This window comes from Gorilla gorilla, chromosome 9 (genome assembly GCF_029281585.2).
Source record: "Gorilla gorilla gorilla isolate KB3781 chromosome 9, NHGRI_mGorGor1-v2.1_pri, whole genome shotgun sequence".
In the NCBI taxonomy this organism is placed as follows: domain Eukaryota; kingdom Metazoa; phylum Chordata; class Mammalia; order Primates; family Hominidae; genus Gorilla; species Gorilla gorilla.
The window spans coordinates 41480177-41602072 of NC_073233.2; the positions used below are offsets into that span (position 1 = coordinate 41480177).

The 121896-nt window shown below is 41.8% G+C and overlaps 1 protein-coding gene and 1 long non-coding RNA gene across 13 annotated transcripts; one reads left to right on the top strand and one right to left on the bottom strand.

The window, feature by feature from the left end:
- Positions 1 to 21656: 21656 nt before the first annotated feature.
- Positions 21657 to 28002, bottom strand: LOC101138645 (uncharacterized). Of its 2 annotated transcripts, XR_175764.3 has the most exons (4): positions 27746 to 28002; positions 26704 to 26783; positions 25353 to 25633; positions 21657 to 22147 (listed from the first exon to the last, which is right to left on the bottom strand). It is a non-coding gene; the product is annotated as an uncharacterized lncRNA (long non-coding RNA). The 2 variants fall into 2 exon arrangements; XR_008669668.2 differs by having other exon boundaries at positions 21657 to 25633; positions 27746 to 27973.
- Positions 27894 to 121557, top strand: CD44 (CD44 molecule (IN blood group)). Of its 11 annotated transcripts, XM_055355522.2 has the most exons (18): positions 28054 to 28382; positions 65184 to 65349; positions 68899 to 69032; positions 75986 to 76054; positions 79003 to 79233; positions 85914 to 86042; positions 87290 to 87415; positions 90249 to 90362; positions 90835 to 90951; positions 93678 to 93806; positions 95278 to 95409; positions 97270 to 97371; positions 99131 to 99220; positions 100412 to 100615; positions 104005 to 104067; positions 108506 to 108577; positions 110829 to 110907; positions 118283 to 121557. In XM_055355522.2, exons 1-18 carry the CDS (start codon positions 28316 to 28318, stop codon positions 118485 to 118487), a joined length of 2229 nt encoding a protein of 742 aa, XP_055211497.2. In that variant the 5' UTR covers positions 28054 to 28315; the 3' UTR covers positions 118488 to 121557. The 11 variants fall into 11 exon arrangements, with proteins under 11 accessions (XP_018891953.1, XP_055211497.2, XP_055211499.2 ...); XM_055355524.2 differs by lacking the exon at positions 85914 to 86042 and having other exon boundaries at positions 90832 to 90951; XM_063711067.1 differs by lacking the exon at positions 85914 to 86042 and having other exon boundaries at positions 90832 to 90951; positions 95281 to 95409.
- Positions 121558 to 121896: the final 339 nt, after the last annotated feature.

Sequence of the window (121896 nt, forward strand, 5' to 3'; positions counted from 1 at the left end):
AGAGAGAGTTGAAACTTGTGGAGTTCACACTACTGGTCAAGACTGGAATAGGATTTGCTTCCCACTTCAGTGCTTTCTCCTCTCCAGAATCCTTTCTGCTCCCCAACCCCTACCCCAAGCCTCACTCTGGTGAGAGAAAGAACTGGAAGAGAAGGTGCTGTGGTCCCAGGCATTACAGCAACTGAACATATTCTGAACCAGGAGGCCTGATTAGTAGCCACTGCTCTGTTCTCATCATATTCTTGCAAGAGGAAGTGGTGGTGGTTTTCCCCGCAATCAGGAAGGAATTCCATCATTCATCTGCTAAGACAGCACCTCCCTGAAATAATCTCTTCTCCCAGTCAGGCCTAGCTGGCTCCTTACCCTCTGCAGCAGGATTGGGAAGGTTGGCCTTATTATGGTCCCTCCTTGCTCTTGATTCCTGTGGGGCCTTCTTGACTGCCAGTAGCACATTGGCTTGGTTCAGGGTGGAGCTGCTCTGAACTACTTTAGGAAGGAGAGGCCCTGGCCTTGTCCCCGGCACTTTCCCTTTCCCTTCATTCCCTCCCAGCTGTGGCATTCACAGAGTTTCCCTCCTCCAGCCCAGTCCTGGGCAGCAATGGCCTTCATGTTAGATGCCAAAAGGAGCATTCATCCTTCCCCCACGGGCTGGCACTGGGGCACTAAGCTTGGGCACCAAGGCGGGGCCTCATGGAGGCTCATGGAGGGGGCTGTGTGAATGGGGTGTGCTGTGTCATGCCTTTCCGCCACTGTTTCTGCTCCTACCTGCCTCCAAGGCCTGCATATGACTCAGGAGTCAGTTCAAGTTTATCTCCCTTGGCAGATCTTCCCTGCTCCCTGCCCACTCCACCACCACATCCTCTCCAGAGCTGGAAGATCCCTTCCCACATCCCACAGGCCTCAGAGCACTTAACCCCTGGTTCCAGTGGACACATCTGTTTCTGTCTTTCACCTCCCTCCTTTTGACTGTGAGATCCTTGCATTCTCACAGTGCCTTGGCACTTAGTAAACCCTCAGTACATATTGGGTGAATCCAGGATGCGCCCTGGTGCAGAACACTACAGGAGCATGTAGAGAAAGCTTTTATCACACTCCTGAGGTACCTTAAGGTGAGGTACTTGTAGAGAGGGACAGAAATCCTAATAGCACATTTTCGTTGAGCATTTGATAGTTGCCAAGCACTAGTATGGCTTTTTGCATACTTTGCGTATTTGCTCACTAAGTCTTCACCACAACCCTACAAGGTAGGCGCTGTCTCCACTTTGCCCATGAGAAAACAGAGGCTAAGAAAGGTTAAGTAACTTGCTCAAGATCCCACAGTAGGACAAGATAGAGGGATTTCGACCTCACAGCTCAAGCTCTTAACCCTCTGCCATGCATGTTGTGTCCTTAGTACCACCTCCCCACCCTCCCAGCCACACAGGAGCTTGTAGCACAGGCGAGACATTCTCAAGTGGATCAATTAGACGAAAAAGCAAGACAGAGCCTGCCCCAACACTTAACACTCAATTATTGCCCAAATGCTAATGTACAGAAGAAATAACGAGGACTGGACTGGAGGGAGAGCCAGAAACGGCTTCCACAGAAAAGTGTGCCTCATCCAGCCTGAGAGACATGGAGGAGCAGGACCAGCAGGTGATGGGGGCGGGGGGCGGGGGGCGGAGGGGGGTGAGCAACCCGTTTCAGGTTTCTTCCAAAAAGACGTGTGCAGGGGGCTGGCTGAACTTAGCCACAGTTTCAGAGATGCATAGAAATGAAACTACTGGAAGCATTTGGCTTCAGTTAAACTTGGGGCCGAGCAGAGCCAAGACCAGCACACCTGGCTGAGGAGCATGGGCTGTCTGATGGCCATCTCACCAAGATGGTATGGGAGCAGTGACTGGGAGGAGACCCAAAGCCAAGGTGGGAAGGTGTCACCAGCTTCCTGACCACGTAAGGAGAAAGGTGGCTCCTGTTTATCCATCAAATATTTGACTAAGAACAGGTCTTAATAAGACATTGCCTTGGTTTTGGGAGGAGGGCAGATTTGTTTGTTTGTTTGTTTTTCTCTTACCCCTGGAGAGTGAAGAAATAGAACCCATGCAAGCAGGAATTGCTGCAAAAATGTCGCCTCTCCATTCAGATGCTGCCACACTGTCAGAAATGCCACCATTAGTAAGAGATTTGAAAACTTGATCCTTCTTCATTCAAGATGAAAAAAGTTTACATAGCTATAGACCTTGACAGGTCACTAAAAAGTGTTCAGACTCCTGAAAAATGTATGAAGAATCCTCAAAACATTAAAAATAGAGTGGCCACAAGATTCAGCATCCCACCACTGCGTATATATCAAAAAATATGAAATCAGTCAGAGCTATCTGCACTCCCATGTTCATTGCAGCAGTATTCACAATAGCCAAGGTTTGGAATCAACCTGAGTATCCATGGAGACTCATGGATGGGTTTTTAAAATATGGTACATATACATAATGAAATACACAGCAGCCTTAAAAAAGAAGAAAATCTTTTCATTTGGAACAGCATGGATTAACCTAGATGACATTATATTAAGTGAAATAAACCAGGCTACAGAAAGACAAATGCCATATGACCTCACTCAACATCTAATCTAAGAAAAGTGTTGAACTCATAGAAATACAAAATGAAATGGGGTTACCAGAGACTGGGGGCTGGGAGGATTGGGGAAATATTGGTCTAAGGACATGAAGTTTCAGTGAGACAACATGAATAAGTTGAGGAGATCTATTTTACAATACGGTGACTATAGTTAATAGCAATATATTGCATATTTGAAAGCTGCTGAGAGAGTACATTTTAAGTGTTCTCACCACAAAAAGTAAGTGTGTGAGACAAAGCCTATGTTAAACAGCTTGACTTAGCCATTCCACAATGTATACAAACACCAAAACATCATGCTGTAATCATAAAGTTTACTTGTCAATTAAAAAAATAAATTTAAAAAGGGTTCCAATTCCTTATATCTGTTGAATCCCGCAGTAGGTCTATGAAGTATGCTGGGCTCTAGAATGTAGTTGTGTAAGCACCCAAGTGATGAAGCCAGACTGAGTTTGAATCCCATCTCTGACTAGCTATGAAACCCGGGGCCACCCACATAACCTCCCTGCGCCTTAGTTTTCTTTGCCCATAAGTGGGGTGATGATAGTACTTACCTCAGAGAGCTGCTGTGATTAAATAAACTACTGATGTAAGTGATTGGAACAATGTCTAGCATGCAGCAAGTGATATGTAAACATTAGCAATTATCATTCTCCTATTTTATAGGTGAGGGAAACTGAGGCTCAGAGAGGTGAAGTGACTTACTCCAGGTCACACCACCAGTTGATGGCAGAATGAAGATCTAACCTCTGCAGTTTGGTCTTCCAACTTGAAGCCTGATGATCACAATGAGGAAGGCTCTCCCTCTTCTTCCACCCTCTCAAAGCAGTGATAATCATTGTGAAGACCCTTTCTTTTAAATATGACAAAAAAAAAGTGCTTGGCAGAGAGGACTTAAAAAGCAGATGATGAGGCCCCAAGGAGAAGGGATAGCAATGCTTATTAACATTCTGCTCTCTGCTGGACTATTAGATGATGGGTTGGAAAACCTTTTTCTGTAAATGGCCAAACAGTAAATATTTTAGACTTTGCGGGCCACCTGGTCTCTGTCAAAACCACTCAATTCTGCCATCGTAGTTCACAAACAACCATGAGCAATACGTAAATCAATGGGCATGGCTATGTCCCAGTAACACTTTATTATGGATTCTGAAATTTAAATTAGGTAGAATTATATTTCATGTATGGTGAAATATTTCTCTTCTCTTGATTCTTTCCAGCCATTTAAAAATGAAAAAGCAATTCTGTGCTTGAGGGGCATACAAAAGCAAACAGCAAGACAGATACCAGGGGGCTGTAGTTGGCTGACCCCTGATGCAGAGGCTGAGATTAACTTAATCCTACCAGCACTGCTGAGACTCATTTTATGCATGAGTAAACTGAGGCTCAGGGGCTTCCATCACCAGCTTACAAGGCAGATTAGTGAGGAGCAGAGCTAGGATTCAGTTCCTCTTTCCATCTCCTCTGTGATGCCCTTGGACCTAGTTGTTCCTTCTGTGTTTGTCACCTCTGTGTGACAAGGTTGCAAGACCCTCTGTTATAGGACGAGGGAAACCGTCCTAATGGACATGCCCCTTCAATGTGTGATGACGGCATTTGCCATACTCAAGCCCTTTAGGGAAGCAATGTCAATCAGCTGATGTTCAGGACATGTTGCTTCAGGAAATAGAAGATCCCAGCCACACCATGGGCAGGTGCTTAGTACTCATTTGGTATGTGGCATAGGGCAATGGTTCTGTCATTGCCCCAGCTCTGTGGTACTGGTGACAAGACTCTTAATTCTCTGGCTTGTAGTCAGAAAGAAGTTTGGGAGGTTCCCACATGGCAGATCACCTTTGTGGGATAACACAGAAAGGTGCATTGGTCTCAAGGGCTTTGGATCATACTGGACAAGCAGCAGCAAAATGAGAGAGGTGCATGCCTGAAAGATAAAACTGGGCTAGAAGGTTTCCTGAAGGGTGCGGCCTGGGGCTGGGAGATTTCCTGAGGGCCAACTAGGCTTTATCTCCCTCTTCTTCACATCCCGCATCTCAGACCTCAGACTTGGCTTCTGCCCCCACCTGCCAGACACACTCTCAGCTGAGCCAGCCGTAAGACTGGGGTCCGGCATCCAGCCTTTCCTCCCTGGTGCACATTGAAGACCCAGGAGTGCCCTGCACTGGAGCTGCTGTTCCCAGACTGCAGCAAAACCACAGCTGCAGCTGCCTGCCTGCAGGTCTGAGCTTGTTTAGGCTTCATCGGAAAGAAAAATGCCCCCGCCTTATGCAATGGGTGCAGTCTGTCCTGGGAGCTGTGGCAAGCCAAGCCTGTCTGAGTGAGGGTGGCTGGGGACCCTGGCACTTGCCTACTTACTTTATATCCTTTTAAAATTGTTGTTTCAGAAATAAACACTCTCAAAGTAGAAAATTTAGAAAATATGCATGACAAAAGAAAAAATGAAAATGACCCGTAATCCTGCTTCCTAAGAGTAACTGTTTTTCTTCTCTTTCCAGTCTTTTTTTCTATGCATGTGTGCTCCCTATCCAAATGGGATCATAGGATAAATGCTGCTTGGGGAATTTGTTTCTTTTTTATTTAACACTGTACGGTGAACATCTTTCCATGCCAAAGCAAACTTTTCTTTGCCGTTATTTTTGCCTATCATCTGCTTTTGGCAAGTCCTCTTCCAAAGGTGTGTGGAACTTGGAGAGGATTTCTGTGTATTGGGGTCCTAGGCTCCAACTGGATCACCGGATCCAGTCCTTTTTAGGATCACCGGATCCAGCCCTTTTTAGGTAGGAGTGCGGGGGCAGCTCTGTGGCTTTGAGTAATAAAAAAAGCCCTAGGCTCATTGTTTGCACAAGTGTTCCTGCCCCAGCCCTGCTCTGACTCATGGTGCATCTTAGACTTGTCACTTCATCCCTCTGGGCCTCAGTTTCTTTATCTATAAAATGGGATGGTTGGATTGAGGGCTTTGCCAGCTCTAATGTCCATGACTAAGCACTTGTATACTGAGGCAGATTCCAGAAGCCTCTGGGAGCATTGGCTGCTGAGAGGAAGTTGTCTCTTCCCAGCCAATAAGCTGGCATCTGGCTCAAGGCTAACCAAGGAGCTAGGAGTCTTGGTCTGGAAGATCTGAAACCTCTCTGGGGTAGCCAGCACCCTATGCTATGGTTCCCAGGGCTTCACAGATCACTGGGTTCTCCCCACCTTCCTGTTCCCTGCCTCTGGGAAAGGGAACCAGCCGTCCTGTGCCAGCACTGAGCTCACAACTCCACTGCTTCTTGGTCATGGTATTAACAGCTGGAACTTGCAGCAGCCAGTAGCTACTGGTCACTCTCTGAAATGCAAACCAGGTGACTGGGCAGAGAGTGACATCTCAGGCAGTGCCAGGGCCAGTGCCTGGGGGGCTGGGCAGGTGGTAGAGCTGGGGCTTCTGGGAGCTGCAAAGGGCCTAGGAAAAGGGCGTTGGGTGGGCAGGCTTTCCTCACCTCTGTTTTCCCTTCCTCCTGTGATCCAGGAATAGCAGCTGGCTTTTCTTAATCTGATGTGAAGAGTCCTGCCAAGAAACTAGAAGGCTGAGGCAGCTGCTGTGTGAAGGTTTTGAGGGATCGGAGCATCATGAAGTATAAACAGCAGAATCTTTTTGTCTGGCACTTGGGCTGTTTGTCTTCTATACTCTTTTATAGAAATTACAACAACAGCAAGAACAATAATAGCAATACAGACAGCTACCATGTAATAAGTTTTGCCATCTTCTAGGCAATGAGCCCAATGCTTTACTTGCTTCATCTTATTTGAGATGAGCTGTTTGTTGGTATTATCTTTATTTTACAGCTGGGGAAATAAAAGTTCCAAGAGGTTAAGCTATTTGCCTAAGGCTCCCTAGCAATGAGTTGCTAGGCTACGATTTGGACTCAGAACATCTGTTCTTAAGCTTGGCCTCTTACCCACCTGGCCTTTCCATCTCCTCAAAGCTTCATGCTCCAGTTGGGCAGGAACCTCCCACTGTAGTTTCAGTTTTTCCTTATATGCAGAGATTCCCAGAGGCTTAGAAATTCTATCAGTTCCAGGCATCTATGTGCTAGGTCCCATACTCATCAACAGTGTACCCAAAATGTGTAAGCTTTGGTCTTCAAGTGCTGGAAGTTTAATATTTCATTGATGAGATGAGTGATACAGATCTTGAGTTTCCAGGGGGCATTTATATTTTTCATGGCATCATGGAGTGTGTGTTTTGAGCCATGCCTTCTGCAATGTGAATCCCACATCTGCCACTTACCTGTGACTCTGGGCAAGTCTCTTATCCTCTCTGTGCCTCAGAATCCTCCTCTCTTAAACAGGGGGAATGCTATATACTTTGTAGAGATGACTCTTAAGGATTAAAGAGAAGGTATATAAAGTACTGTCACTTAGTAGGTGCTTCATGAATGTTAGCTCTTGTTATTAAGACTAAGAGAATGGTACCCTGAGTCAGATGCTTGAGTTTTATTCTAACTTAACTACTTAGCAGTTGTGTGACTTTGGATAACTCACTTCTATCACTCTGTGCTTCAGTTAATAGGATTGTCGTAAGGAGTAAATGTGTATCTTCTATGTATATAAGTATACAAATGCACACACATATCTCAGAGCAACACATGTTTACTAAGTATCTATTATGTCCCTGGCACATACCAACTGTTCTGGGTTTTATTTTTCATTATTATTCCTCTACTATCAGCACAATTTTATATTTATTACCATGACTACTAGTCATGCATCTGATTTATGGATTCGAAACCACCTCACTCTCTCCTCTAGATGACCATATTTGTATTCATGGCATTGCACATTTAAGTCATCAAAACTTGTAACTTTGGAATTATTTATAATTTTCCTTTCCCCCTCCACAATCACCCTGTCAGTACTGTCTGGGACTGTTTCTTCCATCAAAACCGTCCTTTCCATTCCCACTGGCATCATATACCTCATCAGTCATTTAGAGTTGGTGTGAGTGAGTGTTGCAGTTTCTTCCCTGGGAGCCACTTTTGATGAGAAGAAGCCAGGAAGGGAGGGGCACATGGTTCTTCCACATCCACTCTCCTGTGGTTGGTCATTTCCCATCAAGATATCCAAAGAATTATTCTTTGAACTCAATTCTGTTTACTTCTCTCCTGAAAAACAATCAATGCCCCCCTACCCATGCCTTTTATTTTTCACACAGATTCTTGAGTCTGGGTTTCAAGGCTTTCCACAGTCTGGCCTAAGCTTTTTACAGGAATCACCATGGATGATGCCTGACCTTGCATTTTGCTCATGCAGTTTGTTTGTACCATTCAAGGTAGTTCTCTAGTCAGTAATGGGTTCAGGGATGGGCAGTCCTAAGCTACTTCGTGTCAATGGGATCTGAGGAGAAGTTTGCTTGGGGCTTCTGGGAAAGATAAACTACTTTTTTTTCCCCTCTCTGCTTTTCAATGCAAACACCTTTTGCCCCAGGTGCAGCTGACAGCCAGCTTGCAACCACAAGGATGGCCACCATGAAGTCAAAGGAGAACTGAGAGAAGAACCAAGAAACAGACCAGGAACCCTGACCGAACTGCTCTGAAAAGCCCCTGCTTCTGGACTCCAGTGTGTAAAATACATTTCCCCGTTGCCTAAGCCTGGTCAAGACATACTTTTCTTACTTGCAGCTCAAAGAATCCTAGCGGATACACTCATCTTTCCAGCTTTATCTCCAGCCATACAGGATAACTTGCTTCTCTTGAAATTTCCCCTCACAGTCCTACCTTGGTGCCTTCTCTCATTCTTGTCTTCACCTGGAATGCTCTCCCCAAACTATATTGTTAAGGTCTTACACACTCTTCAAAGTCCAGATTCAAAGGCACCAACTTATCCTCATTCAGAAGGACTCTCTGCCCTCCTGAGTCTCCAAGATGCTTTGTGTACACCTGATGGCACCAAAACATCCACTCTACAGCACGCTCATCTGCCTCCTTCACAGGATGGCATATTCCAGGGAGGCTGCTTCTCTTTATAATTTTGAATCCCCTAGTCTGGAACAAAGTGTGCTTAGGAGATATTTGTTGCATTAAGATGTGAAAGTCAATACAAATGATAACCAAATGTCAAATGATGGTAACAAAAACAATCAGTGTTAAGTAAGGCAGAAAGGGATGGGATCTCTCTGGGCTGGATCAGTGAGGGTGGGAACCGTGGCTCATGTCTTGTAATCCCAGCACTTTGAGAGGCTGAGATCGAAGGATTGCTTGAGCCCAGGAGTTTGACAGCAGGCTAGGCAACACAGTAAGACCCTGCCTCTACAAAAAATTAAAAAATTAGCTAGGTACGGTAGCATGCAACTGTAGTCCCAGCTACTCGGGAGGCTGAAGTGGAAGAGTTGCTTGGGGCCAAAAGTGTGAGACTGTACTCCACCCTGGGTAACAGAGTGAGACTCTATCAAAAAGAAAAAAAAAAAAGAAGAAGAAGGAGAAAGAAAAGAAGTAAAGAAGAAATAAGTGCTACTTATCTCTTGGGATGTGCACCCACTAATAGGTAGAATTTGGATATGTTGGCTTGGAGGGAATTCCTCCATGGAGAGGACTAAGCTGATGCAGGGATCTGTTTCTCATTCCTCTACTCATTGTAGTATGTTTGAGGGTTTCTTTGTAATTGTTGGGAAATGTGGTCTCTGTAATAAAATTCTGGTGGGTGGAAGAGGAGAAAAGTTGGTTTTGTCCAAGTGGAAATGAGTTCTTCATTTTTTCTATGATTATAAAATGAATAAAACACAAGTGGCAGTTGGGGATGGGCTGGGTGCATCTCAAGATGGTTTTTATAAGCCCAACAAAGTATGGCTGTGAGACAGAGGGGATGTTGCACTCATCACCATGTTCCTCCAGGTATCCAGACATTCCCTGTGTTTCAGGGGCTTAAGTGTTCAGGCTGTTATAAAGAGGGTTGTCCATCCATATAAGGTAATATGGTGGACACATTATGTGTTCTTATTATCTCATCTTCTTCATGATCACACGAGAAGACTACAAATGCTGCCATGTGACTGGGTCTTGCCAGTGGAATATAGGTGGTAATAATGTACGACTCCACTTCCAAGCCTAGCCCCTAAAATGGCCCATGCAATCTTTCATGGTCTCTCTCTCTCTCATTGTCTGGTTGAATCTACAGGTTCCAGTGGACGACTCTGAGGAGGACTTAGGCAAGGCAAACCCACCAGATGAAGGAAGCCTGAATCCCAGAGTCTCACTGCTTGGAGGAAAACTGCTCTAGAGAGCTGCTTGACCAAGAACTCCTGCATTGAACCTCGTGTGAGAAAGAAATAAAGTTCTACTACTACATTAACACCTAAAATGTTGAGTCTGTTTGTTAGCTAGCCTACCCTGATTAATATGGATGTCGAAGAGATGGCTTAGCAAAATCTGAGGGCATGGGTAAATGGCAGTCCTATCAAGATCATCAGCACATGACAGCTAGGAGGCTTTTACCTGATGGTCATGAGAAGGAGAGGTAATACAGACCCTCAGTACTGGAAAGATTCAGTGTTTGCTCCACTGGCAAGGGATGGTTTGCTTTAAACTTCCTAATGTTGGCTGCAAATGGCACCTGCTGGCAGAGGCTGGGCAGTCTCTGGACACTGATTCCAGTGCTGTTCATGGGGTCCTGCTTGCTCCTATTATTTGACAGCCCTTCTTTTAAGCCCCGTGGACTTCCTCTTTGATAATGCTCCTCTGATTTTCCTCCTTCCTCTACCTTTAATTTTGAGAGATATTGCCAAACCACTATCCACAAAAGAAAGCACATTTAAAGTGCCGTTATCTGTTTGTGGGGTGGATATGAATGCCTATTTCCCAACTTACTATCCAGGACTGCATGCATGTTATCAAACTTTTAAATTTTTATTTCATTACAAAGAAATTATTGTGGTAAAAACATTACACAAAATTTACCATCTTAAGCATTTTAAGCGTACAATTCAGTAGTGTTAGGTGTGTTCACATTGTTGTACAACCAATCTCCAGAAGTTTTTCATCTTGCAAAACTTCAACTCTACGTCCATTAAACAACAATGCCTCATTTCCTCCTCCCCCAGCCCCTGGCAACCACCATTCTACTTTCTGTTCCGATTAATTTGACTACTCTAGATACCTCATGTAAACAGAATCATGCAGTATTTGTCTTTTTGGATTGACTTATTTCCTTTAACATAATGTCCTCAAAATCCATCCATGTTGCAGCATGTGTCAGAATTTCCTTCCTTTTTAAGGCTAATATTCCATTATGAGTGTGTGTATATATTTTGTTTACAACACAAATTTTGTTTATCCATTCATCCATTGATGGGCACTTCCAGCCTCTTGGCTGTTGTGAATAGTGCTGTTATGAACATGGGTATACAAATATCTTTTTGAGATTCTGTTTTTGATCCTTTGGGAGATAAATATACTCAGAAGTGGAATTTTTAAATCATGTAGTGGTTCTATTTTTAATTTTTTGAGAACCTCCATACTGTTTTCCATAGTGACTATACCATTTCATATTCCCACCAGCAATGCACAGGGCTCCAATTTCCCCACATCCTCACCAACACTTATTACTTTCTGCTTTGTTTTGGGGTTTTCTTGACAGCAGACACCCTAATGGTTGTGAGATGGTATCTCGTTATGGTTTTAATCATTTTTTCATGTTCACCTAATATGCTTTAAATTTGAATTCACATTTTTTGTTATATATAGAGGTCAGAAGAACCTATCCTAGTGATGAGATGCTTCTGGTTTCCAGTCTTATAAGAACTACACCAACTTTGCAAACAACAACTAGTGTCTGGAGTGAGTTATCCCTTGGCAGTGGTAGAGAAACTCATGTTCTTCAGATGCAAGGTTTACACAGCACTTTGTACTTTACACACATTATCTCACTTGATCATCACAGCAGCCTTGCAAGGTGCAGAAGGCAGATGAGGAAATTGAGGTTCAGAGATGAGAAAAGAGAGAAAGAAGGAGACCAGCTCTTTAAAATCATAACCACAGAAGCAAATGCCTAGTGATGCACAACAGATATTGCTGTCTGCCTGTCCAACATCTGTTCTCCCCTTTTCCTTTCGTCAGGGCCCCAGTTTTGTTAGGGTATCCACCCTAAGTATTCATAACTCCCATAATGGTAGTTCTATCTACTTGCTTAGAGATTGGTTTACCAGTGGTCAGTACAGTGTGAAAGGGATTTTAGGAAAGATTTCTTCATTTAAAAAAACTTTAAAAAGAGGTGGAATTGTCTCCCTTCTTCTGGAAGATGTGGTTCCCGGATGGGATGCCAGGAATTGCAGCATCTATCTTAGGACCACAGGGGGAACCAGTCTTAGGATGAAGCCAGGGGCATATGACAGAACAGAGTAATAGAAAGCACCTGGGTCCAATATCACAGAGTTGTCAATAATAACACACTATTTTTTTTCTTAATTCTTGTGGTGTGAAATAATACATTTCTTTACTGATTGAGCCAATTTGAATTGAGATTTTTTTAGGGGTTTTTGGCAGCTGAAATAATCCTATTAAATGGTGGATGAAATTATAAAGTGACAAGAAAGTGGTGTGAAAACATGATTCAAGCACGTAAATGTCACATCCCTGCATCCCCATGTTGGGTAGTAGGTCAACACTGTTCTGGAGGTGTTATGAGGAAAGCCAGGAGAGAGAGAAAGAGAGAGTGTGTCTAACCATGGCTGTTAGAAACCGTCAAAGGTCCAAATGGTGAGAATGAACCTGTTGTCATCATATCTAGCAGGTCAGCATGAGATCAAATACTGGGTCCCAAAAGAAACCTGTTGTACACTGGCCTGATATTCTCATGTTGAGGAACTTCAGCTGCAAACCTCTCTGACCATCCTTTGCTCCTTTCTCCCCACAAAAGGAGAAGGAAATTCTCTTTGTTGATGGTGAGTTTGGAGATAAACTGGACATTTTCCACCTGGCACCTCCCTTTCCCTCTCAGATATGTCATCTGCAGTGAGGGTCTATTCCGGGCTGCTATCCACTCTGTGGCAAGTGAGGAAAGCTAGAAATTTTATGAGGTGTGCTGCAACTTCATTTCAGGGGACAGGATTAGAGAATCCCTTGTGGCTACATATTTAAGCTGTATTCTTTTCTTCAGCTTTTTCTGGTCATGAAGCTCAGATTCCAATCTCTGTCTATCTGATTCCTATATAATTCCTTCCATATCTCTTCCTGAGTTCAGAACCAAATATTTTTCTTATTTGGTTCTGAACTCAGGAAGGGATGTGGAAGGCATTATTCCTTGGACCCCTAGACTCTAACTCAAACCATGAAATCAAAATTGGTAAGTTTTAATAAAACTAAAAATAGAGGTATGAATAATGGGGTGAGGATAAAACCTCACATCCCATCTACTAGTAGTCTGTTGCTCCGATGTAACTATATTTTCTGCAGGATGTGAGGGATATTTTCATATTCCTGGTGAGAGCTGGGATGTGGTTTCCAAAATTTAAAAAAACTGGGATTCTACAGAGGCCTTTAAAAAGCCTTAAAGGGATGATATAAGAACTGAGCTCAGAATAGAGTTTCTGAGCTAGAATGGACAGGATGAGTGAGTGGCGTAAGTGGCTCTAAAATCATTTGACCTGTTGGATTATTGCAAATCAGACTGCGTTTGGCTCTAGGAAACATTCTGGGTTTCAGCCACTGGTGTTGAGCCAGCTGAAGGTAAAATAATAGAAATATAGTGTTAGTAGTAGTCATAGCAGCAGTAGTATTAGTACCAACTAAAGTATGCTGGATATGTGTTATTTTATTTTATTATTTTATTAAGTCCTCACTATGACCCTGTGAATTAAGTATTATATTAGCCTTGTTTTACATTTGAGAAGATTGAGGCTTAGAAAGATTAAATAATTTGTCTAAGGTCACACAGCTAGAAGTGCCAAACCTGGGTTTTAACCTGGCCACTGCGACTCCACTCTAGATACTAACTCCATATTGCAATCAAACTGTTTATGACCATTCCCATTTCCGATCAGTTTTCTGAAGGAACAATGCCACAGAAGCAAAAAGCTCCATGTGTAAAATTTTTCATTATAATGTTTTATATCGCTGTGATCCAAGGAAGTGACTTGAATGTACACCAGCATGGAACTATATTAATAAATTATGCTACATCTAATCAATAGAATGCTAGACATAATTTTAAAATAATAATTCCAGAATTTACATTAAAAAATGACCATTATATTCTACTATAAAGACACATGCACATGTATATTTATTGCAGCACTATTTACAATAGCAAAGACATGGAACCAACCCAAATGCCCATTAATGATAGACTGGATAAAGAAAAGGGGGTACATATACACCATGGAATACTATGAAGCCATAAAAAGGAATGAGATCATGTCCTTCGCAGGGACATGGATGAAGCTGAAAGCCATCATCCTCAGCAAACTAATGCAAGAACAGAAAACCAAACACCACATGTTCTCCCTCATAAGTGGGAGCTGAAAAATGAGAACACCTGGACACAGGGAGGGGAACAACATGCATCAAGGCCTATTGGGGGCTAGGGAGTGAGGGGAGGAGGAGCATCAGGACAAATATCTAAGGCATGTGGGGCTTAAAATTATATGACAGGTTGATAGGTGCAGCAAACCACCATGGCACATGTGTACCTACATAACTAACTTGCACTTTCTCTACATGTATCCCAGAACTTAAAGTAAAATTTAAAAATAAAGTTTTGAACTTGTCCAGTAAATAATAAATAAGTATAAAGCTGAAAAAAAAATGAGCACTATAGAATGTAAGGCTAAGGAAACAAAGCTGAGGAGAAAATGGCATGTATACCCAGATGGCAACAGAATAAAAAAAGCAGTCCCACCTGTGATCCAACACTGAAAGGAAATATGCACAAATAAAAATAACAACATTTAATAATAAGTGGGGTCTAGGTGAATATTTTTCTTTTTGCTAAAGCTGTTTCCAACATTGCAGAGGCCCTATTTTGTCAAGAAAAGAAGAACATATCCATAGGGGGTACTGCAGGCAGAATCACGTGTATGTGTGTACACTGGCTAGTTCATTGGTAGGGAGCAGGGTCACCGGGCACACTTGCAGAGAGCTTTGTCCCTGCTGAAATGTGGCTCAGCCTCATCTAAACCGCAGATATTAGCCTGACCTTCAAGAAGGCTGCAGCCAGGTTAGATTCTTCTTCTCTCCTGAGTCTCTTTAAATTTTCAGCAGACACTGAAGTCATAAGTGCCGTTTCCTATAACCATCCCACAGAAAAGGAAAACTCTGTCTCTGTCTCCAGACAGCTTGTGTCCTGAGGTATTCAGGAGCCTGCCCAAGATGCTGGTGACACCACTGAGACGTGAGAGAGAAGCACATGGGGCAGGACAGGGCAGAGGGAAAGACAATACAGCAAAAACTTTTCTAGAGGAAATAAGATGTAAATGAGTAAAGAGCAGGAAGAGAGAAACAAATGCTAAGGCGCTGGATGGTAAGTGACTTTCTCAGAGGGTTAAGACGGAAAAAGGTAGTATGATTGATTAGTCGGTTTCCTCCATCTACAGAGGCCCTCATTGCAATTCAATGAACAGGGCTTTGGTGTGAGACCAGGTTCCATCTGCTTCCTGGCTGTGTGAGTGTGGGCAAATGGCTTAACCTCTCTGATCCTCAGATTCTTTAAGTGGCAATAGCCATTCCTCCAGCGCAGCAGTAAGTGAGATGTTCTGAGAAAGCCCTTCTCCCAGTGCCTCTCTGATGACATAAGTGGCATTTCAATTATTCTCTACTTCTCTCCCCTTGAAGATGGGGCTTCCTGAAACCATCCACGGTATAGGCATAGACCCAGGCTCTGCCCCAGACAGCAAAGCATTTCCTGTGCCCTCCAAGTCCATCCCATGGGACAGCTCCCTGCCATTCTCCCTTCCTCTCCAACGGGGGACCAGAGAAGCCTGCCACTGCTTACCAGAGGGAAGGGAGAGGTGACCTGAGGGCTGCCCCCTGAGCATCTGCTCTGCTCTGCAGGTGAGTTTCCAGATTGCATGTGATGAGAACAGAAACAAAAACTGCAATTACTTTTGCACCAACCTAATATAAAAGGTCTGAATCAGACCACTAGGCGCTGACACTCTGTGGGTGGGGGAAGAAAAAGGGACAAACCCAGTCTGAGGAGGTGGCAGGCAGCAGCAAGACCAAGGTGGGGAAGAAAGAGTGAAATTAAACCAAAAAACTCCCCAAAACAGTCATATATGTGACTGGTGGGAGGGGAACTAGGGCAAGAGATAGGAATGAAGGGAAAGTAAGGAGAGGATGCAAAATGAGAAAGTGAGGAGGACAGGGGAGAGAAGGGGAGAGAAAGTGGGAGAAAAACAGAAATTAAAAGAAGACAAAAAGGATGGGGAGGTTGAGAAAGGTTAAAAATATCTGGGAAATTGGTAGAATCGTCATCATTCTTCTGCATCCTGGAGAAAGCAGGAGGCACCTGTTGAATGCAATGATTTGGGGAGCAGGCACTGTTCACTGGATGAGGGGCGGCTTCTCCATTGGGCGAAGCAATGGAAATGTTGTTGTTGGTTGGTTTGTCTGTGGAGACATGACTCCCCCATGCTGGATGTCGCCTGACCCACAACACTAGGTGAGAATGGAGGAAGTTTTCCATCCATGAACAAGGGCGAGCAATGACTTGGACAGTACCAGCAACCACCATTGGTATAGCTCCATCTGGACTGGGACAGAGGACATTGGTTACTTCTGAGAAAGTCAGACTTAGGCATAACTGGGGCTAAAGCCAGCTGGGTGTTTCTGGGTTTTCCCTTGCTTTTTTTCTGAGTGCTCAGAGTTCTCATGCCCTCACCCACATCTACGACCCTGGGTCAAACATCCTGGGGAGGAAAGATCATCTAAACTCATTGACCCAAAGGCAAAGGGACTGATCAGACTTTAAATGCTCAGATGGTAGACTTTGGGGCATCAGCTGGCTGGCAGACGAGGGGCCAGAAGGACCTTCTCTGAAGGACACCATAGGGTGCCTTGCCTCCTGCTTTCTCGTCTTTGTCAGTGTCATTCAGAGTCCCCTGTTGGGACCACTCACTACGCTTGTGCTGTGGGCTGGATGTAAGATTGGGCCAGATCCCCAGCCCCCATTTCCCACAGGACTAGTGTGAGCACGAGAGGCTTCCTTTTCACTTCTAATGCAGACATATCGAGTCCACCTAGCATGTGTTGAAAACTGTCCTCAGTACAAGGGTGTTTCCATAGAGGTGATCTCAGAGCCACTCAACGTGTGTGTGTGTGTGTGTGTGTGTGTGTGATGTTTACTGAATCTTAATGTTTTTAGAATAATATTGCTCAATTCAAAAGTAATATACATATTTTTATAATACATGTACAAAGCCACTAGTAGAAAGAGTTTAAAATTACCAATAATGTAATAATAGTATTGTGGTTAAATAAGGGTTTAAAAGCCCTTATCTTTTAGAGATACACACTGAATATTTACAGATAAGTGTATATGATGTTTGGAATTTGTTTCAAAATAATCCAGCAGTTGGGGAGGAGGTAGGAGGTACAGACAGATAACATGGGCTATGAGTGGATAATTGTAGAAGCTGGGTAATGGCTGTGTGGCAATTCATTATAATTGTCTCTTTACCTGTATGTATTTATGATTGAAATTTTCCATAATTAAAGGTTGTTTTTGGCCGGACGCAGTTGCTCATGCCTGTAATCCCAGCACTTCGGGAAGCCGAGGCTGGCAGATCTCCTGAGGTTGGGAGTTTGAGACCAGCCTGACCAAAATGGAGAAACCCTGTCTCTACTAAAAATACAAAAAATTAGCCAGGCGTGGTGGTGCATGTCTGTAATCTCAGCTACTCGGGAGGCTGAGGCAGGAAAATCGCTTGAACCCAGGAGGTGGAGGTTGCGGTGAGCCAAGATCACGCCATTGCACTCCAGCCTGGGCAACAAGAGCGAAACTCCAACTCAAAAAGAAAAGAAAAAGAGGTGTTTTTTTTTTCTTTTTTTTCTAAAAAAAAAAAAAAATTATCTTCCTTTTGTGCCATATGTATCTTTCCATTAAACTTTCACTTATTTGAGAACAAAATCACCAATGGTCCCACCTCACGTCAGTCCTTTTCCTATTCATAGATAAACATAGAGATGTTGAAAACAAGACCTTATTGATTTGGTCAGTTTTAATGTTTTGCACAGTCTATTTCAGAGTACAGTGAACAGGAGCTCTTCGAAGATGGAGGCATGCTCAGTGAGTGAGGCTCACCCAGGTGTCTCCGTTTTTATCATTGTTTGTGGTGTGACAGGTGCAGTGGACCTAGGAAATAAGTGAAGAAATGAGTACAGACCAAGACATCAACATGCGCAACCCCCCATTAGAAGAAGAAACAGGGGAAAAGACTCAGATGAGGAGCAAGGGATGGAGAGAGAAGTGTAGCAAAGACAACAGCTTCCTGAACTCCACGTTCTTCTCTTTCCTCTGGACTCACAACTGGACCACATAACCTTTCCAGCTTTACTTGCAGTTAGGTGAGGCAACGCGACTGGGTTCTGGCCAATGGAATGTGGATGGAAGTGAGGGTCCCACTATCAGGTCTAGCCCATAAAAACCTCACAAAAAATTCTCCTCCATACTCTTTTTCCTTCCACCAACTGAATGGAAATGACCTCAGTGAACTCGGAAGTCATGTATTGAAAATTGCAGAGTTTGGCCGGGCACGGTGGCTCACGCCTGTATTGCAGCACTTTGGGAGGCCGAGGCGGGCGGATCACGAGGTCAGGAGATCGAGACCATCCTGGCTAACACGGTGAAACCCCGTCTGTACTAAAAATACAAAAAATTAGCCCGGCGTAGTGGCAGGCTCCTGTAGTCCCGGCTACTCGGGAGGCTGAGGCAGGAGAATGGCATGAACCTGGGAGGCGGAGCTTGCAGTGAGCCGAGATTGTACCACTGCACTCCAGCCTGGGCGACAAAGCCAGACTCAGACTCCGTCTCAAAAAAAAAAAAAAAAAGAAAGAAAATTGGAGAGTCTCTATCAGCCTGAATTGTTTATCCCTCTTCACCATCGTATCTAACCAGAAACCCTTACAAGTATTAGGTAACCACAGGATAAATGTGTATGTGTTTAAGCCGTTTTACCTCGTAGCTGAAATTGGACCCAAAACACAGAAAGATAAATTCATCTGAAAGGCAGAATGAAAGATAGGCTATAGCTGTATCTATAAAGACAAGGGAAAATATAATTTTAAGGAAGGGTGAGTCAATAATAACAATGACTGTTTTTTAGACCCTGCCATATTCTAAACTCTTCGATAAGTTGAATAGATGCATGATTACATTATATACTTTAATTTTCATGATAATTATATCAAGCATTACATGGGGATCTTAAGCTCAAAGAGGTTGAGTACAGTGCCCAAAATTCCACAGCAAATAAACAATGCTCTTCAACAGCATATCATCTTACATCCAAAATAATAAGTCTAAAGAGTCAGTTAAAGTGACTTGCAGAATAGTGGATGGGATTGAGCCAGGGAAAGTGGGGCATTTATTGGGCATCAGATGGTGAGGATTGAGTAACAGGACGCTGCTCATCCATCAAGATCTGGCCCGAGTACCCTTCCTCTCTATAGAGACTTTTTGAGCTACACATGTCGGTATCACCACTCTGAATTTCTTTTTCTCTCTTTTTTTTTTTTTTTTTTGAGTCAGAGTCTTGCACTGTTGCCCAGGCTGGAATGCAGTGGTGCTATGTCTGCTCACTGCAAGCTCCGCCTCCTGGGTTTACACCATTCTCCCACCTCAGCCTCCCGAGTAGCTGGGACTACAGGCACCCACCACCACGCCCAGCTAATTTTTTTTTGCATTTTTAGTAGAGATGGGGTTTCACCGTGTTAGCCAGGATGGTCTCCATCTCCTGACCTCGTGATCTGCCTGCCTCAGCCTGCCAAAGTGCTGAGATTACAGGCATAAGCCACCACGCCTGGCCTCTGAATTTCTTTATTATTTACTACTCCTTACCCAGTGCATTACAAGCTTCCTTAGAGTATTACTGGACTTGCTCTAAGGTCGATTTATATGCTAGATTTTTACTGCTTACTCACATTGGGTTCTTATCTACCTTTAGGCAAATGGAAGGATTACCCTTCCCCAGTCATCTTGCACTTAGGTGGGATCATGTGACTAACTCTAGCTAATGGGCTGGGAAAAGAAGTGACATCTATTATTTCTGAGACAAAGCATTTAATCACTGGCATGAGGCCTTCTACTATTCTTTTTCCCTGCTGCAGCAATTGTGTTACGAGACAGAGGTAGCACAAGATCAGTGAGCAACTGCATGGAAGACAGTTGTTTTAGAGAGTTTCCTGAACCCACAGCCAACTTAGCATGGCAAGAAGTCACCTGGGTGATTGTGTGAAACCAATGAGACTTTGCTTATGTTGTTACTGCAGCACAACTCAGAGTACTTTGACAAATACAATTTAATCTTCCATCATGATCAGAGATGTCAAATATTAATCATCAGTGTTACCACTGCCTCATGCTACAGACATGATGTATATTATTAATCCATCAGTGGACTTTTATCCATTCAACTGTAAAGCCTCAGAATCTTTCTCATCACAGTGAACTAAGCAGTCATTATTAATTGATTAGAGGTGAAAATTAGGGGAAACCCACTAAAGTCATTCCATTCCACTCGGCATAAAATCCAAACTTCTTACTGGGGCCTGCAAGGGTGCACAAGAGCTGGCTTTACCTTCCTCTTCAATCTCATTTCCTACTACTTGCTTTCTCATTCACTCTGCTCCATCCACATTAACCTTTTTGGTTCCTCAAACACACTAAGAATACTCCAATCTCAAAACCTTTACATTTGCTTTGCACTTTTTTTTTTCATGTAAATTTGCCTGAAATGTTACCTCTTCACCCAGATCTTCCTAGCCTACCTTATTAAAATTGCCTGCACCTTCCACCCACTTCCTCGATGATAATAAAATACCAGTCTGTCTTTTTGTGCTGTTGTATTCTTGAAATTTAGAGTAGTGCCTGGAATATAGAGGTGCATACAAAATAGTTCTTAAACTAATGAAGGCAGCTGATCTGCCAACTCTGATCTAGATCATAGTCTCTGAAGAGAGAGGGCAGGTCCTACTCATCTGTGGCTTGTCCTCTGTGGCGAATCCATGTAGTGCATACGGAAGGTGTCCATTAAATTCCCATTGGATGATTAAAAGACTTTTATTTTCCATTGCTTCATCATGGAGTCACATCTGTGTCTTTTGCCTTCTTTCACCTTCATAAGCTCTCTCAAGACGTCTCTTCCTTTCTCTCTCCCTAGCCCGCCCTCCCCACATCCTCTCCCATTAAAGTTCAGTTCAACAAGTCTCTTTCTCACCCACGCCATGCCTTCTACAGCAGCATTCTTCTGTGGCTGGGAAACAGTAGCCAGCAATAAAATGCGTTTTGGCCTGGCCTCACATCCATGTTCTGTACCTATTCCTTTTCTACAGGATTTGATGCTAAGCCCAGTCAGGACTTGGCAGGAGCCTTATGCCTGTACATTAGAGCCCAGAATTTCTACCCTTTGGGTGTTTTAAAGAGAAGCAGCTGTTACCATCTGCCAGATGAAAGGCTTTGCCCTTTGAAAATAGACTGTGAGGCATGTTCAGGCAGACAGGGGCTCTCTGGAGAAGATCTGGGAGGATGGGACTCAGAAGACCTGCCACTCATTTGGATTGCCATACAACTGAAGGCAAAGTGTCAGAGATGTCTAGTTTCTATCACAATGAAGGAGAGAGAACTGTATTCTTTGGGTAGAATGGGATGATGTGGGGAGGGATTATAGGTGAGGCCAACTGGTGAAAAGAGCACAGACCTCAGAATCAGAAGACCTAAGATTTAGAGTCAAAGTCCTGAATTCAAGACCCAATGGTAGGGGCATCCGCCATCCACTTGAGCCGCTGTTTACTCTTTTGTAAAATGGTGTGATGCTCTCCTATATTCATCAAGTCTTTTTGGTTGCAACGGAAACCAGCTTATGCTAATGTAAACAGAATAAAAGGAATTTATTGGAAGGATCTGACTGCATTCTTGCCATTGGCTTCTGTGAGGCACAAGTGTGTCAAGAATGGACTAGAACAAGAAACCCAAAAAGTGTTAGAACTCTAGAAGTATTTCCTGCATTTCTGTGAGCTTCTGGTTTATTCTTATTTCCCCTGCTTCTCTGTCCTCATGGAGGTGTATTGCTGCCCCACAGCTTCCAAGTTTGTGTCTTAAACCTTCAGCCATGCTCTAATCCCAAATGTCAGGAACAAAGACTTTGACTGATCGGGATTGCTTTAGGTGTCTACTACGGGGTCGAATCAGTCCTGGGCATGGGAAGTAGGGGTCACATAGTACAACTGTGGCTGCCAGAAGCTGCTTTTCACAATCTGGATGAAATATTCAGAGAAGGAACTATAACTTGTGGGTTGGGCCACAAATCCATAAAGGGTCTTGTGAGTATTATCGTCACTGAATAAACTCTCAGGTGCTGTAAAGAGAAAATGGTATTATTTCTAGTCAGAATATACAGCCATCTCACAATGATACTCTAAGGAATCAAGGCATAGTCCTGTGCAAATCTAAAATTGTCCATTGAATAGCCAAGGTCCGAGTCTACACATTTAAAGTTGTCTTATTCTAGGATTCTAATTTTTCAGAGGGCTGTGAGAGTCAACATTCTCCATTCTCTACCTTAGCAATACTCTTTTCACCTCCTCCACTCCAACAAAAGCTTCCAAAGGAAATCTTCCTTCTTAAAAGAAACTGATTTCCATGATTCATAATAAAATTTAGTAAAGACTAATGAATTAGGACTCCATTAATTTAGCATTTTTGCTACATCAAGAATCAAAAAGGGATTAAACTTTTCTATCCCCATATCTCTTAAAGCCAGGAAAGATTTGCTAAGTGAAACAAAAATGTGACTTTGGACAAGTTTTGTAACCTTTCTAAGACTTTGTTTCCTTATCTGTAAAATAGAAATTAACTATTCATAGGATTTTTGTGACAATTAAATGACATTAGGCTTGACATGTAGAAAGCACTGGCTATTAGCTATGATGTTGAAGATAATGTTGGTTGTAGTGATGGTAGTAATAACTCTAGTGGTGATGGTGAATAATGGTAGTGGTGGTGGTGATGATGGTGGTGATGATAGTGGCAGTGGTGATGGTGGAGGTGGTAGTGGTGATGATGGCAATAGTGGCAGTGAAGGAGTGGTGATGATTAATTATGACAGAACCAAGAATGTATAAATTGTTCTCAGCACATACTAGTCACATAGTGAATGAGTGCAGAGAACAAGCAATTTTTAGATAATTACAAGGCTCTTAGTTACTATTTACATACCAACCATGGATATGTCCAAAACAAATCATGCTTAAATGTTCACCAAAACAGATTCCTAAAGCCTTCCAATAGATGTTTAACCACTTTGTATGAAGTGGAGAGAAGAGGAATAAATATGAATTTTAGTTACTACATGAACATAAAATAAATATAGTTAAAAATAAATATAATTACATTCCCTTAAATAATAGTGCATAAAATATAGACTGTTTTGCTCATCTTCCTTCCAGTTAGCTTGCTACATAAAGCCACATACCATTAATTCAAATTTTATCCTCAAAAATTCACATTTCTAAATTTATTATCATCCAAGTCTAGGAATTGTCCTATCTGCATAGTATTTTAACCTCCAAAGGTCTGTGTAAAACCCATTTTGTGGCTAACATGGATCTATCTAAAAAATCCAGATGCATCTCTCCCCTTGGCACTTCCAGGGTGCAGCAGCCACACCAATTTCTTTATTTACTGTAATTTGAAAGCCTTATTAATCCTAAAGGCTTGGCTCTATAATCACACTTGGTTAGCTTGAGACTAATCCTTAGAGGTCATTTATTTTTCATGAATATTGCTTCCCAGCTACTGGTTTATTTAGACTTTACTAATAATTATTTCGCAAGAGATTTTTTCACCACTGCTCATTTATATGTGTAGAATTCACACTGTGAATATGAACTAAGGATGAATTTTTTTAAGAGTTAAGGTTTAACTGGAATGTCACTTTTTCTTTACTGTGCCAGATCATTCCTTTTCTGGGAAGCAGTCCCGTGAAATAATTAAATATTGTCCCTTTAAAAGAGTCTGTGACCTGCTGCATTTGTAATCCTTGAATTCCATGATTCAGCCCAAGATCTCCCAGCTTTGCATTTCACACTCCTGCTCACATTTGGTTTAGATTTGGCTTTTCTTTGCTCGAGAGGAAAAGGATTTATTACTACCAGTCAGAAGCCATCAGGCCCCAATATTTCAGCAAAGAACCCTAGCCTGCCAGAGTGAGTAATGCTCTGTCTGCACTCAAGTCTCCCTGAACCAGTCACCCCAAATAGGATGTCACTGCTTGCATTTATTTAGAAACTGTCAAGTTGTCTATGTGTTTCCACCCACCAGTTCATGTGATTCCTGAAACACCCCTATGCACTTTGATGGGAGGGAAAAAAAATAACAGTCCCTCATACAATTATGTAATGCTTATTTATGGAGCACAGTGTATATGTTAGGGACTGAGAGCTGAGTATGTGCTGGCGCCCCAGAAGGACATGTCCCTGTTCTCAGGTAGCTTAGAGGTCACTGAGTCCCACCATGAGGCAGGCACACCAGGAAATGGCCTTGATGTCTTCTTTCACTGACTACTCATAATAAACTATGGGAAAGGTCTGATTACCCTTGTTTTGTGGCTGGGATTACCGAAACTCCCAGAGGTTAAGTCATCCTCTGATAAGGGGGAAAGCCAATGCTCAGACCTGGGCTTTCTCGGTCCAAGGCTGCTGATTGAATTCTGGATTCTTCCCAAATAGTGTGATCTCGTGTCAACTCAAATCAATTCAAGTTTCCTTTCCAGTTTCCCACATCCCATGGTTTGGCTTAGAAAGAAAGATGGTGCAACACACAATAGATATCAAGCATCTAAGAGTTTGGGAAGGGTTTTTGTGACCAGTGGTGTGGGCAGGGTGTGTTTGGAATGGAAAGTGGATGAGAGGGGAGCTCAAAGAGGTGATCCAGGAATTCCCAAAGGTGGACCTTGACTCAGTAAGTCACCAGGTCTGTTATTTGAAATGAGTCATTTGTGGTATGGGGGCAAATGACCTCAGTCCCTCACCAAACTATCGGGAAGCAAGCAAACAAAATAATCCCCGCTTCTGGGGAGAATAATCCTAATTATAGCCCCTAGAATTTGCATGCCCTTCTACAGTTTGCAAAGCACTTTCACACCTATATTTTCCTTGGTGGAATTGTTTACTGCACTAATGGAGAAGGGACCAGGACTTGATATGGCCTAGTTTGTTGGTTTTTATATATTTTTTAAGAATAATCATCTGTCAAAATGTAATTTCATGCAATAGTCTGGTATATAAAACTGATGCAGGTGGAACTTCTGTGGTTGGGATGGGGCCTGGGGAGGGAGAGGCACAGCTTACTCCTCAGCTTTTACTCTGACCACTAGGTCTGCTTCTGAGGGGTCTCTAAGGAACCTCCAGGTTCCATAAAACACAGTAAGACAGACATTGTTCCTAGTGACTCCCCACGTCACTTCACTTTCTTGCTCCAAGAAAAGGAAGCTGAAATCCCTGGAGGTTGCGTGAGGTGAACAAATCTGCTCCTTGTCCTGTATTCTTGTGCATGGAACCTACCAGGGCTGGTTTCCTCACATGAGTAGGGACTGAAGCCTTATCTGGGAGCCAGTTTGCCCCCAGTTGTTTCAAGAAATAAAGTGTCCTCTTGGTCACAGATAGCAGCAGTAACAACCTTTTCCTGCGGACTGGCAGCATTTTCCAAGCACCTGCTCTTCAGGTGGGAGTTCCCAGGCACTGTCTTCATTCCAGACGGGCAGCTCTTTGAGTCATGGCATGCCAGCTCCTGAGTGGCTGAGGACTAGATCCAGACAAGGATTTTTCAGTCCCAAACACTCTTCCTGAAAATGCAAGAGGAGTAGTCTTTGGTCAAACAGATCTCCACAACTGAAAAATTTATACTGGACTAGACAATGGTAGTGGTTGCACAATATTGTTAAAGTACTACACGCCACTGATATAAACACTTTTAAATGGGTGAAATGGTAAATTTTATGTTATGCATATTTTAACATAACAATGATAATAATTTTAACTAAGTACGTTGCCTCCTTATTACCTACAGGGTCAAGTTCAAACTCCCTGGCATAGCTTACACCTTGTAGTCCCCATACCTGTAACCTCATGTCTGCTATCTTCCCCCAGCCCCTTCATCTGATCTATGTTCAGATCAGCTCACATTGCTCTCTATTCTCTGGACAAGCCATGTTCTTTCACTTTTCTATGCTCAAACACAAGTTTGCTTTTAGTAATGATAGCAAACACTTATTTAAAGTGCTTACTGCATGCATATGTAGACATAAATCTAGTGCTTAATACATGCAGGGCTTTTGAGTCATTTAATCCTCACCAATTCTATGAAGTAATAGAATTGTAATAGTAATAATAGATACTATTATTAAGCCCATTTTATACTTTAGCAAACTGAGCTAATTGCCTTAGTAAAGGTCACACAACTAAGAAGCAGCCAAAATAGGGTTTGGATCTAGGTGTTCTAGCTCCTGAATCCATGCTGTTCGTCACTACACTGTACTGCCTGTGGATGACTTACTTGTCCCTGTAGTTTCATCTGAATAATTCCTCCTCCTCTTCCTTTGAGGCCTGCCTCAAATATCACTTCCCCTGTGAAGACTGCCTGGTGTTCTCCAGGAGAGAGTGTGACTCCCTTCTCTAGGAATGGTAGCACCCTGAACACACACATTTTGCAGCATATTTCACCTTGCATGGTAATGGCCTGCTTGTGAGTTTTATTCCCTACCAGAGGGTGAGGGCCCTGAAGATAGCACCAGGTCTTATTTACCTCGATACCCCACAACACTCATTACACGTTTGATGAATGAATGCATAGGTGGATGGCTGGGTGCATTTCTCTCAACTTTTCAATTTCTTGAAATAAATAACAAAATCTTACCTTCCCTCAGAAGTTCTGGCATGGTTCCTTTCGTCTTGCCACAGCCACTGATAATCACTTTCATTTTCTGTGTAAGTCACCTGGCAAGAAGTCCATGCAGATTTACTTTTAGTAGTTCACATGAAAAATAAATACTGCGTTTGATTTCCAAACATTAAACCATAGTATATTATAGATAGGTATAGAGTTATCATTCAAAGTATGATATTTCAATCTCAAAAGGCTTCCCCTGAAGAATACTACAAACTCTTCCTCTCTTTAAGATCTGCTGGGTAGGAAAGATGGGAGAAGATGAATTAATGTTTACACAGAAAGGAGGATAATGGGGGCAAAAATAATAGATGAATGTATGGGTGGATGAGAGAATGGATAAAATGATAGGTGGATATGTTGATCTTGGACAGATGGGAAACGAGTGGATATATCAATAAACAGATATGTGGGTGGATGGGTGGAGAAGAGGATGGTGGATGGTTGTGGTTTTATGAAGAGATGTGAAAAAGGAAGTGTGGAATGATGGATGAGAAGTTGTATGGGAAGATGAATAGAAGAATAGGTGGTTGAATAAATTAAAAGGTGTGTAAAAGGTTGGATGAATGAATGAGTGGGATGATAGACGGACCTAAGTGGTTAGTGGATGGACAGGAGGATGGATGGATGTGAGAGCCCCAGAAGGACATAAGGAAAGATGGGTGGTTAGATGGATGGGCGGATGGAAGGATATTTAGGAGGATGAATGAGCATGTGTGTGGAGAGAGGTGCCCACCCACACTGGCTTGAACACAGGGGTTAGCTGAGCCAAATGCCAGCCCTATGACAGGCCATCAGTAGCTTTCCCTGAGCTGTTCTGCCAAGAAGCTAAAATTCATTCAAGCCACGTGGACTTGTTATTGAGGGGAAAAAGAACGAGCTCTCCCTCTTTCCACTTGGAAGATTCACCAACTCCCCACCCCTCACTCCCCACTGTGGGCACGGAGGCACTGCGCCACCCAGGGAAAGACCTCGCCCTCTCTCCAGCTCCTCTCCCAGGATATCCAACTACCTGTGAAACCCAGAGATCTTTCTCCAGCCGGATTCAAAGAGAAATTTAGCGGGAAAGGAGAGGCCTAAGGCTGAACCCAATGGTGCAAGGTTTTATGGTTCGGTCATCCTCTGTCCTGACACCGCGGGGCCAGCGGGAGAAGAAAGCCAGTGCGTCTCGGGGCGCAGGGGCCAGTGGGGCTCGGAGGCACAGGCACCCCGCGACACTCCAGGTTCCCCGACCTACGTCCCTGGCAGCCCCGATTATTTACAGCCTCAGCAGAGCATGGGGCGGGGGCAGAGGGGCCCGCCCAGGAGGGCTGCTACTTCTTAAAACCTCTGCGGGCTGCTTAGTCACAGCCCCCCTCTCTTGGGTGTGTCCTTCGCTCGCTCCCTCCCTCCGTCTTAGGTCACTGTTTTCAACCTCGAATAAAAACTGCAGCCAACTTCCGAGGCAGCCTCATTGCCCAGCGGACCCCAGCCTCTGCCAGGTTCGGTCCGCCATCCTCGTCCCGTCCTCCGCCGGCCCCTGCCCCGAGCCCAGGGATCCTCCAGCTCCTTTCGCCCGCGCCCTCCGTTCGCTCCGGACACCATGGACAAGTTTTGGTGGCACGCAGCCTGGGGACTCTGCCTTGTGCCGCTGAGCCTGGCGCAGATCGGTGAGTGCCCGCCGCAGCCTGGGCAGCAAGATGGGTGCGGGGTGCTCAGCGCGGACCCGGCGGCAGCCCCTCCGGCTGAGTCGGCCCTGGGGGACTGGAGTCGAGTGAGCTGTCTGCGAAGTGCATTGGGCTCCGGAAAGCAGGGCTGGGATTTGCGCTAAACCGTTGGAGAATGTGTCTGTGGAAGCACCATTTGGTTGAAAGAAAAAGAGAAAGAGAAGAAAGTTTGCTGGGCAGGCTGCCGGCGCGCAGTTATGGGCGAGGTCGCTAGAGCTGGAGCACATGGCAGAAAGTAACCGTTCTCCTGGATGCGCACAGTCGTTGTCTGGACTAACAGGCTCCTGTGCCCAAGGGCTCGCCAAGCCCCACCGGGCTGTGTCTAGGCAGGGCAGAGCTGGGCGGGGCAGAGACTGGGGCTGGAACAGGGCGAGTGGCTGTTATCAAGGTGGTCACAGAAGGGATCACAATTCCAAGTGTGAGACTAGCTGGCAATGGGTTTTCCAGAAAGGGGTCCTGGGTTCTCCCAGCTCCCCACTGAGACTTGTTCCAAAGCTTACAGTCCGCAGTGTCACTGCCGCCTTAGCGCTGTGGAAGCTTGAACCAGCTCTGCGGTGAGGTCTTGGGTCTCCATGAGATTCCAGCCTGGGATAGGGAGCATGAATATGAGAGGCAACCACTGGACCAGCTGCTTGGTCCTTGCCACCTCCTGCTTCTGCCAATCAGTGTGGGGAAATCTCAACAGTAAGGTGGCTCATATTCCCTGCCTGGCAGCCTCAGAGCAGAGAGAAGAGCCTTGATACCAGGGCAACATCAGGGACCCTGGAGCTAGGGCTCCAATATCTCATCCAAACAGGGTCAGTGCTTTGTGGTGACTATGGAGGGGAGCGGCTGCGTGTAAGGTATATTCTAGCACGGCTCAACTCCAAGCATTCTCTTTCTTTGTCTATGTATGTACAGATAATTACATGGCTGATTTGCTTATCGCTGGCCAAAATTAATTTTTCTTTTAAGAAGTGCCAGCTGGGTCATTAAGACAGCTCAGCCTGCATGCAGTAAATTCTACTCAGCAAATATTTATTAACCCAGTTCCACGGGAGTACTGAGAAATTGAAACACACAGTCTCACCCAGGTAGTTTAGATTGAGTACCCAGTATAAAGTATCTTGAATTACTTTCTGCTTTCTCTATCTTCCTACTTTCTGCAGTAGGAAGAAAGTGACCCTAGGTGGAGGCTAGGCAGGATGAGTTCTCTGTGCATATGCATCTCCCTTTCTGTGTGAGTGAGAGGTCATTGCTAGGTGGGTATTTGGGGATCTAGGATTTATACTACTGAAGCTGAAATAATAATAATAATAATGATAGCAACAACACAGCCTGTGATGGTGGCCCGCGCCTGTAATCCTAGGACTTTGGGAGGCTGAGGCAGCAAATTACCCAAGGTCAGGAGTTTGAGACCAGCCTTGGCCAACATGGTGAAACCCCATCTTTACAAAAAACACAAAAATTAGCAGGGTGTGGTGGTGCACACCTGTAGTCCCAGCTGCTTGGGACGCTGAGGCAGAAGAATTGCTTGAACCCAGGAGGTGAAGGTTGCAGTGAGCCAAGATTATGCCATTGCACTCCAGCCCGGATGACAAAGCGTGACTCTGTTAAAAAAAAAAAAAGAATACAGAGCTAGCTACGATTTACTGTATATTTTCACTGTGCCAGGCATTATGTTAAATCTTTTCCATGTGTTATCTCATTCCACCCTCACAATGGCCTAGTAAGAAGCTTCCTGTTATCAGGCCTGTTTGACAGGAGGAAAACTGATGCTTAGAGAGGTTAAGTGACTTGCTGGCATTCACATAGCCAGGAGCAGTGCTGGATGGAAACCCAGCTCCACTGAGCTCCAAAGCCTAGGCTTAGAATATGTTAGACTGTATAAGATGGACAAACTTGGAAGGATTTCAGGGAGGGAAGGATTTTGGTGGACTCTAGGCCTTAGGGAAAGTTCCAAAAGTGACTGGAGCTCAAATAAGCCCTTGAAAAGTGGAAACATTCAGGATGGGAGAGAAGAGTCAAGCTGGAGATCAGGGAGAGCCCTGGGCCTGGCCTGAGAGAAGAGGGCCCTGGTGATTTCCCTATAGTCTCCAGGGAAGTTTATTTGTATGTTACCTACCAGTGCCATCTTCTGCTTTCTCTTTGGGCATTCTGACTCCTGACTCCTTCCAACCTGTCTCCCCAATTCCTTCTAAAGGGCCCCACTTCCAAATATTTGGCACTGTCCTAACCCTTGAGGTTCTCCCAGAGACCCGCAGGCTCCCTCCTGCCCCGAGTTTCCACGGCCCCTTTGCACAGCATCATTTAGAGGAAGTACAATGAAGTGCCAGTAGCAATAACTGCCCCGGCCCTCGCTTTCATGTGCTTGTAAAGTTGTTTGGCAGGAACTGAGACTTGGAAAGGAGACATGACTTTGTCAGAGGGCTTGGGGCTGGGCATGGGGTGGGTGGCGGTGGGGAGAAGGAGTAAAGGGGAAGGAAAGGAGCTCTTGTTGCCCCATTCTGGGGAGTGGTGGACTCTGGACAACCATGAGGAAACTTTGGAAAGGAGCAAGGCTTTGAGGAGGAGGAGTGGGTCCAGTCTTTGTATGGGAAAGCAAAAAGTGGAGAAATGGCCAAATGTAGTTAAGTGACATTGGACCAAGAAACTCTGAGTTGGGGAACAGATATCTTGAATTAGGGGTCTTGTGCAGGAGGAAGAAAGTGGCCCTTGGTGGAGGCCAGGGGGGATGAGTCCTTCATGCACATGCATCTCCTTGTCTCTGTGGGTGAGGGGATCTTTTTTTTTTTTTAATTATTATTATACTTTAAGTTTTAGGGTTCAACCATTGTGGAAGTCGGTGTGGCGAGTCCTCAGGGATCTAGAACTAGAAATACCATTTGACTCAGCCATCCCATTACTGGGTATATACCCAAAGGACTATAAATCATGCTGCTATAAAGACACATGCACATGTATGTTTATTGTGGCATTATTCACAATAGCAAAGACTTGGAACCAACCCAAATGTCCAACAATGATAGACTGGGTGAGGGGATCTTTGCTTGGGAATTGCACGCCTGGTGTTGAGAAAGAGGAGAGCGTCTGAGAGCCCTGGGGCTTAGGGCTGGCACACACCTTTCTGCTCCCTTCTCTCTAATTGAGCATTAGAGACTCTGCCCCTTGCTGGGAGTTAGAACTTTAGCTGTGTTTTCCCATGCGAAGAAGCAAAGAGGCAAAGCTTCATCTCTGTTGGGGCTAGCATCAACTAATTCTGGTATTCCCCATTTACACATTGGACATCTACTTGCTGCAAAGGCATGGTGACAAGTCCATGTGTGGGAGGCTGGCAGCCAGTAGGAAAATGTTCCATTTGTTTTTTCCCAAATTTCCCCACAAAGGAGGGGAGGCTGGACAGCATGAAATTCTTAGTTCATGACAGATTCCCTTCCATTCGTTCAGGAACTATTTCCTGACTCATTGTCATAGACTCAGAGATGGGAACTCTAAGGATCATTTAGAAAACCTGAAAGAGAGGGACTAGTGACTTCCCCTCTCTGCTACTTGTTAAGATATTAGGGCAGGGCATTTTCTCTCATGTATCTCTATCATGACGACTGTGGGAGCCTCAACCCCACCCCCTGCAGTGGGTGGGGAGGGTGTGGTCTACTGGGGTAACAACATTTGTTTCATGCCTTAAATACTACCTTACAGACTCATTACAGTTTTATATATTACTCTACAATATACCCAATTTGAGTTTAATACAATAATAATGATATATATTTTTGACCACATAGCAATGTTGGTGTTCGAGAATGATTCTCTGTATTGTCCTGGGGCTTCTAGCACCTCCTGGAACATCACTAGATGGTTAGGAGCACCAAAGTTTTAAAAACCTGATGCTCTGCTATGGTACCATATGGTCCTGTGTAAAGCAGGGTCCTAAGTCCTGAGTCTCTAGGAAATACTGCTCAGTGAGCACTGACTCTATACTAGATGTGAAGCCGGGGGTAGCACAGGATATCTTATCTAAGCCTCTCAACAGCCCTATACACCTAGCACTCTCTTAACTCCATTTTCTAGATAAAGAGATCGAGACTTGTGGAGATGGCATGACTTGCCCCAGGATCCAGTGGTGGAGTTGGGATTTCCGCATTATCTAACATCCTCCCATGTTAGACTCCAATGCTTATGCTCCTTCAATTCATTATGTGTCTGGAGGACTTTGGAAACTGTACGTGGCTCTCCCACACTACCTGTCCCCTGTGGCCAGCGTAAGTGAACTCTTGCATGGGTGGCTTCTCTCTCCATCCCCGGCAGGCTGTGGACTCTTGGCTGCCCTGCCCTGGCCTGTCTCTCCCCAGGTTTGGCCACAGATATCAGAGAGGCCAACCAAGTTATTTGTAACTAAAATAAATCACATCCCTTATCACAGTCCAGCTGCCCTCCCAGATATGCTCTCATTTACAAGCTTGGAATAAAGAGAGAGGTGGTTGCTTGTCTACGGGACAAGTTAGGGCAATGCCCTCTGCCTGAATATTAGGAAAGCAGCATTACAGGAGCTCTTACTCTGACCAGGCAAGCATTTCACATGCACTGACCCAGAGACCCACTCCTCACATGCTCATTAGTAGGTTGTGCAACCCTGGGTAGGAGGCTGACATGGGTCTTGAACTGAAACCCAGTGTGTGGCTCTAGGTGACATATGGCCACCCAAGTGAGGTTTCGGATCCACCTGCAGTGTCAGATGCTTCAAGGCTGGGGTCCCCTGTTGGAGAGGAGGTGGTTGGAGATCACCTGGGCCTCCCCAGCACTGCCTCCTGGCTGGGGTTGGGGCTGGGGATAAAAGAGTAACTGCAATTGTGTTTCCCCAGCACCTTCGCTTTAGGTCACTCCACCGAAGAGCCTGAAAGGGAAGTGGTTCTTGCAAAAGAATGAGCTGAAGCAGGTGGCAGATGCTACCAGGCACCGTGTAGTTTTCAAAGGGGATCTTTTTCTGCCTCAGAGAGAAATTCTGGGGTTTGCACAGCAAGAAACCGATGACTCAATTTCCTTTGTGTCTCTGCTTTAATGGGAAGGTTGTAGGCGTTCTTTAGAATGGCAGGGTAGGTTGATACCTTCTACCTTAAATTTGAATCCCACTTTTCACTCACTTAGCAGGTTGAATTTTTTTTAAGTGTACCCCCCACAGCTGCCCAACTGGGTTTGCGAGGCAAGCCCAACTTGCCAGAGTAAACTGGAAGGGGTGCTTTCTAAAGTTTGTGGTTCAGGAGTCTGGCCAGGCATGGATACAGTCATTGTGAGTTCTAGATTTTCTGGGAGAGTCAGGATCTCAAATATGCAAACACTCTACCAATTGACGTCTAGTGTATATTTTGACTAAATGTTTATATTTTTCCACAAATAAATACATGACTTAATGTAATTGAAAGTCAAACACTTTTTAAAAATGCTTTTTGCATAAAGAAATTCACATCTTTACAACTCCTTAACTAGGATGGTGTCAACTAAATTAATGTTTGATTCAGGACATGTGTACTTTGGAGGTAAGTATTTCCTATTCCTCCCCTCTCCATTGCTCAATTGCCCCACTGGGTGACGTACCAAGATAAGCCACATGTTTGATTCTTGTTTGCTGGATGTGGACATATGCACATTGCAGGTGTGCCTATAAGTACATGCCTGAAGGATCTATGTGTGTGGTGGGAATTGGTGATGCCAAAGAATGCTAAAGACTTTTATGCCCCTTAAAGGGGAAAATAACCACAACAAAACAAATTCCAATGTATCTTCTCCTGTCTGTCTTCTGCAGCACTGGGGGAGTCCCCTGATAACAGGGATCATGTCACATTCATTTTTGTGGGCCCAGATCCCAGTAGTATCGACCCATAACTGTTGAACTGCAATGAATGTCTAGAATATAAAAGTCATGATATCTATATATATGGAAGCATGCTGTCAGTATGGGCTAAGGTGCAAATACATTTATGTATAAGTGAGAACCATAGTGATGGCTGTGTTGCTCAGGACAGGGCTGAGGAGGGTGCTTGGCTGGCTGACTGCCCACCACAGGCCTCATGTTTGGTCTACCCCAAACAGTGAGCTCACCCATCTGTTTGTTTGTGGCTTTGGTGGCTGCCTGCTGTGACCGCTGGGGACATCTGGCTAAAGACAGGGTTACTAGATAGTTGGGCTGAGAAGGGAGTGGGAGCCAGTGAGATGAGGACACCAACCCCAAATTTAAGCCTCAAAACAAAAACACTCCCCAGCAGCAGCCACCTTGGGGTTCTAGTTATTTTGGAGATACTGATACGAGGTTGAGATCCTTGGGTGAGAGGCCCACACTCCTCCAACCCCCATGCCTGCTTCTGGAAGGTGGTGGCAGAGGAGAGAAGTAAAAGTACTATATGGGAGATGCGGGAGATTCTTGCCTTCTCTGTTGGTCTCTTTGGGCAATTATCAAGCTGTCGTCTGACCAGATACTACCATAGCTTCTTCAGGGGCAAATCCGTAGGGAATCCTGACATCCGACAGGGAGCCACTTTGGCAATGGCAAACGGTGTCTCCTCTCCACAGAGCTTGTGATGTCAGAAATTACCCATAACTTGGGCAGGTTTTGTCTTCCCAAAGATTGTCTGCCCAGCTAGACCTGAGAGACAGGGAGACAAACACAGAATGAGGGGGTGGGTCTTGTGGGGGTGGGGAACGATGGAAACTCACAGAGCCAGATCTCCCCGAGTTTGAGGTGCACTGGCTGCCTGGGTGTGTCCTCCTGAGGCAAGTGTCCCTGCTAAGTGCAAGTGTGGGCAGACAGATCTCAGGTGGGTGGGGAGGGACTGAGTCACCATGGAGGTGATTTGCAAAACTCAGGTCCCAGAAACTTTCAGGTCTTCAGCTTTTAAAAGTAAAGGTTAATTGCAAAACTCCGGGGTTGAGGGAAGAGATTATTCACATAGACCAGTCATTTTGAGCATCTGCTGTTGTGGCATTGCAAGTCTCCTTTGCAGTGCCTGAAAGTTCATTTGTTTTTGAGAGCTCTTACGCTTTTTCTGTTTGCATCTTTGCACAAGTTCTATGTTTCTGAGAACCCTCACCACTATTAGTAATAATAGCAAACACAGAGTGTTGACCATGTACCAGCGCCATTCTAATTGTTTCCTATATACTGCCTTGTTTAATCCAAACACTGACTTCATGAAGGTGGTGCTGTTATTATCTGTCTTTTACATACGAGGAAACTGAGGCACAGAGAATTTAAGTAGCTTGCCCAAGGCCATGCAGCTGATAAGTGATGGTGCTGGGATTCAAACTCACATCTGGCTACAGAGTTCATGCTCTTTGTCACTATGTTAGAGTGCTTCTCTTGGTATATTAAGATATCGAGGCACCGTAGAAATCCAGACGATTGTACCTGGAAGTATTGTAGTTGTTTTCAAAAACTTCATTTGGGAATCTAGTTGTGGGTGAGGTCATAACATCCACTGAGCTTTTAAACATGATGTCAGAGGAAGGGGTTAGAATTGCAAAAATGAAGGAGGAGGAAGTTGTAATGGAAACTTCTTCCAATGCATATTCTGAGTTGACTCATTCATTCCGATCTCTGAGTAGAAGCTCTACTCTCTTCTATGTGATGGAAAGTTGAGGATAGGGTAGGGCTGAGAGGGATGTGAATTGAGTTGTTTGTTCATTAGGATAGGATAGGGCTGAAAGGGATGTGAATTGAGTTGTTTGTTCATTATCACTTCATTATTTGTCACCTGGATGAAAGGTGAAGGTGGCTGATTAGTGTTTCTCCATCAGCTAGAAATTTGACTGGGAAATGAGCCAATCAAATAGCAGCAAAATATTTGCCCTCAGCTTACAGGCCCTTGGTTCCAGGGTCTTCTCTCCACCGGCTAGAATGGATGAGGGAGGGAGAGAAACTCTGAGAAAAGAGGCTGTCAAGAGTAGGGCTGTACATATCCAGGGCACAAGGAATTTGGCAAAAGCTGGAAGTGTACTATAGCCCTTCTCTCCAGCCCTAGCCTAAACCAGATGACCAGGCTTCTATTTGGCCCAGCATGTGACCATCCCATCAGGGAGCAAGAGAGTTTCCTCTGGGTACCCCTCACTGAGAAAAAAGCCACCCAGGAAGGGAGGAGGCAAGGCCCCCTGGGAACATCTGGCTCAGTCCACAGGAAGGGATGCAGGCCTTTTCCTGGGAATGAGGACTCATCCCATATTCCAGCCCCCTTCCCCCAACTTTTTTTTTTTTCAATTTTAGTGCATCTCTTTACACTTAAACAGGTCTGCAGTGACTTCTAGGAGGACCCACACACCAATCGTGGAACTAGGCAGCATCTTTTTCCACTTCCTTTCCAAGATAGTAGCACGATAACAGTAAAGCCCCTTTGCAAGTGTTCACTATTATGCACATTAAGATGCCAGGGAGAGGGCGGGGAATGGTGGCTCACACCTGTAATCCCAGCACTTTGGGAGGCCCAGGCAGGCGGATGACCTGAGGTCGGGAGTTCGAGACCAGCCTGACCAACATGGAGAAACCCCGTCTCTACTAAAAATACAAAAAAATTAGCCGGGCATGGTGGCGCATGCCTGTAATCTCAGCTACTTGGGAGGCTGAGGCAGGAGAATCGCTTGAACCCGGGAGGCAGAGGTTGCAGTGAGCCAAGATCACGCCATTGCACTCCAGCCTGGGCAACAAGAGTGAAACTCGGTCTCAAAAAAAAAAAAAAAAAAAAAAAAGGTGCCATGGAGAAATGAACAATTCCATGCAGCCAACACCTGGTGTCCTGCCTTTGGCTTAGAAGGGCATTTCTGCCCAAGCCCCCAGCTCTAGTCTTTGCACACTTTAAATGAGTAGCTACTACATGCCAATCACAGATGTTGCCTCTGCTGAGTATCCAGTCAAAAAACCAGAATCTAACAGAGCTAACTAAGCACCATCTTGCAGGAAACCAGCTGACATCAGCTCCGCAGCCACCAGTGAGTTGCTGGGCCCACATCTGCCTGCAAGAGGGGGAGGGGAATTCAGGTAACCCACAAGAGTGCTGCTCACACAGAGGGGATAAAAGTTCGGGGAAGAAATCTCCTGTCAAGGAGTTTGTTTTTGCAGTGGATCCTCTGCGGTGAGACTAGTTGTCTTTACAATATCATTAGGGTCAGGTACATTCCTGTAGACTCCCTTAAGTAACTTGCTTTCTCCTATTGTTCCCCCTGAAAATTCATAAAAACCTCACAAACACATCTCCATTTAAAAAGAGAAAGTTTAAAGGATGCCATGTAATGGTTATCTCTTTTCTTTTGCCAGTGAGCATAAAAGCTCCTTAGGGAAAAGCCCAAACCCTCTATACATTTTCATATTCATGATAGCCCTGAGCGGTCAGCACAGTTCCCCAATTATAGTGGGTGCTCAATAAACACTTGGATGGCTTACTGAATTAATAATGTTTCTAGACTTGGCTAGCAAAGCCATCTCTGTTACTTATCTTTTGTGATTTTTATAGGTTCTGTCTAATTCTTTTTCTTCATTTTTTTTCTTTCTGGTCTATACAAATCTTCTTTCATTTTTCTCTATTGCTACTTGCAGCGATCCTCAACCCGCCTCCTCCCTTGAAATTTCTGTTCCCTGCACTCTCTTCAGTCTAAAGAGATCTTTCTTGAGGTTTGAAATTTAGAGCTAATTGTATTTTGTCCAGTAGAATGGGGATCTGGATTTCCTATAGGTCTGGCTGCCTCTTTGTCTAACCTTTACTTCCAAATCTGGCCTCATGTATAAAAAGACCCCAAACCTTAAAATCATGTTCTCAACAATACTCAGAGAAAAATTGTTGGCTTTTTGGCCACCATGCTAGAAGAATAAAAGGGCAGTTGTTTCTTTTGGTCAATGGTTTGAAAACCTCCCAGACTAAAAATCACCTCCACATAATCAGATGCTTGGTGTGGTGTAATGAAGATGAGGAGATCTGGCTTTGATGAGTCATTTAGAAGGTATAAAGGCAGTGGAACAAGACAGGAGGACCCATACACCAGTTGATTCCCCTCTTGCCACTTAACAGCAGTGTGAGCTTGGGCAGTTGCACTTGTTAAATGTCTGGAGCAATACTTAGCACGTAATTTCTAAAGCTAAATGTTTAGTTCACAGAAGGTATCCCAAGAATAGAAATGATTATTATATTTTAGCTTCTCTCTATTACTGATTCGCTATGTGTTGCTAAGCAAAGTATTTCACCCCTATTTACTTCTATTTTTCCATGTGTAAAATGCGAGGGTTGGATTCTAGTTGATCTGTCAAGTCCTTTCCAGGCCTCATGTTCTATAAATTCGCCACTCTGTGGGCTTACTAACACCTAAGCCTCATAAAACCTAATGGAAAGAATAACACAAAACCACCATAAGGCAGTGTCAAAAAAATTGATGCCTGATTTGTATTAAATGTCAAAAGTGAATTATTAATCCATGCCAGAAATAAACATATGGACCCAATTACACTCTAACTCCAATGGGCAAGAGTGTCGTAGGGAGAAAGTGCTTTGCCCGTAGTACTTCATAGAATCCTCTAGACCATGTGGAAGGTGAGCAGATGAAGCAGCTCTGGCCAGAGAAGTTAGGAACATGTCCCAGTCACACAACTGAAACTGCAGGAAGTCAGTACTGGGATTAACTGCAGGATCTGAACACTGTACTCTTTATATTGTACTTTAAAAAACATTGCTTCACATGGCCAGAAAAGCCAACCTCTGAAGAAGAGAAAAATTGTTCCCTTCACTCTCAGAGCTTCATGAGCACCTTGGACTTGCCAGCTTTCCTCAAGCAACCCCTGCAACTTGTTGGCACAAAATTAACCACAATATTCAGACAAAGCAATACTTACAGGGTGAGCGCTAGTATCCTATGCAACTAGGGTAGCCTGAGAATCTAGGGGAAAAGAAGCAAGACCAAACAAAAGATTATATATAATCTTTCCCCAAATCAAGGCACTGAGCAAGGCAGGCCTGTGAGATGGTGAATTTCTGCTTCTACTGAGAGTCCTCTAGACCCCCAGTAAAAATTTCTTTTCATCATAAAACCAGAGAAACTCTTGCTCAGGAAAAAGAAAGAAAAAATGGAAATCATAGAGATTGCACGACTTAGGATTTTGTCAAAATGTGTCAGAGGCTACAATATAAGGCTAGTTTTTGGCATTCTGTCAGTCACTGAATGTCCTTCGTCAGATCACAGCTCCTTTTTGTTGTGCTCACTTTATACCCATCTGGAATCCACTGACCATTAGCTGAAATAAAATCCCAGATGTCCTCAGATCTCACATCCTGTGCAATGTCCTCAGTTATTGCTGATACGGTTCAGTCATCTGTCTCTCCAGCTAATCATACAGACACAGTATTCTAGGAGAAGTGAGAACCCACTCGTAGCCAGGAGAGCTTCTCCCTCTTAGTCACAGGGTGACTGCGGGCAAGGTCCTTCCCTTGTTGGTTGCCTCTGTCTCCCCAGTTATAAGATGGTGACAAACTGACCAACCTAAAATTTCCTTAAAATGTATTGGCACTGTGGACAGAAATGAGGAAAGTGGAAGACCTAGTTTCTGTCCTCAGGGAGCTTACCATTTGGTGGAAGTAAAGTTAAACAGGTGAAAGAATTATGCAAGAGAGCATAACCAAGTGTCAGAAGACAGGAAAAACAGACATCTCGATTGCATGTGAAGGCTTCAAGGAATTTGAGGATGAGTTGAATGTGGAAAAGAAGATGGACAGAGAGAGGGGAGAGGAGAGAAACCCAGGGAAAGGCAAAACATGAGCCAGATGTTTAAAGTGGGGGAATAAGAATGGCTTGATTGGGGCCAGGGGAGGGGTCAGCCTGCTTGGATAAGAAAATTCATGTTAAGAACAGTGAGAGATGAGGTCGGACAGATTCCAGGCAATCAAGTAACAGTGGCACTGTCCACTGGCAGAAGATCCAATTTTTCTGCCCCAGAAACTCAGAAGTTCTCATGAATCACCCTCTCAGACAGTGCTAGACAGAGTTCAGAAGCAGGCCAGCTCCAACAGTGAGAAAGAACTTTGGCAATTTTGCCTGGGTTAGAGAGTGGCAATTTAAGTGAATCCCAAACAAGACCTACTGTGGCAACAGCAAATAGATTTTAGCTCAAGGAACATTTCCCATTGACTCCTAGAGACTTCCCAAAATGCTATACTAAGAAGTCAAACCTTGGCTCAGGTATGGAGAGTGCTGTGATCCATTAGTGATGTCTGCTATGGGCACAATATGAAGGATTTGACCCCCATGCATCACATGGACATCACCGTAGTGGAGCAGCAGGCTTTCTTTGTTAATGTTTCTGAGAGTTGTGTGTATAGTCCTCTGGGAGTTTAGCCATTCTAGAATCTGTCCAGCTAGCCATACTATAGACTCTACCTCCTTCTAGAACAGTAGAAAAGCAGTCTCTTGCCCAGAGGGCAGAGTTTAGTCACTTGAGCCTTTTGTTAGGATTCATTCCCATTCTGTCTTCCCATTTACCCACATGAAGTTAGATGCTGGGAGCCAGATATTTCCTGTGTTTGAACAAGGGCCAGACTTCCTGGCAAAGGGTCCCTTCTTCCCATCAGTTTCTTCATCTGCAAACTGAGAAGACAAAAGTGATGCCTCACCCGTGGTGGCGACAGGAGGAATAACTAGCTAATGCGAGGAAAGCTTTTGAAGATGAAAGGGTGGTATGTGCATGTTAATTACAACATTTATCAGCCCTGGAGCCTCTGCATTCTCAGCTGCCACTGGAAGCTCTTCTGTGCCTCCCAAATGCAAACAGCAGCCACATTCCATGAGCTGGCCTCACTAAGTCCTGCTTAGAGCATCCAAGTCAAGAAGGTTGGATTTTGAGCTCAGGCTGGCCAGCTAGCTCACTCTGGGCCACTCAAGTTTCCCACTACTCATCCCCAAGGGAAAAAGTAGGCTAGCTACCTGGGCAGGTAAGATAAGATAGAACCAAGGTATAAACAAAAGGCTCCATCAAAAGTCTACCAGAAATAGCCCCTGGGTAAGATTAGGACACTCTGCTCTAATTCCCACCCTGTGAAAGCCTAATTGTTTGACCTTGGGCTATTGGCTTTATCTGTCTAATGGTTCAATATACTGTGTGAACCATTTGGGGATAATAATCCCTCTGCCTCCCCTAGACCTCTCCACCTTTGCCTGCTGGTGTGAAAGTGTTTTGTGCTAGTAGACAGAAGCACGTGGTATAAAACTACAAGGTCCTATTATTACCTAGGATAACTTTTGCCTCTATCTATGTCTCCTGTTGCTGGTTGACCCCAATCATTGAAACTGTATTCTTTGGAATGCTCAGCAGTCTCCTCCAAGCTGCCATTCCCTCCTTATCTAGGTGGGCCCAGTATTGGCTCAGGCTTCTTGGTTGTGCCACTTCCTAAGTCTTGCAAATGCATTCAGCCTGCCCTTGCTCTCAGTGCCAGCTCTCAGTGCCCTTGCTGGGATAACTCAATAAAGGGCTAGAGGTGGGAATGGGATAATCATCAGATGCTTTGCTAGTGCTGATGGGACAGCTTAGAAGGTATAAGCTGAGCTGGGCCCATGCAGCAACACTAAAATATGTGTTCAAAGAGGGAGAAGAGGAGAAAGAGAGAAAGGAAGTTATCATGGGCTGATGACAGGGCATGTCAGAATGGGAAAGGGTGTTAGGAATTATGTAGCCAACTTGTTTGATTGGAAAGATAAGGAAGCCTCAAGGGCTGCAAGTGACTTTCCCAAGGTCACAAAACTAATTAGTGGCAAAACCGTGGTCTTCTGACTTGTCCGGTTTCCTTTCATTTTATCCTTTGAGACGATAAAGGAGAGGACACTAACTAAACAAGAAGACAATGATCTGATCGAGACAAGAAGACTTGGAGTACAAAATGAGAAGAAGATAATAGGGTAATGGATTTTTTAGTGGCACAGTGGGAAATGGCGTAGGTGTTTACACTGCACTGGAGCCCTCACTGTGCTTGGAACTGGTTCCCTGTGCACAATCTTGCACACCCATATTTGGTATTTTTTGATCCTTTTTGACTTAATGAGCATTTGGAAACCATAAGGCCCACAGCAACCTGACCTTTGACTTGCCCAGAATCTCTGAGCAATTTTGTGAGTTGAGTCAACAATCAAGGGTTTTCAAATTATTCAATTGTTCACTCAACGCATACTAGTTGAACACCAATATCTGTGCTCTGCTAGGCACTGGGGATACCACTGTAGACAAGAGAGGCATAGTCTCCTCTCTCCTGGAACTTACAGTCTATCTGGAAGACAGACAGTAAACAACTAATGATGCCTTTGTTTAATTACACTTGTGGTAAGTGCTATGAAGGAGAAGCACTGGATCTTGTGAGAGCATAATAGGGAGATCTCATCTGATTTAAAGCACCAGGGAAAGCCTCCCAGGACCTGTTGGATGAATAGTAGTAACCATGTCTCCAGGATCCCCACAATTCCTTGAGGACCCTCGTTGTCAGACTTCTCAGAGCTGTACCAGCCCTCTCACTGTCTCACCATTGGGTCTTCTGAGTAAGAAAGCAAGAAAAAAAATTTTACTCCTCAAAATTCTGAAAGCAAGTGGTTTATCATGTCTGCCCTGTAATAGTGGTAGGAGGAAAATCATGAGAACCTCTAAGCTGACTCAGGATTTTAGAAGCACACATTTGGGGAGAAGGGAAACAAAAATTCTGGAGAAGCAAAAAGTGTCATATGGTATAGAAGTTATTTTAAGCTACTGGGGAAAATTCATAATTTACTTAGGAATCTTGAGTGTCAAGCATTGGTTTAGAGACAAATCTTATCCATTTCATTGAAAGTTCCTTGATCTTGTGGCTGAAGCTTGGGCCTAGGGTTTTATTAGTGTACATTTAGGGGATGGTTTACAGGGTGTCTTTCAAGGTCATACAGGTGCCTCTTTTGGGGTCAGGCAGGAGGAATAGGACAAACTCTGGGATACGGATGTACAACCATTTGGCTCCTAGGGCCTCAGTCCTTTAGCTCCTTGCTTCTGGTGACTTCTTGGAGACAAGAGTAGACTTTTTCAGAACAGCGAGATAGTTGTGCTGACAAAACAAAAACAAAAACATCATTTAAGATGCCTTCAGATGCAAGTACATGTCATAATAGAAATATTTAAAAATTAGTAGAGTATAGGCACTAGCTAATTCAAATGCTTGGTTGTAAACAACTATGTCTTGTAAATGAGAATAAAGTTTATTCTCCCAATGACGATGATAATATCTTTCTCACTCACTTTTACTCAAATTGGCTTTATTGGGCAGGAGAGACAGAGATGGAGTTATAGGTATCATGATTGAACTTAAGCTACAACCCGTCTATGCATCAAACCATCATGTGTCTCATGTGTGATTGTTATCTGTTGTGTATATTTTGGTATACCCCTATCTGTACATACCAGCTGAATATTTCTGTAAGTAACAGAACAATCAGCTCTCATAAAATATTACCTCCCAGGGCAAGAAGTCTGGGATGATTCCAGGAAGTCAATGATATTATCAAGACTCAGGTTTATTTTTCCAACTTTCAATTCTGCCACTCCCAGTGTCTTCCTGCAATTTAGCACCCCTCATGTTCCTAAACTAAATCCCACAGTTCCAGGCATCCTAGGAAAAAAAAAATCAATATTTAGCAGCAGAAGAAAGAATGCATATTCACAAACATCTCTTCTAAAATTGGAGGAGCCGCTTTTTGGGAAGTCCTTAATTGACCTCTCCTTATTTCTCACTGGATGAATGAGGTCACATGCCCACACCTAACCAATCACTGGCAAGAAGAGCTTGGACCGCAGTGCTTGACTTAGACCAATCATGATCCACCCACTGGAGCTGGGATTTGAGGTCTCACCTTTCCTGAAGCACAAGTTCAGGGTTTCTGAATAAAATTGCACTTCAGGTAGAATAGAATAATTTTTTTTTGCATTGATAACAATGTGGGCTACAATGAGTAAGGGAGTCCATTTACCTGCTAGAGTTGTGGTTTGAGACTATTTGGGCTAAGGAAAGAAGGCAAAGCTAAGTTTTTGTGCCTCTGTGCCACACCCTCAACCTTTTTCTGAAAAGACATGCCTCATGGGTAGAGCTCACATGGGGGACACACTGCAGTTTGAGGTTTAGATGGTCTGTGGCTTATACTCAATGATAATACCTAAAACTTTATTCTTTCCTGTCTTCCACAAAAGAGAATTATATCAGGGAATAATCTTAAATCTGTTATAATTTACAAGAAATAGCCAGTCTTTTGCACACTTGAGTACTTTATTGTTAGAAACTCACTACTTGCAACCCATCTCAGCACTGTTGGAGCTACACCATGCATGAGGACCGCTGCTCTAGAGTCATCCATTAAAAAAGAGTTACTACGAACCTGAATGAGCATTTCTTTCTCTAAATTATGAGATGATGACCCTCAAGGGAAATGGCCGTCTTCCCTTTTCTACTGCACTCTTAGAGTGTATTAATGTGTGTGAAGTGTTTTCGGTTCCATTATCTAAAGCAGCCCTCATATTAACATCGTGGTTGGCATTATTGTCCTCCTGTATGGGATGAAAGTTTAATGACTTCTGCAAGGTTATGAAAGGTCAAGGTCACAGCTAATTAGTGCAAATTCAGGATCTGAATTCTAGTTTCTACCCTAGAGCTGATGTCCATGTCACCATGGACATCATTTGCTCCCAATATACCTGATTTACTTTCAAGGGGTCTGGAATTGACTATTGGATTTTATATTAAAAATTGCTCTTTCATAGGCAGGAAAAAGTCCTTCCTAATAGTTTGAGTCCAAAGCTTAAGGGTCTAGCATCTCAACTTTTTAATGAACCCAAAAATGAACAGGAGGGTTTTCTGAGCCAGTCCCCTGCCTCCACACAGTTAGCTCATGAATCCAACATCATGGGGGGAAGTCTTCAGGATTTTGTTTCCCATTCCTTTTTTATCACCTAAATATAGTTAAAGGATTTGTGATGACTGCATCCAGAGATGTTTAAAAATGGACCTGAAGGATGTGATTGTGTCTTAGGCAGGAAGGGGGCCGGTTCTTTTCAGTATCTAATGATGAACGATCTAAAGGAAATGGATTCTAAACCATTTGATTCTAAACCAAAACGGTGTATGTTTCTTTTGAGGATGAATTTCCTGATCATGAGACTTGTTGAGCATTAGACTGGCCGGCTGGTTCCTAATCCATCCTTCAGTTCTCAGCTGCAGTGACATTTCCTTAGAGAGACAGATCTCCTTTGGGGACAGCACAGGACTTGAGAAGAAAGGCTTCCCTTTCCACTGAGCTTGGCTCCAACTACACCTCATGCGTCTGTTACATTTATCATGCTGTGTTGTCAACTTGTTTAATGTCTGTCAGTGGCTCATGCCTGTAATCCAGCACTTTGGGAGCCTGAGGCAAAAGACTTACTTTGACAGCAGAGGTTTGCAGAGGTTGCTGGGCAACATAGTGAGACCCTGTCTCTACAAAAATATATTTTTAATTGGCTGTGCATGGTGACATGCACCTGTAGTCCCAGCTGCTCAGGAGGCTGAGGTGGGAGGAGTGCTTGGGCCCAGGAGTTTGAGGTTACAGTGAGCTAGGATTGTGCTACTGCATTCCAGCCTGGGTGATGGAGCCAGACCCTGTCTCTATTAAAAATTAAGGAAAAAAATAGCCTGTCTACTCTATTGGTCCATAACCTCTATCGAGACAGTGACCTTGTCTGCTTTATTCAATGCCTGGATCTTTTCCTAGCACAGTGCCCAGCACATGGAGACACTGAATTTGGATTCTCCTTTTTGAAGGCCCCGTATCCGCTTCAGTATTGGGGTGATTTTGGTGGGATTGTGACTTACCATGGTGGATGCAGCCTGTGAGTTCCAAACTCAACTTCTTAAAAAACCTTGTCTATCACCTATCCATCTATCTGTCTGTCTGTCTGTCTATCTATCTATCTATCTATCTATCTATCTATCTATCTATCTATCTATCTATCTATCATCTATCTGTATTCTATGTTCCATCTATCATCTATCTGTCATATATCTATCTCTATCTATTAATTGTCTCTATCTTTATCTATTTATATTTATCATCTATCTATATCTATCATCTTTTAACCTATCTGTTTCTATTGGAGTAAGAGACAAGTGCTTGAAAAGCAGAGGAGAGTCAGTACACAGGCCACATCTTCTCTCACTCCTTCCTTCCTCCTCATAGCTGTGAGCCACCCCAGTCCCTGTACCTGCTTCCTTGGCTGGCATCATCTAAGAAATCATCTCTTCCACAGTTTCCTGCAAGGGCATCACCCCAAGGGAAGCTGAACACATGCAACATCTGCCCACTCAGGATAAGTGTGAGGGATAAGGAGGAAACATTTTTCCTTTAGAGACAGGACAGTTGGGGCAAGGGCTGGGGAAGCAAGACATGGATACTCCAGGCTACTTCTTGCTGGTGCTGAGGGGGTTGCTCGTTGTGGCTCCCCTCTGGGACATGTTTAGGGCAGCTCTCTCGCCTCTGAAACAAGCCTCATCAGATCATCCCCAGGCTTCCTTCCGCATAGTTTCTGATGATATAGGAAAGGAGCCCGATTATCTGTTTGAGCTTCCTGTTCTTTGTATTGTTTGGAAGGCTAAAGTCAACAGCCACTTTTGTATTCTGCATTGTTTGCGTTGTTAAAAACTCTGGAAAACTCATCTGGTTTCTTCTCCAAAAGTAGCTTCCCAGAGCCCTGGGAGACATTCAGAAATAAGATCCTTTTCAAATAGGCCAGCAGGGACCAGGGTCTCTCAGAACCAGCTTTCCTATCTTCTTCCAAAGGCCGGAATTGAGAAGGTTTACTCCAGCCCACATAATTGAGTCTCTGGGCTGTCAAGGATGCATTGGGGGGTTTGCTTCTGGTGTGCTGGGTGCTTAGAAAGCCGTATGAATTGCAGAGATAGAGTTGGGTTCCAGTTCTGCCAGTCACCAATTAGGTGGCCTTAAGCAGTTTACTTAACTTTTCTGAGCCTCAATTTTCTCTTCTCTAAAATAGAGTTGTAATATACCTATGGCTTAGAGTTGTGTAAGGACTGAACGCGATCACAGACTTGAAACCCTTGATAGAGCGACTGGCATGGAGTAAGCATTCAACAGTCATAATTAAGATCATTGTGATGATTATACTTGGGGCCTCTCCATTCACCATTCTGCCCCAACTGTGTTCCTGCTGCACTTGAAAATGATTCCAGCTGCCTCTGGAAGATTTTCATCCCATTTCTGGGCAAAACATTAGCCAATAAACTCTCATTGAATTTGGCAGGGCGGGCACACCAGCAAGCTGACACTATGTGCATACAGGCTTCCTGGAACAACTGTTGCTGAGCAAATGAAGCAGCATGGAATGTTCCGGGAAGCAGGATTATTGCTGTAGCTGGTGAAAGTGAACTGGGAAACGCACTCCAGGTCCTGTCTTTACTTGCACAATTACAGTCAATCCCCAAGGCTGCTTGTCTCAGCAGGATCAGCCTCTTCCTGCCTTCTGTCCTGGCAGTGGGTGGTGGGGCTGGAGGAAGAAATGGTGTTTTCCTCCCTCTCTCAATGCAATTGTTTCCTTACAGTGCTGTTCTCTGAGGCCAGAGTAGCTTCCTTTTCACTCTGAGAAGTTTGGAGTTTCCCAGAGTCCACTTCCTCCCCAGAAGCGCAAGCTTGGAATTTCTTGGTTGCCAATGAGGTGCCAGCTTCTGAGTGCATAAAGTGTGTCCATTGTTTTTAATCAATTCTCTCATCTCCAAAAATACCTTTAATTGCCTTTAGCTGCTTAGTTCTGCTGTCCTCTAAAGAAAACAAGATCTGGCCACTCCCAGCCACACCTCAGAAGTGAGTAAGGCTTTTGCACCTTTTAATAGGAGTATTTACATGTGTGTCGGTTTCTCATTTGCTTTTAATTTCATTGGAGTGTGATTTTGGACTGTTGTTTGAGATGAAAGAGCAGATGATCAAAGTGCAGATGATTTTTTCATGGTGCAAACACATCATAAATTAGAAACTATGAGACCCCTTTGCAGCGGGGAAGACTGGGGCTAGTCATCCAAGGTTTCATCTTCCTGTAGGAGAAGGGAAAAAAAACGGACATTTATTGACTATCTGTTATGATCCAGACCCTCTACTGGTGCTTTTTGTATATTTATTCTCTAACTCCCATCAACTTCTCTTTGAGAGAGGCAGCAAATGACAACTGAATAAATGAATGGCTGAATTTCATCAGAGCCAGTTTACAGCAGAGAAATTGAGGCTCATAAAGTGGACGTAACCTGCCTGAGATGTCTCAGCTCTTATATGGTGGGGCTGGAATTCAATTCAGAGCTCCTTCTCCCTTTTAACGCTACACTGCAAGTTCCCATTCAGCTTCATGGGATTAATCCTGTTCTTCTGTCCCTAGAATGGAGCCTTGAAATTTCAAGATGTCTCCTTTTCCTAAGAAACTGGATTTTTCTGGCTCCTTGAGAATTGAGGAGCTCAAAACAATTGAGAACTCTTGGGAGGCATCTTCAGGGAAGGAGGTGGTGGAAACTTTCCTCTCCTCACTCTCCCGAGGGGCAATGGGGCCTCCAAGGCCACCAAAGATCAAGGTGCCACGTGGGGGATGCCTCCCAGCTTCCCATTCATTTTTCAGTTGGGGGCCACTCAGCAGCTCCTCAGGCGAGGATTGTCTCAGAACTGAAGAATGGTTCAAATTGGCCCAAGATGCTGAAATTTATTGCAGGGATCACTGGGACAGTGTGTAGCTATTTAGGAGGCTTCTCTCTAAGGGAATCAGTAGCTGCTGCATTTCTCTTAATTGAAACCACTCTTTCCCTCCAGCTTCGATGGGGCAGGTTCTCATATCTGCGTGCTGAAAGGCGTTTATTTGGTGTAATCTGAGAGCAGGATGCTGGTAACACTTTCTTTTGTGTTTTGCCAGTTGTTTCTTTTTACTGGCTAGTCCACCCTGTCTGACGCATTCATTATACCATAACCACCTTGACACCAGAGTGAAATGCCATTTCTCTGCAGGCAGGAGAGAGTCACACGGATTCCTTGAGTGTTTGTAGAGTAAATGAGAAAGATATGTAGACTTCTCCTAGAGGCAGAGGGATGGGTTGGCTGGGACTTAGAGATATTCAAATCCAACTCTGTTCTTGTCTGATAAAGTAAACGAGACCTCTGAAGGTAAAGTGACTTCTGTAAGTACTCACAGCTTATCAGTAGGAAGCTTGATATTAAAACTCCAGGTCACTAGACCTTCAACCTAATGTTCTTCCCACTAAACCAAGTTAACATTTATTGTGCACCATACTAAATGGCAGACACTGGGGACACAAAGATGAATAAGGCATGGTCCCAGTGGAACCCACTTTGGTTATATGGGTTAGGACACTTGAGGCAGGATCCTCCTTAGAATGGTGTTTTATAAAGTCTCTCTTTCTCTCTCTCTCATCTCTCTCCAATCTATCCTCTCTATCAAGACAGAACATGTGTAATGTAGAGTAAGAGCCCATGTACTGGATAATTAGGCTTCTGGCTCCTAATTATCAGGAAGCCTGGAGGTCTTGAGTGGTTGTAACCAAGGATACTGAAAGTGGTTGACCAGTTAATAAAGAATTAAGTTAGAGTAAGAGGCACTTTACTTTTAAGCTGCCTTTAATACACTTTAATCTTTGAGATGATTGGCTAATATCTGTTAAGTACCAGGCTCTTTGCAGAGAGTCAGGTCCTTTGCTAAATGATTTAGGTATATTTCTTCATCTAATACTCAAAAAGCACCCCATAAGGAAGGCATTACTTTTATTTTACTGATGAAGAAACTGAGGCTTAAAGGTTAAGAAAACATAGCATGCATAACATCCCACAAGAGCTCAAGCCAGGACTTGGACCCAAGTCTTTCTTGGATCTTTCCGATCCAAGCCATATGGTTACTGCAATCTCACAATTCAATGAGGGTAAATCCTTGCAATCACCAGTTACCAGCAATTGTGAAATAATGGATGGCATAGATGTCAGGGGGTCAGGAGAGCCTTGCAAGCATTCAGAGGGCTTGGGATTGGACACATCACAGTTGCACTCTGCTGGGCGGCTCTGTAAATCTCTGACTGGATTTTGTCTTGAATTTTTTCTGGTCAAGACTCAGAAAGGATGGATGTAGCTTCACTTACACCAATTCTACCCAGCTTGTGACCCAAATGGAACTCTTATCCCTTAAGCCAGGTCATTCAGTTGTTGTAGCCTTTGCCTTCCAAGTTTCCCTTGTCTACCCTACTGAGTCTGAATTCTAAGGACATCTCCTTATGGACTGTGGAAGGCAAAGATGAATTCCAAATCTTATTTAATCTGTGTGCTGGGGGGAAGAGGAGTGTATTTCCTTTTGCCAGGTATCTGAGCCTACAAAAAGCCCCATAAATAAGTAAAATATGTCCATAAGTTCATAAAAGAGTGAGCCTTAGACATACAGACCACCTGTCAAAAGAGCCCTGTCATTCTCTATTATAATATCCTCTTTTATTTTCTGTGTAACACTATGAGTATCTGAAATTACCGTATTCATGTATTAATCATTTACCTGTATACTTTATCCTCACTCTAGAGGTAAGCTCTTTGAGGGCACAGATCGTGTCTGACTCCCCAGCCCCCAAGATTATATCTGGCTTGTATCAACCATATCATAGGGAAGGTGCTGTGAATTGACACCTTGCACCATGCTTTACGGAAACTAATGGTGCTTTAAGAGGCACAGATTTCATAGAAAGAGACCCAGTTCTTCCCACCCTGATGGTTCTAGGTCTAGGTCTAGGTCACCAATGTCTATGGTGAAAGAATGGGCTTTTGCGAGGTATGGTCTCCTGTCATGTATGAGGGTCATTTATTTAAGGGAAAACCAAGACCTTCTTTTCTTTGACAACTGCACACAAGGGTCATTTGTAATGTCCTTCATTTCCAAGCCTCTGGATCTTTGCATGAATCATGCTCCTTAAAAGAAGGAAGTTATGTTTGGCCTGCTTCAGCTAAGCATGGAATGGTAAAGATTTTGGTCCAAACCCTGTGACTTGAGTTGGATTTAAAAGCTTGTCAGAAATGAGTTCTCTGGAGCTTGGCATTTGAAACTGGCATCTGTTGTTCCAGATGAGATTTCACGGATTGAAAGTTCAGGAAGAGGTGTGAATTACAAGCAATTAGTTCACAGGGCAGTTGGAACTGTAGTAATCCTGGAAATCTTTTGGCCCACATTTTAAAAATATCCCCACAATCCAGCTTCTCCCTCTGTAGGGCTTCTGCTTGGGAAAGTTTGTGTAACTCCCCAAAACATCTGAAGAGTGAATAGCAGTAGGGTTCTTGGACTGCGAAGGAGACCCTGCTTCTTATGTGCATGCTCTTGTGCACACAGACAGAAACACACACATACATGCACACACACACACAGATATGTACACCCATGTTAGCTTTAGCATCTGATAGAAAAAGAGGAACATGAGGAAAGACAGAGATTGAGGCATCAACATGTGACCTGGTGATTTCTGAGTCCTCTGACTTTGAAATCAGTGGAAATTTAGAGCTCTACTTTGTCACTTGTAATGCTTTGTTGTTGCAAATAAATATTTTTGCAGCTGCATCACTTCATTGCTAATATATTTGAAGAAGGCAAGATAACCTAAAGGCACGAATCTTTTTCTGTTTTAATCTACCTGTAAGTCAATGTTGGTTGTAAGGTAAATTGTAAGTAAGAGCTATTGGCCACCAAGTGCCAAGGGTTATGAATGATTTACCTTTTTTTTTTTTTCTAAACTGAAGCAAACTCATGGTTGTTCCTAGAAAAACATGCACACTCACTTGCTTGCATTCGGATAAGCTTCTTTGAGTAACAGGGAAGAGGCCACTAGGATTACAAGGCTGTTAGTGCCCATTGGAGTGTGACTGGCATTGTGCACCCTGTGAATCATAGTGGTGGTATGGGGAAAGGGGTAAAAAAGCATCAATCTATGGAGTATGCGAACCAGATGGCATCTGTCCTGGGAAGAACAAATGTCCTTCATAGGAGAATTAGAGGACTATACTAGTCAGGCAGAAATCCAGTCCATTCATCAAGCTTTTCCTCTTGCTGTGGTCCCTACAGGGTCAGCCCTGTTTAGGCTCAGGCCTCTTAAATCCCAGTGCAAGACCAATTTCTCTATGAAATTCTCCCTGTCTTCTTTGGTCTCATGGCTACTTACTGGGAGGAAAAAGTAGTAATCAGCTCCCACCCCCCAGCTAAATGTGCATGGTATTAGCAAATTCTAACCCAAGATGTTAAAACTATCTGAGAAGAGGCATGACTCTGCTTCTTGTCTGTACCCTCCTAAAGTCAAGGTGCAGCAAGGAGAGAGACATTTGCATGTGGCCCCTGAGAAAGAAGAGATTTGTCTGCCTCACCCCCTGCTGGTGCAAACTTGCACCTCTCTCAGCCTCGGTTTTCTTATGTGTATCAAGTTTCAATGATCGCAATAGTACTTATCTCATGTGACTATTGTGGGACTGAAACGAGATAGTTCATGTGAAGTACCGAGCACAGAGCCTGGCACACAGTAGGTACTCTATTAGTGTTAATATCACTGGAAAGCCCAGCTGGGGGCTCAGCAGTAGAAGCTGCCAGAGCCTTAGTGTTACAGCCACATCCATTACCCCACCATTCACATACATTTCATGCCCCAGGGTGAGAATCCACATATCCCAAGCAGAGAGGCACAGCTTTGGTAAACTGAGTCTTAGCTAACTCATGTCAGAAACCAAGTGTTATCCTGGGGTTTGACTCCTGGCTCTTGCCACATTCATAGCAGGATGCTGAGTGGCTTGTACTCAGCCTCACTTGTTGCATCTGTGAAATGGGGGTGATTTTTTGACTTCTCAAGGTATAGCATCTATTAAGGCACATAGACTACAATCTGACACAAATTAGCAGCTCCATACATTGCAGAATCTTTTCTTTTTCACTTAAGGAGATGCTAAAAGAGGCAAGAGGAAATTTGGAGATGCCGTGGGCTGTGTGTTGAAGTTGGGCTCTGGTGGAATTGGTGGTGACCTTTTGCTTCTCTCCATCTGGATGGCTGTATCTTCAAAGACAACAAGTCTTAACTGCAGTTTTTGATTGTATAAATCTGGCCAAGTCCACTATTTACCCAGCCCCAGTCTCCTTAGAGTAGGATTGGAAACTCAAACTTTGCTATCTCCTCTGCAGAGTGAGCAAGGGACAATCTTTATGAAAAACTTTAAGTTGCAAGATATTTGTATTCTTAATAATGAAGGGAAAAATACAAAAATGATAATACTAAACCTGGCTCATGGATAGCATTTTTGCACAATATATTTCATTTGGGCTGCAGCCTTTGAGCTGTACTAATTGCTCTGAGCATCTGTTTGTATGTCCGTTGCATGGGATGATTTACCCTCCTAGGTTTCCAAATGCTTTGGAGCCCCTGGTTTATTCCAGGACTTACTAAGTGGTGGCCATCATCACTTTGGTTGGCCCCTACCACAGTATTTTCCAGACTTTTCCACCAAGGCTCTTAGGGCTTTGTGGTGGGTGCCAGAACAATTGATGGGGTAGGGTGGGTGCTGGAAGAGAATGAGCATCTGGTAGACTGAGTCTCTGGGTCTGCCCTTCCACCCTCACTCCAGACCCCATTAGCTCAGCTTGATTTTTAACCACTTGAAATACTGTGGTTGTGCCTAAGACATCATGTCAGGGAGAGAAAGAAACATCTGAAAACCATCAATCTTCTCTCTGAATGCTGCCACTGGTCCCATTTGCCTGTTGACAACCCAAGTTGAAAAGGCAGCACCAGAGGGGAATGGAGAAAATTAGCAGAACTGGAAAATCTGAGTTGAGATCTGGGTTTACCAAACTCTCCGTAAGACTTTGAGTCTGTGAAACTTGTGTCCATTAGTTTCTTCACCTTTTAAATGGGTCTGTAGTACCTACCCTCTGGGCCTCACAGGCTGCTTTTGGGTGTGAAAGTGCTTTATAATTGATGAAGGAAACTGCTACGTGGCAAGAATAGCAAAGCCTGATGTACTTTAATCCATTCTGTTCTGCTGAGGGTGGAGCCCCAGTGTGTCTTAATTCATATGAGGTTTCTGAGAAGCTTTTTGAGATTTTAATACTGTCCCAGGTATGCACATCAACCCTCTCACTTTTATCCCCCAAGCTCCAAAATTTCATAACTTTTTATTTCATCTTGGGTGGTAGGAAGGCAAGGTGTGCCTGGGGGAGCTACAGGGAGTTATTCAAGGTCACATAATTAGCTTATAATTAACAGAGTTTAGGCTAGAACCAGTGCATCCCACTCCCAGATGGGGGCCCCTGGCTCATCTCAGCATGTCAGCAACCCATGAATCAGCCCTGAAATATAGATATTACCTATGAGTAACAGTTTCTCATCCTACCTCAGCTGTTACGAAAGTCTTCCCTCAAACTAAAGCTAAGCAGTTCCACAAAATGCCAGCTATAGACATTAGCAGAAACTGTATATTGATTAGGTGATATATCAGTCATTGTAACCACCCAGAAAAAAAAAATACAATGACAAAACCAAATGGCCCAACCTTATTTTCTACTTGCAAGAGGAAAAACCCTATCTGGGCCCCAAGATGCTTTTTTCATTTCATTTACCACATCCTGGGTTTGTGCTAGTCAATCTGCTAAATCAATAAGATCCAAAAAAGCAGAAAACAAAGATCGTGAGGCCAGAGGATTTCCTGATCACCATGGCAACACACAGGAGTGGGTACTGTGGTTTCTCTCCCTGAAGACGCACTCGTCAAAGACTACTTGGTGTTACAGGATTCTGGTGCAGTGAAGCAACAGTTCTGGGACACATACTTTCTTTTGCCAGAAAGACTCTGTTGGATCCAGGACCAGGAGTGGGGGGTTAAACAGTTCTCCATACCCTCACCTCCAAGTCCCCATCATCCCATTAGGAGACAGGGACAGGACTGTTCTCCAAACTCTCAAAACAACCCAAGAGCTTTCTAGGCTGTGCACTGGGTTGATCATTTGGTGGCCTTGGCTGAGGGGCCAGGGTAACAGTTAGGAGAACCCTTGGGATTCTTCTCCAATGTGACAGGCCCCTCCATGTTGGTTCAGCATTGGCTGCCATGACAGGCTCCAGGCTCCATGGAAAAAAGGCAGAGAAATCAGGGGGTCCAGCCAGGCGCCAAGACGTTGGGGTGCCTTGCCTTTCTAAGTGCCAAGTGATGAATAGCTCAGTTGAAAGCAACCCAGGGCACATTCTGGAGGAAATTCTCTGGGTATGATTGTGCATGACTGTTTTCTCTGCTCATTAAACCCTCATCTGCCTCCAGGGCAATTCCGGGAGAGACTGAGTCACTCAAGACTCATGGTCTGCACTGGGCAGCCAAAGGCGATTCGGCCACCAAGTGTGATTCTGGCCTCATTCAGAAGTGGATGCTAAACAATACACCCTTTCACCAGCAGCCCATCACATGGGCGTCAGGAGATGGGGGCGAGTGATGTGCCGGCCTTCTAGACTGGCAGGCCTGGGGGGCAGCAGAGGGCACAATAGCTAGAAAGACTCCCAGATGAAAACTTCTGGGCTTTGAAGCCTTCGAACAAATGAAGAAGAAAATGACTTCTTCATGTCCTATTAAGACAGTGAGTTGTGGCTTTTTTGAGAGCAGCTTGCTCAGACCTCTTATGAAAGATAGATCAGTAGCAAGAGCACTGGTGTAGGAGTCAGAAATCTGCAATTATGAACCCCTGAGTTTTGTGTGTGTGTGTGTGTGTTTTTGTTTTTGTTTTTTGTTTGTTTTGTTTTGTTTTTTAACTTGCTGGAGGACCATACTCGGCTATCCTTGATTTTTTTTTCTCCTGTGTCACAAGAGAAATTGGTTAGAAGCTTCCCATTGTGCCTCCTGGCTTTAAAAGTAGATAATCCAATTAACAATAATGCTTTAAAACAACAAAACCTTGTCCTTTTCCCTTCCTACTTCTGATCAGAACCAGCTCAGTAAGATTTATTAGTTGTGCAATCTGTTTTGGACATGAGCTCAGCAAATCAGAGGACAGAAATAGAATCCTGGCTTTTTAATGATAAACACTGTAAAAATAAAAAATTTGGAGAGCTTACCAGTGCTTCTGGCTGCCCAAGTGGTTTGTGTGTGGTTGACTCCCAGGAGCTCAATCACTTTGGGTGCAGTCCACCCAGAGAGCCATGTTCCAGCTACATCAACCTGGAGCCTTAGCTTGGTCGGTCTAGATTTTTGGGTTTGGCTGCAGACATCTCGTAATGTCACAAGGACAGCCTGTGTCCTTGGTGACCCAACCCTGGGCCAACCCCAAGTCCTGGAGTCCTCTCCTAAGAGCCCTGCCTAATTGTAGAGAGAGCATTCAGGCTGTAAAGGGCAGGAGGCCTGGGGGCTACGACTGGGTTTGGGCTTTCTAAATTCCCAAGAGTATGATGGGAAGACCAACAGGCAGAATCAGAGAGAAGCAGTCAGCCCACTGTTGGGGAAAGCCAGTCAAGGTCAAGACTTCAGAATCTCCTCTCTGGAGAGAGAGTGAAAATTCCATGAGTGAAGTTTGTTCCACTGAAGCCTTACCAGGCCTTGGTAAAGGCCCCTATCTTGTGGTCCAGAATGAAGGGACTTCTGATCTTAAAATAATATTCAATAAGCTCAAATTCTTCTCTCTAGGGCTCTCTTTTCATGATCACCTCTCCACACTTTATTGAAAAATCACGTGAAGGGTAAGTGGGCTTCCTGTCATTTCAGTGTCTGACCTGTGCATAAGTTGGAATTTAACACTGGAAAATGATCAGCCAGATTGCCCAGTCTGAAACCCAGGTCCCCCAGTGACTAGCACAAGTTACTTACCTCTTCTCAATGAATCAGTTACCTCTTGTGTAAAATGGGGATAATAAAAATGCCTGCCACACAGGATTGTTAGGAAAATTAAGTGAAATATTAGGTGTAAAGTGCTGAATACCTTGAACCCAGACTAGGCACTCAGTGAGTGCTCACTGTGGTTATGGACCAGGAGCTGCAGGAATTAGAACACCATTGAGTAGCAGGAACTGGCTTTATTCTCATCTTCATGATAAAGCAACTTCTCCTTACATATAGCTTAATCTGGAACCAAAAATCTAATTCTGCCTCATCCCTCCTGAGGAGATGACAAATAGGGATCAGGCACACCTGGGTGGCTCAAGTTAGAAAACAAATTAACTCATTTTGCAGAATCTGGAGACGTCTGGTCTGGAGAACTGACAGTGCCCTCTCTTTGGGCATAGCACGATTTTGTCTTCGGGTGGTCTTCATATGGAATGTACTGTGTTTGCCATGTTCCCTAGGAGATCTGGCCTCAGAAATGGCCCTGTGATGGTATGTGAACATACTGTCCTGTAACTGAGATGATAGCTTGCACATTCAGACAGACAAAGCCAGTTACAAAACTAAAAGTTGGTCTCTGAAACATTTGCTTTCAGGGAAAACAGCAAATGTTCACAGAAGCAAAGTTCTGGGTTAAAGACCTTTTAAGTGTCCAATAAGGAATTCTCAGCAAACACCAGCTGGTGATTCTTCAGATATGATGTGGGAAAGGAACCTGATAGGTGATCTTTTTGCACCCTATAAGACTGCAGCCTGTCGGGGGTTGGGGGCAGAAAGAGAGCATTTATTAATTCATTATTTCATTCAACATTTGCCTACCATGGGAGGCTGTACTAGGTACTGGGGATATAACTGTGAAGAAGGGAGACACCATTTCTGTTGTCACGAAGCCCACAGAGAAGTTCCAAAATTTCAGAATGCTGGAATTTCTGGTTACTAGAGACCTTGGAGATAATAATTTCTTGTAATTCTTTACCTGGTTGTGTCACAGACTTTGAAAACCAATGAAAACCAGAGATGTTGCCCTACCTAAAACACACACACACACACACACACACACACACACACATCCATACACACAATCTTGCATATAATCTCACAGGTCCATGGATGTATTGACCAGCTCCTGGATTCCATATTGAAAATCCCTTGCAGCCCAGCTCCAATACTAGTACCAGCCCACTCACCTCTCAGGAAAGTTTGGGAAGACGTAGATAATGGCAACTTGGGTGAAAATTACACAGTGCTCTCTTCCCAGCACATGTTGTGATTTTCTACAACTTCAGAAATAACTGGGGTGGACCAAGAAGCTATTATTCCTCGCAGGCCCTACAATCTAGGCAAAGCTTTGAAATGTGCTGGGACAATTTTATTAGAGATCTATTTTCCTTGATCTGAGGCTTAGGGGACAGTATAGATGAGATTAATGGCATTTGGGGTCAGTGATGATTTATCCAGGAGAGAATGCATAGTACCTGTAACCAGGAGCCTGGATAGGAGGCAACATAGCATAGAGGTTAGAATCCTGACTTTCCCACTTGGATGACATTGGGCAAAGGACTTCACCACTTTGTGCCTCAGTTTCCTCATCTCTAAAATGGGTTTAGCAATAGTGCCTACCTCATAGCATTTTTATGAGAATTAAATTAGCTGAAGTGCATAAGGCACCTAATAAGTGTGCAATGCTCATTGGCTCTGATTATTAAGTGTCAAACACCATATCAAGTGTTTGACATACCTTATTTCATGTAATAGTCCCATAAACCCTGACAGGTTAGCAATGTCTTCCCATCAAGGAAGAGGTGGAGAGTCAGAGAGGTTAAGTAACTAACAACCTGTGTCACCTAAAGTGAGTGGCAGGGTCAGGAATTGAACCAGGTTTGAGGAGGTCCTAACTAGGTTGAACTACTGACCTTCATAAAAGTGTGGCACTAGAGACCAGCTCTATAGGACAAAAAAACCTTCTTTCAGAGCTCCTTTTTCTCACCTTCCTGACAGCTCCCTAGCAGACCTCTTCCCATGTGGGTAGGGAGATAAGGTTCCTAGACACTGGGACACTGGTCTCCATGACCCCTCTGTGCTGCCCACAGCCCTATAGTAATGAGCATGCTAAAGGCCTGGTGGCATTTCTACCATGGGAAGTCTCCTCTCCAAATCCAAAAGTGGCCTCAAACAGTCAGTGTTTTCAGTTGAGCTCATTTATCGCTCAGAGGGAGGCACTTGGGACATTTTATTCATTACATGATACAGGAGATTTATTGGAGACCAGAGGGCTCAACGGAAAACATTCTTGATTTATTTCCAGCCGGAAAGGCTTGTTTGAGAGATGCAATCAGCCATTTAGCATTAGCTTCTTGAGTCAAAGTGGATCCTGAATCACAGAGGTCTCTGTTTCTCAGGAGAGACACACAGACATCTGAGGAGTCTTGCCTCTCTATAGTGGTTTGCAGCATGGCTAGCACCATTGCCAGAGACATTGGCACTCTATCAAGCAATGTTCTGTGGTCCATGGCTATTCACATCTTAACCTTGCCTTAATTCTACTTCATTGTGAGTTTGGGCATGTTTCTTTATTTCTTCCCCTCTCTGTGTGTTAGTTTCTCCATCTGGAAAATGAGGATACTAATATTACCCACCTCATAGGAATGTTTTAAGGATAAAATGAGTAAATAATTCTAAAGTGCCTAAAAGAGAGCCTGGCATACACATAATGAATGCACAATAAATATTAGCCACTGCTCTTGCTGTTGGCATTATTAATATCCTCCCAGGTAATTATTTGGGTTTGCGTTAGTATCAAGGAAACCTGTTGAAATGTCTTCATAAATTATCAGGGTTTGAATGACACACCGCCTTGAAAATGTTGGCTCCTTTTAAGTCAAGAGGGACCTAGAGTAGAAGGATTGTGAACATTCACAGGATAGTTGACCAGAAATGAAGTATTTGACACCATTCTTGCAACTCCTAAGTGGCTAAATAGCATCAGGGTTAGGAGTTGGACTTTCTCATGAGATCAAGATAAATGTAAGCTGTGGAATTTTTACTTTGCATAGGATTTCTTCATCCAATCAGCAGCCCTTTGCAGATTTGACACCTACAATGTGTCAGAACCTGCTTAAGCCTTCACATCTAGGAAGGCTAAAGGCTGAGTTTGTTTGTTTCATCCTGTCTTGGCTGATCACATGCACATACAACCACACACTCACTTGCATACACACATATAAGTATGAGGAGAATTCAAAATGTTCATGGAAAAATGAGATTAAAAGATAAAAGTTTAAAGATGTAAACTTTACTTCTCAACATAAGCACCATCACATTCAAGATACTGTTATAAGCTATGATAGCAGCCATTTAGTCCATCCCTAAAGAACTGAGGGTCCTGGGAATTTAATCACATCAATGCAATCTTTCTTACACTGTTAACTAAAGAAAAATGGGTGCCCTTTAAAGATTTTTAAAGATTAAGTAACAAAAAAAAAGTCAGAAGGAGTCAAATTTGGACTGTAAGGTGGATGCCTAATGGCTTCTCCACAGAAATTCTCAAAAAAATTGCCTTTGTTTGATGAGAGTAATGAGCAGGAGCATTGTCATGGTGGAGGAAGACTCTCTGGTGGAGCTTTTCGATACATTTTTTCTTCAAAAGCTTGGGCTACCTTTCTGAAAACACTCTCATAATTAGCAGATGTTATCGTTCTTTGACCTTCCAGAAAGTTAACAAACAAAATGCCTTGAGCATCTCAGACAACAGCTGCCATGACCTTGGCTCTAGACTGGTCCACCTGCTTTGACTGGACCACTTCCACCTCTTGGTAGCTATTCCTTTGATTGTGCTTTGTCTTCAGGATCACACTCATAAGGCCATGTTTCATCTCCTGTTATAATTCTCAAAGAAATGCTTCAGGATCTTGATCCCACTTGTTTAAAATTTCCACTGGAAGCTCAGCTCTTGGTTGCAGCTGATCTGGGCACAATGGTTTTGGCAACCACTGAGTGGAAAGTTTGCTCAACTTTAATTTTTCAGTCAGATTTGTGTAAGCTGAACCAGTTGAGATGTCTATGATGCTGGCCATTGTTTCTGCTGTTAATCATTGGTCCTCTTCATTTAAGTCACAAATAAGATTAATTTTTTTCTCCCAAATTGATGTGGATGGCATATCACTGCAGGCTTCATCTTCAACATCATCTTGTCCCTTCTTCAAACAAGTTATCTGTTTGTAAGCTGCTGATTTCTTTGGGGCATTGTCCTGATGAACTTTTCATAAAGCATCAATGATTTTGTCATTCTTCCACCTAAGCTTCACCAAAAATTTTGGTGTGTGTTCTTGCTTCAATTTTAGCAGAATTCATGTTGCTCTGAGAGAGGATCTTTTCAAACATGTCTTATCCTTGTTAGTGCTTCAAACTAGATCCTGTTCAGATATATCAAGTTAGTGAGAGTTTATTTTGGTGCAAAAAAAAAAATTTGAAATCTATGTATAGTTTTTTCATAGCACGTATTTTTCATGGAACTTTTGGAAGACCCGTCATATAGACACACTCCCACAATGGATGCATGTATTGTCAGTGAAGTTATGTTGGCTTCTGAAACTCAAGGGATTTTACTGAAACTCATGAAACTCAAGGGATTTTACTGAAAAGTCTCAGCCTCAATTGGTTCCTCTTACATTTGCATATTCTGTCTGCCAGGTGGCAAGGTAGAATTGACTGTAATAAGAAAGAAACTACCATTGAGCTCCAATTATTGTCCATGCCTCAGAGTTGATTTTTAATCTGAGAGTGACAGCAGCCACCTGGGCCAGGGGCAGACAGGTAGTTTGCCTCGCCTGGAATCAGAGGCTCCCCTATCAGCCTTATCTTCAAGAAGCTGATAGGAATGCTTTGTTTTTCTTTTGTGTGCTGGACGAGGAGAGGCCCCGGAAGGTCTGTCATGTAGATTGACAGTTTCCTTTTGTAAGACTGGCCAACTGAGGCCAAAGTTGAAAATGTCAGTAAAAACAAATAGTATTGCAAAAGGGCCTTATGCATTTCCTTCTCTATCCTCTCATTGCCCCATCAGCCCAGGGCTGCATGAGTGGCTTAAGAGAACACCATTAGGCTTGAAAAAGAGTGAACTGCAAAAACACATTTTCTCCATTTCACCTAGTTGTTATTTTCCCCCCATGTGCTAATGATGCAAACAAAAGAAAATAAAAATAATAGACATTGGCTTATGTCTTTTCAAGTTCCATTTCTTGTTTCTTCTTTTACTATTTTCAGAATCAAGGGAGATAATACAGAATTTTAACAGTTTTCTTACCTCATTTCGCATTTGTTAGACATTGTTTCCTAGTGGTTGAGACCTGCTTCCTGCTCAGGAAAGAGAAAGCAGTGGTTGCCCATACAATTCAATAATAATGACTCTTTGTCATTATTTAACAGTTGTTTAGGTGTGCCTCTCTCCTTTCTTCAGTTGCACTAATGATAGAAAAGGATCCCTGGGCACATAGTAAAGTGGTTCAAAGCATGGGTTTGGGTGGTAAACAGGTCTGAGATAGATTTCCTGCTCTGCCACTTAAGAGCTGGGTGACTTTGGGGAGTCATTTAATTTTTCTGAGCTTCACCCATAAATAATACATACATACATACATAAAACTCACCTTTCAGGTTTCTGAAGATGATGCAACACAGAATCTCAAAGGTACTGGGTACCCAGGGACACTGCAGTAATAGGTCCCCTCTCCTATTGCTGTCAGCTCAGAAATACAGAACAGAGCAACTGGGATTCAGGAAGGAGACTATAAGCTCTAGATAGAGGTACTCACTCACTTCCTTGGGCAACTCACTTCCCTGAGCCTCAACTTTCTTGTTGGTAAATAAGTGGAATCTTCCTACCCACCACCAGAGCTGTGCAAGGAAGAGATGGAGCTGGTTAATGCCAGTTCAGTCTGATTCCAGACCTGGTTCTTAACTAACAACAAGGAGTGGTGCCTGGCCAGGCACCTGGGGCATTGTCCCAAGACGATGTCAACATGTCTTCTTAGAGAAGGACAGTCATTGAGGCCTGAGGAAGTGTTCAGGAGGAATCAAGCTTCACCAGGATAGTTTCAATGACTTAACCCTTTGCATGCAGTTTCCTCAAGTGTAAACCGGGGGTCATATAGTCCCAGGAGTTTTCAATTACAGCCTTTGAAGTCTTTTGAGATTGTTACACAGGATCAAGTAGAAGAGGATGATTTCTAGTTCTCTATTGGAATTTCAGATTAATGTCTACAAAACTCACTAAAGTCCTTGTATTGAATAATTCTTTACCCAATTGATAGCAGTTAGGCTTCATTTTCAATGCCATTAACTCTGAGAGCAAACGACAGGCTTTTGGTCTGCCAATATATTAAAAGTGTGTTTCTGAGGAAATTTCAATGAGTCATTCGTTTATATAACAAATACTTGTTGAGCATCTACTTTCTATTGGGTACTGTTATAGGGATTAGAGATAACAGCTGCAAGCAAGTAAAAGGCCCTTGCTTTCTCAGAGCTTTCATTCCAGGAAGGAGAGAAAGAGAGTAACCACACGCATCAATAGATGACCAGGCTGTTGTGAAGACACAAAAGCCAAATGAGTTGAGGGAGAGACTGGGGGTTAGATAAGGGTATTTAGGGAAGCACTCTAAAGTGAGGTGACGTGGAGTTAAAATTCTGAATGATAAAAAAATGAACCACCTGTGTGACCATTTGAGGATGGAACATTCCAGACAGAGAAGAAGGCAGATACACATGTTCTAGGATGGGAAGGAGCTCAGAATGTCTGAGAGAATTGAAGACAAGCTTTGTGCTTAGAGCAGAGCAAGCTGCTTTGAGGTTAGAGAGGGAGCCAGGAGCCAGATTATGTTGGTTTTAGCCATAATAAGAACATTTATACTGGGTATGAACATAAACTCTTGGAGGTTGTAAGCCAGGGAGAGATCACTTGATTGTGAAAAAATGCTCATACATAAGATTAAGTGGAAAAATGACTCTTAAATCTAGAACTGTATATTCAGTACCATTTCAATTATGCAAGCATATGTGTGAGTATGTATATTTGTGTGTATGTGTGTATGTGTATATAGATACATACTTTATGTATATATGCATAAAGTACGTGTGTGCATGTGTGCACGTGTGAATGTGTGTATTCAGTAAACAAACTGGAAGAAGATATAGAAAAGTGTTTGCTGTAGTTTTTGTAGTGGTGGACTTATTTTCCTTCATTGCTTTCCTGTGTTTTGTAAGTTTTCTGTAAGTTTGTATGACATCAATAATCAAAATTAAATCATTTGCTTTTTAAAAACTTTGTTGCAGAGCAATCAATGGAGAGAATGTAAGAGTGATATTATTTTACCATGTCTTTTCTCAGATTTGAGCTTAATATCATGGTGCTTTGGAATGCTGGAGTGAATTTTGAAGGCTCTGGCTAGTAGAGAAATTTATTTGGCTTTTTGTTTTTTTGTTCTTTTTTTTTTTTTTTTTGAGGTAGAGTCTTGCTCTGTCACCCAGGCTGGAGTGTAGTGGCATGATCTCGGCTCACTGTAACCTCTGCCTCCTGGTTCAAGTGATTCTTCTGCCTCAGCCTCCCAAGTAGCTGGGACTAGAGGCATGTGCCACCACACCTGACTAATTTTTGTATTTTTAGTAGAGTCGGGATTTCGCCATGTTAACCAGGCTGGTCTTGAGCTCCTGACCTCAGGTGATCCACCCACCTCGGCCTCCCAAAGTGCTGGGATTGTAGGCATGAGCCACCGCGCCTGGCCTTATTTGGCTTTTTAAGGAGTCTGTCCTAAACTGAACTTATTACTGTCTCCAAATTATTTATGCAAAAGAATCTAACATTTCTGTTTCTTCCCATAGATTTGAATATAACCTGCCGCTTTGCAGGTGTATTCCACGTGGAGAAAAATGGTCGCTACAGCATCTCTCGGACGGAGGCCGCTGACCTCTGCAAGGCTTTCAATAGCACCTTGCCCACAATGGCCCAGATGGAGAAAGCTCTGAGCATCGGATTTGAGACCTGCAGGTAAGAGACCAGCACCCGACCACTGGGGAAAGCTGGTGGCCTGGGACCAGGCAGCTGGGCTTAGAACTGGAAGGCTCCTTTCCCACAGCTGAATGGATTATTGCCTAAGGAGTCAACCTCACCTATTAATTTGGCCAAGTCAATCTGCAACCTGTATGACAACTGGACTTTAAAGTCAGCTAAAGACACCTTTGTGAATCATAGAGCGAGAACCCAGAGGAAGCCATTAGGGGTCCTCTCGGCTGGAATCCTCTTGTCTAACCTGCTTCCACAGAGCTCTCCTGGCTTTGAAGAAGCTGCAGTATCATTGTCAGAACCACAAGAAAACATAAACCAAATAACAGTGTTTGAAATAAATATGTGGCTGTTAGAGTCTTGGCCCTGCAGACTTGGATCAAAGCAGACTTTTCAAACTACTCTCTCTTACTCTCTCTTAAAAAAAATTTTTTTTTTGGTTTCTCTTCTATGTTTCTCTGGTTTGAAAAAGTAAATAAAAAGGCATGAAAGTTATTAAGCTATATTATATTAAGATATATTATTATTGGGAGCCCTGAGAGGGCTCCTACCAGTTATTCTAGAGCTGCATAGAGCCTTCCTCAAACTATGGCTCCAAGCAAGATAATCACAACAAGCAAGGACTTTATTTTTTGAATTTCCAATGGCCTTGTGGTAAGCGGTGCACAAGAAGAGCAAGCCACGGTGGCAATCACAGTGAATTGTTGTGGTTCGATTTGTTTTCACTAGAAGAGGACTGAGTAACCTCTACAACTGCTCTGAAGTTTCTACCCCAGCCTGTAGCTGTGCTTTTGCAGTGTCTTTAGGTAATATGATTCCCCTTTCTCTGCAACACACACTCACATGCACACAGACTGCTTTTGAAAAGTCAAGCTGCAGAACTCTACGGAAACCATGAGTAAGAGGACAGAAGTAAGTTAAGTGCTTCTATCCTCCAACACTGGTTACAGTCATGCACCCACATTATGAGTGATGGCTGAGACTCTTGCTGAAAGGGAAAAGGAAAGTCTTTTGCCTAAAATTGCCCTGTCTGATATGGTAGCCACTAACCACATGTGGTGACTTACACTTAAACTAATTAAAATACTAAAATTAAAACTTTAGTTCTTCACTAGCACTAACTACATTTTAAGTGCTCAGTTAGTCACCAATGGCCAGTGGCTACTGTACTGGATGACCCAGGTTAGAGAACATTTCCATCATTGCAGAAAGTTCTATTGAGCAGCACTGCTCTAAAATAAAGAGCAGATGTACATAGACATCTGTATGTGTTCAGAGCTAGGTCTGGGGGAATATGAAAGGAGCAGAGAGAGGGAGAAAGCTCTGGTGGCTGCTGAACTTGCACTGTAGGATGCAATGAAAAAAGGCCATTTAGCAAATCCATTATTCTATTCCCAAGGCTAATTGTTTAATTATGGCCCTGACTAGGCCGCTGGCCTAAGAAAGTGAATTTAGTAAGCTGAACTTTGATTGTGAAATACAAACAAGGCATACTTGCAAAATATAGATATGCTGCCATGTGCTGAGGACCAGGGGAGTTCTTACAACTGCCACTGGCCAATCATCAAGCACTTAGATGCTGGGAGCCCTACTGCCCACCTGGCCAAACCCCTCACTTAATCCTCAAACTGCAGTATTGGTCAATATTATCACCTCATTTTATGGATGAAACAACTGAGGCTTAGAGAAGTTGCACACACAGCCTGCCTATGGAGGAGTTAGGATTCTGGTTCTGCTTAGCCTCAGCCCAGGACAGGATTTTAATGACCAAGCCCTCCTCAGGGGCTTAAAAGGGGAGGAAAGTATGCTGCCTGGATTTGCTGAATATTCTTTCCTCCTTGTGAACAGTAACTTACTCATGCCACATATACACATATAAACTTTAATATCCCCAATTTACAGTTAGCATGACCCATAAAACCGGCAGGCAACATGAGGTGGCAAAAACTCAGTAATAGCTTACAAAGAGAATGCAATAGATTCTAGAATGTTGGTGTTATCCATACTTGATGACATGATGTGATGGGGGTGAGTTGGCGGGTAGGTTCACCAAGAAGTATTATTTAGAAAAACTGTGCCAAAGAAATCTATCATTTCACCCATAACTGGTATTAAGTATTGCAAAACTCATTTCCATAATTTCTCTCAGGTAGCTATGAATCAGCTTTCTGCCATAGGACAGATGGCAGAGTCTCATGGGTTAGGATAAAACCTTAGCAGCTACTCTCTTTTTTCTGCCCCACCCTGATTGGTAGCAACTCTTAGATATATGAAAACTTATTACCATTTTATTGTGCCCGCACACCCTGCCAAGCTAAGGAGGCTTTGGGGAAACCAGTTTGTCTGTTCAGATGAGAAATTAGTCATGCGAGCTACAATTGCCACATAGATAGGAGTTCTGAGTGCTTGGAAACTTCAGACTCACAGACATTTCCATGGGTCATGCAGGGTGATGCACTCCATGCTGTTGCCCCTGGCAGGAAAGATGAAAAGCAACAATGTGCATTTTAGCCAGAATTGCATTTTGAAAAACCTGCTGGATTTAGCTTCCTCCTCTCTGCCCTCCTGCTGCACCACAGCTTCCCTTGCACATGGCATTTTCTCAGCCCACATCTCATTTTTTGAGGCATTTTATATTCAGAAAAAATTGTGTTTTTAGCACAATTAAAAAATAAGCAAGTTTTTAGCCACCAGGATGCTGCTAGAAGAGGCTGGGCTGTGTATGTTGTATCTGTATGTTGTATCCAGCTGTAACACACTCCCAGAGATACCTTGGTGGGGAGAGAGGGGCTATGCGTTTCTCTGGCTGTGCTACTTCTGGAAAGTTCCTGAGCTACATGAGCCATTGCTATCTGCTTACTTAATTGCTATGACTCCCATAGTAATGATGGTTAATTTATTCCCACTGGCAATAGAATTATGCCTGCAATGCTCAGGAGGCAGTGTGCTGTGCTGTGTACTTGGCATATAAACAAGGCTTCATGTTTAGGGCAATGGAGTATGGAGTAAGGGGACTCACAGGAAAAGTTGTGGCTGAGAAAGAAGTGGGGGAATGGGACATGAGGCAGGTCTGGAATGTGTGCACTGAAATAAAGAAGCACCCCTTCCTATCTATGGAAGCTGGCCATTTTGGGTATTTTCTGGAAAACATGAAGGTAATCCAGAGCCAGCATGAATCTTACATCAAAACTTCTCTCTTCTGTGACTCAGGCTTCCTTCTGTTTGTTCAAATAGACTCAACATTGCTGAACACAAATTTTAACTGAAACTAATTATTCCTTTCATGATTTTTTTTTTAAAAAGCTCTTTATAGGTCTCTAAATAAAATCACTTTGTTTCTATCAGTCTTGTTGATCTCTTTCCCTCTCTATGCTGTTATTTTTGGATTTCAAATAACTCGGTTGTTGAAACCTCCGATATCCCTAGGGGTGAACTGAATGAAGTGTTGCACGGCATTAAATGTCATTGAATGGGATATTATGAAATTCCCGTCTTAGCCGTTTAGGTCAATATCCTCTTGTTTTTCTCTTACAGGTATGGGTTCATAGAAGGGCACGTGGTGATTCCCCGGATCCACCCCAACTCCATCTGTGCAGCAAACAACACAGGGGTGTACATCCTCACGTCCAACACCTCCCAGTATGACACATATTGCTTCAATGCTTCAGGTTGGTTCTCAGGGGGGTGTCTGTTGGCATGAAAGGCTTTGGGAGCCTGGTCTTTGGAGCTCAGCTTAAGTGGGGATTCATGTAGCCTCCATTTACATAACAAATGCTCACTGAATATCTGTACAGCAGAGTCAACATTCCTGTCTCCATGGAGCTTACATGCTAAATTGGGGAGGCAAACAATAAACAAATAAATATTAAATACCATTCAGGACTGTCCAATCTTTTGGCTTCCCTAAGCCACATTGGGAGAAGAATTGTCTTGGGCCCCACATAAATTACACTAAAACTAAGAGTAGCTGATAAGCTAAAACACAAACAAACAAAAATCACACAAAAAAATCTCATAATGTTTTAAGAAAGTTTACGGATTTGTGTTGGACCACATTCAAAGTCATCCTGGACCACCCAAGGCCTGTGAGCCGCCGGTTGAACAAGCTTGCCCTATATGAAGTCTGAAAGTCATACAAGTGCTATAAAAAAGAAAGCAAAATACGAGGCTAATGAGTGCTAGGGATGCTTTTGTTTTCTGAGAAGGTGGTCCGGGAAAGTGCCTCCTGGACTGTTCTGAGAATATCAGCGCTCAGAGGGGAGAATGCCAAGGAATAAAGTCAGAGAGTTAAGCAAGGGCCAGCTAACAGGGGGTGATCCATTCTCAGTGTGATGGGAAGTCATTACAGGTTTTGAATAAGGGAGTGACAAGAATCTAATGATAGCTTTGGGGTGTAAGTCAAATGTCTTAGCTGAGAGGTATTTATTATATGAGAGGGCTGGAAAAAAGCCTTGGAGAGTATATGGTATGCCTTTGACCTTCTTAAATATCCCTTACCCAACAGTTGAAAGAACCAGAGAAGAAGAAACCTAAGTTAAGATGTAGATGCTAGGACACAGGCCAGCCTTTCTCTATGTCTTTGTGACTTTCTCCCAACCATTAACCTAGAAAATCAGGCTTATGAGCCTTATTCAAGTCCTAGCAAAATTAAAGAATTCTATGCATCATGAATTTTCAGAATTTTTTGAGAAGGATCAAAATATAAATGTCAAATATCTCGATGCCAACTATCAAAAGTCTTACCTGTTAAACTGGGCCTTCTGTTCCCATGGAAGGTTTGAAGTTGGGTGAAGGGAAAGATGAAGCCTTGAGGTAAACTTGGTACATCTTGCTGGAGTGTCAGTTTTCCCTAAAGATGTGAAGGGGATGTTAAATTAGCTGGAAAGGGACTTAAGACATTATCAGCCTGAGACAAACACAGATATATACATATACGTATATATATATATTTATATACATATTTATTTATATATATTTATAAATATTTATTTATATTTATGTATTTATATTTATTTATATAAATTTATATTTATATATTTATATAAATTTATATACATAAATTTATATATATAAATTATATTTATATATAAATTTATATATAAATTATTATATAACATATAATAATTTATAATAATATATAAAATATATTATATATAAATTTATACATATAAATTTATATATAATATATATAATTTATATATATAATTCCATATATAATATAATATATAATTATATATTATATATATAAATTATATATATTATATATATTAATTATATATAAATTTATATTTATATATATTTATATATTTATTTATATATAAATTTATATTTATATATATTTATATATTTATTTATATATTTATATATTTGTATATGTATATATAACTATGTACACAGTTATATACGTATAACTATGTACACAGTTATATACGTATAACTATGTACACAGTTATATACGTATAACTATGTACACAGTTATATACGTATAACTATGTACACAGTTATATACGTATAACTATGTACACAGTTATATACGTATAACTATGTACACAGTTATATACGTATAACTATGTACACAGTTATATACGTATAACTATGTACACAGTTATATACGTATAACTATGTACACAGTTATATACGTATAACTATGTACACAGTTATATACGTATAACTATGTACACAGTTATATACGTATAACTATGTACACAGTTATATACGTATAACTATGTACACAGTTATATACGTATAACTATGTACACAGTTATATACGTATAACTATGTACACAGTTATATACGTATAACTATGTACACAGTTATATATGTATAAATATATACACATTTATATATATAAAATCAAGATATCACAGATATATATACCATATACATCAAATATAAATATATATATACCATATATATGGTAGTAAAATATAAAAAAGCTGCATGGATTTTTAAACTATATAAAGGACATCAACTTAATTATGAGATCTTTCTTCTACTCACTACTAAAAAAAACCCCAAAATTAAAATTAATTGTGAGATTACATCAGTGGCTTTAGTCTACACCACCTACCCTTTGTTGTGTGAACAGTAGGGATCAGAGTGGAAATTCAGAGAAGAAATCTAGAGTTTAGGACAAAGTATCAGGGCTGGCTAGTTGAAATGGAGTGTGTGAAGCCAGTAGATTTTGACAAAAATTTACAGGTCACTGAATCTATCAAGAGATATACGAAACAGGAACAGAAAACTGTAGAATGTTTACTCCTCCCTGTTATATGAGTGAAGGACACAAATGGAGTTTGACCAAAGGGAAGGGAGTCCAATTAACACTAAGTAGTACACGACTCATACATACTCAGTTCCCATACCCATGTCTAGCACGTCATTCTAATGATATTATAATGAGAAAAACACATATAAAAAAGCAAGAAATAGACATAGAGCAACATGTGGTCTAGCTAGCTCCATCTCAGTGCAACAGGTCAGAGGGAGACATTGGGAAAAGCTTGTGCTTTAGATGAAGAGGTTGGCTTATTGGGAAAGGGCTGGCATGAGGCTATACTCTCCTGAGTCTCTGGGCACTGCTTATTGCATCTCCCATTGAGTCTTGCTGAGTGAATGTATGCAATAAATTATGTAGTTGCATACCCACATTGTCTTACCTGTTTTACAAGTTGGTTTCACTTGCCAAAAGGAACCTCAACTCAAATAGATAGAAGCTCACACTGTTTTATTGCCTGGCATCGAAGCCATCTAGGCAGGCTGCGACTGAGACTTGTTTCTATCCTTAATTTTGTTCATGAGGTTGGGCCCATCCCTGGAGTTGGGAGCAAGAGCATTGATTAATTTTCTTCTCTTTGGAGGGTTAGTTCAGTTGAAAAGCTTGAGAAGTACAGGGGGTATGTTCCTTACTAAAATGGATGAATTAAATAATAAAGCTAGAAATAATATTTTTCCTTTTGTCTATTTTCCAAATTGACTCAATATTGATGGCTACTTTTGTAAGTTTTTATTTAAGTTTAAAGGGAATATTTATTGATCACCTCTATGTGCTCAGTACTGCACTAGGCACAGATGGGGTAAGAAAGAACTGGAGGCTACATTTCTTGTCTTAAAGGAGTTAACAATCTTGTTGAAGCAATGAGACAAAAAAAAAAAAAAAGGAAAGAAACTGGAGAAGAGGATAAATGTGTTTAAGGATAAATAAATTCTAAATGTCTTGGATTAGAGTCAGATGATAGGGGTATTAAGTGAGCTAAAGATTTTGATAAACTGCCCTATGCAAAGGATCCCTGAATCTAATTTAGCCTGAAAGCTGCTAGCAGGTGGTCATGTCCCAGTGCTGTGATCCCCCCCCATAAAACGGCTACAGGGATAAAAGTCAGCTTGATCTTAGTAGATAGCTTCCATAAGCTTAAGTTTTAGCAGTATTTTTAGAAAATATGGCCTATGGCTAACAAATGAAAATAAGGCAGAACTTGAAAAGGCCTTTGTGATTTTTTTTTCCCTCATTTTCAGTGGTTGAGGCCCAGCGTGAGCCTGGTGACTTCTGTTTGAACACAGAACTGACTTGAATTGTTTCATTTATTAAGCTTGCTTTCAGTCAAGTGCCTCATTTTCTTTTGAAGGTAGAATTAAAGGGAAGATTCTACATGTATTTGTTTATCCATTTCCTCCTTTATTCAACCACTATTTGAGAATATTTATGAGATACCTAAAATGTATCAAGCATTGAAGAGGGTGCCTTTCTATCTGGCAACCAGAGATTAGTGGCTAGACTGAATAATTAATGTTTCTCTTGGTTATTTTGGTGTGTTGAAGCCAAGGTTTATGAGAAAGCCCACCTCAGAGAATTTCTAACAAGTCCTCAGATTCAGGAACACCTCACCAGGTCTAGCTTTCCAAGCAGTACAGAGCTCATTAAATGGAAAGAAAGGCTATCTAATAAGGCCCTGGAATCCGACATGAGAGCGTAAGTCTGTTAATTGCACATTTGGGTCAATCCACTAAGCATATTTGCCAGATTTGATGTTCTTTATAAAAAGGTGAATTGGAGCATGAAGGGGGTCCATGTGAACAAATGCTCTAATAATTTACAAAACTGTCTTAGGGTTTTTGACATCATGCTCCATTCTATTACAACTTGCTGCCTGGAAATTCCCAGTGTACTGTTACTTGCAGTTATATTTGAAGTTGGGGGAGATTGTTTCATCTCTGGCATCAAGAAGCCATAATCCAAAGCCTGGTTCCAGGTATGCACAACATACAAATATCAGAAGCATCTCATAGGTTGCGTCAGTTTCTGCTGATATTTCCAAGAGAAACAAGATAGATACTCCCCTAAATCTCCCAGGTTGGCTATATGCCCTTATTTTCAAGTGTAATAATTTTGGAAAATATTTTTGAAAACTGTAAAAAGCCAAATTAATATTAATTATTACAGTCCCCCATGACCTTGTGAATTTATCAGAAGCAGGGACAGAAACATGCTCATCTTCTTTTCTCCTTTTATAGGGTCTGGCATATAAGTGTTGAGTAGATGCTTAAAAATAATAAATGAAGAGTTATATCTGTAACTTCCTTTAATTATTTCTTATGGCATTAACATTTAAGGATAATCTAAATGCTTGACCTGTACATATTTGGAGATGCATTTAGGGGGCTAACATCTTAGGTGTGTTTACTGGAAGAATAGACCCTTGGGAAACTATATCGGTACTTTTTCCTTTTTTCATCCATTCAACACATTTTTATTGCATGTTTCTCTGTCCCCATCACACATAAATGTTCTGGCCAAGACAGATAAAGTTATTACTCATCTGTGGAGCTTATATATTTCTAGGGAGGGAGGCAGGTAGCAGAAGGCAGGGATTGAGAGAAGTGCCATGAACAGCCATCAAGTAAGATGAACAAGATAAGTTTATATAGTGGTAAACATGAAGAAGAAATGAGAGCAAGATGCTATGTGATGGTGACTGGTGTGGGGGAGTGATGAAGCAGTTTAGATTGGATGGTAAGGAATGGCCTCGCCAAGGAGGTGATACTTCTTTTTAAAGAAATCTGAGAAATCTTTTAGGACAGGCTTTGCAAGAATGGCGTTTCCTAAAACTTTCTGTTTTTTTCCAATTGAATGTATAAAACTGCCAGTTAGTTTCACTAACTGCCCAAAGAAATGGGCAGGTTAAGGTTATCCTTTTTATCTGTGGGAAAAGATGCTCCCAGGTACTAGGAAGCAAACAAAGCCTGTTTTGTTCAACTTGTGTTTCTATCCACTTTTATAAGTACACAAAAATTATAGCAGGACACTTAAAATACGTGTGATAACAGCCCTTCTTGTGATAGCAGTCTGTCTGTCTGCCTGCCTTCCTCCCTCCCTCTCTCCATCCATCTATCCATCCATCTCCATCCATCCATCTCCTTCTTCCTCTTTGCCAGGAGCAATTCTGGGAGAAACTAACCTAACAAATAAATTTCCATTTTAATTTAAGTATGCACACACACACAGAATAAAAGCTGTAATGCACAAATGGACTTAACCTTTCTATAAAGGCAAAACCAGTTTAAAGCTCTCTGAGGTTTTAGAGCTCAATACAAGTTATAGTCACAGAATAAAGCACTTTGGCATGAATAGAAGGTTGCTTCAGCTACACTGCAGTCTGCTTTTAAGACACAAGGAATGGAATGCAGGGTGGAAGTTTCAGGGCCTGTTATCAGGCGGCTTGAGACAGTGCTGCTCAGAGGGCTACCAGTAACATCTGTGGATGATCAGTCAGCCCCAAGATTCAGGCAGAAATCTTTATTCCTAAAGCAAGGGATGAAAGAGTAGAGGATAAATGGAGAACAAGAGAAAAAAAAAACCAGAAATGCCCATGATGAGATATGCCAAAACAGTAACCTTGAAAAATATTCTGGGCACCTAGGCCAAAGGTGGTCAACCTCAGAAGCAACATGCTGAGAAGCAGTCTATAAAGAGTAAGCACTTAAAAGATCAGCTAAATTAATAAATACATTATTACATTAATGAAAGACTAGAGATTCATTTGGTTTTTAATATTTCAACTGAGTAAATTCTTTGTTGTGATTATGTTATTTTAACCTTCAGATTGTCATGCTGTTCATGTTGATAAACATTTGATTGTGTGTCTGCCATGTTTTCTCATCATTTCTGTGGACTTCTCAGATTATAAATGATTTTCTCATGATAGTTCATACTTTACTTTTAAATTTTTTTACAATGTTCCTGCATTACTTTTGTAATCACAAATTTAAAAAATCCTCCCTAATGTGTTTGCATTAGAGAAGGAGCCGTGTCTATCTTATTTCAAATTGTACCCCCAGGCTTCCACAGTGCCTGATATAGAATGTATATTTATTAATGAATGAATTCACTGCGGTGGGAAAATTTCTGGAAACTTCATAAGTTCCAGAAATTTATGAAATCAAGTAAAAACGGAAAATCCATCAGGAAAGGCAGAGAAATTCCTAGCCAACTTAGGAGTTTCGGAAAAAGAAAGTTATTTGGAATAAGTTATAATAAAACTCCATCCTAACTGACTAATAATAATGAGGATAGATTTTCCTCGTGTTTTTAAAGGGTTCTCATCCTTTTTTTCCTACCTCATAGCTCCACCTGAAGAAGATTGTACATCAGTCACAGACCTGCCCAATGCCTTTGATGGACCAATTACCATAAGTATATCTCTCTTCTAATCTTAATTAAATTTTCCTATTTTGGGGAAAGGGCTCAGGCGTGTTCTCTATGGTATATTTTAATAGAATATTAGGCCAGGTGTGGTGGCTCACTCCTGTAATCCCAGCACTTTGGGAGGCTGAGGTGGGTGGATCACTTGAGGTCAGAAGTTTGAGACCAGCCTGACCAATATGGCAAAACCTTATCTCTACTAAAAATACAAAAAATTAGCTGGGCATAGTGGCAGGTGCCTGTAATCCCAGCTGCTCAGGAGGCTGAGGCAGGAGAATTGCTTGAACCCAGGAGGCAGAGGTTGTAATGAGCTGAGATCATGCCACTGCAGTCCAGCCTGGGCAACAGAGTGAGACTCCATTTCCAAAAAAAAAAAAGAAAAAAAAAAAGAATATTAGTCATTTCCCTAAGACTAAGTAAGGACAGTTGGCTTTAATTCAGTGTCCCTTCCTTTTTTTCTACAATGACTTGAAACTGCTCTCTGGTTTACACTCATGCATCGTTCCTCAAACTTCAGTCATTTGAAAACCACTTTCACATTTTTTTTGGCATCTCTATATGTACAATGCTCACATTTATTTGATATTTTTTATTTAAATGATCCACTGTTTTCTAATTAAAATACATTTATTTTTAAAAAGAAATTGCACATGGAAAACCAACATCACATCATAAATAGAAGGCAACCTTAATAATAAACTTAAATGTAAGAAAAATTAAATAATGTTCTTAATTTGCAGCTGCTGAAAGCTCTGGGTCTGAGTCATGTTCTCTCTTATAAAGAGGGATTAATAAGTGTCAGGTGTAGGGGCATTTTGGCCTTAATTAGCAATTTTCTGTTTGATATAACTGAAGTATTGAAAGATAATCATGAAGGATATAAACTTCCTGATATGTGTTTTGACATTGTTTATACCACATCCATCTTAAATCATCCTGATATTTGATTATCCACAGATGTATATATTCGGGCACTTTTTAAAAATAGACATGGGGGGGGGGTCTCACTATGTTGTCCAGGCTGGTCTTGAACTCCTGGGCTCAAGCAATCCTCCTTCCTCAGCCTCCCAAAGTGCCAGGATTACAGGCATGAGCCACCATGCCTGGCCTATTCCAGCACTTTAGAAATCAGAAAATCTCAACCAGAACTTTCAAATAGGCTAACTGCTAACCCTGATCTTACGGCCTCTGAGCTTCATTTAATGGGAAATAGTACAGTGTTGAGAGGTCTGATTTCTGCTTCCTCACAGCTGGATACTGACAGTGTGCACAGGCATGATGTTGGCAGTGGCAGAGGGATGAGAATCTTCGTAGACCATACAAACCCAGCCCCACATTGTTATGTAAGGAATTGTCCCTGACCTGTGCCTTGCAATGGGAAGGGGAGGCTTCACACCATCATGGCTACGACATGAGATGTGCTGTCTCAGCAGGCCTGGTATGAAATCCTAGTTCCCTCACCATGTGTGAGATTTCAGAGGAGTGACTGATCCTCAGTTTTCTCATTCATATAATGGAACAACCTATGAGAATATTCAGGAAATTTGTAAAAGACACTATGTCTAATGTATGCCCAGCCCATAGTAGAGGTTTAATAAATGCCCTGTTTCTTTGATGCCCACAGTTCTCTTTTGAAGTCCAGACCTGTAGGAGTGTGGTCAACAATATTTCCTTGTCAAATCCTCACCTGCAGAGATTACCAGGGTGACTGAGACCTTGATGTTTTTTTTCATTTATGTATTATTAATAGTTCCACTTGAGGCTTGCCACAGTGGCTCACTCCTGTAATCCCAGCACTTTGGGAGGCTGAGGCAGGCAGATCACCTGAGGTCAGGAGTTCAAGAGCAGCCTGGCCAACACGGTAAAACCCCGTGTCAACTAAAAATACAAAAATTAGCTGGGTGTGGTGGCATGCACCTGTAGTCCCAGCTGCTTGGGAGGCTGAGGCAGGAGAGTTGCTTGAACCCAGGAGGTGGAGGCTGCTGCACACTGAGATTGCACCACTGCACCCCAGCCTGGGCAACAGAGTGAGACTCCATCTCGAAAAAAAAAAAAAGTTTCATTTGAGCAAGCTAAATATGTGGCCAAAAAGAACCTTTAGTCCCATCAATGCAATACAGCAGAAAATAATTTCATCTAAATGCACACCTGCATAGTGAGTGGCCCAGACTTGAGAGCAGCAAATACTTCTAGGGAGGAATAATGAATGAATGCATTCAGGTTTTTTCTTCTCCAATTCATTCTAGTCATTTGTTGAAACCACAGATGTTGATCTTCATGTATATCTGTGCTTGTTAATTTCCAGGTTGAATTTCACAGAGAACGGCAAAGGCTCTTCTGTATTTAGACCTGCTGATTTCCTAGCCAGAAGTGGGTGTTTGCACAAGTGGACAAAACTTGCCCCTTAAAAAAGAAAATCAAAATCTTCATCATTTTGCAGATGTATCTTCCCTGCTGAGGCTATTAGTCTGCTACTTCAAATCCTTTTCGGAGGAATATATGGAATTAATAGCAACACATTTTATATGTACTTCAGAAGGGAGAATAGGGAAACAAGTGGGAGGATGATTATTTATTGAGCATCCACTGTATTTTGAATACTGTGCTGAGCACTTTACTTACAATGTATCACATAATCCCCATTTTACAAATGAGGAAACTGAAGCTCAGAGTTGCCTTGTCCAGAGTTCTATGAAGCTGGGATTCAAACATGGGGATGGGACTCTCCAGTACTTCCTTGTTTCCTGCCTCATCCCCAGGGTGTATGGGGGATGGGAGGGTGCACTTTCTTAGTGCATCTGCCACTCTCTCCCACCACTGGATAGATAGGTGTTTCTTATTACAAAGGAAAATAGCTTCGAAGTCACTATGTTAAACGCTAATCCACATACTCAAAATATGAGCTGTGAAGTTCTGTAAGTACCTTTTCTCTCTCCCAGCTATTGTTAACCGTGATGGCACCCGCTATGTCCAGAAAGGAGAATACAGAACGAATCCTGAAGACATACACCCCAGCAACCCTACTGACGATGACGTGAGCAGCGGCTCCTCCAGTGAAAGGAGCAGCACTTCAGGAGGTTACATCTTTTACACCTTTTCTACCGCACACCCCATCCCAGACGAAGACGGTCCCTGGATCACCGACAGCACAGACAGAATCCCTGCTACCAGTAAGGAGAATAAATCACTGTGCTTCCCAATAGCAATTCCCTGGCAAAATGTCTCTGACCTTCCTGAGCATTGCACACTCACGTGCTGATTTTCTCATCTCTAGACAGCTGGAAGCTGGTGATGCCATTCAGGGAGGTGGGCTCTTGTGGTTGTCAGTAAACTGCCTGCATTGACTACTACTGCCTACCTTTTTTCCTCATCTATAACTGTTTTTCTTACCTTAGCATAAGAAGTGCCATATTGGAAGTTTTATTTTGGGGAGAGCCCTCCTTATTCTCTTATCCCCAGGTATACAGTAACAATTCAAGCCTGATATGAAAACTGTTTTCATTTTTTCATGTTTCCTTCTTGTTCTTATCCACCTATGGATAAGATTGTTTTCATAAAGCTGGGATCATAGAGTTTGCATACCACTCCACTAGCACCTTTTAAAAAACCCACTTATGCCTGAGGTTGCAATTTTTTGAATTTTTGCAATCAGACCTTGGTGATGACAATGAGCAGTAGGATATAAATAACTCCCACATGCTTAGCTTTCCAATAATGGAACAGTAGGCTTACGTGAGTCAACTGTGGCTTTTTACGTTTTAACTTGATTTACACTCATACTATTGATAGTGTAATATTCAGTGATTTTCGCCAACGATAATTTACTCAACAATTCCTTTGTTTTTGGCCCAAGGAAGCATATCTGGAGGAGTTTTCTGGTGAAATTAAATCATCTTAAGAGCTCTATAATCCAGCCTGTTGGGGAATGTTCTCAATACTTACTTGGTGTGTGGGGGTAATTCATTACTTAGGGTTGCAAGAGTGGAAGTATGTAAACATTGCGTTCCATTCCTTTGGAGTTTGCCCCTCGTGCTTCAGCTCCACTGGAAAGTGTTTACATCTCTCTTGTCTCCTGTTTCCCTCTTTGCTTTTCTTCTATGGTTTGTTTTGAAATGGGCTCCCAGATGGGCCATGTTGCTCCTGTGGAGGATTAATCAAACTCATATAGGGCATCTGCCTCTGGAGCGGTTTTCCTAGTATGGTGTGGATTTTCTCTTTTCCTGGCTGTAGCTCCTGAGGGGTGAAACTTGGGCCTCCAAAGAGTGTGGCAGAAATGCACTGGCTTGTGAATACTCAAGACAGGGCCCTTCTCTATTCCTTGCCACCCAGAAGCCAGGGAAACCCCCACAGCACTGTGATTTCATTTAAGGTCACTTGCGCAATAGTGTTTTAAATTTCTGTCAGTCTCTGGCTGAGGGCATGATACAAATAGGCTTGGGGTTCCCATCACTCCCTGCACATTCTTTGAAGCTTTTTAAAAAGCAGAGTTTTCAAGCTTCCCATACTTTCTTGGGTTATTGGCCCTCTTGAGTTTGCATCGGCTTATTGTTGGTAGTCCCGTGGGCAACCCTTCTTGAGAGAGGCTTCTGCAAACCAAGCAGGAAGTGCTGCTAGCTACTCACTGCTTCTTGGGTTCCCTGTCTTTTTAAAGTAACCATGTCGAAGGTGCTTATCATTATGGTATGCAATTTTGTCAGATGTTAGCGAACACAATAATTAGTGGTCTCAGCAGGAAGGAGAATAGGTCTACCCTAAAGTACCACTTCCCACCAAAGAAGAAAATCCTGATAAAACATCACTTGGGACTATATGTAGTTAACATTCAAACCACTAATAGCCTATATAAAATAGTATTTCATGTGTGTTTTAAAAACACACATTTCATTAACCCCTATAGAATATCTCTTAAGAACTGTATCTTCCCTTCCTAAGTTAGTCAGCAAACGTATTTTGAGAACCTACTACGTACCAGGCCTATTAGAATGCTTGGGATCCAAGGATAAACATAGTTAGGAAGTAATATTGAAGAGAGGCAAGGATTACTGAGATATTTATTCATTCAATCGATATCTGAGGTCTTCTGTATGCCAGACACTGCTCTAGGATGCTAGGAATTCAGAGTTGGACTTACCTTCATGGAGACTACATATTATTAGTTTAGAAATCAGGGAAAAGGAGTGTTTATGAGATTTAACTAAAACATAGTTCAGGATTTGAGCTGCGAAATGAATTGTGCCTTTCTCCTCCCAGATAAAGTAGTTAAGTTTCCTTCCGCAGCTAAAAAAGAAAGAGACTAATGAGTCTACCAGATGAGTCCAGGGCTAACCTGAGAGTCACTGAAGTACTATAGGACCCAATGGGACCAGTAGCAGCTCCAAGTGGATCACTTCATGCAAAGAAATGTACCAAGGCAAACAACCTGGTGGAAACTTGAACGTAGCATAATGGCATGCCAGGAAAAGTCAGCACTGTTAGGTTCCTGAGTAGAATCGTATTTCTAAAGTCCAGTCAGGAGATTTGCAAAACCTTATCACTGTTGGACTGAGAGCTGGGACACAGTGACAGGGAGTGATTGCAAAGCCTCCCTCATGCATTGCAGGAGGGCAGGGGTCAAGAGGAGTGCTGGCTGAGAGCACAGAAGAAGCTGTCTTTGGCTCGGCTGGCTCATTCCTTCCTGAAGGGCCTGTAGTGGGTGGCAATAGGGACAGCTAGTAAGAATAACCATCTGGGTAGCTTTAGGCTTCCAGCAGGCTGTTTATCTTGTGTGTCATCAGCCTCTTCCTATTGGTGACCTGGAACTCTCTGGGATCAAGAAACCTAAACTAATTCAGGAAGCAGACTTCTGCCTTGGAACACTGTATTTCCCTGTCTTCTGGGTGTCAAAGGAATTCTTTCTTTCTTTTTTTTTTTTTTTTTCAGATCTGGTATGGCCTATTTGGGTGGGGAAAATTAGAAATTCTGCTGGCTAGGCAGTAGCTTTTTCCATTTTTCCCCCTCATACCACTCCTTTCAGGAAGACAAAAATAACGCCTATTTCTATCTTGTTCTTGTAGGTTTGTTTCCTCTGGTACTATTTTTTCCTGGTGTACTATTGGGTGAGGGTGGTGGGAATTATGCATCTTTAATAAAGTTTCTGAGGTGAGAATGTGGTGTCTGTGGATTTTCCCGGGGATGCTCAGGTTTGTCTGGAGGCTTCATGGGTAAAATTGGCTCCTATTTCTCTACTCTCTGTTCTGAACTAATGTGTCCTTTGCAGCAGGGGTGTCCAGTCTTTTGGCTTCCCTGGGCCACATTGGAAGAAGAAGAATTGTCCTGGGCCACACATAAAATACACTAACACTACTAACCATAGCTGATGGGATAACAACAACAAAAAAATCTTATAATGTTTTAAGAAAGTTTATGAATTTTTGTTGGGCCACATTCAAAGCCATCCTGCATCACAGGTGGCCCACAGGCTATGGGTTGGACAAGCTTGATTTAGAGGACAGAACATACTGTGCCAGCTGTTGGCATTTGATACAGATAGAGTCAAAGTTTTTAACCTAGGGTTCATGGACCTTCAGTAGGTTCAATGGTAGACCATAAGGCATTCTAGAACTATCTGAAATAATATGTAAATTTTGAGTGTGTATATGTAGCATCACTTTTTTGAGGAAGGAGGTCATAACGTAGATTTTCAAAGGGATATATAATTTAAAGTGGCTTTTTAAAATCTCAGCTGGCTTAAATTAGATATTTATCCGGATGGTTTTTGCCATTCCATTTCAATAAGAAAAAATGCTGGACTCAAGTCAAACTCGAGAGTCGAATGAGAGATTTTAAATTGCAAAATGTTACTGATGATATTTTCTCTAATTTGAGAAAAGTCTGGAATTTCTCTAACTTTGGCAACTCTGGTTTTTGGTAGAAACACATATTGAAATAGAATAAAAAGTGACAGAAATGATAGATGGATACCTCAGGAAGTTTTATCTGATTTTGACACTTTGAACACATTTTCTTTGCAAAGTTCCTGCTCAAGTATGAAGTTTGACCTGAGGCTGATGCGTGTGGGTGGAGCTTTGAAATGCCAGTTGTCATCACAAGCTACCTGGGTACAATGCTAGACAGATGTGAAAAATACACACTAGCAACCCAAAGATAATCCAAAGATAAATGCATGAAAGCAGTCGTTTGAAATGCTGCTTCGAAAACCTCCAGCTCATGGCTCAGTCGCCCAATCAAGTAAATAGAAAATCTCTTTCCTTCACAGGTTATTAAAATTGCTGCTTGATTTTGCTTTGATCATGAATTCAGGGGATTCAGTTTGAAGAATGAGTAGCACGAAATTTATACCCATGAGGAATTTGCATTTCTGATGTTGTCCTAAGATTGTGGGAGACATTAGGAGTCTGGAAAGATAAAACCAGGCCTAGATTTTCTTTTCTAATTATCATTCAATAATAGATACAGACATCATACATAGGCAGAACTGAAAGTAAAGATTTGTAGAGGGAATATCACTAAGTGATACTTTCATAATTGATCCAGTTACTTCAACTGTGCACTCAAACAGCCACGCAACATCTCAGGAGCAAAATAACTAGATATGGTCCTGGTTTGGTAATTCACAGCCTAAGACTCAGGATCTCACAACAACAGCAACAACAGGTAAACTGCTTTGGCTTTTGCTTATCAGCTCTCCTGGATGTCAGACCTTTTAGTGTTAGGGGAGAGGACGTCCATTATCATGTCAAATCTCCTTCATCATTCTTAGTGAGAATAGGGTCTTGTACCACTTCATATATCAGAAAGGCCTGTGGATCTGGGGATATGATTGATATTCTTAAATGTCCTGTATGTTTTCCTTTTGGCAATGTGTATATAGAATCAGAATGATTTTTCCATCAGAGGAAGGAAAAACTATGAATCAACAGTTTCGAATGAATGAATGAAATTATGAAAAACTACAAATGAATGAATTGACTGTGTGATTCAATGAGAAAATGTCCTTTAGAAAGAAGTCTGCTGGAAAGTGCAGGCTTCTCCTTTCTGCTGATCTGATTCTCACAGCCAGTAACAAGAGAAGGAAATGCAGATTTCTCTCATCAAAGTGTAGGCCCTGAACCCTTCTTTGGACACTTAAAATCTCAACTGTAAAATGTAGGAAATGACCTGTTGCTCCATATCAGAATCTAGGCCTCTAACAAGCTCCCTGGGTGTGTGGCTCTTAGCTCTATATCCCTGCAAAGTGTATTGTTAAAGGAGCTTTGGGGAAAAACGATTCAAGGCCTGTAAATATGGGAGATTACAAGGACACCTTCATTTATTAACTTTCATTGATGGAGTTAATGGCCATATTTCAAAATAACTAGGCATTCTTTCTGCAGAGGGGGGTAATAAACATGGAAAAATTATTCTTTACATTTGTTTGCCTTATATGACATTGGATAAATTATATTCTTTACTTCTATAAATAATCGTGAGGAAAATAGTGCTCATGTTATGTTATGGTTGCCATATCACAATGTCTAAGATCATGCAGGGGGAGGGGGGATACAGAGATTGCAGAATAAAGAAAATGCTATTTTTAAATGTTGACAATGTTTATCTTCATAGGACAAAGAATGTGAAGGAAAAGGTCTTTTTGGCAGTGTTTCATCTTGGTTCATTTTTGGGCTTTCTTGATAGCTGAAAAAAAAATCTAACTCACCTTACTATTTTGTTTGGGGATGATGATGTCAGCCTCTCTGCTTGAACTTGTTCTCAGTTTTTTGTCTACTGTTAGCTCATATTCTTCCAATGCACATTTTTGGACATTATTGGTTACAGAAATGGCAGTCTTTGGAGATTTTTAAATCAAGACTCTTGCTTCTGGTCTTATTAGCAAGATCATTGGGGTCACTTCATCTCTGTCTGTCTTTCCTGATTGATTATCCTATTTTCAAAGAATGAGACTCAAAATGTCCTGTTCTGCTTTGCAAAATATAGTTTCACATAAGAAATTACCTTGGGCAAGGTTGTGAGAGGATTTGGAATCTAAATGGAGAAAAGTGTAGAGGCATATTTTTCAATCTTCTACTTCTATGTCATTTTCCCTGTGTGTTGGATTGTTAAGATTATGCATCTATTGCTGGCAGAAATATCATATCCTAAATTCTTGGAGAATGATATTGGTAGCCCAAGATTGTATAGAAGATTAAGGAGCTAGGACTCTGAAGAGCTGGGTTTTAGAATCATAAACTCTCAGATTTGGAAAGGATGTTAAATGGTCTGGTTCAATCAACACTTCTAATAATTTAATCTCTTACACAGCTTTCCTGCCAAGTGATCTTCCTGACTATGGGAAACATAATACTTTATGAAGAAGTTCATTGTTGGATAGTTCAGATTATTGGTTTTTTAAATCCAACATTTGGAAGAACATTCATCTTCCTGAAATTTTCACCACAGATCCTAATTTGGCCTCATGGATCCAGAGGCAAAAAAGTTTAATCCCTCTTTTACATTATATAGACTTTCAAAATTCAAAGACGGCTCTCATGTGTTCCTGGAGCCCTCACTCTTGCTAATTAGGCTTCTGACTTCAGACAAGTCAGAAGCTCTGTCCAGCAAAATTTTTAAATCTTTAATATAAGGAGCATGAACCAGATGATATTTAAGATCCTTCCCTCTCTGACATTTTATAAACTTCAGTTTGAGTCTCTGAAAAAAATGGAACTTTTTTGCTTTTTCCCTTTCTTTTCACCATCTATATCAAATATAGATGAATCTCTTGAGTAGTAAAAGAGTACAAGCATATTCAATGCTATTTCTTAGGAACCATTAATTAATCTTTCAACAATCAATTCAATCATGATTACAACAGCTTTGATGAGCACTAGTGCTACAGCAACTGAGACAGCAACCAAGAGGCAAGAAACCTGGGATTGGTTTTCATGGTTGTTTCTACCATCAGAGTCAAAGAATCATCTTCACACAACAACACAAATGGCTGGTAATGAGTTATTATTATCTCATAGCATATGTTTTCTTGACAGCCTTGAACAATTTTGATTGACCTCTGGGATGTTATTAAAGCCTAACGTTCCTTCTATTCTCACAAATTTTCGTTATGACTTTAGAAGGATCATTAACTCTGGTATCTGTTTGTTTGCTTGTATGGCACCAATAAGCAGATTTCTTCTTTCTAATCTATGGATTAGTATAGACCAGGAGAAGGCTAATACAGAGACTATGAAATGGGAATAAGTTTTTTTAACGATATGGCAAAATTGTGACTCTGAAAGATCATTCATGTATATTCTAAAATTACCACAGTCATAAAAAGTCTTGGACTTTCATGACGAAATAGCATAGCTAGATATGAAAAACTATAGAAAATCTTCATCAATGGAACTATTCTTGGGGTAGACACTAATCATATGAAAAGACAAATAAATGCTCATTCCCTAAGATAGCCTGAATCTCATTTAAAATGTAGAAAACCCCTTTTTAGTAAAGAGACATCTTCTACAGTAACCACTGAGAAGAAGTGGAAGTTTTTCATCTCCTTTTTTTATTCAAAAAGAAAAAGAATTTCTCAATTTCTCAACCACAGTTCACTTTAGTTAACCCCTTTGATTGCTTAATAATGCCAAAAATGATTTCTCTGTTAATTGGCTTCACATTTTTGCTCTATGCTGAAGTAGTATTGGGAACTGCAGTGTAGCTTCCATCTCTGTTTGGAGGTACACTGATCTGATCTGATACTAGAGAAGATAAAAAATGAATTAGCAAATTGTGAACACAATGAAATGACTGACGTAGGTGTAGATTCCAACATTTTTCTGAAGGTGTCTTGACCAAAAAAAAAAAAAAAGGCACGTGTGAAACCTTTCCATTCTGTTCTTGATGGCTTGGCTTTAATGGCATATGGTTAATGAGTTAATAATAAACATATCTGAAAGTGTGGGGGAGTTTTCATTGGCCTTTAAAAACTTATATGGTGAGATTATGTCCACACTTATTCTTTCAGCTTTCTTAAAGAGAATATTCAGTTTTAAAGATCATAGCCACTTGTTTTGAGATTTATGTATTAGCTTCGGAGATCAGAACATAAGAATTTGGGGTATGCAAGTCAACTCCCTCACTTTCTTTGAAAAATCCTGGGAAATCCATTATACCTTCTGTGCCTGATTTTCTTCCTTTGCAAGTGGGTTGCTTGGCGTCCAGCTCAGCCACTAATGCAAGTCACCACAACAGGTACGTCTTCAAATACCATCTCAGCAGGCTGGGAGCCAAATGAAGAAAATGAAGATGAAAGAGACAGACACCTCAGTTTTTCTGGATCAGGCATTGATGATGATGAAGATTTTATCTCCAGCACCAGTAAGAATAATCAATTACAGTACAGCCATTTATGCAAGGCTTATTGATTAATCTGAGTGATACCAAATTGTATCTCTCTTGAGAAGTAGTTAATGTGAAAAATGGGTGAACCTATGATCATACCTTAGTTATATCTTGATGAGATTATGGAAGAAGAAATAGAATGTTTTGAGAAGTGGGGAAAATATCTCACAAAATTTCTCTTGTCTCATGTTCTTCCTGTTTTATTTATCTATGGGATCTACTGCTACAGATTGTCTTTGAATGATCAGGCTTTATCAGAGAATGACATTAAAACAGTACAAAAAATGTACATTGTGTACTTACTGTGCTAGGTGCTGGAAACACAAAGATGAAAAGAGCCAGAGCCTTTGCTTTTCAGAAGCTCATGGTCTGTTGGAGCAATAGACTTGAAGAATGTGATTAGGAGGGTATTAATTAAAAGTTGTAGGCCAGGCGCGGTGGCTCACACCTGTAATCCCAGCACCCTGGGAGGCCGAGGCGGGCAGATCACGAGGTCAGGAGATCGAGACCATCCTGGCTAACACAGTGAAACCCCATCTCTACTAAAAAATACAAAAAATTAGCCAGGCATATTGGTGGGCGCCTGTAGTCCCAGCTACTCGGGAGGCTGAGGCAGGAGAATGGCGTGAACCCAGGAGGAGATCGCGCCACTGCACTCCAGCACTCTAACCTGGGTGACAGAGCCAGACTCCATCTCAAAAAAAAAAAAAAAAAATAGTTGTGGAAGTTCCTAAATTGAAGGCCCTAAAGGCTTAAATGATGGGAGCTAGAACTCAAGAATTATCTTAGTTAATCAAAACCCAGCTGAGGTCAAAGGAACAAATCCAGAGTTTTAACAAATGAGCTGGACACCAATATAGCAGAAAGACCTTGAAGGGAAGGGCAAATGTCAGGTTAGCTTTAGCAAGACATTGCCACTTATTAAAAGCAAATAATGAAACCACTATTGGTACATAATAGTATCCAAATTTTTGACAATTATAAAACTTTTTGAGAACAAAGAGATGGAAATTGAGCTTTAAAGATATCCTTAAAAAGTTAAAAACATGCAAAGGTTGGTCTAATATTCTGCCAGATTACTGAGTTTTCCACACATACCTGTAATGACTTAAGATTTTGCTGAACAGAGCTGAGAATCCTGAACCTGACTCCATCACAGTTCTGCTTTTCCTCAGAAAAAAGGCTTTTGGGGTGCTGTGTGAGCTTTCCCAATTCACTGAAGTTCTATCCATTTCATTAAAATCTGAGAATTTCATCCTCAAATGGACAGAGAAGAAAGGGTCCAGAAAAAAAATAGCTTAGGCCTTGAAGGCATCTGAGTATATAACATTGATATAACAAATACTCAAAAGGAACTAGAATTTTCTATCTAAACTTTTAAGCGATTTTTTTTTTTTTTTTAGACCCGACACCCCTCCAGAGCTTAATCTATGGAATAAGAAAATTCCTTTTGGTAACTTCAGAACAAAAACCAAATAATCGAAAACACTGGAGTTTTACATTACACTGTCTCCTGTGTTCAGCATGTGGCCCAGCTTTGCAGATGGGCTCATCAGTAAAGACGTGGTCTTGATACTGAAGAAATTAAATTCCCTTGGGTGGTAACCCAAACAGATCTACCTGCAAATGAATTGTATGGTCAGGCTTCAGGGAAAAATTTCCCATGGTGTTTTTTTTTTTTTTTTTTTAATTTTTTAAATCTCTATGGCATATTTTTCCAATTTCTGCTTTTCTTTTTTTTTCTTTTCTGCTTAGCACCTATGGACATAATTCAACATGATGCCCTCTTTCTTCTGGAGGGGTGTGATAACTGCTTGATAATAAGCAGTTTTTCAGGCTTATTGAGAATGTGGTTAATGATTCTAAACTTGATTTTTCATAACTTGTAAAATAGAGCTGACAGTATTATAGTTCTGAAAACAGTTTTGTGTTATTTGGGTATCAAAATAAAGTTTGAAACAATTAGGATGGATTTGCAAATAACCTTTTCACAAAACATATTGACTCAGATTTTGTCATGATCCTTCTGTTAGGTGCATCTCCTATTCCAGCCCTAACAGATTGGGTGACAATATCAGGGTGCTGGTGGATGTACGCCTCTTTCTTTCCAGTGTGCTGCTATGATGGTGGCTGGTTACCGGTGGTGTCTTATTTTCTTTCATTGGCTATGAATGGCTTGCTCATGACATATTTTGTATTTGATGAGAATACCATAGTGTTTGATAAATATTCAGAAATATATCACTAAAACATATGGCTATTCTAGGTATTCTTTTTCAGAATCATCTATAGGAAAGCTCTGGCTGCTCAGGCATTTCTTTCCCCACTGAAATTACTAACAACATAAAGTGATTATCATGGTATAACTTTCACTTATCTGCCTCTTCACCCGGAGGATCTACAAATAGCACACAGTGACTAAGTCTCTGGGCTTTCAAGTGCAGAGGGATACTACAGACTGCATGGATGGGCAAAATGGCGCCTTTGGTTATCCTCGGTGGAGGGCTGGTGTTTTCAAAGCTGTCCTTCCTACTGCTGCAGCTTCTTTGACTGTTTTATCTGGAAGATCTCATGTTCTGAACCCCAAGGTATTCTATGACAGAATGCAAAGGACACTGAGATGCTTACCAATATGGCTGAATTAAGCTGAAGTCACCCTCCGCTTTCCCTCCATTTCCATGCAGCCATCTATACAACCTGGTATAGATGATTCATTGCATAGTCTACAGAAGCAAGACTATGTGCGGGACAAGTGGCGAAGGCTCAAGAAATAACATTTTTCTAATTGCTTCAATCATCGTTATCACAGTTTCAACCACACCACGGGCTTTTGACCACACAAAAGAGAACCAGGACTGGACCCAGTGGAACCCAAGCCATTCAAATCCGGAAGTGCTACTTCAGACAACCACAAGGATGACTGGTAATCGGTTATGCATATTTAATGAAAGATTTTTTTCCCCTCAAAGCCCATGATGCTGCAAAGGTCAATCATCGAGACACAGTGGGAAATTTAGTTAATATCTGATCAAGAAATTCTTAGTGGACTTTTATGAGGATACTTAATTCCATTTAGGAGTCATTTATCAATTATACCATGTGGGCACAGGATTTTTTATGTTGCTTCATTATAAAAATGAATATGTTTGAATGGTTTGTGGTTCTGCCTTTGACAAACTGATCATAGTGGAATAATAAGGGAACATGAAGAAATTCCAAGCCCATTGATTCTCTCTTGAGACCAATTAGGTAAAGTCACTCAAAATTTTTGAGAGTGGATGCTCAGAGGTAACACTTTGGCATAGAATTGTTAAATAGCATGCACTTTAATGGAAGAACAGAATCATTAAAGATTGGTTGATAACAAGTCACAGTGTATTTAACCATCACAGCAGATGTAGACAGAAATGGCACCACTGCTTATGAAGGAAACTGGAACCCAGAAGCACACCCTCCCCTCATTCACCATGAGCATCATGAGGAAGAAGAGACCCCACATTCTACAAGCACAAGTAAGCAAGATGGCGGTCGGCAGTTCTGGGTTAGATGAATTAGTGAAGACATTGCAGCAATAGGGAAGATTTTGTTTAGAAATTGGCCACATCTTCTATTTCCACTCAGTAATTTCTTTTATTCTTAGAGCTGAAAAACTGCTAAACCCGCACACAAATTTTAAAAATTGGAAGGAAAATGATAACTCATCAGGTTGCCCAAAGGCCAAAATGTTTTAAGAAGTAGATCTAGATACAATTTTTGTGTTAAAGGTTCCTAGAGGTTCCATTTGGGTAACTTGTGTGTGTTCATTGAAATGTGTGGCAAAGAGTGTGTTCTTTTGGTGCTTAGTAGTGGAATCTGGAAAGAATGTTTGTCAAGTGAATTGATCTTTGGAATCCTTATTTTCTGTGAAGATCTTTGATGAATACAGTTTCTTTTTTGCATTCTGTCCCTGACTGTTCTATAGAAAGACATCCCTTGTACTCTTTAGAGGAAAGCTGGTAGCCCTTATGGTCTACATTTGAATTCTACCACTGCTTCTTTTTCTGTTTTTAAGCCCAAGGTAACTTGGGGAAGGCTCTGATGCTCTTACTGTTATTTCTACTATTATGAAAACTCAGGTTTTCTAAAACAATCTCAAGTTGCGGCAGTGGACTGTGAGAATAGGGGACCCCCTCACTTCCCAAACATAAGAAGTATGTGCTTTTCTTCTTTTATCTATCCCTCTGAGATATGTCTATCTTATTTGGAATAAAAGTATTTATTTTGGAAAACAGCTTTTTAGCATTTTTAAAATGATGACCCAACTGTCATTCTCACAGCCCTAGATACACCTAATGGGGAAATGTGAGCCACTTAAAAGCCACTTAAAAACCAAAGGGCTTTGGGAATCTATGGCTTGAGGAGTGTCTTCAGATAACAAAAGAAAAGTTTCAGGTATCAGTTAGGATAGAGGTTAGACATTGTACTGAATATATCCAGCAGATCTTACATCCCATTACAAACCCCAGTAGGTGTGATGTATACATAAGGCTTAGGTTAACCCCTAAGGTTAACAAAGAAGTCTGATAAGAAAGGGAAATACAGAGGAAGCATAAATCTCTTTGGAATAGGATTTTGTTCCACTCCCTTAGAGCCCTAACAGTATATCTTAGAAATTATTTTAGACAGTTTGTACTTAAAGACCAGAAAGCTACTTTAGAGACTTGGAAATAATGAGCCTATTGTCAAAAGGTGGTGCTTGCGGGGCATTAGGACTAGAGGGTTGGTGAAAATTCAGACAGAATGTAACTTGACAAAGAGAAGACAGCAACAACTGTAACAATTATCTTATGAATATTTGCGAAACTCAAAGGGATCTGATTGGTGGCCTCTGGGCTTTATCAAATTAACATCACAACTTCTAGAAGAAAGTCAACCTTCATCTTTTACAATAGAAATCATATGTTTTGCTAACCCATTCCTATTTAGGCTGAAAACAATAAAGGTATGGGTACTTAAAAAAATCATTATGTTTATAAAATTAGTGATAGAAGGAGTATAGTGTTCTATACAGTCACACACATACACTTCCTTATTTCTTTTATTTAAACTTTGAGTAACATAGCAGTCTATGTTTGGGTCAATTTTCCCTTTTTTGTAATTACGTTCAGTGGTTTTTGTAACTTCATTATTTTTGGGGAATTAGTGATTTAGTCAGTGGGAGTTTTGTAAAACTTAAGATTTTGGCTTTTTTCCCCCTCCTCCTGGATAACCAGTTAACCCAATAATGGCTTGGCCAATGGAAGGGTAAAATGAGGACAGTTTTATTTTTTAAATGTCAATTACTGTCACCAATCACACATATCATTTTCTAAGATAAGGAAATACAACCATTTTTACAAGTTGCAAAAAAGTACTCTGGCTTGGCAAGTTTATGGACTCTCATTTTCTTGATAAACTAAAAAAAAAAAAAAATTGCTACAAGCTGCTATAGACAAAAGTGTTGGTGTCTTTCTGACTTTTCCTGAAGACACCTGGATGGAATTATATTCTCTTGATTTTGTCCTTTTTAAAATGATGGTTGAAATTTTAAGCCTGTCACACACTATTATTTATATAATGCCTCAGACTGGCTTGGATAGTTTTCGTCAACTGAATTAATTTTGTTAAAAAGTGATTTTAGCAATTTTAGGTGCCATGTGGACATTACCACATAATGTGTTAGTGGAATAGCATCCAAGCCATCCCAACATCTTTCCTGCTGGGCAAATCCACTGCTGGTGCATTTCCAGTGTGTGCGATTATGGGTTACATGACCACCATTTGAGAAGGTCTCCTAATGTGCTGATCTTTTTATTAGTTGTTATACAGTGTTTTCCTTTCGTCAAAATGACTGGAGCAAAGAGGTTATTCTTTGAATGGTTTTCTCAGACAGGGTATGTGAAGCCATTCACTACAGTAAAATAAAAATAATAGTAACTCATAGAACTATGAGAATTCATCAGCTATGGTCTGCTTAGTCCTATGATTTTGAACAAATCAAAACTTCTTTGGACAACAATTTTCCTAGCTGAAAAGTTAAACATTTGGATCATTTGATTTCTAATATCCCTTTTAGAATATCAGTGGCCTGTTTCCTTGGTGCCTTTCTTTTCTACCTTCCCTCCCCATGTGTATCTGCCCTTAAAGTAGAAAGATATGTTGACAGCTATTGGTGAGGAAAATAGACAATTATGTCTCCCAACTGATATTCTTCTCACAGTCCAGGCAACTCCTAGTAGTACAACGGAAGGAATAGCTACCCAGAAGGAACAGTGGTTTGGCAACAGATGGCATGAGGGATATCGCCAAACACCCAGAGAAGACTCTCATTCGACAACAGGGACAGCTGGTAATGGATGGTTTAACAAGTAAATTTGGATGGAAACTTCCTTTTGGGTTAAACGGTAGACATTGAGGACATTGAACAAAAGGACACTGGAGGAATTGTCACGAGATGTTAGGTTACTTAATAAATTATGCTGCAGTTCACACAGAGCCAAACCTTAAAGGCTCATAACAAGTCACCTGAACAGGAATGGATACAAGCCAGTTATGAATAAGAACAGGAAACACAGAGAAAATGCCCTTGAACATGTCTCTTTCACATCAAGTTTTGGGCATCATCTAGTGAGATTGTAGCAGAGGCCCTGACAAAATATCCCTGTCTGTTGTATAAAGGAATCTACTCTATAATGTGGGTCCAGACTTTACAATATGATTCTGCAAAGTCTGGCTGTGAGAAAGCATTTTGTCAGAACTCCAGTGTTTGAAGAAATAGAGCCAGACATTATGTGAAAAGTGACACCTGTCTGATGTCATTTGGCCTTTTGGCCATGCCTGTTCAGTAATTTGTTTTTGAGTATAAAAAAGGTATCTTCTCTATTCTTGAATTGTGAGATTGTGGAAATTGGAATCCAGTCTTATCATCATCTCTAAGTGATACCAGATAACTTGGCTCTGCAAGCTCCCATGCAGGATTATTTTGTCTGTGTGACATAAGTATTAAAATGTGTCCTGCCTTATAAAGAATGTGAATTCCATATTCTCACTTGGTATCAGTGAGAAATATTCCCATATTTCTATTTGCAACATAGAAGATAATGCATCATGTCCTTCTGGGGCATGGCAAGTTCTAAATGAATTCCTGGCAGAGCAATGGATTCTGTGATTGTCTATGTGGTGTGGTTGTTGCTAAGAGGATGCTATTGTAATCTTTTCTACCTATACTTCTTCATTGGCTCAGAATGAAGCAAGGCATGTGCTGCTTTCTTATATGTTATTTATGCCATAAATCCCATTGTTAGAAGGTAATGCTTCTAACGGATTCCATTCATGCTTTTGAGATAAATGGCATTGACTTTCATATTGATCACATGGAAAGCTGTTACATGGTTCCTTTCCTGAGATCACTTCCAGCCTAATGTTCATTTGGCTGGAATATGGTTGTCTCAGAATAACATCATGCACTCGGGCTTTTATACTTCTGCCTTTAGGGGACTGTGGCAGCATGGCATGGGTCAAGAAGTACTTCTCCTTCATCTGCCTTTGATGTCGGTAACTCATCCTTTCTGCACTGCAGGAGTTGTTAATGCTTTTGTGTCCTCCAGTTCACATGCTGATTGCTAAGAAGAAAATGAGCATGAGTGAACCCAAAGCTGCTGAAACATTCTGCGTTTATGCAACTTCCTTGCCCTCTATACAAGGAAGATGGTTTCATTGTCTTGTCTAGAGAATAAAGTCTTTTTTAAAAATAAAATCGGTGTGTCCCTTACCAAGTGTCCATTAACACTTTGACAATTGCTCGAACTGCATGGTCACAGCAGCCTCAGCTCATACCAGCCATCCAATGCAAGGAAGGACAACACCAAGCCCAGAGGACAGTTCCTGGACTGATTTCTTCGACCCAATCTCACACCCCATGGGACGAGGTCATCAAGCAGGAAGAAGGATGGGTAATAGCCTCTGAGATTTTTATATATTATGTTTTTTGAAATCCACTGAGTGACTGCTGACTATTTTTCTAGAAATATTCCCTTGGTTTTAGACCAAACTACTTTCCTGAAGGACCTGAGGTTCTTCAAAAATTAGTTTTCTTGGTAGGAGTGATACGCATATTCACCTGAATATGAAGTTCCGAGCTGAAAGTAAGGAATTTAGCAGGAGGGTTGGCAAAAGAAAACACTTATTGTCAAAATATATCTGTGTAAGGCAGTAAGTAATAGATATGAAATGAATGTTGCCAACAATAAATGCTAAAGAAATTCTGAGAACCCCTCCCTGCCTACCACAGCATCACAGAAAGGTGAATTGGACTTGGTTTATGAAAAATAAAAAAACCCTGGATAGTCAGAGAAAGGAAGTGGGTGGTGGGGGTTGGGGGGGGGCAGTTTTCCTAAGAAGGAGACTCCTGTAAGGAGAAATGTGAAGGAAGAAAAGCCAAGGAATGAATATGTCAACTGAGTGGATCCATTTTTCACAAGGGAAGATGTGTTTGAATGGCTAGGCAGGGGCCATTATGTTGAGTGACTGAAGTACCACAGGCAGACCCAGCACACATGAGTTTGCACATGGCAGCTGGAGCTCTGAGGACACCCATGGGGGAAAACCAAGCCAGGCAAAGATCTTCAGAATCGATATTAATTCTATGTACTGATGAAGAGAAAGAGATTCCATTAAATTAATGAATATGTCAAGGACAATACAATTGGCTTCAACTACACAATGGTATGATAACTCTTGAAGGACGCTACTTATAAGAGGGAAGATGAACAAGAGTCTAGAGCCCATCATCAAGTGGGACTTTTTCTGGGAGAGTGTCCATTTGTGGTTTTGATTCAGGTTAGCACTTGCTTTTGTTTGAAATCTGGGATAATAGGGTCACCACATTTTTATCCTACAAAGATCTTTAATATTTTAGTGTTGAATATTTAGTGTTGAATCTTGAATATTTAGTGTTGAAAGGCTGCAGTGCAGACCTGGGTACCCAGTATTCTGGTGCTTCATTGGAACTGATTAAATCTCCCCCAGAGGCAGTGATGTGGATAGACTTTGACTGAATTGACAGCCAGAAATATCGATGGGGTTTATGAATTGTTTGGCCTCTGTTTCACTCAAGACTTCTTATTTCAGCAGAGTAGATCTGTGATAACTGTTAAAAACAACATTTACAAGTATTTCAGTGAAATTTCTGCACTACTCAACATTGTGCATGTTAAATTTTAAAGACCGCTTATACTTGGGTTTTTGGGAAGAATAATTCAATGACATCCACTGCTTCTTATTTCTTGCCCCTGTATACTTTCTGTAACTCCACCTAGGTGGTCTTGGATGACGATTTTGTTTATTTGCATGTTCACTTTGTGAAGAAAAAAAGACTAAGGGGGGGAAGAGGGCTATTTTTAAAAGTCCCTTTGGTTGGTAAGGGGGAGGGGATAAAATGGTGCCTAAGCCAGCACACTTTGTCTTTTCTCCATGTGTCAGATTGCATGTTTCTATAAAAAAGGCAATGTTTCTGTCTCTCTGCAAGATTTGGGTGTTCCATCATGCACTCATGTAGAGTCCTTCCAGACTCAGCAAAAACAAACACACATCATAGCTTTCATATAACTCGGCCCTTCAAGGAAAGCCAGTTACTTGTTGTGGTGCTCTTTGATGAAACAATAATCTACCTCAGTTCAGGAGATGTAGTCAGTATGTGCTTTCTTTCCTCTTGGCCAGATGTGAATATTTAAAAAAATCAGCTGTAGACCATAAGCCACTTTCAGGTAGTGGTTTGGGAAATCAAGCAATAACACTAATATTAATTCCTTCAGATATGGACTCCAGTCATAGTACAACACTTCAGCCTACTGCAAATCCAAACACAGGTTTGGTGGAAGATTTGGACAGGACAGGACCTCTTTCAATGACAACGCGTAAGAATAACGATGCTCAGCCACTTTATCGACTTGTATTCCTGCTTCATCTCTTACTCCCTATTGGCCAAGATGCAGAGCTTTGGTGGTGGAATGGTGCTATGTGGCTTACTTCAGCCCAGAGTGTGAAACTGTCTTCATTGTCTGTATTTCTTGTGGAGGTCTCTCAACCTGATTTTCCCTTCATTTCTTTGTGCCTTTCAGATTCAATGACTTTGTGTTTTAAGAAAAAGTAGACTCTATTCAACTCCATTTTCATTCTCTAAGTAGTTATGTCAGTGAAACACATGCCCACTTCCAGGATAGTGATTTCTCTATGTTTTAACTGACCATTTTCTTTCAATGTCCATCTTTCCTCCAGCCAGTGCAGAAGAGGGGTAGGATTGCTTGCATGGTTGTAAAAAGACATTTTTGGGGCCAGATAATCCTAGAGATAACATCAGTTCTCAGAGGAGAGGCAAGGCATGTTATTGACAATCAACAAAGGTGGCGGGATCCCTGGAACAACAACAACAACAAAACATTGCTAGTATCTCTTTCTATCAATAAGAAATATTCAATTTCTAGTAGCCTTAATTTCTACTCTATGTGCAGGGATGTCCTAGAGATCAGCCTAAAGTCATTCATAATTTCTTTGAAGAATACAAAAGAAATCTAGAATTAAGAAGGTCCCATTTTACTGCTTGCCCCACATAATGGGCAGAGTCCTTCATATGAGCCCTCTAGGCAAAGGAAAAAAATCAGCAAGCATGCATTGATGGTCAGCAATGTAAATAGCACAGCGTTAAGCATCAAAGGAGATGCAAATAAGCCTATGAATGGCCCTTGCCAAAGAAGGACTTACATTTCCATTTTATGTCACTGTTGGCTTTTGTTCTGACATTGGGTTTGGGATTTGGTGACTGTCTTTCTCCTGGTTGTAATATTTATTTGGTGGTGGGCATGGCTTATGGGTGTGCTTTATGAAGTTTTTGCACCTGCAACTCAGAGGTCAGTACCTTTCTTAAAAGAACACAAAAGAAATAAACTTGAAACAGTCCAAGTGATTTTAGATATGGGCAATGGGTCAACCTCCAATTGATATATGTCACTGAGGGCCCTGTGTTTGCCCAGGCAAGTGTTTCCTTGGTGCAGTGATGAAAATCCCAATGCACAGGTGAAATTAAAAAATAACTTAATAATGGAGTAAAATGGTAACTTTAACTTAATGACTTTTACAAGGTAGCTAAGTATTTCCTTGTATAAATTTGATCTGTGTTACTTGAGTAGGCTATTCTAGATAGGCTTCTTTTTCTTTTGTGGTTACAACTAGACTACAGGCTATCATAGTGTTCATTTTCCCTGCAGTCACATTTCTTGACACACAGTTATGTGCTTTTGATTACTGATAGGAGCATTGGGATTCAAATATTCTTTTTTCCATGTCTCTGTGTTCTCTGGTTTTCTGGAGTGACTGGGAGCAATGCTGCAATTGCGCCTGGACAATCCAGGATAGGCAAAGTTTTGGCTCAGTCTTCACCTTGCCACTTTACCTTTGATGATTATACTGAGAAGTAAAGGGTCTTCAGAACCAAATAGGGGCAAAACAGAATTCTTCTATATATTTCTATCAATCAGAGGAGAATGGTGTGCACAAACGTTGGTCTTCCTATGCACCTATCCATCTGACTGTACTCTAGCTAGATCTTCCTTGCTAGCAGATAACAGGATTTGTACCGTAGCTTCAAATTAACACTGGATTCATTCCTCATTGAAACAGAGCAGAGTAATTCTCAGAGCTTCTCTACATCACATGAAGGCTTGGAAGAAGATAAAGACCATCCAACAACTTCTACTCTGACATCAAGCAGTAAGGATTATAAAACCTAGTTGGCTTCAGCTATTGATAAGAATCAATCAATTATGGGTACTTTTGCAGTGTCTTTGGTGGAGGTGCATCCATTAGCTGCTGTTACACTGTTACTTTTAATCAAAAGGTGCATCTGGTGGTGGTTCTCTGATTTTTCTGTTTTATATACCTCTTCGTACATTAAGTGCAAACTACATTTCTTCATCTTAAAAGTTGGGTTTCTTTCACTCTAGAGTTAGTGATTTGTTTTAACAGTAATGGATTGCTTATATATGATTTATTTTATTTATTTATTTTTGTTAACTTGAGATCTTTCTAACTTTTTTATGTGGGCATTTAGATTTAGTGCTATAAATTTCCCTCTTACTACTGCCTTAGCTGTGTCCCAGAGATTCTGATATGTTGTATCTTTGTTCTTATTAGTTTCAAAGAACTTCTTGATTTCTGCATTAATTTCATTATTTACCCAAAAGTCATTCAGGAGCAGGTTATTCAATTTCCATGTAATTGTATGGTTTTGAGTGAGTTTCTTAGTCTTGATTTCAAATTTGATTGCGCTGTGGTCCAATAGACTGTTTGCTATGATTTCAGTTCTTTTGCAGTGTGATTTATAATTGGCGTAAATGTCTGATTATATCACTTTATATTCCTCACAATAATATCGTTTTGCCTTTTGTCCTCTGGACCTCCATGGTGCTGATGACTAAAAAGCAGTCCCTTCTGGAAAAGAAAAGAATAATTAAATTAGTAGCTTCAGGCCTTTGAAACCATGCATTTGCTATTTTAATTGCAGGCAGCAAAATTTTATCTTTCAATCCAATGGTATGTTTCCTCCACTACATAAAAGATGAATCCAATTGAGAAAAAACTCAAGATTATCTAGTACCTCAGCTGACTTCAAGATCACAGTTGTAGTGACATAGCCTTACCTAATAACCCAAGCAGATGTTGCAACAAATGCCAATTCTGGGTATTAAGATCACCAAAATCTCTTCTGTTGAGTGATGTCCAAGTAGTGTCTATTGCAAAATATTTATTCTGTTCAATAGTATGACAAACTTCACTCTATTTCTCCCTATTTATGGATAACATGTGGAAAGCTTTTGCAGCAATTGTGTGTTCTGGAGACAAGCACATGGTGGGTGGTGATCTTACAAATACGGGTTCATCACTGATTCCACCTCCACACAGATAGGAATGATGTCACAGGTGGAAGAAGAGACCCAAATCATTCTGAAGGCTCAACTACTTTACTGGAAGGTTATACCTCTCATTACCCACACACGAAGGAAAGCAGGACCTTCATCCCAGTGACCTCAGCTAAGACTGGGTCCTTTGGAGTTACTGCAGTTACTGTTGGAGATTCCAACTCTAATGTCAATCATTCCTTATCAGGTAATTTGGCATTTATTATCTAGTTTGCTTTCTCTATATAGAGAAACAATATATAGTTTCATATTACAGAGGAAATTTTCTGTGTAGTCTGGGATTGGACTAGTTTGTGATATGGAAATATCTTTCATTATTGGTTATCAATTCTAGTGCAAATAAACTTGGGTATATTTTAGATAAAAGAATGCTTCCTTTTGCCAGTGTTTTTTCCATTTGTCTGTGTTTGCACGTGTGTGTGTGTGTTGTGTGTACAAGTTGGCTGTTACGATGGAATTGCTTTCTTTGTCTTATCTTGTGATATTTGAAGTTGAACCACATGAAACTGATATTTTTGCAGGTCAAAATAGTCGAATTTTAGCAATTCCGTTTAATTCGACTAATATACTCTACTTATTTTGTAAGGTTTTATCCTACAGGTGAATAATTTCTATATACTAGTATCTTTGCTCTGAAATTATTATCTTGTTTTGGTAATAGATTGATCAGTTTTACTTTTGGTGATGGATAAACCTCTTCTAGTTCTGATGCACACTTAAAATGTTAATGATTTAATCTAGTATTAATGAATAGGGACCACTTCTCTTATTGTAATAGTGAAGAGAGGACTGAAGATAATTTATTCAATGAAGTTTGACACGGACCTGGAATAAGTCTTTTTTTTTCTCAAATAAGTAGTCATCTCTGCTTCTGCTTTTCTTTGCTTCTCCATTGGTATTAAGAAATTAACAGTGAAGAAAGGGGAAATGGAAAACGCCCACTGTAGTGAAGAAATAAAAAACAGATTCTGTCTTCCTAGTACTAGTTTTTCAATTGCTTTTTAACACAATCACTAGGCATATTCAAGATTAGAGACTTTAGATACATAATTTTGGAGCAGAGATCTTCTCTCCTCCCCCCAAAAAAGAAAAAGAAGAATTCATATGTGTGCATATATATATAATTTTTTTTTTTGAGACGGAGTTTCACTCTTGTTGCCCAGGCTGGAGTCCAATGGTGCGATCTTGGCTCACCTCAACCTCCGCCTCCTAAGTTCAAGCAATTCTCCTGCCTCAGCCTCCATGAGAATCCAATATGTAAAACAGATGACGGTTGTGATGCAGGGACAGAAAATTCAGAATGCCACATTCTTGGCCTCATTTCTCTGGGTGGCCTACCCAAGAGCTTCAAGAAAAACAGTTTAAGAAAATGCTAACTTCAGCAATATTGGCAAGACAAAGCCCCTTACACTCCTTAGTTCTTTATTCAGCATTGTTCTGCTCTCATTTATTAAAAATTCCAAGTACCATTGTCAGTATTCTTCAGAAAATCTTATAGTGCTATCTCATTTCTCTTGGCAAAAGAAAGCCTGTTGTGCAACCCAATAAATTTAATTTTTTTTTTTTTTAAAGAGTCTTGCCCTGCTACCCACACTGTAGTACAGTGGTGCGATCTCGGCTCACTGCAACCTCTGCCTCCCGGGTTCAAGCAATTCTCTTGCCTCAGCCTCCTGAGTAGCTGGGATTACAGATGTGTGCCACCACTCCCGGCTAATTTTTTTATTTTTAGTAGAAATGGGGTTTCACCATGTTGGCCAGGCTGGTCTCGAACTCCTGACCTCAAGTGATCCACCAGCCTCAGCCTCCCAAAGGGCTGGGATTACAGATGTGAGCCACCACGCCCAGCCATGAATTTAAATTTTAAATGGCAATTTTAATAGTCACAGTACCCTAGAATGCTTATAGCCTAATGTTAGTAAATCAAATGCTTTTTACAAGACTGATATTCACAGACACTGATTCTTTCTGATTTCCACAGTGGTACGGACAGATTTTCCATAATTCTCCATGGATTAGACAATTAAGTCACCCAATTCTCATCCTTGGTTTTCTTCAGAAACACTCACCCACATAAATCTCATTTATGTCTATACATTTTTCTCAGTCTTTACGCTTAATGTTAAGAACTAAAGCATTTGTTGAAGCAAGCGGATCACTTGAGGTCAGGAGTCTGAGACCAGCCTGGCCAACATGGTGAAACCCCGTCTCTACTAAAAAAACAAAAAATTAGCCAGGCATGGTGGCAGGTGCCTGTAGTCTCACCTACTCAGGAGACTAAGGCATGAGAATCACTTGAACCCAGGAATTGAAGGTTGCAGTGAGCCGAGATCGTGCCACTGCACTCCAGCCTGGGCGACAGAACGAGGCTCCGTCCCCCAAAAAAGAACTAAAGCATTTAGAATCATAGTGGCAGTGGTGGTGGTGGTGGTGGTGATGGTGATGGTGATAATGATGGTGATGGGATGGTGACGGTCATGGTGATTTTGGTAGTGGGAGTATTGGTGTGGCATTTCAGCAAATGTTGTTTTCATTTGTTTTAACCATCAGCCAAGGAACAAAGCAATCTGTCTCTTCAATATAATTACACAGGTGACTAAGTGTCACCCACTTCCACCTTCTCTAATCAAGGAAATGGTGATGATCAGGTTCCTATAGATTCCTTATAAGGTGCCTTCATAATGGATAACTGTAGCCATTTTATGTAAGCATTGTCCTGTGATTAAAAAAAAAAAAAGATTCCAGTATGCTTTTGAAAAATGTGGGTGGGGGAGAGAGTTTTAATATGCTGCATTCAAGATTTGACCTATGGATTTAGATTCTAGCAATTCATGAGGTTGTCTTAATCTAAAGCTTTCTGGTGATAGACGTTTGAGAAGCTAGGATTATATTAACTAGTCATGTTGAAACTACAGATTTAACTTTAAAAAAATTATTTTAAACTTACTGTAATACCCATATTCCAATACACATTATTAATGTTAGCTATCATCTCACCATTTCCTTTTTTACTTATTTTCAATTTTTTTTGAAAATAAGTAGTTAACCTTTCTCTTTGAATCTTTACATCATTCAATCCCAAGATTCCTTATTGCATACTAATTTCCTGCTGCCAAGAAATCTCTGTTTCATGCCCTAAGCCAGAGTATGCCCATTTGCAGTGATTATGTTTCTCATAATCCAATTCATATTGTCCTTATTTAAAATGTACAATGTCTAGTCTCAACCTCATACCTGCAAAGATATCACAATATTTTTGTTAGCATGTTCCTTACCACAGTTCTTGGATTTCTACCAAAACAAAGTTTCTACAAAACTTCCTGTGGTCATCCTTCTTAGCCTTTGCTGCCCCAGTTTCCTTAATTCTGATTAAAGCTCTAGCTCATTTATCAGTGGATTAAGCAATGAACGGTAATTAACATTGTGGACCCATTCAAGGCTGTTTTGCCATCATTTTTTGGAATACCTTAAAAAGACTAAACTCTGTGATAGGCTGTATAAGAATGCAAATGTAAGGAAATGCAGACGGGAGTGTAAGTGAAAACATGCAGTACTGACCTTCCTGATTGCTCATTACAGGAGACCAAGACACATTCCACCCCAGTGGGGGGTCCCATACCACTCATGGATCTGAATCAGATGGTGAGTTCAAAACTGCTTTAGTCATTTACTGTTATAATCATTGAGCCTAATGATGACTACCAACGAAGTATGAGTCAGTGTCTCCAGAGAAGTGGTTCTCACACCTTCTTAGCATACATCGCAATTGCAGGGAGGGCTTATTAAACCACAATGCTGGACCCCACCCTTAAGGTTCCTGACTCAGTAGGTCTGGGGTGGAGCCCAAGCATTTGCATTTCTAATCAGTTCCCTGGTGATACTGACACTGCTGGGACAGGGATTGCACTTTGAGAACTACTGCTCTGGAGGAAAGCCTTGCATCTGAAAGCCTCAGGAAGAGTTCAAGCAGTGTCCCAATTTAACATTGCACTACACCAGAGTGATTAAGAGCTTGAACTTTGTGGCAAAAATGGCCTGAGTTCGATTCCAGCCCTCTGCATATTAACTGAGCAAGATGCTTTAAAGAGTCTGAGACAACATTTCTCAACTAATAAACTTGGAATAATAACAATTGTCACAGGACATTGTTTCAAAGACTAAATGATAGAATACATGTAAAGCATTTAGCATAATCCTGGCACATGATATCATCACTGGTATTTGTTGGGAATTTACTGTGTGCCAGCAGCATCTTTCTAAACACTTTGCATGTATTAGGTTGGGCCAAATGGAACTGCCATTATTGTAGGTCAAGAACAGGTCAATATCGGCCAGGCACGGTGGCTCACACCTGTAATCCCAGCACTTTAGGAGGCCGAGGCAGGTGGATCACGAGGTCAGGAGTTCGAGACCAGCCTGACCAACCCTGTCTCTACTAAAAATACAAAAATTAGCCGGGCGTGGTCCTGCGCACCTGTAATCCCAGCTACTCAGGAGGCTGAGGCAGGAGAATTGCTCAGACCTGGCAGGCAGAGTTTGCAGTGAGCCAAGATTGCACCACTGCACTCCAGCCTGGGTGACAGAGCAAGACCCTGTCTCAAAAAAAAACAAAAAACAAAAAACAAAAAAAACAGGTTGATATCAGCAAATTCATAGAGTTTATCTAGTATGAACTCATTCAGTCATCCTATAAACTCTGTGACATAGGTAAGTACTATTATTATCCCCATGTTACAGATGAGGAAACTAAGGCTCAGAGAAGGTAAGTAACTTGGCAGAATTGACAGGACCAGAGAGTGATGGAGCCACCTTTCAAGCCTGGAGGGTCTTGTATTACTTCTCATAGCACAGTCTGGAGAAGGCATTCCATAATGACCATAATTACTCCCAGGCATGAATTCTTAAATAGACTCCTGTTTGTTGTGATTCAGATCACACCCCTACAAACCTTACCCCAGACTGCAAAAGTCTGACATGAGGTAGGTTTACTAATTACTTCTACTGCTGGGCTACTGGGAGGTTCTGCCAGTGCTGCCTTACTGTGGTCTCCCTGAACATCATAAATCCAGGTGACCCCATGTAAATGATTTAAGCCATATCAATTATTGTCTCCCCTTTTTATGCCCAAGTTTGAGTGAGGCTCACCATCAGGTTTAAATGTTTACACATTGAAAACAAATATGAAGATGGATATTTACATGGTGGCTTCCACAATAACTCTCTATGGAGGAGCACTAGGAGGTAGGGATTCATTAGAAATGCTTCTGAAATAGAGACAGAAGTCACAGGTTCACTGGGGACCTTAGGCAGGGCACTTAACCTTTCCCAGACTCAGTTTCCTTGTTAGTAAAAAGGAGATCAAATCATCTGCCTCAGTTGCTTCCTAGAGTTATTGTGAGGAAGACAGGGTACCAGAAGTGTGAAAGTACTCTGAAAAAGTAGGGAGTTATTATTAAGGGGCATGATCTCTAAAACCAAGAGACCCCAGCCACTCTCTAAGTGTGATTCTTTAACCATCAGAGTGGACATCACCTAGGAACTTGTTGGAAATGCAGAATCCTTGGCCAACCCAGACCTACTGAATCAGGATCTGCATTTTAACTATACTCTCCCACCCAGGTGGTTTATATGCACATTAAAGTTTGGAAGCTTAGACTGTGCTAGACTGCTTTTCTCACCATTGAAGCCAATTGAACAATCTCTGTGCATATGTCTCAGATTACATGTCATCTCCCAACAGGAATATCAAGTGCTCCTCTTTGTGGAACTTGCTATTGTGGCCAGTCCTACCCTGGCTGGATTTGTAGACATCTAGGGCACAAGGCAAGACCTGCTGTCTCACATCCATCCTCTGTGGCTTTTGCTTGAAGTGAGAATCAAGCAGACAGGAGCCAGTCTCTTTTGTTTGGCTTCTGAGCAGGTGTCTATTGTTCAAACAGGAGATTTCATCTTGTTGCATGCACACCCAGATCTTTTTCTTGCTGGGAGCACTTCTTCTTTTTTTTATTATTTTTTTAAAATCAAAATAAAGAGATTATGATCCGTTAATGGCCTCTTTTTAAATATCAAAGGCTTCTATGAGTCAGAAAAAGAAAAAAAAAAGAACAGTGAGAGTGACTGTACCTCCTGGGGAGTTTTCATGGCCAAAGATCTTCAGTTTAGGTGGCCAATGTCCCATGACTTGGGCAGGTGAAAACCTGCCAACCACCAAGGACACTGGAAGGCATGTAGGGAAAGGGCCTTGGACTGTTTTGGAGATTTGTAAAGTCAAAGGCCACTGTCAACATAGGATAGGGGATGTTGAAACACCCAGATGTCTGGTAGGAACTTGTTTTGCTCCCTTTTAAGTTTTAACAAAAGCATCAAGTTGCATAAACAAGAGCCATCCTGTCCCCATATAACTATTGTAATCAAGATTTCAGTGTGCACAGCCTAAAGTTTGGCTCCATGAGGAAAGCTCTCATTTAAGACCCCACCATTTTCATCCATTGATCAGCCTTCAGGATTCTACAGTGGGCTTCCATTTGGTAGGAAACAAAAAAGTTCATTTTGGTGGAACACTTTCAAATTTTGTTTTGAAGCAATGGAGGAAGAATATTTTAAAATTCATGAAGCTTTCATTTTGATGAGGCTCTTCACAAGATGTCTTAGAAGTTTCTTTTTTAAAAAAATTGTTTATTTATTTATTATTTTTATTTTTAACAGGGACAGGATCTCCCTATGTTTCCCAGGCTGGTCTCAAAGTCCTGGGCTCAAGAGATCCTCCTGTCTCAGCCTCCCAAAGTGCTGGGATTACAGGTGTGAGCCACCATGCCCGGCTTCTTAGAAGTTTCTTTTAGAAACATTGTGTCTCCCTCATTTCGATAGGCCTCCAGTTCTGACTTGAGGATTGTCTGTCTTGCGATACTTCCTCCCAGTTTAAGGCATTTTGTTCATCTCCTTATTTTGCTTTTTAGCAGTAGAAAATGTTGATTCTTCTAACAAGGTGTGTTTCAGTAATATATTAGCAGGGACTCTAATAGGGTGATTTTTCGTAGTCAGAAAGGGCCACTGCCGCTAAACTCCTTATTTATTTATTTATTTATTTATTTATTTATTTATTTATTTATTTTGAGGTGGAGTCTTGCTCTGTTGCCAAGCTGGAATGCAGTGGCACAATCTCAGCTCACTGCAACCTCTGCTTCCTGGGTTCAAGCAATTCTCCTGCCTCAGCCTCCCGAGTAGCTGGGACTACAGGCACATGCCACCATGCCTGGAAAATTTTTGTATTTTTAGTAGAGATGGGGTTTCACCATGTTGACCAGGTTGATCTCAATCTCTTGACCTTGTGATCCGCCTGCTTCGGCCTCCCAAAGTACTGGGATTACAGGCGTGAGCAAACTCCTTATTTTATAGGGTTTATGTTGGCTCCTATGATGCTATTGGATGAGATTTCCAGGTTCCCTTTGGGCTTTCTGGAGCATGTGAGTCCCCTGGGGGTCTTGTTAAAATGAAGATTCTGATTTGGTAGCTTTGAGATGAGGCGTAAGATTCTGCATGTCTAGCGATCTCCCCAGGTATGCCTGTCCTGATGGTCTGAGAGCCACACTTTCAGTAGCAAGGTCCTAAATTAAAAATAGAAAATAACAACCACACACAACTACCAATACCGTGTACTTCTTCAAATCTCTGCAAAATTATGATGAACGGCATTCTGTTATCCCCATCTTACGAGTGTGAAAAGGGAGACTTGGAGAAGGTAGATTGACCCAGCACACATGGCTAGTTAGCAAGGGACAGCGGTGAGACTTAAATCCAGGGTTGTCCAGCTCTAGACTCCAAAGTCCTGAACACTGTGCAACACTGCTGCTGAGAATTCTCATGTTCCTTGATACAAAATAACATTACTAAGCCTTAGCCTTAATCAAACGAGGCGTGGGGGATATCTTTTGTGTAATGCTTTATAAACATCTGCAGCTTGAATCCATAAATGGCTTCTCAGTGATTCAGAATGTGGAGAGCTGCCCTTTATGCAGCTCCACAAGGAACTCATGGTTACACATTTCAAACTTTGGTTGAGAGATGTTGTTTTTCCCCTTAGGACACTCACATGGGAGTCAAGAAGGTGGAGCAAACACAACCTCTGGTCCTATAAGGACACCCCAAATTCCAGGTGAGTTTCAAGCTTTGAGGCAGAAAAACACGCTGAAAGCAGCTTTCTCAGAATGTCCCAGCAAGGAAGAAGAGACCCATTTGAAAGCACATTCTCCACAATGCCCAAAATATGAATCCAATTGCTCCTCTTTACAAGTTAAAGGATGAGTGAGAGTACTACAGCCTCTTGGTAGGAAAAGATGGAATAGTCTTTTCTTCCTGGGTTCTGCAAACTAGCTGAGCTCATACTCAGATCTGTCCCTGGCCTGTCCCAGAGAAGTGCCATGTTAGTTACTAAATCTTCCTTCCTAAATGAATGATCACCAAGAGGACCCCATGTCATACCTAGGTCCTTTCTATCCCAATCCAATTTCCACTTATTTCTGGGGTCCAAGGTGAAGCATGTAATTTTCCTTTTACGATTACAGACAGGGAGGAGCTACAAGAGGCATTTATGTTAGATGGAGTGAAAACTTTCTTTTGGTTCCCCAACTAATTTTTTTTGGTCGAGGGACCGCCTGCTGATGTGGACAGAATAAACTTTTCAGAAAGCACGACATGTGCAGTGAGGAGGCTGGGACACCTGGTTCTCCTGAGCATCAAGACAAGGCATTTGTTGCAAATTCTTTATTTGACTTGGAATCAAAATTGATTTGTCATAGAGAATTACTAAAGGGAAGGGTTCTCCTAAGGTTGTAAATTACCCTTTTAATTCTCTCCTCTTCAGAGGTCTCCAGACTGAGCCTCTCTTGGGGAAAGAGAAGAATGTGGCATGCACCATTCTTCTTTGCCCCAGCTTGCCTAAGCACACCTGAAGACAGACCAGATAGAGACAGGGGTGGGCTGTCCTGAGGGAGAGCACAGGGGAAGCCTTAGCTGTCATCAGGCAGCAAGATTCTTCCCAGCTCGTGACAGTGCAGGTGGGATATCTCAGGGCTGGAAACCAGGGCCACAGTGGGCAGGAGGAGAAAGGAAGAACAGAAATGGGGCCCCCCTGTCAGTCTCCCCCAACTTCTGACTCTACCTCCCTCTCCAAATTCATCTAAACCAGGAAAAGGTGAGGCAAAGGTAGTGCTGAGCAGGAAATCAGAGATAAACCAAAATTTCCAAGAAGGAAACAGATAATGAGACTTTCCATGTCTCTTCTTTCTCAAGCCCTGGTTCATTGCACACATATACAACCCACTTTGCAACTGAATTTAGTGGAGTTGTCAAGTCATATTTTAGTGCTACAAGAGCCTGATTTCAAAATGTGTAGAATATTAATCCACAAGTGATATGTAATTATTGAAAACATTTGAAAAAATACAACTAAATAAAATAATGGAAATATAAATCAATTATTATTAATCTCACCATCCAGAAATACCATGGTTACCATTTTAATATACGCCTTTTTTTTGAGATGGAGTTTCGCTTTGTTGCCCAGGCTGGAGTGCAGTGGCGCGATCTCGGCCCACTGCAACCTCTGCTTCCTGAGTTCAAGCGATTCTCCTGCCTCAGCCTCCTGAGTAGCTGAGATTACAGCATGCCACCATGCCCAGCTAATTTTTGTAGTTTTAGAGATGGGGTTTCACCATGTTGGTCAGGCTGGTCTCAAACTCCTGACCTCGTGATTCACCCACCTCAGCCTCCCAAAGTGCTGGGATTTCAGGCGTGAGCCACCACACCCGGCCTTTCCTGTCATTTTAAAATGTAAAATATATACCAAAATGTGATTACACCTTACATGGTGTTTAGCAAACATTGCCTACTGGTTAACCATGGCTTCCATGTCATTGAATATTTCCTCCTCATATTGTAGTGCATAATGCAATAGATGTACCCTAATTTATTTAACCAATCCTTTATTGCCTCCATTTTTGTTTTTTAATACAATGTAAGGTGGATAGGTGGATGCTCTTATACAGGAAAAAATGTTCCTTTCAAAAGAAGCCTACATTTCCTTTTATATGTTTAATAATATTGTACCAAAGGCATCTACAAGATTCAACAAGTCATCCTGTCCTTTTTTAGAAACATAGTCCTCCTGAAGGGACTTGAAAATCCTGAATGATGATAAAAGATTAAAGCAAGAAGGCTGTTGGACAAATACTTACAGCAAATTGCTCTTCCAGAATTACCTGCCTGTTGGCTGGACCTATTGGCCAGACCCCCCTGCAGCGCTGACTGTGGTGCTTGTTTCAACTAGGTCAATTATAAAGTGCATTTTTGTTTTTACAAAGTGTGTCTCTGAAGCTTACGCATGTCATTTAATTTACTCACACCAGAATGGCTGATCATCTTGGCATCCCTCTTGGCCTTGGCTTTGATTCTTGCAGTTTGCATTGCAGTCAACAGTCGAAGAAGGTAAGGGGCTGTCCTGGGGGCTTTCAACTTGGAAAGGGCATCATTTAAACTTGGGCTTTATATCCTTGCTGCTCAGAGCGTAGTCCCTGGAACCAGCAGCCTGGGTACCCTGGGAGTTTGTTGGAAATGCACAATCTCAGACCCAACCCTAGACCTCCTATGGCAGAGTCTGCATCCTAACAAGTTTCCAGGGATTCATGTGCATGGTGCAGCTTAAGACATCTTTCTCTGCCCCGGTTTTTAGAGACAGAAGACACCTGTGATTGTTTGGCTCATCACTTTTAGGTAGTGGTTGAATCCTTTGTGATTTTACATGTTTTTAAGGGTTAAACCTCATGCAGACTCTCTGATGAAAGTTATGAAGTATCTCACCAGGAAGGCACACAAAAGTATATACTCATTCATTGATTTGTTAAATATTTATTAAATACATTCACAATGCACAAATATCGTATAAAGATTCAGTGATTCATTATCCCCTGTAGCCTCTCTGAGGCCCAGGGAACCTTTAAGAACTTTTACCAGAAGGAAGTATTGGCCTTGTGCTTTTGTTTGTCGTTTGTTTTTTTATTGGCCTTGTGCTTTTGTTTGTTGTTTGGTTTTTGTAATGATATCATTTTCTATTTTCTGGGAACTGTAGTTGAAGAGATTCAGGTTATAGCACAAGAAGAGCACTGTTTCATCGTCTTCTTGCTGTTAGGAGGTCTATGAAGCAGAGAAGAACTTTCCTTTGGAAAACAACTAAATGAAGACAGTCACCTCCCTAGAACTGACACATGGGCTGTTATTATATTCTTGAAGGCCATTCTCTCCCTACCTGAACCAAGACCTATAGGTTTACATGTTATTTACATTTTATATATACTATATATATATATATACACACACACACACATTATATATACACAATAGTAATTCTAGCAACAGAGGAAATGACCTTTAACAGGGGTATAAATCTAAATTTATAAAAGTATAAATCTAAATTTCTTACCCAAGACACTTTAAAGATACATTATTTTTCTCCAGGACGTAATTCATAGGAATATTAAGCCTTTTGTAAATGTCCCTTTAGATGGTTTCTCATAAGGTAAAAGAAACTTATTTCCAAGCAGGGCCACCTTTATTGTGTCCCCAGATCACCTCACAGGGCAGAAAAATGCCCCTCAGTCTGGGAGAAGATCTAGAGAGAATTATGGACTCCTTACTGGTTTTTGGAAAGCAACCAACAGCTAATTCCAACACCATGGGCAGTCCATACAATCTCTAATTATCTGAGAAAATCAAATGATGCTGTTACAATAATTACGCTGGTACAAGTTAATAAAAGTGCCATGTTACAGTCAAATAGCTATGTTGCTATCTATACCATTGAGGGCATAGTTTTAAAAAGTAGTTATGCTACCTGATTGTATAAGGAACAAAACTGAGAGAAAAAATCTAAAAGGCCGCCTATGATTGAATGGAAAGATTTTTTTTAGTTGAATTTAAATAATGTGACTTGGGGGAGCCTTTACAAAGAGTCTTTATACTTCCCTTCAGCTTCCTCATTTTCCCTTGGATTACTTTTGCTCAATTAAATATGAATTTCCTATTGTGTGCAATCAGCCCTTTATTGCCAAGCCCTAGAATGCACCACTTTTGCTCACATACACAGTCCATAAGCTTTGCACATGTCACCATAGAAACGCTGGCATGGATGCTGTTGACATTTAGGGAGACCTCGGAGAAGCATCTCAGCTGTCCCTAAGAGCAGCTGGAGTCCATACATTGGGGCTGGGTATCTCCTCCATCGTCTGTGTCTTGTCAGCAGCAGACAGCAGAGAAGGGGCCTCATTGCTGCCCTCTCCCTCCTCCCAAGACCAGCAGTCACCCTGGCAACCGGCAAACGGGGACACACAGGGTCCGGCACAGCGAGTATCTCACCAGGAAAGTAGCTGCTTGGACGCCATAAATTACTATGTCCTGATTTGATAGTTGAAAACAGATTTGCCACGCAGCTAAAAAGGTGGTTAACAGCTGCACAGGCTCCTTAATGGGCTCTGTGATTCTAAAGCTGTCAACCCATTTCTAATCCCCTTCAAAGGCTGAGGCTTTTCTGCTTTGAGTGTCACATTTAAGAGAAAGAGATACAGAATCCTATTTTCATCAGAGAAAGTTTGGTTGAAAATGGGGCCTCCAATAGGTGTTCATTTATTCAGCAAACATCTTTTGAGTGGCTCCTGTGACTACCAGCCCTGGCAAGGAGAAAGAGAAGGTAAAAAACAAAAAGAGTACCACCCCTTTTCTAAAAGAATCTTGAGGTTTAGTGGCAGTATTGGCCTCTTGAATTTGAATTGGCTAATATTTATTGAGAACATTCCCTGTGCCAGACACTGTTATATAAATTATGGTTAAAAGACAAAAGTGGAAAATCATTAGTCTCTGAAGTTGACATACAAGGATGGGTCATGGGCTTGCATGATGAAGTGATCTGTGAGTCACGTTGTCTTAAAGATGCTGGCTTGGGGGTTCTATTACTTCTTTAGCTTTTTCCACCCCTGCCATCATCCAAAACAGCTTTCTTTGCTGTTCCTCATGTCACCTGACTCCTTGAGTTACAGCTTTCCAAGAGAAATCATATTTTATTCCCTCTTCATGAGAGCACATAATTATTTTAGGAGTCAGTTGGGTTGATAGATACTGCGTGACACTCCAGAGAAGATTTTCCTTTAAAGAATCTATCTGGGCCAGGTGCAGTGGCTCACTCCAGGTGCAGTGGCTCACTTTGGGAGGCCGAGGCAGTGGATTACTTGAGCCTAGGAGTTCAAGACCAGCCTGGGCAACATGGCGAAACCCCATCTCTACAAAAAACACAAAAATTAGCCGGGCATAGTGGCGCATGCCTGTGGTCTCAGCTGCTCGGGAGGTTGAGGTAGAAGAATCGCTTGAGCCCCGGGAGGTGGAGGCAGCAGTGAGCCATGATAGTGCCACTACAGCCTGGGCAACAGAGTGAGACACTGTCTCAAACAAACAAGCAAACAAACAAACAAACAAAAACCTATCTTATTTGTCTGAAGAGGAGAAAAAAACATGAGAACTTTACTATGTTGCTTGTACATAAAAGCTGTTCATCAGCCTTCACTTTAATGGGAATAATCGTCTTTTCTATAAACCCCAGCAGGCAGTCACCCACACTCCAATCAGTAGGTCTTCTCTATGCATCGCCATAATTTAGAAATATTTTCCTTCTCTTATGCTACACTCTAGCTCCTGCAATCTGAGCTCACCCAACCTCGTCCTGCTGTCTAGAACAGTGCTATGCAATAGAACTTTCTGTGATGATGGAAATATTCTATATCTCCACTGTCCAATATATAACTACTAGCCACAACTGAGCACTTGAACTGTGGCTAGTTCAACTGAGGAAGTGAATTTTTAATTTCATTTCATTGTAATTAGTTTAAATTCAAATAGCCAAATGTGGCTGGTGGCTACTATATTGGATGGCACAGCTCTAAAACAGTGCAAAATAAATCCTTAAATATCGTTAAGGATTGTCAGGTAGAAGAGTCATGAGATCAGTTGCCAAGTTACCCACCTAAATCTTTTGAGATAAATTCTGCCATGCCATAAAAGTATGTTACCTGGCTTCTAAACCCCAGCCAGCCTGCTCTCTCTTTCCTGGTGAGGTCTCAGTCTGCCTGCTTCCACACTGTGTGATTGCTGTGTGCTCAGCTCATGCCTGAGATTTAAGGGAAGAGGAGATAAAGGTAAGACACAGATCCATGAGGATCTCTGATCTTCAGAGTCAGAAAATCCAAGCTGTGGCTGGGCGCGGTGGCTCACACCTGTAATCCCAGCACTTTGGGAGGCCGAGGCAGGCAGATCACTTGAGGTCAGGAATTTGAGACCAGCGTGCCCAACATGGAGAAATCCTACCTCTACTAAAAACACAAAAATTAGCCAGGCGTGGTGGCGGGTGCCTGTAATCCCAGCTACTTGGGTGGCTGAGGCAGGAGAATTTCTTGAACCCAGGAAGCAGAGGTTGCAGTGAGCCGAGATGGTGCCATTGCACCCCAGCCTGGTTGATGAAGTGAGACTTTGTAAAAACAAAACAAAACAAAACAAAACAAACAAACAAACAAAAAAACAGAAACTCCAAGCTGTGATTCTTGCAGTGCAGTGCCATAACAAGCTGTGAAACTTTGGACAATACTTCTTGGACTTGGTGTCCTGTTTACATAATGAAGAAGCTGGGCTAGATGATCTCTGAAGCCCCTTAAGGTCTAGTGCTCCTTCTTAAATTCTTATAACTAAGAATAACTTAAAAATTAGAATTTGTCTCTTAAAAGCACTTATTAGACACCTAGAGCACTGAATATTGGAATGAGCTATTTATGAGAATCATCCTACCCTCCTGAAACTACTCAGACAGATAGAAACACATAAATCCAAAGGGAAATGCGGGCCAGCCAAAAACCAAGCACAATATTTCTGTGTTCTATAGGTCAAATGTTATCCACTGTCAAGATCAGCTTCGTTTAGATTAACAGCATTAATCCCCACCCACTCCCATGCACAGACATATTTTTTATGCTCATAAATCACTTTCCCACAATATTTCATTCCATCCCTCAACCACCCATTGGTTAGGGAAATGGGAATTACTTTAACTAGACAACTTTCCTCCAAAGAACACAGGGGCCAGGGAATTGGAAGTAACACAAGCAGTATTCTACCTTGAGCCTTTTAAATCCTCTTCATAGTAAATAATAACGAGGTAGGTGGAGGCAGCCAGGAGAAACAAGCAAAATTCATTTCATATAGCTTTTGTTATATTAACAATTATAGATAGCACTTGAAAGCTTACTGTGCTCCAGATACTGTTCTAAGTGTTATCCCAAACCTTAGTTTCCTTACCCCGCATAAGAGCAAGAATAACAATTATTTCCTTACCCCTCATAAGAGCAAGAATAATAACAATAGACTCACTTATTTAGTGATAGTCTCTGTTTCAAGGGCTTTTCACAATCCTATGATATTGCTACTCTTAATAACCTGGTATTATTGATGCAAAACTGAGGCTCAGAGAGGTTAAGTGAGTTGCCCCAGGTCACACAGCAGTAAGCTCTCAAAACCAGGCCTTCCGAGCCCCTTTTCTTCTTTCTTTTTTCCTTTTTTTTTTTTTGAGACGGAGTCTTACTGTGTCACCCAGGCTGGAGTGCGGTGGTGCGATTTCAGCTTGCTGCAACCTCCACCTCCCAGGTTCAAGCAATTCTCCTGCTTCAGTCTCCTGAGTAGTTGGGATTCAGCCACGCACCACCATGCCCCCATGACCGGCTAATTTTTGTATTTTTGGTAGAGATGGGGTTTCACCGTGTTGGCCAGCTGGTCTCGAACTCCTGACCTCAAGTGATCCTCCTGCCTCAGCCTCCCAAGTGTTGGGATTACAGGCATGAGCCATTGTGCCTGGTCTCTTTTTCTTTTTTGAAACAGGGTCTCACTCTGTCACCCAGGCTGGAATGCAGTGGCACAAACACAGCTCACTGCAGCCTTGACTTCCTGGGCTCAAGTAATTCTCCCACCTCAGCCCCCAAAGTAACTAAGACTACAGGCACATGCCACCACAGCCGGCTTATTTTTGTATTTTGAATACAGACTGGGTTTTACCATGTTGCCCAGGCTGGTCACAATCTCCTGGGCTCAAGTGATCCACCCGCCTTGGCCTCCCAAAGTGCTGGGATTACAGGCATGAACCACTGCACCTGGCCTCCAAGGCCCTTTTCTTGACCATGCATCCTGCTGGACTCCATCTGTATTCCTGGTCCCCATGAATCTGTTTCACGGTTCAAGCATCCTTCCCCCAACCCCTCATCAAGCCTTATGCTAGAGGAGACAGGATCTACCTCCCGTTGAGGACGTATAATTTTTATTTCCCCAAACAAGAGCTTAAAGTTTATGGCCTTGGCAGTCCTACAGGGAATGGTCCATGATCATGAATAATAGAGGCTTTGTCACTATTACTCCAAATATCCAGAGGCAAAGTGAACAATTCTGACTTCATACTGTTTCCAAATCTCCAGAGGGCTGGCAGCATTGACAGAGCCAGGCAGAGCCCAGGCTTTGGTCATAAAGGCCTGGATTTGAATATTGGCTCTGTCATTCTTACTCTCTGTGTGACCTCGAGCAAGTTATTAAACCTCTTTTGGCCTCAGTTTCCACTGCTGTATTATGGGAACAATAGCTGCTTTGAAAGAGTGTTGTAAGAATTACAGAAAATTACATGTAAAATGTCTGGTATTCAGGAGGTAATCTGTTTCCCTGAATCCCCATCTTGCTTGTAGTTGTGAAGCTGTGCAACTTTCCTTCCTCTAAGCATAGTCTGACTCGTATATGTGTAGCAGTGATGTGTTACAGGAAAGAGGAAGCATTGCATTAGGCTGGGTGGGGTGAAGCAATGGACAGTAACCAGGGAAAAGATCAAGGTCGTGCTCTTCCATAGCAACTTTCTTTTGCGTTTGGGTCTTAAGTAATGTTTGAGAAACCTTAAATTAACGAGAATAATTTGTCTTATGTTATTAAACTTCCTATATCAGGGTTGTATGAGTTAGCCAATGTTAGGGAAACATCACTATGGCCTTATACCTCTAGAAAAATGTTGTTTTATTCTTCTCGATACATTCAGTAATAATGCTGACAAGGCCGACAAAGTGTTGACTGGGAGAGGAAGTTATGGGACTTTCTGGAATATACAAATCAGAATGATTTACAATCATCATGGTGATGGTTTATCTAAATCTGCAGAAACTGCTAAAATGCTTAAAAGAGGCAAACATTTCCATTATGAAGTATGAGAGAAAGAGAATCAGAACTTGAGAGTCAGACAGACCAGGGTTTGAATCCTCTTTCTTACTTGCTGAGTTACTTGGGGGAAGTTACTGAATTTTCTGATCCCCAAGGTTTCTTCACTTGGAATAGAGAGAATATAATAATAACACCGGCTTCCTGGAGTCGTAGTTGCTGATTTGCAAACTTGACTGTGCAGAGAAGCCCCCGAGGGGTTGTGAACCACAGATCCTGGGCTCCAACTCTAGAGTTTTCTGATTCAGCAGGTTTGGGTTGGGGCTGAGAATTTGTATTTCTAACAGGTTCCAAGATGATGCTTTTGCTGCTGGTCCAGGGACCTCACTTTGAGGAGTGCTGGTTGTTATGAGTCTGGTTGTTAAGTTCTGGTTGTTAGTCGTTAAAGTAGAGAAAACACCTAGCACAGTGCTTGGCACACACTAAAGCCATCATAAACCATAGTGATCATCAAGGATGGTGCTCAATAAGGATGATGATCTGATGCCTGAGTCACTGCAATCTTTCTGATATGGTACATTTTTTAAATTATTAGGTGTGGGCAGAAGAAAAAGCTAGTGATCAACAGTGGCAATGGAGCTGTGGAGGACAGAAAGCCAAGTGGACTCAACGGAGAGGCCAGCAAGTCTCAGGAAATGGTGCATTTGGTGAACAAGGAGTCGTCAGAAACTCCGGACCAGTTTATGACAGCTGATGAGACAAGGAACCTGCAGAATGTGGACATGAAGATTGGGGTGTAACACCTACACCATTATCTTGGAAAGGAACAACCGTTGGAAACATAACCATTACAGGGAGCTGGGACACTTAACAGATGTAATGTGCTACTGATGGTTTCACTGCGAATCTTTTTTAGCATAAAATTTTCTACTCTTTTTGTTTTTTGTGTTTTGTTCTTTAAAGTCAGGTCCAATTTGTAAAAACAGCATTGCTTTCTGAAATTAGGGCCCAATTAATAATCAGCAAGAATTTGATCGTTCCAGTTCCCACGTGGAGGCCTTTCATCCCTCGGGTGTGCTATGGATGGCTTCTAACAAAAACTACACATATGTATTCCTGATCGCCAACCTTTCCCCCACCAGCTAAGGACATTTCCCAGGGTTAATAGGGCCTGGTCCCTGGGAGGAAATTTGAATGGGTCCATTTTGCCCTTCCATAGCCTCATCCCTGGGCATTGCTTTCCACTGAGGTTGGGGGTTGGGGTGTACTAGTTACACATCTCCTTCAACAGACCCCCTCTAGAAATTTTTCAGATGCTTCTGGGAGACACCCAAAGGGTGAAGCTATTTATCTGTAGTAAACTATTTATCTGTGTTTTCGAAATATTAAACCCTGGATCAGTCCTTTGATCAGTAAAATTTTTTAAAGTTACTTTGTCAGAGGCACAAAAGGGTTTAAACTGATTCATAATAAACATCTGTACTTCTTCGATCTTCACCTTTTGTGCTGTGATTCTTCAGTTTCTAAACCAGCACTGTCTGGGTCCCTACAATGTATCAGGAAGAGCTGAGAATGGTAAGGAGACTCTTCTAAGTCTTCATCTCAGAGACCCTGAGTTCCCACTCAGACCCACTCAGCCAAATCTCATGGAAGATCAAGGAGGGCAGCACTGTTTGTTTTTTGTTTTTTGTTTTTTTTTTTGACACTGTCCAAAGGTTTTCCATCCTGTCCTGGAATCAGAGTTGGAAGCTGAGGAGCTTCAGCCTCTTTTATGGTTTAATGGCCACCTGTTCTCTCCTGTGAAAGGCTTTGCAAAGTCACATTAAGTTTGCATGACCTGTTATCCCTGGGGCCCTATTTCATAGAGGCTGGCCCTATTAGTGATTTCCAAAAACAATATGGACGTGCCTTTTGATGTCTTACAATAAGAGAAGAAGCCAATGGAAATGAAAGAGATTGGCAAGGGGGAAGGATGATGCCATGTAGATCCTGTTTGACATTTTTATGGCTGTATTTGTAAACTTAAACACACCAGTGTCTGTTCTTGATGCAGTTGCTATTTAGGATGAGTTAAGTGCCTGGGGAGTCCCTCAAAAGGTTAAAGGGATTCCCATGATTGGAATCTTATCACCAGATAGTCAAGTTTATGACCAAACAAGAGAGTACTGGCTTTATCCTCTAACCTCGTATTTTCTCCCACTTGGCAAGTCCTTTGTGGCATTTATTCATCAGTCAGGGTGTCCGATTGGTCCTAGAACTTCCGAAGGCTGCTTGTCATAGAAGCCATTGCATCTATAAAGCAACGGCTCCTATTAAATGGTATCTCCTTTCTGAGGCTCCTACTAAAAGTCATTTGTTACCTAAACTTATGTGCTTAACAGGCAATGCTTCTCAGACCACAAAGCAGAAAGAAGAAGAAAAGCTCCCAACTAAATCAGGGCTGGGCTTAGAAAGAGTTGATCTGAAGAATATCTTTAAAGGAGAGATGTCAACTTTCTGCACTATTCCCAGCCTCTGCTCCTCCCTGTCTACCCTCTCCCCTCCCTCTCTCCCTCCACTTCACCCCACAATCTTGAAAAACTTCCTTTCTCTTCTGTGAACATCATTGGCCAGATCCATTTTCAGTGGTCTGGATTTCTTTTTATTTTCTTTTCAACTTGAAAGAAACTGGACATTAGACCACTATGTGTTGTTACTGCCACTAGTGTTCAAGTGCCCCTTGTTTTCCCAGAGATTTCATGGGTCTGCCAGAGGCCCAGACAGGCTCACTCAAGCTCTTTAATTGAAATGCAACAAGCCACTCCAGGACAAGGTTCAAAATGGTTACACCAGCCTCTACCTGTCGCCCCAGGCAGAAAGGGGTAGTGATACAAGTCTCATAGCCAGAGATGGTTTTCCACCCCTTCTAGATATTCCCAAAAAGAGGCTGAGACAGGAGGTTATTTTCAATTTTATTTTGGAATTAAATACTTTTTCCCTTTATTACTGTTGTAGTCCCTCACTTGGATATACCTCTGTTTTCACGATAGAAATAAGGGAGGTCTAGAGCTTCTATTCCTTGGCCATTGTCAATGGAGAGCTGGCCAAGTCTTTACAAACCCTTGCAACATTGCCTGAAGTTTATGGAATAAGATGTATTCTCACTCCCTTGATCTCAAGGGCGTAACTCTGGAAGCACAGTTTGACTATATGTCATTTTTACCAATGATTTTCAGGTGACCTGGGCTAAGTCATTAAACTGGGTCTTGTTTATAAAAGTAAAAGGCCAACATTTAATTATTTTGCAAAGCAACCTAAGAGCTAAAGATGTAATTTTTCTTGCAATTATAAATCTTTTATGTCTCCTGAAGACTTCCCTTAAAATTAGCTCTGAGTGAAAAATCAAAAGAGACAAAAGACATCTTCAAATCCATATTTCAAGCCTGGTAGAATTGGCTTTTCTAGCAGAACCTTTCAAAAAGTTTTATATTGAGATTCATAACAACACCAAGAATTGATTTTGTAGCCAACATTCATTCAATACTGTTATATCAGAGGAGTAGGAGAGAGGAAACATTTGACTTATCTGGAAAAGCAAAATGTACTTAAGAATAAGAATAACATGGTCCATTCACCTTTATGTTATAGGTATGTCTTTGTGTAAATCATTTGTTTTGAGTTTTCAAAGAATAGCCCATTGTTCATTCTTGTGCTGTACAATGACCACTGTTATTGTTACTTTGACTTTTCAGAGCACACCCTTCCTCTGGTTTTTGTATATTTATTGATGGATCAATAATAATGAGGAAAGCATGATATGTATATTGCTGAGTTGAAAGCACTTATTGGAAAATATTAAAAGGCTAACATTAAAAGACTAAAGGAAACAGACTCAGAAGTCTCTAATTTAAAAGAATGGGAGGCTGAGAGGGACAGAACTATGCTTATCTGGCACTGTCTGGGTAATTTAGAAGAACAAAGTCAAAGGTATCTGAGGTGGCTGAAGCCTCACACTCATTTTATTTTTTAAAAAAGCAAAAACAAAATGGGTTTCCATCAACTTGAAAGTCTTATTTTGGAGAAAATCTGGTTTTCTATGAGTGATGTGTGGTTCACATGTTTCAAACTAAGTGAGATACAGTGAAGTGTTAGTTCTTTTAAAGCCAAGAACTACTCCTGGACTTCCAGTTAAAGAGAGGAGAGTGTACATACCTTCATTCCCTCATGTAA

Coding starts and splice junctions, on each gene's coding strand:
- CD44 (XM_055355522.2), top strand. CDS start 28,316: ATGGACAAGTTTTGGTGGCACGCAGCCTGGGGACTCTGCCTTGTGCCG. Junction 87,416..90,248: donor AGATTTTATCTCCAGCACCA/GTAAGAATAATC, acceptor TCGTTATCACAG/TTTCAACCACACCACGGGCT. Junction 108,578..110,828: donor AAGGACACCCCAAATTCCAG/GTGAGTTTCAAG, acceptor TACTCACACCAG/AATGGCTGATCATCTTGGCA.